This window comes from Echeneis naucrates, chromosome 8, assembly GCF_900963305.1.
Source record: "Echeneis naucrates chromosome 8, fEcheNa1.1, whole genome shotgun sequence".
Lineage (NCBI taxonomy): Eukaryota > Metazoa > Chordata > Actinopteri > Carangiformes > Echeneidae > Echeneis > Echeneis naucrates.
In genome coordinates, this window is record NC_042518.1 from 20,263,555 (window position 1) to 20,381,986 (window position 118,432).

The 118,432-nt window shown below is 41.4% G+C and overlaps 4 protein-coding genes across 5 annotated transcripts; all 4 read right to left on the minus strand.

The window, feature by feature from the left end:
* Positions 1-2,892: 2,892 nt before the first annotated feature.
* Positions 2,893-4,217, minus strand: LOC115047243 (transmembrane protein 238). The gene is made up of 2 exons (XM_029508047.1): positions 3,658-4,217; positions 2,893-3,140 (listed from the first exon to the last, which is right to left on the minus strand). The coding sequence occupies exon 1, from the start codon at positions 4,178-4,180 to the stop codon at positions 3,671-3,673; it is 510 nt and encodes a 169-aa protein (XP_029363907.1). The 5' UTR covers positions 4,181-4,217; the 3' UTR covers positions 2,893-3,140; positions 3,658-3,670.
* A 1,665-nt stretch (positions 4,218-5,882) lies between these two features.
* Positions 5,883-34,383, minus strand: gspt1l (G1 to S phase transition 1, like). 2 transcript variants are annotated; one of them, XM_029508045.1, is made up of 14 exons: positions 33,977-34,383; positions 31,329-31,373; positions 24,722-24,973; positions 14,637-14,670; positions 14,458-14,535; positions 13,915-14,095; positions 10,816-10,970; positions 9,513-9,653; positions 9,303-9,396; positions 9,041-9,121; positions 7,958-8,131; positions 7,246-7,335; positions 6,937-7,105; positions 5,883-6,079 (listed from the first exon to the last, which is right to left on the minus strand). In XM_029508045.1, the coding sequence occupies exons 1-14, from the start codon at positions 34,161-34,163 to the stop codon at positions 6,027-6,029; spliced, it is 1,734 nt and encodes a 577-aa protein (XP_029363905.1). In that variant the 5' UTR covers positions 34,164-34,383; the 3' UTR covers positions 5,883-6,026. The 2 variants fall into 2 exon arrangements, with proteins under 2 accessions (XP_029363905.1, XP_029363906.1); XM_029508046.1 differs by lacking the exon at positions 31,329-31,373 and having other exon boundaries at positions 33,977-34,381.
* A 2,300-nt stretch (positions 34,384-36,683) lies between these two features.
* On the minus strand, positions 36,684-92,811 carry pdxdc1 (pyridoxal-dependent decarboxylase domain containing 1). The gene is made up of 23 exons (XM_029507741.1): positions 92,634-92,811; positions 87,990-88,102; positions 87,708-87,776; positions 82,734-82,817; positions 82,386-82,535; positions 81,081-81,270; positions 80,334-80,402; positions 80,176-80,254; positions 79,899-79,983; positions 79,234-79,282; positions 78,414-78,515; positions 74,398-74,523; positions 74,220-74,270; positions 56,959-57,019; positions 56,042-56,112; positions 53,553-53,658; positions 53,106-53,280; positions 47,326-47,447; positions 47,125-47,246; positions 42,935-43,027; positions 42,043-42,139; positions 41,233-41,331; positions 36,684-40,340 (listed from the first exon to the last, which is right to left on the minus strand). The coding sequence occupies exons 2-23, from the start codon at positions 88,064-88,066 to the stop codon at positions 40,081-40,083; spliced, it is 2,337 nt and encodes a 778-aa protein (XP_029363601.1). The 5' UTR covers positions 88,067-88,102; positions 92,634-92,811; the 3' UTR covers positions 36,684-40,080.
* Positions 92,812-98,577: 5,766 nt separating this feature from the next.
* Positions 98,578-102,941, minus strand: LOC115047302 (uncharacterized). The gene is made up of 3 exons (XM_029508126.1): positions 102,779-102,941; positions 102,252-102,464; positions 98,578-101,657 (listed from the first exon to the last, which is right to left on the minus strand). Exons 1-3 carry the CDS (start codon positions 102,939-102,941, stop codon positions 98,629-98,631), a joined length of 3,405 nt encoding a protein of 1,134 aa, XP_029363986.1. The 3' UTR covers positions 98,578-98,628.
* Positions 102,942-118,432: the final 15,491 nt, after the last annotated feature.

Below are 118,432 nucleotides of genomic sequence, written 5' to 3' on the forward strand. Positions count from 1 at the left end.
GGGTTCCAGTGCATCCAGGAGATGTTCTTTGAAGACTTAACGTCTGGTTCAGGCAGCGACTCCCTAGAACAGACTGAACCAAGAACAGGTAGGTGACCACTAGAGAGACATTTAACAGCACAGAAAGATGGCACAAGGTACAGTATGGTTTAGCAGCCAATCCTTTGTCTTTCGTGAGGAGTAACCCAAAAAAGCTACAGAAAGCCCCAAAGATAGACACCCCCAGGAAATCCTGAGGGGGGGGGTCTCCAATTGGACAGACCTAAAGTTAACAACCCACGAAGATAAATGAACAACTAGAACGTGCATTTGAGGAAAACCAAGAACCAATGTTGCCTAAGAAACTATCAAGCTAGAATGAAATGTCAAGAGCTGTGAAGTGAGGTGCATCGCACTGGGCTTGTACTTGATGAGACATAGGAGGAGCCCGGCTAGGACGCAACCCACAGAGCCTAGTCCCTCCACATACTAGAGCCTCCCAATTCTTGCAGAGTAGTTCTACAGCAGTGGATTAAGTAGCCACAGCCATCAGACTGAGCAAGTGGCTGCAGTTTCACCAGGATGTGTCCAACATCATCCATGTAACTTCCTAGGGTGAGGTTGAGCGTCAACTCCAAACACTAAACACGATCATCATCATTTATAACTCAGAGGGATTTTGCCAGATTGAGAAGGAAAGCACTAAAACCACCTCATACACCATGAACCAAAATCACCAAAGTCACCAAAATACATAAACTGCGTAAGGAGCTTCATGTCCTCAAGAACTGGGCAAGAAGTCTACTGATGAGGAGAAGCAGTCATTGGCAGAACTGCAAAACATCTTGCAGAAAAAGCTGATGGTCCTTTGCAGTGTGGAGTGGCACGGGAGGCGGGGTAGAGAGAGAGCCAAGAAGCAGCCTTCATGTCCAACCACTTCGGCTTCATGAACCAACTGCTTGGGAACAGGTGCAGTGGTTGCCTTGAGAGCTCAACATAGGAAGTGAATTGGTTCCTCCAAGACACCTTGAGTGAACTATTCAGATGGAAAGAGTTAGGTGCCAATTTTGCCCTAATCAACCCCATCCCCCCAACAACAGAGTTCAATCAGAAGGAACCAAGGTTAAAGGAGGTTCAAGAAGTCATCAAGACAGCTCAATCTGCATCTACCCCAGACCCCTGTGGTGTACCCTACCTCGTCTATAAGCAGTGCCCAGAGCTTCTCTGGCACCTCTGGAAGGTTTTGAAGGTGATCTGAGGAAGAGGGAGAGTTGCTGACAGTGGAGGTGTGCTGAGGGAAATTGAATCCCCAAGGAGGAGAACTCAAGAAACATCAACCAGTGACAATGTCACTGCTGAGTGGTGAAGGGAAGGTATTTTTCAGCATTTTCTCTTGGCAGCTGAAAGAGTTTCTCCTCAAGAACAGCTACATTGACCCCCTCGGCGTGGTTATCCCTGTTTGGAGCACACAGGTGTAGTAAGGCAGCTCATAAGAGAAGCTCATGAGAACAGAGGCAACTTTGCTGTGTTGTGGTTGGACATAGCCAATGCCAATGGATCAATACCACACAAGCTGGTTGAGCTTTCACTGCACCACCACCAGGTTCCCACTAACATCAAGGGCCTGATCCTGGATTATTAGAATAATTTCAGGTTGAGGGTCGCTTCTCGATCAGAAATGTCAGACTGGCATCGCCTTGAAAAAGGAATAGTAACAGGCTGCACCATCTCTGTTATCCTTTTAGCCTTTGCCATAAACCTGGTGGTCAAGTCAAGTGCAAGACAGCCACCAAGAGCCTACGTGGACAACCTCACCATCACCACAGCATCAGAACTGGACTACAGATCAATGGAAGAAGATTAACATTTTCTGTTACATTACATGGATTGTCGGGTGTGTATACATCATTTATCTGGGGAATGCATGACATCAAGATGCACTATAGAGACGGAAAGCTGGCATAGGTAGTGTGATGCTTTGGACAATGTTCTGCTGGGAAATCTTTAGTCCTGCCATCCATGTGGATGTTACTTTAACATGTACCACCTGCCTAAGCACTAAGCATTGTTATGGACCATATACACCCTTATAGTCTGCAAGCTTCTTCAGCTTAATGACTGAAACTCAGTCAATTATATCTCTGGATTCTAAAATAACACAATATGCATACTATCAATATATAGTATGCAACTGGGTCGTGTTGTAACATCATCTGGGACTGACCTGTTCACAGAAAGAAAGGCATTAGGATATTAATTCATGATGCAGCATTTTGTTTCATTTTCAACCATTTCTCTAGTTGATCAAGCAATACATTGTCAATTTGTTACAGTTCATTTCATCAAGAAACAGGAGCTCTGCTGCACTTGAAGAGTCCTTTTTTTAAGATGTTTCCAAATTAAGTGAACTGACCTGATGGATCTGAGGAGCAGCCATGATCAGAGGTGGTAAAGTTCAAACTACTGAGGAAAGGAACTTCCTATCTTACCTCCTTTCTCTTACGAAACACTGGGCCTTCCTTTCCATAAGGAAAGGTGAAAATGCCATTCTATAATTCCTTGTTGGAGCAACATTTAATACACGTTTATGTAAACTGGTCAACATTCACTGCTTGTGTTTTGCTTTTTTTTCATTAATGTTTTTGTCTTTAAGGAAAAGAATTCGCTTTGTACATTTTAAAGTAGGTTAAAAAAAATCTAGTCAAGGTCAGTGAATCAGGCTCTATTTACGGGGTAGTTCTTTATGTCTCAATGTCTTTATGAACTTGAACTAACCCTAACCCTCTCCTCTTGAGTCTTTTCTTCACCTCACACTGTTTAGTATTGAAAGTGAAGAGAAGAGGTTTGAAAGCTGATTATTTAGAATTTTTAAGTGCAGCTTTTATGATTAATCCAACAAACAGAGACATAAAGATTGGTTCATAGTTTATATAACAGTGAGTCATCACAGAATGAATCTTTCCAAGTCCAAGCTGCCAAAGGTCCAACATTATGTCTAAAAACTTTATGTTTTCAAAAACCCAATAGCTGTAAACACATCCTACGCATTCCTGATCATTTCCTTATTCTTCATTAAGCATCCACACAGTGGGAAAAATGGCGTCATCTGAAGGCAGAATAGTGTCGTTTTTGTTTTCCTCCTCCTTGCTGCAAGAAGTTATCTGTGGGAGAAACAATAAATGAAACATTATTATTAAAGCTTGTGTACAGAACAGAGATGAGTTTGTTGAAAATCTGATTTGATCAGACACCTTTGGGTGACAAGGAAGTTTCAGGTGAGCCTGTTTAAACTGGGTGAGCAGCAAACTGTGGTTAATGGTTATCCAATGATAAGAAATCTTTACTGGCACAGCCACAGCTTACATTCAAATGACATCAAACTGAAAACGAATAAAGATAAAATTAGAAAGTAGGATGCTATTTCCTTCATTTTGTGTCCATTACATCAGAAAATGTCCATTATGAAGGCTTGATTCTTTATATGGAATGATAAAAACTTGTTGGATCAGTTTGGTTATGTTGTGTGAACATCATGAGTTACTAATGTTTGAGAACATGACACGTGGCTTTACAGAAATCATAAAATTGCCACATTTCAATTTAAGCTGTACACATTTTGGTTAATTGGGAAATAAAAAACACAATAAAAGGCTGAATTTGTGAGGAGACAGGCCTCACCTGTGGAGCTTCTTCAGGCAGGTGAGCTCTCTGTGGCCGTTTGCCGTATCTCCAAATCTGAAGAGAGAGCGTGTGACGTATCCATCTGCAGGCCCGTCGTTGCCATAGCAACGACCACCTGTCCGGCCTGCGAGCTGAGTGACGGGTCTGACCTCTCTGTGTGGGCTCGGGTACCGGACGCTTCTCTGTTTCTCCGGAACGAGTTTCTGATGCCAGCGGACACGCGGCCGGACAGACGCCGTACCACGCCCGCAAGGCCTCCCATAGAGCCCTTATCATTCTTCAGAAGGCCGACATCGTCCTCCAGCTCTGCCGGGGGCACCTCGATGTTCCCGGAGTACCAGAAGACCCACCAGATGAGGCTGAGGAAGATGACGATGGCGCCCGCGTAGATGAGCAGGTCATAGAAGAAGACGTTCACAAAGACCCCGATGAGCAGAACAAGCAGGCCAAAAACATCAAAAGCCACTGCGAGCCAGAAACAGCACACACAGCGACCCAAGCCCTGGTATACCGGCTCCATGTCGGCATGGAGCAGACGCCTGACAGTAAGTGGCTGTTTCCCGGGACCTTTGTACAGAGGAATGACGTTTTTGCTCGGTGTAAGGTGAGTCAGGTGAGGCTCGGGAGGCGGGGCGTGGGCCAAAAACCTACCTGGCCTCACTCGCCAATGCTTTTACACCATTCCGATCACAAAATTGAGTCACTGTAGTTTATGGTCCAAGCTCTCAGTGGAAAGGATAAACAAATCACCTTAAATTTGCCCTCTGACTGAACCGTGATACACAAGATTCAATATGTCAATGGTAATTTAACATGAATGCCATTGTGGAATATCAATTTTTTTTTTTTTATGTAAGTTTTGTCCCATTTTCTGGTTAGTATGATGTTAAATTTTAAAATGAGCCTACAGGGAATAAATGATTGTATCTGTCCTGGCTTTAAGGGGAGACCAGGGCCAGTTGTTTTTGACTTTTTTCTAATAAATCAAAAACTGTTTATGCTGGAAAAATGTATTTGCGATATTATAAACTTCAATGCTAACGACTGAAACTATATATTTAATAGGCTCTATGAAATATGTACAGGGTGCAAAAATGATAGGAAAAACTCCCTCCAGATTAGCCTACAACCCTCCCGATGTACAGGGAGGGTTGTAATATGTTTATGTTTAAAATATCCATTATCAATTAAAAACTCCAAAAGAAATAGATTTATTATTAATGTTCTTATGATAGTTTTTTATTTGGCCCTCCCCTGGTGATTTGGCCTGTTTTATATTATCTGAAGCCCTCTCCCGCAAAAGAAGTGGGGTGCATGGGAGAAAGATTTATGCTGATGAGCTATGTTTTGAAAGTGAAACCACCAGCTCCTAACAGTCATTAGGTCAAGGTCTCCTTTCATCTTGGATGTTCACCAGCCTAATGGAAAACTTTGACTTTCTTTGTTCATGCCATACGTAAAAAAAAAGTTACAGATGCAGCATTGGAACAGCAGTGCTTTGATTCTTGGCTGGATGTGAGTGAATGGGGCTTCTAAGTTTAATGACACTGGTGCTAGATGAGTAGAACATTTATTACATTCCTCTGACCAAAAGGTCTGAGACAAATCAACATCATACATCTGGAACAAATTCTAAGGTTGTGGAAATACTATAGAAATGTTTCAAAATAAAATAGTGCCTCAGTAAAAATAGTCACCATGTTTAAACTGAAAATTGCAGTTAAAGACCACTATAACAGTCTTTAACTTAAATGAAAACACTCTTTTCACAATTTATTATTTTATTGTCATAGTTGTTTGCTTTAATAACATTTGAACACGCTCAAGCACACAGCCAGAACGCAACAAGAAACCAAAAACTGGGGCAAAGCAAAGGGAAACATGTACACCCAAGATAAACATTTGGTTTCAAATGGTTAAGTTTCTCAAACAATTTCTTTAGCATTTTAATATCTGAAAATAATTTTTATACTCCAAGAGAAATCCTGGTCCACATCAGTTTACAGATATAATTTCAGCCATTTGTCCCTGTCTTTTATGGAAAGAGAAAAAAAATAACTACAAGGAAAATATGTAATGAGGAGGACCAGAGTAGGAGGTGGGGAGGTGGAGGGAGGGCTAACCCAGAAATGGCATAGATGAGCTCTCAATATGAGAAAGCTGCCTCGTGTGGACTTCATCTTGGTTTATCATTTGCTTAAAAAGAGGTTTTCTTTTTCAGATGAGTTTTTTTCTGAAGCTGATCTTCGGCACGCAGAAGGGGATGTGACAGGGAGGTGCCTTAGCCACTGACAACAGTGTGGGCGGGTTATTACCAAGCTCTGCCCATTCCTTCTCACCAGGACTCTCAGGCAGCTCGGTCCTCTTCAGTCCCGCTCAGCAACCAGTTTTAGCACCTTTCCGATGGCAATGGTCTTACCTGAGACACAAAACTATAGTTACCCTCCTTCTCACCGCTGAAGTCAGAGCCAAAGCAACAAGTTAATAAAAATGTAAAATGAGGCAAGCATCAGAATATAAAGAGCTCATTCAATCAGCTACTTATGGAGTCCACCTCCTGAAGCTGCTGATTTGCAGTGAGTCAACATATCACAATAATGTGATAGGAATCAGTATAACTAAGGGGTTCTGGGATTAGAGGTGGTGATTAGCACATTCTCTAGAGATTTTGAGAGTCCAAACACAGAGATTTTATCCTTCTAATGCTGTGAGCTGCAACTATGTAGGTAAACAACGTAAAGTTAGCCGGTATAACCGATCTATTCCAGAACTAGACCATGAAATTAAATACTACTTATCTCCATACACCAGTCTTGACTTTTCTTCTATAGTGGACCTTTTGTCATATGTTTATGTACTGCCACTCCACATTACATTCAGGCTCAGCTGCTTGTAGTGTTATTATATAGCCCTCATCATTTCAGAGGGGTCACACTTCTTGCACCAATGAAATCTAAGCTTCAATCGGTACTGTAATGACATCCCTAATCAGCGCTCATCTCCAGAGACCTCACAGGCAACAGTGACCTGCTGCAAACATTTTCTGTTTTCTGTTAACACATCTCCACCTTAAGAAACTGGACAAAAGATTAATCTTAAAACAGGCATGCTCTGTTCACTTTATTCATGAACTGAGATTTGAATAATGTAACAAACCAACTTCATTTATATTTGTTGCCTGCTGTTATTACTTTTATTCTGTTTTTCTAACAGCTGAATATAGCACTTTCACTGAGTGGATTTATAATCTGTGTTTTACCTTTAAAGCACACATACCTTCGTCTCGTAAGGTAAACCGTCCCATCTGAGGAAACTCTTTAAAGGTTTCGAGGCAGATGGTTCCTGCTGTGCGCAGACGGGCAATGCAGACCTGGTCCTGTTTGACAAATCGTGGGCGCATCTTACTCTTCTCTCCTGTCTTCTTGTCTACCAGACAGATTAAGGCCTGCAAGGTAACAAAGTGTAAAAAAGGGTTAACCCATATGATGGAAGTATCCATCAGCAGTTGTTTCAATGACAGATGTGCAGCTTTGTATGGCTGTGAGGACATTTGATATTACAAAGGAATAGGATTACAGCTTTTACCGTAATCTGCACTTCTTCAATGCAGGTATGGATGTGAAGCACTGCGTTGTAACCTGGACAGATGATGGATTTGTGTTCGATGATGACAATCTGAGGAGAAGATTATGATTATGATAAGAGAGTGCATGAAGACCTCGCTACACTAGCCCAGCTTACTGTCTGCTCTGCTGGTCCCTGTGCAACTCCACTGGTGCAGTGCTGCACAAACGGGTGCAACAGGCAGATGAGTGCACATACGTGTTGTTCATAGAATACCAGACAGAATGTGGAACGGCAGACTTTCCTCTGGATCACCAAGGTTTTCCAAAAATGCAACTATGCCACTAGGCACTGATTTATAAACGAAAACCAACTATAAATTGAGTGAGTTGTGCTAAATGTCAACACTCTGCAGCTGTAAACGCATCCTGATTGGAAGTACTGTTGCAAGTTCACAATGTAACAGCAAAAGGCACCTGAACAGTATGGAAACGAGTTACCACCTCGTTGAAGCAGTAAACTGACATTTTGAGTGCATCTTTGGTCTAAACCTGACAGTAGATTTGAAAAGCTGTTGCATACATTCCATCCTTCAGCTGTACAACTTTAGAGACCCCAGAAGGATGGAGCCATCCTAGCTGGGATTGGGCCAAAGGCCTCAGGGTGATTAATTAACTCTACTTTAACCTTTAATATAAAGGGTCAAGTATAGTTGAGGGAGGGCAAATCAGACCTGGGCATCAAAAGTGCGTCCTGAGTGGCAGAGGTTCTCAGCATTACACAGGATAAAACCAGGCAAGATCTCCTCCTCCTCAATGCCCTTCAGCCGCAACTTAAGGTTTTCTCCTGGCCCTGCGTCATCTGTCTCCACGTCATCTGACAGTAGACTCAACACCTCCACCACATGCTGCACAAGGACAGACAGAAAGACAGAGGAAATATTAAACATGTATGGATGAAAGGTGTTCAATGGTAAAAAAAATAGATGGGCCAGTACAGATGGCAGTATACAATGGAGGACAATCAAGTGTATTAATGAATCACTTTAGGCAGCTGCATAAGAACCATCAATATTCACACAGTCACAACGTTTACATTCACAGTTAAGTCGAGGTATAAAGCCATCTCATCAGACTTCTGTCCTTGTCCCAGTGTATATGCACGGGAGTGAAATCAATTTAATTGTTGAAATCATGTTGCGTGTCAATAGGTGGTGATATGCACTCTTTAAACTTGTGGGTAATGGGCCACTACCGATTGACCTATGACATCACAGACCACAACAGAGGTGGAAAGGAAATAAGGATCTAGCAAGTGAGCAAATCAGAGGTAAACTGGCAAGATGATGACAACCACCTTGAATTTTTGTACATATTTTACTTTCTGTATGTTCTAGTTTAAGTGAAGATGAGATGCATGTTCATGGCTTGGCGCAAAATTTAAGCACATGCGCAGATCACATGCAGCATGTATACATGGGTTGAGACCCCAGTTGTCTCACTTTAAAATCAAAGGCAACTCTCATGAAAGCTGGTTTACTGTGGTAGTCAATGCAATTTACTGTTATTTTTACATATTAAATTGATTGCTTGAATGCGAAACATTCAAAAAACACTGACAACAGAGAGAACTGATTTGAATTAATGCATTAATGCCCCCCCCCCCCAAAAAAAAAAAAAAAAAAAAATAATAATAATAATTAAAAAAAAAATAAAAATAAAAATGTGGCCAACTAAGAAAGTTATCGCCAGTGCTGCTCGTGGAAAAGCTGACGCCTTGGACCTCGCTGATGGAATAAAGGCTTGCATGATCTTACCCTGTTTGGCATCATTACCAGCTGCTGTGCTTTACTGATGGAACCTGACTCCAGCTTGCCCAGTATCACTGTCCCCATGTCCTGATGATGAGAGTGTTACAGAGTGAGAGATATAGTAACCATGAGTCTGTGAAAGTAAGAAACTCCTTTGGTATTTCCACTGCAACTGGCCTCATGTTTGAGTTCTCTTTAACATATCTACAGTCTTTAAATGAACCATTGAATATACTGTGATTTACATTTAGACAATGTTGAACATTACCTTGTATTTGTCTACAATGGGCAATCTGACAGGGCCATCACTTGACCTGTTGAAATTTGGCAAACTGTCCAAGTGTGGAATGAACGGTAATCCTCTGCAATGGCATCACATAGACAGTAGTTAGCTAGGAGGAATAATGAAGGGGGATCATTGGTCTCTCTATTGCACGCCTGACAGCAGGGAGCTGCTGGGAAGAGGTAAATGACTTACGTGTACCAGGAGCACATGTCAGTTGGCTCCTTCAGGTTGGCTCCTGTCAGCCCAGAACATGGCATGAAGTGAATGTCTTTCTTCGGGTTGAAGCCCACTTTTTTCAAAAATGGCACCAGTTTCTCCTTACACTCCTCATACCTGAGGATTCAGACTAGAGCTGCAGATATCGATTGTTTTTGTAATCAATGAATCTATTGATCATTTTCCTTGATTCGAATCCATGAAACGATTACTTTCATAAAGTGAAAAAAATTGTACAAAAAAAAAAAGATGTCTGAAACTTGCCCTTTATTCCAGAACCAGCTGAACAACCATATAAAGTATAAAAGTAAAAGGATATAAAAAAATAACTAGAAATAACAACAATATAAAAGCTTATAGGAATAATGGTGACCGGGTGTTTCTGCTGCAAATGCTACCTCATTGAAGTTGTGCTCATGTCACAAAGGAGCCCTGTACCACAGTGGATGTGTTCTATTGTATTTTTTCTCTTTCATTTTTAAGTGCTCCCACACTTTAGACATTTTCTGCCTTTTTGTCCTTTTCTCTCCTGAGCTTCACACACGGTGTTTGTGGCAATCCTGGCTTCATGTGCGTCTTGATAAGTGTCTGATGAAACCCAACAGCGGAACCTATGTTTAGCGGCAGTGAATTAAGCTTTGATTCAGGAAAATTGTAATCAAATTATCTTTTTAATCATTTTGAGTTGATTAATTGCTTCAGCTATGGATCAGACAGTAGGAACTCAAGGCACAAACGTGCACAGAACAACCAGCACTAAAGATGGTTGATTAAATAAATATTTGTAAACCAGTGAGTCTTGAGTTTCACTATTCATCTGCCCTTTTGGGAATACTATATTTAAAGTCAAGAAGTGTTTTTTGTGAACAAAAATATAAATGATCAGGGAGTAAATCTGTGGAAAGCATTTCATCTTAAAGCTGCCAATCACATGACCACTCAGTTCAATTTGTTCATAAAAAATACTTCTTGACTTTAAATAAAATCTTTCCCAAAAAGCCAGAATGAATAGAAAAGACTTACTGGTGAACAAATATTTACTTAATCAACCAACTTTAGTACTACTAGTCTGTGTTGCACAGACACTTACCACAACGCATATGAAACCAGGATCAACACAAACTTTGTTAATGCGCACAGTTTTATTTATAAAATAAAATGCCAGAAATATATTTTATTTTTCCCCCATTTAATCTGATTAATAATCCATTAATTGAAAAAAATTGTCAACAAAGTAACTGATTATCAACTGTTAGTTCATTACTATCCCTACACCCACCTCTCAAGGCTCCAGTTGACTGTAGGATCATCCATTTTGTTCACAAGAACTATGAGGTGCTTGACACCAGCTGTTTTGGCTAGCATGGCATGTTCCCTCGTCTGTCCACCCTTCTCAAAACCAGTCTCAAACTCACCCTTCCTGGCAGAGATTACCTGGGAAAGAGCACATTCATTCAATGGTTTAGCATTCACAACTTATTACATCTTGAAATGTTTGATTGGGATCATTCCTTATTGTAAGGAATCAACATTTCCAAAGATGAGACCTAAATAAAGAAATACAGTTGCTTAACCTCTAAAGATATAACAGGGTGCATAAAGAAAATTGTCTATGGTTGTTTCATTTAAATAGGGGTAGAAGAAAAAAAAACAATTCTGACAGAAATCAACAACCTGCGGACTATTCAGAAAAAACTGCACTTCTCAAAGGGCTGACGAGGCAAACACCCTGCACCCTGCTGTTGTTCAATTAATCAGTCAAAGGATTGAGGGGACTTTCATGTTGTTCAACTTTAGAGAAAAAAAAATTATGGAGTCAACCTCCTGTTAGTAACAATGAACTCACCTCAAACTAAATGATGATGAAATACAGTGGTCAGCCAATAGTAATGACTTATTTTATTAAACAATACTAATGTGTATGGACGTGTATGGAGACAGTGCTTCGACATTCCATCAACTTCTTCGTGTCATTGGCCAACAAACTGACTAAACAAGATACCAGCCCGGCTGTTTTATTGGTCATCCAACAAAAGGGAAAAACCAGATAAAAATCCATAGATGATTTTTTTTTTATTTTTTGACTTACTCAGATTTAAACATAGAGGCGTTCTCTATTTTTAGAAAAGACAGAAATCAGTTTGGAGGAGGTGTGGCCATTTACGTGCAGAATAATTTTCCTGCCAAAGCAGATTATGATTTCATTACAGGTAATATTGAAGCTCTTTGTGTACAAGTTCACGTCCCTCATCTTAAGCCCATTTTAGTATACTGTTTCTACCATACTCCTAGTGCTGATGCTATATATCTTGATGATTTGTGTGATATGTTTGATATGTATCTGATATGTATAATGAAATTTACATATTAGGTGATATGAACATACTTTCTATTTTGAATGCTTGTAATCTGTTTCAGATTGTCACTCAGCCCACCAGAAAAAGTATAAATAATGATGGTATCATCTTGAATACATGTATTGATCACATCTATACTAATGTTCCTGATCTATGTTCCAAAGTGGTATCTTTGCCCATTGGTTTTAGTGACCACCATATAATTGCTGTTACGAGAAAGACAAAATCAGAAAATCAGAGCAAATGTTATTTTTACTTGTTCAAAAGGAAAATTTAATAACAGCTTTATCAATGATATATCAAGTATAAATTGGAGTGATGCATATAATAACGATGATCCCGAGGCCGCACTCAGTTTATTTATTTCTAAGTACATGAAGATTGTAAATAAGCATGCTCCTTTGAAAAAGTTTACCGTCAAGCATAAAAGAGTCCATGGATTGATCATGCTTTAGTGAATTTAATGACAGAGAGACGCTGCTAAAAAGGCTGCTATAAGATCTTGATTGATTGAGAATAGATGCAAATATTGTTCTTTGCTTTATCAAGTTACAAAATTAAATAAAATTAAGAAGTTTGATTACTATAAACAAATATTAAATAATGCTAAACATGATGGTAAAAATCTCGAGTGTTTTTAATGAAATGATAGGTCGGAAAACAAACGTTTGTCCTCCCTTTGTTGAATCAAACGATTTTGCTTTCACCAAACCAAATGACGTTGCAGATCACTTTAATAATTTCTCTTTAAAAAAAAGTATCTCAACTTAAGAGAAAGCATGAATACTTCTGACAATCATAAATCAAATGACAATCACTAACATTATAATAAAAGACAAAGTTTGCACTTTTGAATTTAACCAGGTTCAAGTCAAAGTGGTGGAAAGGCTTCTCTGTGCTCTCCCTGACAGTAAACTAGCTGGTTTAAATAATTTATGTGTAAGCAAAACTCTTAAGTTGTGGAAGTCAGCTAAAATTGTCCAGACCAATTAGCATCATTCCTATTTTGAGTTGAATTGAATTGAATTGCAAGTTCTGCATGATTGGATTTTCCTGTAACAAATTAGTTCTTAATATTTCTAAAACAAAAAGCATTTTAATAGACACAAGACACAAGTTATCGTGTGGCCCAAAACCGGATTTGAAGTTAAATAATGACTGTTGAACAAGTGGCCAGTATCAAACTTCTTGATGTAATGTTGGATTCCAGACTTTCCTTTCGTAATCATATTAATTAAATTATCTTAAAGATGGGAAGAGCTGTTGGAATCTCAAGGAAATGTGCTTCATTTGTTGCTCGACCCCTTCTCTGTCAGATTGTCCAGAGTTTAGTATTATGTCACCTCGAATATTGTTCTGTGGTGTGCCGCTAAAGGTGAGCTCAGAAAGCTGGATTGCGCAAAATAAGGCTTCACGGTTAGTATTGGGTTGCTCTACCTGCTCAAATATTAACCGCATGCATGATTCTCTCTCATGGCTGACGGTAGAAAACAGGTTGGCTTTAAACACAGCTGTAATGTTTAAATCAGTCTTAATCAGTAAAACACCTGATTGTTTTTATTCAAATTATTTTTCGAAGTACTGTGCAAAACCATAACACTAGAGGGTCCAGCAAAGGTCAGCTGGAGCTGCCTTACCCAAAACAAATGCCTTATCACAATCTTTTATCTATAGAGCAATAACTTTGTGAAATAGTCTTCCTCACTATCTCTGCTGTGCTGAAAGTAAACAGGTATTTAAAAAGAAACTTAAATCTCATTTTAGATTTTAATTGTGGAATTTATGTTGAGAAAATGAATGAATTTTTAGATTTATGAAAATTATTAAATGTTTAACTGAAAATATCGAAGTATATTATAGTTGTATGTGTAAAGGAATAATATATGATGTGACTGATTGTTTTGTATTTTTTCATTGTTTTCTGTGGGCCCAAGAAAGACTAGTTGGTTACTACGGTACCAACTAATGGGGATCCTTAATAAACAATAAACAACTGACAGTTCAACATGTCCATGACTCACCAAAACAGCCAAGTCTGCTTGCGATGCACCTCCAATCATGTTAGGCACAAAGCTTTTGTGGCCTGGAGCATCTAGGATGGTAAAGTGCTTTTTGTCGGTCTCAAAGTATGCTCTGCCCACCTCCACTGTCTTGCCTTTGTCCCTCTCTTCCTGGTTGGTGTCCAAAGCCCAAGATAGATACCTGAGACAAAAACAGTGACACTTAAGGTTACACCAGTTGATGCCAGTGTAGCACATTACTTCAAATAAAAACAGAGTCAGTGAAAATCTGAATGTCTGAGGGCAGAGCATTTGGTCTGTCCAATGAAAGGCAAGGGCACTTTAAATTTGAGACGTTTCAGTAAGTATTTGTAATGACAGTATGATGCTGGACCAAGTAACCTGAATAACATAATTTCAGAAAATACAGTATGATATATTTGTTTAACTGAAATTTTGTAAAATTTTATACTATTTACACATTTAAAGCAATGTCTGCAATGTCCTCAAACTGTCAGTTGAGTCATCACAGGGGCTTTCAGACAGAGCAGTATGTCCACTCACCAGGTTTCTCGGTTCTTCTCCTTGGCTTCTCTCTCATACTTTTCCAAGGTCCTCTTGTCTACCATGCCTGTTAAATACCTGTTGAAGAGGTCAAATATGTCAAACATGTCAAAAGCCTGATGAGGCAAACATAACCTCGCCCATTGTGAGGAAAAGCAGGGAACCAAAAAGAGACTCACATGATTTGTCCGCCAATAGTGGACTTGCCAGCATCTGGAGAAGAACCACATGGAAAGTTTAGAATTTTATTAATTCTAAACATAATTCTCAATCAGAGGCATGAGGTATAGTTATGTCATGAAGAATAATGGAACAAGCCATTCAAGGTCAGTCACTGTCACTCTAAGCTGCCTGACTGTAACAGCAGCATGCGCTCCAGCCCCACCCTACTCTAACAAGCTCATAATTTCATATTCATTATTATTATGAAGTTATGATGAAAATCAGCTGGGTGTGGCCGAAGGAAAAGTAGAAGGGAAGAACTGTGTCAGTCATGCCACTACGGTCTGACTATTTCAAACAAGAGGGAAATACATCAGTGAGAACAGTTTTATTGTGAATTCAGCTGTATTTAATAGGGCCTGACAGATTTATCGACGGGCCAATTAAATCAGCCAATTAAGGCCCGTTTGAGAATAATCGGGAATCGGCCAAAATTCGCAGATTGTCTCTGATATTTTTAACAATAAAACGCAGGGAATAAGACTTGGTTTTACTTTGAAAAGATTCTCCCCCAACATTAGGCTATTTATCCTGTAGAGGGTGCACCAACCTCATGACAAACGCCATCCACTATCCACTAACACCTGGTCTGAGTTTGATTCATGATAAATATGTGGTATATTACTGAGATGATCAGTCGGTCTTCCTGTCGGCGTGAAGAGCAGTAGCCTACAGTATATTGAATGTTCCTGATTTTTTTTTTTTTATAAATCTAAGGGTGCCTTTTTATAGGCCTAATGTTGGATGGTTGTCAAAAAAATAAGTAAATATGTAAATAATTTCTTAAATTAAAAAAACTTCATAAAAAAAAAAGGCAGATTAATCGGTTGTCAGATTTTTTTTCCACCTTAATACTTGGTATTGACCACATAAAAATCCATATTGGTTGGGCCCTAGTATTTAACCTGTAACACACATTTGGCTTTGCCTGCAAAAAAAAAAACAAAAAAAAAAACAAAAAAAAAACCTAACAAGACAATGAACCAACATTTAATGCATTAAAACATGAACTGTGCTTTTTCTTTATGTTTAGGTCCTAATGTCCACAAAACAAGACCAGTGTATTTTAATGTTTATGTTTAGAAATGATACATAACGTTGAAAACGCAGAATGGAGGCGAGCGAAATGCTTTATATGATCATAAATCCAACCACGGCATGGACATGTTTGTAGTCTTCTTAAAGGGAAAAAGCTACAAAATCGAATGAGATCAAATAATCGCAAAACTACATCGCCCATTTGAGGTCAAATCCCTGTTTAAATATCTATACTTCTGTATAGAAGTATAAAAGTAATAACTTTTGTTATTACTGTAGTTATAGTTGTTACAGTGATATAGTGTTAAAGTTGCCATTTCCATTGGAATTTGAAAGTAACCCATTTTGGACACTTGGCATAAATTTGGCACACTGAGTATCTGCCTGGCGGTATCCCTACTCCATGCTTTGTGGAGGTTTTACAATTTTCTATAATTCTATCACATTTAGTAAACGGTTAGTCAATGAGTGGCTAAGAGGGATCAATGGCATACACAGTGGCAATCACAATATAGTACAATGTCCAGTGGGCACGGAAGGTATTCAGACCCCCTTAATATTTTCACTCTTTACATTGCAGCCATTTCCTAAAATCATTTAAGTTGATTTTGTTCCTCAAAAATCAAAAATCATTTTGTTCCTCATGTACACACAGCACCCTATATAAAAAAAAAAAAAAAAAAGAACAAAAAAAACAAACAAAAAAAAACAAAAAACAAAAAAACAGACATGTAGGCAAATTTATTAAAGAACTGAAATATCACATCCGTAAGTATTCAGACCCTTTGCTGTGACACCATATTTAACTCACTTGCTGTTCATTTCTTCTGATCATCCTTGAGATGGTTCTGTGACTGGTTGCAACTGAAGGAAAGATTAATGCAGCCAAGTACAGAAATATCCCGGACAAAAACCTTTTCCAGAGTGCTCATGACCTCAGACTGTGCCAAAGGTTCACCTTTCAACAAAAGAATGACCGTAAGGACACAGCTAAAATAATGAAGGAGTGGCTTCAGAACGACTCAGTGACTGTTCTTGAATGGCCCAGCCAGAGACCTGACTTAAATCAAATTGGGAATCTCTGGAGAGACCTGAAATGGCTGTCCAGCAACATTCACCATCCAACCTGACAGAGCTGGAGGGTCTGCAAGGAGGAATGGAAGGGTTGAAAAATGCAAATTCCAGGTGGGAAAGAAGACTTGTTGCCGGATTAGCTCAAAATGGTACTTCTACTCAGTATTTTTTGTCAATATGGGGTGCTGTGTGTACATTAATGAGGAAAACAATGATCTTGAATGATTTTTAGCAAAGGGCTGCAATATAACAAAGAGTGAAAAAAATTAAGAATACATACTGTACCTACTGCATACTGGCTTTATGCTGTAGTTGTGTTTTTTGAAGGAGTGCTTTGAGAACCTGTCCCTCTGGTGGACCTCCATTACAACTTTAGCTGATGAGCTGCTAATTTGTAATGATAGAACATGAGATGAACAATCTATACATCTTTGATACAAAGTAACCAGCTTGACTGGAAATACATATTCATTTTCACAGCTATAGCATTTTGAATCTGTTATAAAGCAGTCTGATACAAATGTAGCCCTCTAACTTGTGTGTATCTCACCGACACGTCATGTAAGAGACTAACCTGTCTTGTGTAAAGCCTGGTTTATGGTAGGGAGGCTCCCCGTAGACAGGTACCTGTCGCGCACCTCCCAAAAAATGTAAATATGAGTGGAGGTTCCAGATTCTTCTTCTGCTGTTGTGATGTAGATGTTGTAAAAATACTTCCTTCGACATCCAACAATCTCAATCTCTCTCTCTCTCTCTCTCAATCACAGTCCGTCTTTCAGCTTATCTACATCCTTCCAGTTTGTTGCTATTAGTCGTTTAGCTGTCATTCATCCAGTTATAAGTTGTCTGCTGCGTTTGGGCCAAGTTCTTTCAACAGTGTAGTTCAAAAGGCACAGTGCTCGGTCACACTGAACTGTAGAGCCAATGATCTTTCTCAGAGAATGGTTTTTACTTTGGGACAAGTCCATACCATATGGTAAAAGGTACCTGTATCTTGTTCACAATGCCAACAAAGATCAGATTCAGATGGACCCATTCTATGTAATCGAGCAGGGCTGAAGTATACTCTATGAACAAAATTAGAGTTGCTCATCTTGTTCTTCACCAATTTAGATATTTTATGTAATGTTTTCCATATACGGTCCCATCCTTCCGCTTCCAATGATTTACTTAAGTCTGTCTGCCAATTGCTTTGAACTGCTTTCCACTTTTCTCCCGACATATTTTTCATCATTTTATATATTTTTGATGCACTTTGGACCTTCTGTCTAACCATTAATTCTATTTTGTACTCAGTTTCTGACATTTTTGGTATGACTACAGCTTCCCATAAGTATTTCGTCAATTGTGATCTTATGCAGGCTTTTAGCTGATCAAAAGTTCTCAATTTTCTGTCTTGAAGGTTTCTCATCTCTTCTAAGCTTGAGATACCTTTGGATTCCCAGTCTTCATTTCCAAAGGGCCTGCCTTTCGGCATAAACCTGTAATTGTTCCATAGTGGATCACTGGGAGAATTTTTGACCTTAAGATTAATCACATTCTGAAATGTTTTCGCAATGGAGCAAGAAAACTGAATCAAAGGATTAGCAATGTTCTTGCATTGGGGACCATACCACAATCCCTGTAAAGAGACCCTGTCCTTTAAAATGTCCAAAACTTCCTGCTCTATGCTTTCCCACCCCGTGTCTCTTGAATGAAAGCCATAGCCCCATTTCAGAGGATATCTAGCGTTGAAATGCAATGCAATACTTGTACCCAGTCAGAAGGCCAAGGCCTCCCTTATCCCTGTCCACATAATAGATTATTCTGGCTAATCCTAGGAGTTTTATCGTTCCATATGAAGTCTCTAAATACCTTATCAATTTCTTAAAAAAAAATAAATAAAACCTTTTTCCAAAGGAAGAGGAATAGCTGCTATGAGGAACATAAACCTCGGTAAAACATTCATCTTTAAACATATCTATTTTACCCCAAATAGTCAGAGGAAGAGATTTCCACCTTTCAATGTAATTTTTGATATAATTTGAGGTTTTTTTTTTCAAATTAAAAGGAGGCAATATCATCTATATTGGACTTCAAAGTTTCACCAAGATAATACATTCTGTCAGGTGACCATTTGAGGGGCAGGTTAGCAATATGAGATTTATAGCTGCGAACATTCAAAGGCAGAACCTCTGTCTTATCCCAATTAACCTTATATCCTGAAAGGGATCCGAACTTCTTCACTATCTCAAGAGTATGTTTTAGGGATGTTGGAGGGTCCAATAGTGTTAAAATATCATTTGCAAAAAGACTTACTTTATTCACTGTTACTGGGGTTGCACTTCCTTCAATATTGTCAGTATCTCTAATTAGTGTGGCCAGAGGTTCTAAAGACAGAACAAAAAGCAAAGGACTTAAATGGCAATCTTGAGGCAATCATATATAATTGATCATTGGATTTGCTTTATGAACTACTTCAAGCGCAAAAAGTTTTTTTTAGTATAATCATTTAATTTTTTGGCTCTTAATCTTTTCTGATTAGTTGCGAAACTAATGAGCCACCCCCTGCATGTAGCTTTATACGCATCCCAGACTGTTGCAAAGGACTTAACTGATTCACTATTTATGTCCAAAAAAAAAAAAAAAAAAAGGTTGTGAATGTGAGTGTTGTCCAGATATTCGAAAGTATTTCTTGAGTAACCCAGAAAGCATCTATCCTTGAGTACGATTTGTGTGGGTTTGAACAGAAAATGTAATTTCTAGCCTCTGGATTTCAACACAGACGTTTTTAAACACAATGTCAGTATACTGTAATAGAAACAACACCAAAGTGCAAAAATTTAGTTTATTTCCCGATAAAGGTTTCAACAACACAGTTTTCTGTCTCTGTGAAATACAAACAAACATTCTTCGCTTAAACCCCGACTAAAACACTGAATAAAACCACAAGCTTGGCCTCATTTTAAAGCCGAAGACGTGCCCAACAATAATCCGCGGTTCAATTTTATCCATCGTGTCCAGTTAATCGGACATTTTGCCTTTTTTCCCCTCTTGGCTAACGCTAATTTAAAGGTCCATCAGACTGCGCATCTACTACACGCAGGCAGTGTCTCCTGTCAAACAAAGTGACGATGAAAATCTTTCCAACAGCAGAGGCCCTGAGCTTTCCTCTGACGTATAACAATCCCTGATTGGGCCGTTTGTCCCCCCCAAATAAGGGTTGTTGTTGGTTTACGTCTTGAGTTCTAAAGCTTCAAAATAACATCAAACAGGCAAAAACAGGTCAAATTTGTGTTTGGATAGGTTTTGGACACTCTATATTCAGCCCTATAAATGCAATTTTCAAATGAAATTTTACTTTTGTAACTGGTGTTCCTAAAATCAGTCATGTCTGTAATTGGCCCCAAAAAGTTATGTAAAAAAAAAAAAAAAAAAAATTAGTATATCACTGAAATCTTGCAGTGTGAATTTTAGCCAAATTGGACCTTTTTGGATAGGTTTGGCACACTGGAGGTCGCCAAGGGACACTGGTAAAAACTCTATAGTTCCTCAGTTTTACCTACCAACCTAAAATTTGGTACACGTGTGGACAGGGAATGTGTGAACCATATATGTAAAATTCAACCTGTTTCATAGTAAATTTGAGATATCAATGTTTTCACGAAATATTTCTAACTCTTTTATTTTTCCAAACAATAGTTTTTTTCAATGGCCCTATTTTTTAGGGAATGACTCAATTCAATATTTTAATCAATGGATTTAGTCAATGGATGTAAAGTTACAGATGTCTTCTTTCATTTAAGCCATCATAGTTCTGGGATTAGTACATCTGAAGTTATAAAGCTTTATTTGCAGTGATACCAAAACAGGCGGAAATTGCCAAAAAGGGACTCTGCGTAAAAGGGGTTAATAGTCTCCACACGGACAATCCAACATTTTTGCATAAATTGATGTGAGCATCCAAAATAGTTCGTTCTGACGGAAGGGGTTTATTATTCCTGTCTAGTTTAGGATTGAGAACAGCTTTAAAGTCACCTGCCATTATGATAGGTTTCCCTGCGTATTGTGAGATAATTGTGTTAAAACCATTAAAAAAAAAGGGGACAGAATTTACATTTGGGCCATATATATTTACAATGACTATAGGCTTGTTGGAGAGTAAACCATCTATAACAACATATCTACCTTCAGGATCAACAGTTGAGCTGTGAAATACAAAAGGAGTCTTTTTGTGCACCAATATTGCTATGCCCCTACTTTTGCTATTGAATCCTGAATGATAAACCTGACCTACCCATTTATGCTTTAATTTACAAGCTTCAGATTGTATAAGGTTCTTGCAGTAAAGCTATTTCTGATTCAAGTTTTGTCAAATGACAATTCTGGTACGCTTCACCAGACTGTTCAAACCACCTACATTCCAACTTGAATCCATTCAGAAGTGGATGGCTGGTAACAGACATGAGAGTTCTTCTTTGCCTTTACCCAGTGTATCGTAGCTGTATATCTCCGCTCCTATCTTGACACTCAGTCAGGCCGGGAATAGCAATTTGAAGGGAACGCTCTGTTGATGCAACACAGCTTTGATAGCGTTGTACTCCTTCATATTCCAGGATTATGAAGCAACTGTGTCTCAGAAAATGATGAACTTTTGTAGCCTGAAAACAAGACTCTTCCGCGAGTCTCTAAGGATCTTTTCTGTGTCCTCAAACCGGAGCAACTTGAGCAGGATTGTGCGCGGTTTTTCAGTGTCTTTGCGGCGTTCCAAGCTGGTGCACCTGTTCCAACTCTGGGGCAGGCTGGTCATAGGAGACCTGGAGGACGGCTTTTAGCAGGTCAGTGGTAAAAGACTTTGTTCCTTCCATATTCTCCGGGATGTTGACGAACTGCAGAGTATTCCTCCACAAATATTTCTCTAAATAATCCACTTTCTGGGATAACTCACGCATCAAAGACTCCAGTAACTTATGGTTAGCTGAAAGTGGGGACAACAGATCTTCCATGTCAGATATATGCTGCTCATCTTGGTTGATGCAAGTGGACAGGCCGGACAGCTCTGCTTCAATCCTTGTAGTTGTGGCTTGTATTGCTGTTCCTACTGCTGTTGCTGTTAAATGTTTTGCTGGACAGCGCCATGGTCAAGAATAATCTTCTGTGCCCAAGGAGGTGCAGTGTCAGGCTGGTTCCCCACCATCATCCAGAGTTGACGGGCAGGTGGCACCATCTTCTTGGTCGAGTGGGCTAGCATTACCTTCTTCTTTGGTGTTAGCTTGACATTGTTGTAGTTGTTGCTGGTGTCTTAGCCCTTTTCTGTCTGACATCTTTTAAGCCACAGTTAAGCTTGCTTAGATGTTCTTTTAGTGTCTTTCTCTTCGAGTGTATTAGTTGCCTCCTTCCGCTCAGACTCCAAAGCTTGATGGATATTAGTTTGGTGCTACAAATCATTGTTGTCCAAACACTATGCAGTCCCTCCAGTTTCGCAATTTTCTATTGCATGAAATCCCACAAAAATCAGCAATATCGCATTTTTTTTTTCAATGCCCGAATATTTTCTGACACAAAAATCCTTCACATCCTTCATCTTTTTTTACACCCCCTGCTGGTGGCAGTGTATTTCAACATGCACGACCACTTCTATGCTGCCACACATGCCACATTTTCATGTCAGCAACAATCGAAAGTTCTCAACAAGGTTGAACAAGCATTCAGCACTGCTGAAGAAAAGCTGACTAAATAGATGTCCAAAGGACAACATTAAACTTTGAAACTTGTGTAAAGCAGGTCAGGGTCTTCCAAACCAAGATGCATCCCTTTCATGCCCACTGGCCCCAACAGCTACACTGCCATCCCTGGCTTCTGTTCAGTGCCGTCTGAAGAGCTTAACAACTACTTCAATGTCTTGGCACCAGCAGCACTCAGAGCTGAGGAGTTCTGATAAGGACCATGCTTCTTAAAAATCCCTGTTTCCCCCAGTTCTAAGCATTTGTACTGCATTTATACTAACCATGTTCTCCTGAAGTCCCTGTCTCTCCCAGCTCCTCTCCTCTCTCTCTCCCTGTCCTCAGCCTGCAGGTGGTGACTCATCGCCATCCCATGTTTCTGTAACACCTGCTGGTCCCATATCTTCGTGAATTCTGTACTACAGCTCATCTCCATGAACTTCATGTAGCAACATGTTCCTGCCTCCTTCCCTACCTGCTCTCCTTCTCCCTCCTTCCCCCACTCTCAACCCAACCGGTCGAGGCAGATGGCCACCCCCTCGAGCCTGGTTCTGCCCGAGGTTTCTGCCTCATAAAAATAAGTTTTTCCTTGCTATTGTCGCCAAGTGCTTGCTCATCAGGGAATCTGTTGGGTCTCTTTAAATACTACTCTATATGTAAAGTGCCTTGATGTAACTTTGTTATGATTTGGCACTATACAAATAAATCTGATTTGATGAAAAATTTAAATATGGACAGTGTCCATAAATTTAGGTAAAGGTAATTGCATCAAGGCTGAAGAGCAGAAAAACAAAGCATTGTTCATCCATGTGTCTACCTATCAGTTTTGTTCTTATCCCACTCATATTTGTGTGTTACGCCTACTTAGGCCTTTGATGGGGTTTACCAAAAAGGGGGGGTAAATAAATGAGGGGGGAAAAAAAAAAAAAAAAAAAAAAAGTTTTAAAAATCGTGAAATCCTGGAGGGACTGACTATGAACCTGACTCAGTATAAACCTAATGTAGCTGGACCATTTATAGGTTTGAGTAGCCAGTGAGGATTGATAAACCACATGCCAGATATTAGCAGGTATGTTGACACATTGGGCTGAATGATTAATTGCATTTGCGATAATATCGCAATATGATAAAACGTGATTTTCTAATTGCAATGTGTGCAATTACAATGTGGCCACAAAAAAAAAAAAAAAAAAAAAAAAAAGTGGTCACAAAATGCAAGCGAGAGAGAGAGAGAAAATGGATCACTTGACTGCATCAGCTTCTTATGCTGCACCATAACCTGTTGTGTAATGGCCTCTGGCTCAAAAAAAAAAAAAAAAAAAATACAGCCAAAACTGGCTCAACTGAGACTTTTGTCTCGGAGAGGTACAGCACATCAGTGGTGTGGAATTATTTCGGTTTCAAAAAAGAAGACGCTGCGCAGCGTCAGGTGTTGTGCAGAACGTGTTGTGCTACTGTTGCTACTTCACGGGGCAACTCTACAAACCTCTTCCAGCACTAAAAAAAAAAAAAACAAAAACAAAAACAAACAGCTGTATGGCTAAAATGCCGACCACCAGCGCACCACACACACTAAACCCAAGACAGGCATCATTGCCCGACATGTTTGAAAGTGTCATTCCTTATGAGCGTACTTCTAAACAGCAAGAGGGGGGAGAGGGGGGAGAAGAGAAAAAAAAAAAAAAAAATCACTCAGGCAATAACCAAGTTCATTGCATATATAACGTGGTTTCCTGGGTTTACATAAATAATTCAGTTTGTGTGAAATGTTTCTGACTTGGGAGTATTAAGATAAACGTCATTTAAAATTATCTTTATAAGTTAATACGTAGAGGCAAAGGCAGAACTGTTAAATAGAAATGTTATTCATCAACTCTTGCCTCTTATTGTATTCTATGGGAAAGAACATTCTATTATAAATATATCTAAAATTATGTTAGCCATTTTAAAATAATTCATGACATTTTGTTGAATAAATAAATTGCATATTAAAAATCACAATTAGACTTTTCCCAAATTGTTCAGCCCTAACGACAGATACAGTGAACACTTGTGGCCCCCTTGTTATGTACAGCTATGTTAGGAAGTCTTCTTTTAAAGTAAAACAGGTTATGATTGTCTTTGATAGTCTGTAAGGCTTTGTGTCTTTACTGTGGTTTGTGTGATTTACTGTGGTGTGTGTGTGTGTGTGTGTGTCTGAATTCCAGCAGATGGCTGTTTGTACTGACCTACGTGTCCAATGAATACAACATTGATGTGTTCCTTTTTGGGGGCGTCTGGCTGTGCTAGTGGAACTTTGGGCAATGTAATTTCTTCTTCTTCCTCCATCATCTCTGGAGTTGTTTCCTCCATAGTTGCTACCACTGCTGGCCCTCGGTCCACATAAGATCCACCTCCTGGTTCCTCCTCATTGGGCTCAGCTTCTTTCTGGTCCCATGGCTCCTCTGTGGTCATCTCTGTGTCACCATTCTCCACTGGAGCTGCACAGCAACAAATAAGTCTGATTTTTAAGTGTCTTTCAAAAGACTCCAAAATAATTTATAAGAGTTAAAAATGTATAATTAAGTAAAAAAAAAATAAATAAATAAATAATACACACACACACACACACACAAATAACCCTTAAGTACAGATTCTTACAGTTAACCTGTTAAGCCCAAACCATATTTTCAGGGAAAAAAAATCCTAAAAAAAGACATACCCAAATTTTTCCATAGTAATAAGGCTCTTATGCATATTCTTGGTGCCAAGAGACATCCAAGGACCTCAGAGAATCTTTCCCCAATGTCAACAATGTTGTACTTGTTCCTATGCCTTAGGAAATTGGACCAAAAAAAAAAAACAAGAGAGAAATGTGAAGTTTCTATCCTTCTATTCTGTTGATTCTAGATGGTGGTGCACATGGGTGTAGTGGCTCTTAGCTCTCCAATCTGGTGCTTGCTTTTTCTACTTTTCTTGCGTATTTTCTTCAAGGTTTGTAAAGCCAACCACAGACATAGCTGCCAAAACTTCATTGACCTCTGTCTGAGGCGCAATTTGTCACAATCTGGGGATTTCCATCAGAGATACAACATCCCGGAGGACATGGCGAGATTGCCGGGGTCTCTGTGGATCACCAGCCTGCCCAGGAAGTGGAGAAGGCAGCTTAGAGACCGGAAGCAGAAGCGGGGATGCCAGTCGGGCTCAGATTGCTAGGCAATAAATAATAAACAACCCCACAGGCCAGCATTACCAAGCCTCTTCCTCTCCAGCGCCAGATCCATCACTCATAAAATAGATGAAGTGTAGCTACAGAGGGCCACAAATAGCTTTGTGCGGAACTGCAGTGTTATTCTCAGAGACGTGGCTTCGTCTCTGCAGTCAAGCTAACAGGCCGCACGCTGCACCGGCAGGACAGGACCAGTGACTGGGGTAAGAGCACAGGTGGGGGACTGTGTGTTGAGATGAACCGCGAGTGGTGCTGTAGCAGCAGGATCATTGACTCCCACTGTTCTCCTGATTTAGAGGTTATGGCAGTATCGTGCAGACCTTTTTATCTCCCAAGGGAGATCACAGCAGTCAGTGTGTTAGCTGCTTACATCCCACCTGATGCTAACGTTAGCATGGCACTGAGCCTCCTCCTCGCCAGTGTAAATAAACAGCAGCTGGACCACCCAGGTGGCATCTGTATTGTTGCTGGGGACTTCAATCAAGCGTGTTTAAAGACTCTGCTCCCAAAGTTTGTCCAGCACATGGAGTGTGCTACCAGAGGGGAGAATACTTTGGACCATGTTTATTCCAATATAAAACGTGTACAGAGTCACTCCCCTCCCCCACCTTGCTGGATCTGACCATCTCAGCCTGTCCCTCACCCCCACCTACACCACCCTGCTGAAGAAGACACAGCCACAGCAGAAGACAATTCAAACATGGCCAGAGGGAGCCCACTCCCAGCTACAGAACTGCTTCCAACGGACTGTATGGGATTTATTCTCCAGCCACAACCTGCAGGTTACTTTTGTCAACAAAAGGGTCAGGGTTTTTCCAAACCAGAAACCCTGGATGAACAGCGAAGTAAAGTCTTCATGACTTCATGAGCATGAAGTGAGACGCGTGCTGAAGTCAGTGAACCCCATGAAGGCCACCAGCCCCAATGGAGTACCTGGTAAGGTACTCAGAGTGTGTGAGTTTTCACCAGCATCTTCAACCTGTCCCTGTCGCAGGCTTTCATCCCACCTTGCCTCATAGCCTCCATCATCCCTGTCCCCAAGAATTCAACAGTGGAAAGCATCAATGACTACAGTCCTGTTGCACTCCTGTTGCCTGTGGTCAAGAAGTGCTTTGAAAGACTGGTCTCTCAACACATCAGGCCCTGTCTGCCTCCCACTCTGGACCCCCACCTGTTTGCCTACAGGGCAAACCGTTTCACAGAAGACGTTATTACCATAGTGCTCCACACCGCACTGAGCCACCTGCAGCACCTGGGGAGCTATGTCAGGCTGCTCTTCTTAGACTTCAGTTCAGCCTTCAACCACATCATCCTGGAGATCCTGGTCCAGAAACTGTCCCACCTGGGCATGTCCATCCCATCTGCCAGCAGATTAAGGACTTCCTCACAGACCGCCCACAGTCTGTGAAACTTGGCCCCCACCTCTCCTCCACCATCACACTCAGCACTGGGTCACCCCAAGGATTGAGCCCCCTCCTGTTCACTCTCTACACACATGACTGCTCCCCAATCCATCTCTCAAACACCATCATCAAGTTAGCAGATGACACCACTGTGGTTGGGCTCATCTTGGGGGGGGGGGGGGGGGGGGGGGGGGGGTGAGTCTGACTACAGAGATGAGGTCAACCGACTGACAGAGTGGTGTTCGGACAACAGCCTACCACCGAACATCACAAAAACAAAAGCAATTATCCAGGACTTCAGGAAGGGCAGGGCTGACCCAGCCCTGCTGTACATTCATGGGGATTTAGTGGAACAGGTCAGCTCCATCAGATTCCTGGGAGTGCAGCTGTCCAACAAACTCCCCTGGACTGCTAACACTACAGTGGTGGCGAAGAAAGCCCAGTAGCGACTCCACTTCCTGAGGGTGCTCAAGGGGAACAATCCAGAGAAGAAGCTGCTGGTGATGTTCTACAAAGCCACTATCGAGAACATCCTGACGTACTGCATCACATGGTATGGTTATCGCATGGCACGTGGGGTGCTCAGCAGCAGACAGGAGAGTGCTGCAGAGGGTGATGAACATGGCCCAGAAGATCACTGGTTGCTCTCTGCCCAGCCTAAAGGACATTGTCAGCTGTTGCTACCTCGCCAGAGCTTCCAGCATCATTAAGGACACTTACCACCCCAGCAACCACCTGTTCGACCTACTACCCTTGGGCCAACGGTATAGGTCTCACAGAACTCAGACAAACAGGATCAGGGATAGCTTCTTCCCCAGAGCCATCACTGCACTGAACAATAATGTATATTGTATTGTAATGTATATATTTTGATTATTTATCCTGTACATATATTTCTCATTCTCATCTCTACCTCGAAAAGCACCTTGGAGCTGCACTCAAATCTCTTAATATAAATTACAATGACAATAAAGGCGATTCTGATTCTGATTCTCTAATTCTGAATGTAAAAAGGTGGAGGACTGGCTTTGTTTGTGAACCTAAGTTGGTGTAACCCTATTCATATCTCTGTCAAAGAAATTATATCTTGTCCAGACATTGAACTAAAGGCAGCTGGTCCGAAGTTCTTTTTCATGGGAATTCAGTCAAATCATAACAATCCTGGTTAACATCCCACCAAAGTTCGCCTACCCTGCTGTTCGATGTGATGTATTCCATGAAGTCGTTATCAGCCTACTAAGGGTTAGAGGTACAAAAGGGTTAATATGAACGACTGGATTTACAGTTGTTTTTTTTTTTTTTTTTTTTTTTTTTTTTTTTAAATTGTCCTGCCAGAGAAAATAAAACACCTGAGCTGCCTTTTGCCAATTCAAAGAAGCCTACAGAGCTACCTCCACTACGCAGGTCAGATCACAACCAGGTTCTCCTGCAAACCTGTTATAAACCCTTTAATGAGCCAGCCTGCAAATACCCGCAGTCAGGAAATGTTCACCTTTGGCAAGTGAAGCTCTAAGGCACTGTTTTGAAAGCACAGATGGGAATGTGCTGATGGAAAGTTGTGGGAGCAACATGGACATTGACAGTCAGATTGATTGTTTTACTGAGTACATCAACTGCTGTACAGATACCAAACTTACAAAGACTGCACACTGTTTTTTTTTTTTAAATAAGAAATCGTGGATCACAAGCATCATCAAGGCAATTCTCACTTAAAAAAAAAAAGGGGCTTTTGATGGTGACAAGGAATGACTCAAATAGGTGCAACATGAGTTGAAGAGATTGACAGTAAAGGTGGACCACAGAAAGAAAATACAAAGAAATTTACAGCACAGCAAGATCAGTGAGGTGTGGGGAGGAATTAACACCATCGCTTGTTACAACTAAAACAACAATTATTGGATTATGTGGACAGAGCAAACAAACGCAACTAGATCTTCAACACCTTTGACACTGCAGCTACACTAACCCAATGTCTCTTTATTTTCCACGGCTGCTTAAGGACTGTGCTGCCCAACTATGTGAAACTCTCCAGAAGATCTTCAATCTGAGTCTACAGTTGGAGTGGGCCCTGACTCTGTGGAAAATATCTTGTATTGTACTGGTACCAGAAATAAAATACCTGGCTGACCTAGACAAGGAGTTGCTAATTCGACACCCACTGAATCTCAAGGTCAAAGACACACTTGACCCCCTGCAGTTTGCACAGAGAGAACACATATGAGCGAATGATGCGGTCCGCCACGGTGCCATTTCTTATCTGGAAGAACCTGCCACTTGAAAATTGTGTTGATTTTTCAAGTGTGTTCAACACTATCTGACCTATCATCCTCAGAGACAAGCTGAAAATGATGGGAGATGACCCTTCATTTGTTTCCTGGATCACAAGTGACCTGACAGAAAGGCCGCAGTTTGTTACATTAGGAAACTACTTATCAGGGATCGACACTAATCTGAATGCAGGGATCTGATAAAAGCCTTCAATTACTAGAGTCACAAAAACTACTTCCTACTGAACACCTCAAAGACAAAAGAACTGTTAGTGGATTTCTGAATGCCCAAACAGAACGCCGGCACCATTATTTACACGGGGTAGTATGTACTTTATTTGCACTTGGTTCTGCTGTCCCACAGATTGCTGAAACATTTAGTTTCAATTGTGTGGATGTTAGCCCAGACTGCTCATGTCAGCAGGGTAACCACCATTTAACACTAGCGTTAACATCATATGAAATGTACAGGTCCAAGCAATAACAGTACCACCGTGTCCGACACACAAAACGGGACTGTTTTGTTGGTTAAAAACAGTAGACTGTTTGATCACCTGTTCCAAAACAGTTTATTTTTGGATTTTTTCTCAAACTGCAGTCTTCCTCGTCTTTAAGATCTACCAGGAGATTGTATCTTGTGGTGCTTGCACCTTCTATCCCATCAAACAGAGTGACCTCAGTGCGTATGACCCCCTCCCTCCCACCCTAATTATAAACATAGGAAATCTAGACCTGTAAAGTGCCTTGATGTAACTTTGTTATTTGGCGCTATACAAATAAATCTGATTTGATAATAAATACGTTACTGTGGACCTGATACTGAAATATTATTGAACCAGGAGCCGTACTGCAACACACCTAATTATTTTATACTGTTCAAGTAAAAGATTTGCTATTGACTGCCACATTTTGTTTTTCAAATATGCATTCATGAATAATCCACTACCAAATGTATTCAATACAAAAAGCAAAAGCACTTAAGGAGTAAAATAATTAACAAAAATGCTGTACACATTAAAACTGTAATGCTCAATATTGTTTTATTATTTAATAAAAAAATGGGTGCAAACTCATCAAGAGTGGAAAAGGTGACAACCAACCAAGACATCCTAACTCATACACACTTTAACAAGTGGTTTGTGATAATTAAAGACAGAGTTTCTACTTGTGATCCCTCGCCACTATATCTGATCGCTGTTTAACAGTTAAAGTTTAACTGTTAAACTGTAAATTTTAAAGGAAAAAAAAAAAATTCTACTTGGGTTTACCTTGTTTTTCTGATACAACATTCAGTGAAAATGGTGAAAATTAAATGTTTTATTACTTTTACTATATTTCCTTTCAAAGAGCATTGAAGACTTAGACATATGGTCCTCATTCAACTGTTCTGATCATCAGCTATCCAAACATGTTTCTCATCTCTTTCTTCCACTGTGGCATTATGTCCTCAAAACAAGTGGAGAACAAACCCCCACCACAGTTTGTCCTTGTGCTTTCATTTGAATGACTGCATAAGTAAATGAGCATGCTAACAGAGCTTATGTGTGTACTGTTGTCAAATGATGTTATCAATATTTAACTGTTAACATTAGATATGATTTCACTGCACTCTGGCCATCAAAACAAAATCTTAATGTACTAGCACAGCTGCACGTCATAATACTTCAGGAATTTACAGCTCAAGCCCAATGTTGTGGCACTACGTCTTGTCTATTTAAAGTGATAATAAAACGCAACACAGCAAGACCCAAAAAACAAGGAAAACTGATGCTTAAGTATAATGAAACTCACAGTTCAGTTAACCTATGCTGGGGGGGGCAGGCTGTAACTTGATTGTGCATTAGTTACTTATAGTGTAAGAGTCTTCACAGGCTTTGCTAATCCTGCCTGCCGTAACAACATGAATGTGGCAAAGGGCATAGAAGGAATCCAGATTCAACATAGACTCCGTACATACCAGTACTTTCTGTCACTTCCATGGTGGATATTTTTTCAACAGCAACTGAAAAAATAAAATAAAATAAATATAAAAAAAAAAAGATTGAGTTAATGCTTGCATTAGTCAAACCTGTTCTTGTTGCTGCAGACTGATCCGTTTACGGTGGTGATGGGGATGAATTTACTTCACACATAAATCACAGAGTATATCACATGCACTGGTCTTCCCAACAGTTTGTCATGCCAAGCACCTCTATACTCTTGAGCAAGACATAAATTTGGTAGTACTGACCAGAGTTCTTATTTATGGAGAGAACTGTAGATAAGAACACTGGCATGCTGCCGTGATATTCCACCATTTTATTTATTTATTTATTTATTTATTTTTTAAATTGCATAGTTCCAGATGTGTTGCAGATTATAAATAACTCTTCAGTCCGGTCCGTTTCCCCAAGCCCTGAAACCTGCAGTGATAAAATGTCTCCCAAAAAAGACTAATCTGGAAGCTTCAGTAATAAGTAACTACGAGTCAATATCATATTCTCCCTTTCTTGGAAAAATTACTGAAAGGATTTTTTTTCCCAACAAACTCATGCTTTCATGATGCAGAATAATCTTTTTAATGCATTTTAGTCTGAATTTCATCCACATCACAGCACTGAAACTGTACTTATCAAAATCTTAAATTATATACATCTGAATAATGATGCCTCCAAAACTTCAGTCATGGTATTATTAGATCTTAGTGCTGCCTTTGATATGGTTGATCATGACTTTCTGCTTGACAGACTGGAAAAGTGGGTGGAATTTACTGGCAGTGTACTACACTGGTTCAAATCCTATTTGCAAGATAGAGACTACTTTGTGTCAATTGGTGAGCATGTGTCTGAAAGAAAAAAAGATTATCTGTGGAGTACTGCAATGTTCCATTCTCTGACCACTTCTTTTCAATATCTATATGTTGCTCCTAGCTCAGATGTTTCTTATTTATGTATGCAGATGACACACAACTTTATATTTTGGTGTCATCACATCATTACGATCCCTTACTTTCATGGAGTAAGTGTATTCAACAAATCAATGAGTGAATGTGCCAGAATTTTCTTCAGGTTAATGCAGATAAGACAGAAGTGATTGATTTTGGCCCCAAAACTTAAAGGTCAAAGATCAGCACTCACCTTAACTCCATGTCACTGACAACAGATAAAGCCAAATAACCCTAACCCTTTACTGGCCTAAACAAACAAACAAAGAAACAAAAAAAACAAAAACAAAAAACAATTAGACAACTACAGCTGATCCACAATGCCGCTGCAAGAGTCCTTACAAACACCAGGAAAACGGACCATATTACACCACTTCCTTGCCACTGTCACCAAGTGCTTGCTCACTGGGGGATCTGTTGGGTCTCTTTAAATAATATTGTAAAGAGTTTGGTCTAGACCTGCTCTATGTGTAAGTAACTTTGTAATGATGTGTCACTATACAAATAAATATGATTTGATTCCTCAGATAACAACACTGGCTTACTGTGAGTCAGAGGATAGACTTTAAAATCTTACTGTTGGTCTACAAAGTACTAAATGGTCTAGGCCCAAAATATATTGGAGACTTAACCACATATTAAGTATTCAGACCCCTCAGGTCATCAGGGACAGGTCTACTGTGTGTTCCCAGAATCATAAACAAACTAAGTGAAGCAGTTTTCAGGTATTATGCTTCTCACCAGTGGAACAACCTCCCTACACACCTGAGGTCTGCACAAACTTAATTGTATTATTCGCTGCAGCTTTTACTTAGATTCAATAAATAATTTTAATGCTTTTAATCATTCTAATTGCTATTATTGCAATTCATAACAGCATAATTTCTTTTTACGTTCTTTCTGAAAACCCTAACCCTATTTATAATTTTAATGTATGTTAAGTACTTATGAATTGTGCTATACAATAGAATTTGCCTTGCCATGAATATCACTGTGTTTGACAATTCGTTTCAGTTGAGTGGATACAGATAGGGCCAATGGAAAACGATATCGTCTTTTCGAGGTTACTGCCGCGTTAATACTGCATCTCACCCGGTACAGGTCAGTACTCCGCCTTCACGTGGACACATTTCACTCCACTCTGGACCAGCAGTACGTCAGACCATCCACGTCACGAGAAACACTCCTGTTCCGCCTAATTTCTTTCTACACGCGATCTAAGCTTCACTATGCTCGCAAAAGGCAAATGCATTTGCATGTTTTGCCGTGGCTCCGTGGACTGTTCGGATTTTAAATCACGTTTAAGTCGTCACTGGAACTTCGAGCGACAAGGGAACTCGGCGCTCAGTTGTGTCATGCTAAGTGGCTACTACCGGCTGGTTAACACGAACCCATGCCGGTTGAGGTTGATCACTTTTCACAGTAATACCAGTGTTCAACACGCTACGCAACAGCACTTAATAACAGGGATGGTATGTGCCGGCTGTGATTAGCGTTATGCGGCCCCAGACGAACTGTGTTGCACATTACTGCTACATCAAGTTTGCTAGTTTGTCGCGCTTCAAGAAACGCGTGTCTGTAGAGTAGCTACTAGCTTAACCACTACTACTACCCAGTCCAAGCTCATGTTAGCGGCTAGCTAACCGCTAGCTAACGCAGCTGCTCAACGTGACTGAACTTACCAGCGGTATTTTCCGAGAGTGTTTTCATGGCGAAAGAGGGAACGAATTCGGCTGCGTTTACATTGGGCACAAACGGTTTAGCATTGACGTTGAGAGTTGTGAATGCTGCCTCAAGTTTTCCGTCAATTGTGGCCTCCACATCGTCCTCTTGTTCCCAGGAATCAGGGGCAGTGTCTCTCGGGTCCATCGTTGGTCGTGGATTTCCACTTGTGTGATATTTGAGTTACGCAGTTCTTTGTTCACGTAGGTGTCCGTCCAACCCGTCGTTAAGATCACCCGTCAGGAGAATCAAAGTGCCTCAACTCTGAGTGTGATGTCTCCGACTCAGATGAAATTAAGCCGCCGGCTTCTATAGCCACGGACGCCAAAGAGGATATTCGACTCAGCACTCCCCGATACAGTCCGCGTGAGCTTATACGTCCCTTCGGTCGACGTGCTCACCGCGGTAGCCTATGGGATTCGTAGTCTTACTAAAGAGCGTAAAATATTAACTTTACTAACGTTTTGGAGGAGGAAAACGACATTTCCCGAAAGCTCGTGGTAGCTACTTTACGTCAGTGCTTTATTGACCTTTTCAGGAACCGCAGTTTCGTCTCAGGTTTTGTAGCAAATGGAAAAAGACTTAGTATGCTTATTTATACATCCGATACAGCTATTCCACGTACTTATTATTCACATTTTATGTATGTGCATTGTATTTATGTACAGCATTTTGTGACATCTCTTTCTTCTTTTTTTGCAGACTTTATGAGCATTTGTTGAAAACAGTTTGATTTGTTTTGCTTTATTTTGTTTTACTAATTGTAGCAATTATAAGTGTTATCACTAGCTCTGTTCCTTGGACGAATACAGGGGTCAAATATTTTATATTTAAATAAAGAAAATCATATATAAATGGAAGGTATATAATACACAATAAAAAGTACTTCAAAGAGCTATTAAGGCAGGATTAAATCAAATTAAATACTTGGTCTTGTGTACATGATGTGCCTCATCTTGAAATATTTTGTGGCTTTGAAGATACCCTCAGGTGCTACACTAGAGTGTAGCCTATTCACGAAAAGAAAGGCCTGAAAGTATGAATGTCACATTAAAAGGACGTGACTTGCTCAGCTTTTACATTTGCTGTAAATGAAGTTATGTAATATGATCATAGTTAGTCCATATCCCATAAAAGCTATGCTTAAATGAGAACAAGTACAATTTAATGCAACCTGTGCATAAACAGTTGGCTGGACAGAAACAAAAGACACAGCTTGGATTTGTTGCATTTGACTATACCTGTAACGCTTACTGGAATATAAGTATTGGTAGAATGAAAACGAGTTAATAGTTTTGTGGGCCACGTAACTCTCTGGTCTTGCCTATAAAACTTTCCAGTTCACTTTCGTTCTGAAAGAAAATAATGACAGGTCTTTGTGAACTATAACATGATCACCATCATTTATCGTGTCTTAATTGCACATTGCACTGGCAAATATACCTTTTCCTGGTTGCTCTCAGACAGATTAAAAGTTAACTTGCTTGCAGGAAAATTAACAGCTGGTCTATGGGATAACCCATTATCATCATTGGATTTGGTATGGAAATTCAAGAGGTTGATTCCAAGTGAGGCAGCAAGGCAGCATAGTGATTTGCGCTGTCGCCCCACAATAAGAAGGTCGTGGGTTTGGTTCCCAGCCTGGGGCCTTTCTGTGCAGAGTTTGCATTTTCTCCCCGTGTCTACATGGGTTTCCTCCCACCGTTCAAAGACATGCATGTATAGGTTAACTGGAGACTATAAATTGACCTTAGGTGTGAATGCAAGCATGAGTGGTTGTTTGTCTCTGTTTGTCCTTGTGTGTTGGCCCTGCAACGAACAGGCAACCTGTCCAGGGTGTGCCCTGGCCCAATGTGAGCTGGGTTTGGCTCCAGCAGCCCTTCGACCTGGTTACAGATAAAAGCGGATGAAGATGAGTGAGTGAGTGATTCTAAGTGAATTCCTGAGTTGTAGTGAATTATATCAGTAATTATAATCATGTGACTTCAGCCCAAACCGGTGGTATTAAGCATAATTGTTTTTGTATTGTGGCTCAGGTACACTTATGAGAAGTTTTGTCCTCTTAGTTTTACAGGCCTGCACCTGACTGCACAAATGGAGGAAGGCCAAGAGGCTATGTACATTTCATTGGAGTCCAGCAGTTTCATTCCACCACCACTGCCTCAGGCTACTAAAAAACCCCATTTGGTTCTGTTTCTATCTTGAAAAAAGTGTGCTACAGAATTACAATGTTATTTGTAAAAATGTGTTAAAAGGTCTGAAATGAAGGATACACTATGATGTAATTATCTCACTTGGTCATTATATATACAATTTTTTATCAATTTCCGACATAGTTTTTAAAGTTTCTTTTCCTGGCTTTATGTGATAGGACAGTTTGAAGAGTGACAGGAAATGGGGCAGAAAGTGTGGGGAATGGCATGGGACAAATGATACTGGCTGGAATTGAACCAATGCCAACAAGGACCTTGTGGCTTCCTGTTTTTGGGATGCACGCTCTTCCCACTACATTATCTGCATAATACCTGATAAGATAAATGCTAAGTGAACTATTCACATTAGTAGCATTGATTGACCAGCTCACGAGTGCAAAGAGGATGACAAAATTCAGCTTGTGAGGTTCTTTCAGAGTCAAAACAACGAAAGAAAGACAAAGCCTCCTAAGACTATAAAACGTAGAATTTAATATGTAGAGAGATACAACTTACTCAAAACATGTAATCATGTTTCTTTGCTGTAAATTAATAGTAGAAAATATTCAAGAGAAGGATTCCGCTGATGAAATACAGCCAATTTGATTAAATATCAAACCAAAATTTCTTCGTCATACATAGCTATTGATTCAGCTTTCCATAATAATCACAATAAAATGTATCTGATTAATTGATACCATTTAAGAAATTACCTAAAGAACATTAGTAATTATCTACAGAAAAAGTGCAATAAAGCTAAAATACATCTTTTTGTAATTTTCATTCCCTTGTTAATCCCTTATTAAACCATTGTATAACTCTTTACAGTAAATATTTCCACAGTATACTCTTCGCCCTAACCTTCTAAAGGACCACTGCAGCCAAATCTGGGTTTAGGCTTCCATTCTTCGACATTCCTATTGTTTTTAATGCTGTATTTTATATACATGAGAGCAAAACCCATATTTTACCACCCCAACTGTCCTGATTTTGCCCTCTTCAGTTCCAAAAACTATTCTATAGAAAAATGTGTGTTGTATGCTCCCCATGACTGTCTCATCGTCAGTATTGATTCAGGTAAATTGGTCCTTATTTTATGATGAGTTTGGGTGTTAGTGACTGATGGGAACAAAAATCTTTACTACAATTGAGAAGCAACCGCGGGGGCGTTTGATCTGTGTCAAAATATGTCCATAAGATCCACCTTTAAACAGAAATAGCTGTTGTATGGCTCAGTTAAAAATCAAGAGGCCCAATTGATGAAAACATAATCTAAATTTTAAAACACAGGAGTTGTCAATCAACTGATGACTTCTGTGTGTGGCAAGAAAAAGTCAAGCTTTGGAATGACCTACCACTTATGTTTAAATCTTTCTTTAAATATCATCACATATTACAAGTTCCAGTAATACAAGTTACAACTCTGAACAAAGAAACTACTTTAACTAATTCATTCATTCATCTTCTGCTGCTTATCTTTTTCTGGGTGCTGGAGCCAATCCTAGCTCCCATTGGAAAGGCGGGGTACACCCTGGAGAGGTTCCCAGTCCAATGATCTTATCAGTTTGTTCGATGTTAAATTGTGAGGTGATCAATTACATTATCAATACAGAGGGCACATCTACAGGCAGTAGGAATGTCATATCAGACTGTGTTTTCCTATTAGTTGGTTGGTAGCCACATTAAACATGTGAGAGCTTTAATCTTTTAAGGTAGACTGCATTTGGTTTCCTAAACTCAAATTGGTCTGTAGTTAACACGTAGCAGGGTGAGATCACAGACACCATCTGAGTTGAAAACCACATTTTGATTATAAATGACTTTTGTCATTTATCCCACATCCCACAGTGACACACACCCTAAAAGTAAATGAAGTATAGTTAATAAATTACAGACAACATGCTTAGGATAATCCTGAGATTACATTTCAAACTAGAGCAAAGAGCAAAAGTGAGGGTGATAGTGTCAAGTGCTGAAATTTAAAGCCTCATACATTCAATTGAATTGTTTAACACAGTGCAACAAACAATTAAAATAAACTAGATAGTATCCAGTGACGGTAACACAGCAGGCCTGGAGCCCACATATGGTGATTTTCTGACCCAGTACTCTGTATGGTACAGTAGTTATAGCTCCATTAGTTATTCATTTGTTGGAGCACAAACACTTTTAACCTCAGCTTTCATTTTTATTTCAAGCACCAAACTGGTAAGTTTTGTAACTATATCTTGCAGGTTGTGACACTGTCGTGGTCTTGGCCCCCCCAGACATACCAAACAGATAGACATGAATAAACACCACAGTCCTCAAAACCAATTGTGTGAGGGAGTTCCTGCTATAGCTGATGCTTCCAGGACTATATTCAGCCACAGTGACACAGGGCTAACATTGCGGCAGAACTAAGGGTGAAAAGATAAATCATATTGCAATTATTTTGGCAGACATTGCAATGTATGTCACAATTTCAATTAAAATGGTCATTTGTCATTTTATGCTCATCAAGGCCCAGCTTCCCCTTAAAATATGGCACTTAAAAGTCTTCAGAGGATGGTCAAGGACAAATTGTAGTTTTACTGAGGGCTGGCAAGATGTTTTTGGTAAAGAAAAGAAAAATTCCACACACAGTAACATGACAAGCCCCACTGAGAACTCACAACTCATAATCCCAGAAAAGAGCTGAAAAATATCCATACTTTCAGAAGAAATAGTTTTTATAACTTGGAAATAATGCAATCTTAGAATAAAATCTATGATTTTGAGAATAGTTAGTAATGTATTGAGCTATATTTTCATACAGGATTGACAGTGAACAGTAGGGTACCGAAACCCACAAAAAAAGGATTGTGGAGAATCTGAGGATTTTAACACCATACTAGATTATTATGTATGTTTTCTTATAAAATAACATTTTCATCTTTTACCATGTCTGTAAAAGACCTTGTAAAATTGCATTTGTGTCAAATTGTGACTTCACCTTGTAGATCAAAACAGTTTTTATACAAATATAACTTATTCCTGTAATGTCTTCTTTCCTAGTGAAATTACTGTTACTACTAGCCTATATAAATCATAATTTTTTTTTGTAGAATAACTTTATCTCATAATGACTCTTTGGAAAATGTAATTTGTTAAAAGGTGTGAATGGTATGACCAATTACTGTAAAAGGACATTTTTATGTTGCATCTTCAATGTCAATGTTGTGATGTTTGTATGGGAAGCGACAGCTTTTTTCTTTAATTTTGTGAATTTCTTTGTTCAGTTGTGACCTCATCATCATACTCATCCTACCTCAAAATATATTTGGACTATCTTTTTTTTTTTCTAAACTAAACTTTTTTTCTTTCTACAGAAGTGACTAATACTCCATTATGATGTTGTTGTAGGCAGTGCACACATGAATGGAGTGAAGCTTGAAGCAGGCGAATGCTGTTAGTAGTAACCATTTCAAATTAAACACTGTTCCTATATAAAATTATTTCATCATAAAATATGATTCAGTGATAAGGCAGGACTGATATATTGCATTTACATTATTTATGGTGAGGACTCTGAAAATTTCAATTGTAAATGCTTGCGCTACTTCACTTCCTGTTGACTGCTTAATTGAGTATTAAATTATGTTTCTTAAAAAAAACAAAAAACTGTAATATGGCTAATCTTTTGCTATACAGTCTAGTAAAATGGTAGGTGATTTTCCTCCGAGAGCACAACTGCCCTAGAACTGACAAAAACACACATCCCAATCTAGATCCATTGGTGGTTCTTCCTCAAAACCAGAAGAGTTATATTCGCAATGTAATCCCTTTTTAAAATGTCTGTTACACTGGTACCATTAGAGGCCTGTACGAAGACACCTGCACAGAGACTTGTCCTATCTTTCACCGTGTTTGATCTCTTGGCCCTCAGAGGCTTCCTGACTTCCTACCATCTCAGCACACTCTGGGATTTTTTGTAGTGAAACATCCCTTCCACTGTGCATGTCCTCTTTTGGTGAAGGTGGAGTGGTAGCAGGATGGATGCTGCTGTGCACAGGAGTACTCTCCTTCCCAGTTATCTCATCAGCTTGTCCGATAGAGCTGATCTCAGTAAAGGAGATGGTGCTTGCCCCTGAGTGCCGGAATAACCTCTGACCTGTGGGCAATCATAAGTACAGTAAGTGAACGTGTTACATCATTTCCATAATACATACCCAGAATTCTGTGTGTCAAGTTCTAACAAAGACAGAAGAAGCTCAGAGAGAACCCATCCTAACATGAACTAGGTAACTTACAGAGGGACAGACAGATTCTTGCAAACAGGATATATCTGTGACTGCTTGGACAAATTAACAAACCTTTAGAAGCACATCAAAACTAGTCCACTCTTAACAAAATGTTGCAGAGTCTTCAGCGATATTTCCCTGCCACAAGAACAACCAACCAACAGACTGCACACTTCATAGCCAATACATAGCAATCAACACAGTCAGTGGATCTGAGTGGCAGAGGCTAAGACATACTCAATTAGTCAGTGTCAGAGAGTGAATGGCAGTCGCAGTCAACAATTGCCTGCAAATGCCTTTAACTATTTTGGTTGTGTTTCCTCTTTAGGGAATCAGCCCTACCAAAGTACATGTGATGTCATGAAAGGTTGACACACTGCTATACAGGCCTGACTGTCAGATCACAGTTCCATATCCAAGCAACATGGCTGATCCTCACTGTACTTGTACTCCAGGCCAGGTGTGTCGGTCAAACACACTGGAGCTGAGCAAGCCTCCTGTCATTTCCCCAGCACACACACTCAGTCTCTTCTAATCCCTACCTAGCAATCAGTCCATGATCTCCCTCAGGTGTGTTGAGGTGAGGGTTCCCGTTCCCCACCACGAGATGGGGACATAGCAGTTAGCAGCTGCAGCCACCAGAGGGGGTTGTAGCTCCCTTCCACTACACAGCCTCTCGTGACATCACAATGTGCTATTATTTGGGATTTGTAGCTTTTATTTGAAATTACAGAGGTGCGCAACAGCAATGGATAATCATACCTTGCAATCTCTTTGATGAGGACGTGGGTGTGTCTTGCAGTGACAGTCTGCTCGCCTGGGCTTTGGTGGAGTATATCACCTCTGTGGAGTCCAGGGAACCTGTCAACATCCATACTTCATTTGTTTATTTATTTTTATTGGAAGTAATGAGCATTATGGATACGCTGCTATGGTTAGAGCCCTTTGAGGAGCTTCAAAAATATAATTAATGTGTTGTGTGTGATACCTTCTACAGCATATGCATATTTTAGATGTGTACTGAAAATTAGCTCCACAGTTTGAGATTTTGTGGATAAAAAAATACAAAAATATGTACATTGTATAATGTTAAAATGGGAAATGCAAACTGTGGCTTGTCTTATATTTGGAAATTGGAATGGGTTACACTTTCTGAGTTTCTAAGTTCAAAGTCACAAAGCATTGAAGACCACATGTCCTGCCAAGGCATCACTTTTTTTGTGTCCCCTGTCAGCATTTGTGCTTTTTGTGCTACTTGTGTGATGTTTCTGTACTGGGTTGTGTTATGTGTGTGTGTGTGTTATGTGTGTTTGCGGTTGATGAAGGTGTTTTCTGAGTTCTGTTTTGTCCGTTTGCAAGTGGTTTCTAAAGTTACAGTGTAATCAGCTCCAGGGCCACCAGGAGCTAATCTGCTACAATACAAAAATGCACTACACAGTGCGTGTAAAAATGGGAGAGGAGAAGACTTCACATACACAAAAGTGTAATTTCTATTTTAATGAAAATGCAAGCAACTATAATTTTTATTCATAATAATTTTTTCTGTCCAGATATACCAGAACTTCACAGTACCTGCAGCCAGGTTAAATGTTGTTCCCTTTATGGAGCTCTGAACCGGAGAGAACCAGTTCAAAACAGAGCCAACGAGAGGAAGCTGTCGCAGCATCCCCTGCAGAGTCAAAAATTCCAATGTATTAGATTTCTACAGGTACATATAGACCCTCACACACCCACACAGACCACAATGTGAATGCATGAAGCAAGTTGATCAAACATGTTTAAAATACAAGTTTAAATACAATGAGGATCATCCACTCATAGTAGGGTGACCAGATGTCCAGAAATTAAAGCAGTTGTCCCGAATCCCAAATCGTGCCCTAATTGTCCCCCCCCCAAAAAAAAAAAAAAAAAAAAAAATCACACTAGAACACTGGAGTTATTTCCTGATAAAATATTAAAAACTGATCGTGATGGTTGAGTCGTTCTGCAGCCAGCTCCCCCCAATGATTAAGAGAGAGGGAAGCGACAGCGCAGGCAGCCATGAAAAGGAGTGATGGGACGTTGCAGTGCAGTCAGCCAGTGTTGGAAAAGTTCACTTTCTAAATGATCTAGCTAATAGTTCAGTTTTCAAAATTTAAAATGAACTTGTTCAGATCATAGTTTATAATTCAAGTTCAATATGTTCGATTGCTGTGAGCTATTATGTCAAATGTGCAGCGACAGCCCTCAAAATATGCTGGGTTTTTTTTTTTTTTTTTGACGACGTAGGCCTATTTGTTAGTGTGGCAGGTATCAGTTGCCAGATTGAGTGGTTTTTCCTCTACATATTAAGGCCTGTTTGCATTGTTGTATGCCTGAAGAAGGTGTAATGACAGAAAAATTGCATTGAATTGATAAATGCATAGTGCGTCAGTGTGTGGTCACTGTTTTGCTGTTTTTCTTAGAGACAGAGATGGACACAAACCTCTTCCATGAGTTTTTCCTCATTGGCCCTTTGTAGTTGCAGCTCTGCTTCCATGATTCCTTTCCTTACCACCTCTGTCATGTTCTCCAACAGCTGCGCAGAAAGGAATAACAACTATTTTGCATTGTTAAAGGACATTTTTCAATCCTTAACGTCTGATGTGGTTCAGACTAAAATCTAACATGTATTGTTTGCCTCAGCTGATATTCAAAAGAGCTGTCCTTCATGGGCAAAGGCAGAGGCACACCAACTAGTCAGATTAGCAGGATATGGTCATAGCACATTTATTTCTTTTGCTTTATTATGCATCAGACGACAGATGACAGACGACAGGGGACACTTAGCTTTAGTAGGACTAAGGCAAAGGCAGACAATAATACCTTGGTATCAGGTGCACGTTATGGTATTTACTGCAGTTATTAAACTGCAGTAAATGCAGTACTAAAATGAAAAGGGTAAAAAAGTGCTGTTAGCAATTTATTAAAGGGAATGACATTGAACCATGTCATACCACCATGCATTTGGCTTATTTTAAGGCTAAATAATATGAAGTAAAATAATAACTGCAGTTTATAAAATGTTATCATAATGCTGCAATCTGCTTCTGACATGGTGTGGATGTGTTTCTGCCTGCTCCTTGGTGCATGCTGCTTTATTCGCTTCGAAAGTTTTGGATATGATTTTATTCTTTTTCTTTTAAGTCAACCAAGATTTTTTGAATAATTTTCAACAAACAAAGTCCAAATCCAAACAAAGTCTCCTTGCGAAAATTGTTGGATATATCAAGAAATTCTTGCTGTACAAGGAAGGATTTTTGCCTTAGAAACTGAAAAAGGACTTCATGAAACACTTCCAGTGGAATCGAGTGGTAAGAAGTCCACATTTATTTTCAAAGGGAGGGGTGAAAAAACTGCTACTTTCAACGACAATGATAAGTAAATGATACTGTGTATTTTCCACGACTCTGTAAAGACACTTATAATGGACTTGGTGCTGAAAATGCTGGGACCAATGGAGGATTTGTAACCTCACCCGGAATAAAGTTAAACAGATTTTTACCACTGTCAGCGCAAATATGACGATGATGAGACGGAGCCATATCTAAAATAAACATGAACAGGATGGTTACTTGCTGCTATCCTAGTGCCACTGTCGCTGATATCACAGAACAACTCCCTGAAGAACTGGCAAAGCACCAAGGACTGAAAAAGCTGATAATCCACATGGGTGCAGTGGACATCAGAAAAAAAACAGTCTGAAATCTTAAAAGAAGAATTTGATCAACTGTTTGATAGTCTTGATAAAGTGGCAATACCCATGTTCATTAGCGGGTTAGGGTTAGCCAGCTGCTTGAAGTGAACACATGGCTGTCCAAAGTCTGTGAGGACTGCATTTCGTCAAGAACTTTAATTCTTTCTGGCAAAGAAAGGCTCTGTTTAATGAAAAAGGCCCACACCTGAACAGATGTGGATCGAGACGACTGATGGGTAACCTCTTCCATGCTCTGAGGCATCAGAATAGGCCTGAACCAGATCCTGCACTGCCACACAGAGAAGAGAGGCACGAGAGCAGGGTTCCTGCCTCGCCAACCAAGAACCCAGAAAAGAATTTGGCCACAGCAAAGACAGTGGCACCTACAGCAACCCCAACACAGGACTCAGATGCAGCAGCTCCTCCATCATCTGCACCACAGGTCTGGGACCCACCTGCAGCATCTACACCCTCCAGAGAAGCTTCACTATCGTTCTCGTCTCCACCGTCACCCATGAGATTTCCTGATGACCTTGAAAGCTTCGTGAAATCTGGGATCAAAATGGTTCCGCTCACTCCAGACATGACAAGATCAAGGATTTGATCTACAAAAAAGAATCGCGCCTCTCTCCCTCCTCAGCTTTCTCCATCAGCCAAGGCCCCCCCAGCTCAGCCCACACCACTGGTGCCCACAGCTGTTATCTCCAACAGCGTCGATGCTGTTATCTAGGATGCCAAGGCCTCTGCGTTGCTAAGCCTCATATTACCAGAGGTCCGGGGAGGGAGAGTTCTCCTCTAAAATAATAACTACTGTCAAACCACAGAGATTAGATAAGAGAGGGACAGTTAGACTGTCCTATCAGAGAAATCTAATCCATATCCCCTGGAGGAACACATCATCCAGTTCTACTCCAGCTAATCTTAAACACGCAGTACTCAATGTCAGATCTTTAAATAACAAATCTTTCTTAATTAATAGTTTTATTTCTTTTATCTGAGCCATGGCTCGACTAAAACACAGCTAATGCAGTACTAATTGAGTCTAGTCCACCTCACTTCAATTTTGTGTCTGAAACATGACAAAACCAGATGGGTGGGGCTGTTTGTGCCATATTCAGAGACAACATTTAGCCACAAATAGTCATTTGGGTTTTTTTTTTTTTTTTCCTCATCGTTTGATTATGTAACATTCAAAATGGAACTAAAACTATCTTCAATACTTTATATCACCCTCTACAAACCACCACAGAATATTTTTATTGGCGATTTTACTGAACTACTCTCAGTTGTGTGCACTGATTTGGACTGTCGGTCATTATAGGTGACTTGAATGTGCATGTGGATGTAGCCAATGACAGGCGTGCTAAAGAACTCACTGCGGTCCTTGAAATGTTTGGGCTAACTCAGCATGTGACTGAGCCCACCCACAGCAGAGGGCACACTCTGGATGTGCTCATTACCAAGGGTGTTACTATCTTAAATGTGAGCGTTGTTGACGTTGCTTAGCTGATAATTTTTGTGTCTTCTTCGACTTGTCTGTTACACCCAAACTGGTAGCTGGGTTTACAGTTGTTCAAGGAAGACTCATAAACAACAGCGCAGGGACACAAGTTTATGGAATTGATTAAGTTTGAAAATACCCCACATTTTAATGTTGATGACCTGTTGAACTCTTTTCCAGCAAGTGTTTTAAATGTGTTGGATACCATAGCTTCTGTCAAGGCTAGAATGGTTAAAAGTCGGCAAAAGATGCCATGGAGTAAAGAAGACTCAGTCAGGGCACAAAAAAAGAAATGCTAGAGAGCTGAACAGAAATGGCGCAAGTCAAAGCTTCAGATTCCTTATGAGATTTACAAAGAAAAGCTATGTGTGTTCAATCAGACCTTGCGTAGAACAAGGGAGAATCATCACAAATCATCACAAACTGCAGTAACAACTCATGTCCTGTTTGTGACAGTAAAGAGATTAACAAACCCTCCAGCTTCACTGCCCTTAGACCTAATATCTACATCTAAGTGTAATGAGTTTGCAACATTCTTTAACGACAAAGTTCAAGGAATTAAAAAACTACCCTGCATCGAACTACACACTTAGAACTGATACACTTCACACTTGTCACTGACAAAACAGTCGAAGAGATCATCTGCAGTCCATCAATGTGCTGCCTTGATGAGTTACCCACTATATTTCTAAAGTCTGTGCTGAGCAGTCTGTTACCACAACTTGCCCAACTAGTCAAGATGACTAGAACCAGGAAATATGACCATATTAGTCCAGTGCTCAGGTCTCTGCACTGGCTTCCTGTCACTCACAGAATAGACTTTAAAACAGCTCTGCTTGTGGACAGGTCTCTTCATGGTCTAGTACCAAAGTACATCTCTGACATATAGAGCCATATGAACCATCTCAGGCCCTGAGAACCTTGGTGAATGGTCTCCTGGTGGTACCCAGAGTCAGGACTAAACATGGTGAGGCTGCGTTCCAGTTTTATGCTGCTAAAGTCTGGACCAGTCTTTCAGAAGACGTGAGACAGGCCTCAACTCTGACAACATTTAAATCCAGGCTGAAAACAGTTCTATTTAGGTGTACATATGACAACTTATTTTATCTGTGCTTTTTTAGCTTTTAATTCATTCAATTGTTACTTTTTTATGATTTATGTAATGATTCTATCTACTTTCTTGTAATTTTTTCTTCTGTATCTGTAAAGCACTTTGAATTACCCTGGGTACGAATTGTGCTCCATAAACAAACTTGACTTGCCTTGCCTTTTTACTTGGCTCTACTCCATTCTGCTTCATTGCAGAGGAAAGAACTACACTAGTCATCTGGAATACCATTGCGTGTCTGTGACAGTATCAAGACCCTTTTTTTTTTACCACCAGTACAATACTACACCATCCATTTTGAGAGCGAAATAAAACTAATATAATTGTTACCCTTCCACTCTCCTCTATTTCCTTCCCAAGGGTGGCTATTGTTTCCACTAGCTCTGAAACATCGACATCCTCAGTCACCATGCCAATGAAGATACAGTCGTCCTCTGTCTCAAATTCGGGGCCTGGGAAGAGAAGACAGATGAGGTTAAGGAACAGAGGCGACACAGTTGAAAGGCCTCTCAGATGTGAAACAGCACGAACCAGAGGAGAACATGATGTCACTGTCAAGATCTTGCAGTTTCTTCAGCAGCTCAGCGTTAAGTTTTTCCAGCTCCTGCTTTCTCCTGCTCTCATGCAGTCCTTCAGCTTCCTGAGGCTGATACCTGAACATCAGCACATCTATCACACCCCTATCATGCAACATCATCTTAATTTACACACTCACACATTTAATTCAAAAAGTTAAACTCAAATCTTATATAGATTCATTACACACAGACATATATTTCAAGTGTCTATCAGGGTTGAGCATTTGACAGTGCAAAAACCCTATTGGATCACTAGAGATTATTATAAATTTTTTTTTGCATGTAAAGAAATGGCTCCAAGGTTAAACCTTTTGTTAAGAACCTTGCTCACGATCGACATACATGAATGAAAATTCATACACATACATAGGCCCACTGGGGAGGGGGGGACTAACGAGCCTGCTGTCCCGGGCCTAGGGTAGAGGGAGGCTCAGAACTGGGCACTCGTGAAATTACGGAATAATTTTTCAAAATAAGCCTATTTGTGGAAAAGATTATGTAATATTTGAGTTACAGAAGCTTCTAATTAGTTTTCTTCAAACTAATGTCAAACACCCCCCTCCCAACAAATGGTTTGCAGAGCTTAGCGAAGGATTGGTGGATCCTTCGCTAAGCTCTGCCCTCCTTGGTTACTTTTGCTATGCCTGTCTGTTTTCTGTTGTCTGATGTTTGTCCAGTCAGCACAAGTCTGGTGCCCAGAAAAAAAAAGAAAAGAGAAGTAAATAAAGGGTTAAGAAATTTGCTAAACAAATATTTAAGAAAAGGTGATGACAGTGAAGCTGGGATGAGAAATGTAGAGGTAAAAACAGTGCAGTTAACCTTGCAACATAAACAAACTGCCCAGCTCTAATGTTAACATCCATTAGCCAAGCCTGTATAAAAGCCTGACACAAAATGTTATCTTTGACAGAAAAAGCTGAGTTTGGTAGCTCCATCAAAAAGGAAGAGAAAAAGAGGAGAGGGCTCCAGCTGCAGAGAGAGGCTGCTGATGGAGAGGAGAGGGGATGAAGAGGAGAAGAGGAGCAGGGGAAGAGTAGAAGCAGAGGAGAGGAAGAGGATAAGAAGGAGAGAAGAAGGGGGGAGGGAGAGAAAAGGAAGAGTAGAGGAAGAGGAGTGGAGACGAAGAGGAGATAATGTACAGTGGGTAAAATAAGTACTGAACACTTGCAGTGACAAGGGACAGGATTGCCTTTTTGCACCTCCATTTCTTCATGTGTTCAATACTTTTTACCTGTATCATTCCATTATATCACACATAATTTATGAACATCTATGGTTTGATTCCCTTGCATGTGTGGGTTGCATAGGTTGTTACTGACATCTGGTGAAAATTTCCTGTCAGTAGCACCTTTAGAAATATATTTACTGAGAAAAATGGTGACGTGTTCCATACTTATTTTACCCGCTGTAAAATAGTGTATGTGTGTACGTAAAAGTCCAAATGATGTTCTAAGTTATGTATAAAGTGTTGTGAATGGAAAATATTTGAATGTAGCCAAATTATATTCTTCTCTCTACTGTTTCATATAGAACTGTGATTAAATCAGCACAGAGAGAGAGAGAGAGAGAGAGAGAGAGAGAGATTGTGGCGCAGGGCACGGGGAGCCAGTAATGGCACCAGAAATTCTTAATTGGGGGAACAAGGGGGGGCTGGATTTTTCATTGGGGTGGTTTATGAATTTTCACTGTCGGTCACACATAGACACGCACGCTGGCTCTCTAGTATGTGCGCGTGATCAATCATACGCGCACACAGCCACTCTGTGCTCTTCCGGGAGGTTTGGGATGTCTGCGGATGAGCTGTCAGAGCATTCTGGTTGCAGCTGCTTACAGTATTTTTATTTTTGCTTGGGGGGGCTTAAGCCCCCCCCCCCAGCCCCTCACCTCCCGTCATCAGTGGTGGGAGCCCATCTAAAATTATTTTGTCCCAGGCCAAGGCAAGACTGTCAGCTGACCTTGCCATAAATATCATGAGCTGGACAAAAAAAGTCTCATGGATCTATACCCACACTCTAACAAGATGTCGGCCATTTTGATTGGACATTTCGATTTCTGGCAGATTTTTGCGATTTACATGCCTCATACAAAATCCTCCTATAGTTTTCACCCATGACTTTTCACCAATGACTTTATATTCACTTTGTATCATCACGACCACGAATAAATAAAGCTATCAAGAGCTTATTTGTACGTCTCACCTGCTTGGCTTGGCGTGGTGGCTAGAAAAAAAAAAAATCTCCTATAGGTTTTGCCATAAAAATAATAAGTCCTCATAAATCCAACATACATTGTTGGACCATTCAGGTCTAAATTATCCACACATGATCAGAATGTCAATACTGAATCACACGCAGAGCACCACCCGCTGAACACAGGATATTGCTCTGATACATAAACATAATCTGATTTTCACAATATTCTCCACATCCTACATTACGACATGACATGAAATCAGATTGAGGGATGTTCTCTAGCGCCACTGAAAAGTGAGAGTGGACACTCAAAAGCAATACATTGTTCTATTTGCCCAAAATTTTGCAAACTTGTTTAGACTCTTACTCTGAACAAGTCCATGTGTCAGCAGATTCATAGCGCCACACACTGGACACAGGGGGTCAACCTCCTTACACAAACATCATCCAATTTCTTAGATAGTTACAGGATGTGTTTTCTACATAGCACATGTCCACATGACATAAAAGACAAATAGAACTGTTGCATATCTTGCATCAAGACACTCTTGAACCAATGACAACGTCAGAGGCATCTTTCTATTGTTCAGTGGTCAAAGTCTTCTTTTCAGATGAAAGTACATTTTACATTTCATCCGGAAATGAAGGTCCCAGAGTCTGGAGGAAGACAGCAGAGGCACAGAATCGAAGATGTTGAGGTCCAGTGTAAAGTTTCCACAATCAGCGGCCATTTGGGCAGCCATGTTATTTGCTGGTGTTGGTCCACTGTCTTTCATCAGGTCCAAGGTCAGTGCAGCCATCAAGTTTTAAAGCTGCTTCTTGCTTCCCTCTGCTAACCATCTTATGGAGATGCTGATTTCATTTTCTAGCAGCACTTGGTACCTCCCCATACTGTTAAAAGTACCAATTCCTGGTTTAAGGACAATGGTATCCCTGTGCTTGATTGGCCAGCAAATTTCTCTGACCTTATTGAATCTGTGGGGTATTGTGAAGTGGAAGATGTGAGACATCACACCCAGGGACGAGAAGAGTTGGAGGCTGCTATCAGAGCAACCTGGACTTCCATAACACCTCTGCTGTGCTGCAGACTGATCGCCTCCATGCCACGCTGCAGTAACTCATGCAAAAGTGTACCACATGATAAACACCATGGCAACACCAGCAGCATGCACATGCACATGTAGCCTAGAACTCGCACAGGTTAACGAAGATGTCAGCAATATGGAAGTTCTTCAGCATGCCTGGAGAAGACAACAAGTTTGCCATTTGTAACACCTGCAAATGCAAAGTAGCGCGTGGAGGGACCAAGACAAAAACTTTTGGTACAACGAATCTGATCAGGCACTTAAAACAGCATCACCTTGCTGATTTCAGAAAGTTTGAAGATACTAAGAAGGGCCGTGGGACTAAACACCAAGACAAAATGAGCACTGAGCCAGATCCATCCACAAGTCAGCACTCTCTGGTAGCTTTTATCAGCAATGAAAAGAGTAAAGCCATAACTAGGAAAATGATGGAGTTCATTGAACTGGATGATCATCTGTGGTTGAAAATATAGGTTTCAGAAGTCTTATTAACCACCTGAGCCCATGATATGTAATACCAAGCGGTATTTCTCAGATGTCACGCCTAAGGAGATGTTTGATAACATGTCAGGGTTAATTTGCAGAATCTTACATGCAAATCCCAAAATCACTTGTAGTTTCACCACGGACAATTGGACGTCTCATGTAAGCCTGATGTCGATGCTGAGCCTAACTGCACAGTGGGTGGATGACGATTTCCAACTTCACCACGTCATGCTACAATGTTAAGAGATGACAGGGTCCCTCACTGCCGCGAATCTGGCCTTTGCTTTCAAGAGAATGCTACAGTATTGGGGAATCAGCAAGACGAGGGTTCATGTGGTGTTGTGAGACAATGCAAAGAACATGATTAAAGCAATCAAAGATGCTAACTTGCCAAGCTTGCCCTGCATGGCTCACACGCTGCAGCTGGCAGTGAACGAATGTCTGCTGTCCCAACACAGCATCATGGACACAGTGAAAACAGGGAGAAAAATTGTTGGACATTTGGCCACTGGCCTCCTCGTGTCTGTATGATATTCAAACAGTGCTCGGTCAACAAAGGATGCCTGCAACAAAATGTCATGACAAAATGGAATAGGGGCATTCGTTGCAGACTATGACCTACCAGCCACTCTAAGTGCGAATCAGCAGGGGTTAATTGAGAACGTGCTCACTCTCTGAACCTGACCCAGAGGAAGCACCTGCTGCCAAAAAAACATGCAGCATACTGTTTTCACTTCATGATGAAATCCTGAAGGAAAATACTGAGGTGGAACAACATCTGGCCAGCCCCTTGTCTATACAGGTACAGAGCTACCTGTGAGAAGTGCCTATTGGCAGAGGTGAGAAACCCTAACCCTAAAAAAAGACTGTTTCCCTACTCTAGCTCAGCTTGTCTGTGCTTACCTCTGTGCGCCATGCACAGTGTTGATAGTGTTGATAGCTAAACACTTATTTAGCTTGGCTGGACATGTGGTAGATGAGAGAAGAAACAGATTATCTGGTGACATAGTAGAAATGTTCTGTTTCCAAAGAAAAACTTGCCATTAATGCACAAGCAATTGCAATAGTCAAGTGTGTGTTCACTGAAATATAATAACACTCTTTAATTCTTTTTTTATTTAACTTCCCCCTATATTTATTTTTATTTATTTGTTAGTTGTATATTCTTTTATTGCAAGTGTTGCACCTGTCTTCTTTTTTTTTTCTTTGTTTTAACCTTTGAGGTGTTAAAAATACCCAACAAATACACATCTGCCACATATGATAGAATGGCTGCCGTTAAGTATGACTGAAAATTATTTTTGTGTTTTTTGTTACTGAATGTAAAAAGAAGAAAAGGGTTGCTCCATAAGACTTACGTTTACAGATCTAAATGTGAAAGTTTTTCATAGAAATATATCCAAATATATGAGTGGAAATTAGTTTTTGTGCCAGATATTGGATGTGAAAAGTTTTTGTGTTTGTGTGAATTTCCCATTTCAGGAATTAATATGTGAAATAAGATTTGTACTTGTTTTCCACCTTTGAGGTGTTGAAAGTTTATTATTGAAAATCTGGCAGAATGTTCTATTAAAAAAGATAATAAAAAGAAGATATTCTTTTTGTTTGCTATAAAGCAGTTTGAAAAAATGAAATCAGAATCAGCAGGTCGCATTCCATGAAAAATCAGAAAATCGAAATTGGCCCAGAAAATGGCAATCGGTGCATCTCTAAATAATACAAAAATTTTCTGAAATGCTGAATTTGGGTTAAAATCATGTAAATTTAAAGAAATAAATTGTTGAAATATATCAATCTGTGTTTAATGAGGCTACATAATATACTAGTTTCAGTTTCTGTTTTTAAGTTTTTGATGATATTCCAGTTTATTGTGATGTAACTATGTGTCTTTTGATTCACTAACTGACTCTTAATCACATGGTGATGATTAAATTAAGAGCTCCTTTGAGCCTTCACCCATCAAGCCTTACCGGACAGCCCCGAGGCCAGGCCAGCTGAGCTTCTCCACATATCTGAGTGAGGCTGCATGTCGGTGGGTCTCCTCTCTGAAGTCTTGTCGGAGGCTTACTGTTGAGCTCATCACTGGCACAAGCTCCATCAGCCTCTTCACCATGTGTTCAATGTCCTGCTGCTGAGTCCCCAGGGCTGAGAAAGAGTGAAGGTCATGGTCACTGCTTCCTGTTAATGTTTTAACTGTCACTTGAAATCCTACAGATAAATTAGTTTGTCTATCATCCACTCTATATCTGTCTTTCATCCCTCTCTCAGTCTCTCATTGTCTTTATCTCTGCATGTCTTTCCATCACGATCTATTCTGGGGGTAATGGTAATGCACCGACTGTGTTTATTATGGAGTCAGTGAGTTTGCGCTCATATTAAAAAGGCAGACAGTAGTGTTCTTCTGTGTGTGTTGTTACCTGCAGCAGTCAGAAGGGGGCTGAAGCGGATATAGGTACCCTCATCTTCAAACTCAACTACTTCTACTCCACTGGTAGGAACCAACTGAACGAGCTGTTCACCTAGCTGCAAACAGGAAATTTTTAAAGGATAAAGACAAATAACATTTTTGATTAGCTGCCAATTCACTGAATATCCTCCATGAAGAGAAGTCAGAGATTAGATCTGGTCGAAGTGACACTATGTACAAGTCCACTTCACATTCATAGTGCTATTCTAAATAGCATCTCTTGGACATGGAAACGTGAAAAACAACTGCAACTCTTGCTTTTGGGAGTCATAATAATTAAAAAAAAAAAAAAATTAAACAAAACAACATAGCAACTTATGTATTCCCAAGAAACGCAGCTGCCACTTTGGATTTCATTGCACAGCATTTTTTGGCTGCTCCTTGATAGCTTCTTCACCAAAGTTCCTCAATATGTGTGACATTTGATTTCCAATACCTTAATTTGTTCAATCTGAAGCAAGGTTTCTAGTCCTGAACACAGACTGTGACTTCAGGAGATTACGGAAATTCTTATTCTGCTTAGATTGAGACTTTGTACATGTGCTGCAACAAAGACTGACAGAGCAAATGCTGCCATTGCCAACCCCAGTTTTTGAGTGAGCAGTTTTACAGTAAACAACTGGCTGGTTAGCAAAAACGTAACTTTTTCAATTAAACACCTAAATACAGAAACTTTATCCATGTATGTTTTATCTAAAAGTGGCTCATACGCCAAAGATAATAAATATCTGAATATCTTCAGACCAAGACTCCAAGAAGTATTTGTTCGTAATTTGTTTGATGAAATGTCCCAACGAAGAGAAGGAGAAGGTTGGAGCATGCTTCTTATAAGTCTGCTTCAGCTCAGACAAATTCTCAGAAGGTCAGAAATGAGAAGCTCTTTGAGCTCTGTCCAATGCATCTCTACTGGTTGCAGGTTTGGGCTCTGATTCAACCACCACAGAAGCTGCAATTTCTTTGATGTATAGTGTCATTGTTCCTTCAGCAACAGTAGCTTCTCCTGAGCGTCAGCAGGTGGAGCCATGCTGACATTATTCTAGAAGAGACCTTGATAAACCTGGGACTTAATTTTCAGAGCTGTTGTTGCACCACACGTAGCACTCACTGCATCTGGTTAACATAGGGAAGTTCCAGTCTCATGAGTTCATCAGGCATGCTCCAGTTGTGTTGTGAAGTTTTGTGGTATAGCAGCTTCCTTTGTGGTATCCATGGTGGGACTCCATGCTCTGTGATGGTGGTCAGCTTTGATAATCTGAACACCAGTCAGCTTCTGTTCATTAGTTGAGGGAATAACACTGTTTCTACAATTGATTTCAATATTTGATAATGGACTGAAATGATTACTCGAGTAATTTCAATAACTCAATTACATAAAAAGATCAAGGCAATTTTTCTTGAACCAAAGCATTGTCTGATTAATTTCACTCAGATTATATGACATGCTCTACCTGTATTTCACATGGATGGTTATTATTGACACACATTTCCAAATTCATGTGAGCTATTATTGATAAGATGGAGCAAAGTCATGAAATGAAAAAAAGACAGAAAATGTCGAAGGCATGAGACTTTGTAGAGGAAACACAAGGTTCAGAGGGCTTGTCTTTGTTCATGCGTCAATATGAGAGTCAGGTCATCAGGACCTGCTCTTGCGCCAAACAAGTCAAAACAGTAAGAAGAAGACATCTGGGGTGCCAGGAAAGAGAACTACACCACACACACACAGTGCTGCACAATCACTATGGTTGAAGTTCAAGATAAGGGTGAAGGCTATCCACACAACACACATAGCCTGTCTTAGGTATAAGAAGCATGCCACATGCTGTTTTGTTGGTTCCATCTCTGACCAACCTATGTCGCTGGTAGGGCTGATGTGCATAAAAAAATTCCCCATCTGACACCTGTGTCCAGATTACCTGATTCCTCTTTTCGCCACAACAAATATTTCAATTTGCAAAAAAGCCTGTAAAATGGAACTTGCAAACCATAACCTCTTCAATGATGCGGTAATTAAATTAAAAGCATTGAAGTCCACAGAGTGGAGCCAACACCAGGTAACACAACATAACATAATGTTAAAAAAAAAAAATATATATATATATATATTTTCTCTATTATAACATTGCTGTTTGACAAGGCAAAAGAATTTATTTGATTCCTTGATAAGTTGATGAAATAATCAATAGCTGCAGCACTAATTAGATGTTTTCAATATCAACATGCTCAACATAATCATTTGTTAGTTAAAACAGGCTCTACTAGTGAATTATTTGGACTTGCATGAAGATGTCATCAGATTTTTGGACAGATTTATACAGAAAGTGGTTTGCAAATTTTTCTTGTCACTGTACACAAAATATTAATTTATGAACTGATAACATGCCCTGGCAAAAATATATAATATAATGTATACATTTAACTAAAAAAAAAAACACCTACCCATCTGTTGAAGCTATCCAGGACCTCTTTCTCTCCAGCACAGTACCCCTCCACTGAGCCCCCACTGGATGCTAAAACATTATAAAAAATGCAAAGAATACAATAATATACTTAGATTTTTCAAGGCATAACAGTATTACTTTGATAATTATTCATCCTTCAAAGTCTTTTGGAATATGGAAATTTTTTGCATTTGGGAAAAGTATAAAAAACATAAATAAGCTCAAAAGGTCAATTGGGTTTTCTGAGCTTTTAATTGAATCAGACTACTCCTTCAACGAAAGACCGGAATGCACAAGAAACCTAATCACAGAGACCACCAACTCCACACAGTGTGGGTCACTGAGGAAGAAAATAGAGAGATGCAGGTGCAAGGAGCATTTCAGCCACCAAGTATGAGAACTTGATATTGAGAAATCCAACCTGACTCAGAATTTACCAAAGGCCTTCCAGGGGGACTCCCTTAAATGGCTGGGATGTAAAACCCTCTAACCCATGTCTGTAAGTCACAACAAACCATTCATCTGATCCCCTCTGTTGAGAGGAAGACTGGTAGGGACTATGGCGTCATCATAACGTGTAAAAGCTGTTGAAACCAGTGAAGCCAAACCAAAACCACTCAAAATTCCCTCCTTGAAGAGGTCAGCACTCAATCACAGGTAAATGTGCTTGTCACGTGACATTCTGGGACATCAAAGCTTTGTGCTTAGATCATGTGCTAACAACTGAGCACGTTCAAGTAGGTGATAAAGGGCACAAGATTTGGTTGAAAAAATTAATTTGAGGTGAGTTGCATTATCGAGCAGATTCATTTTGAAGAAAGACACCTCAGAGGTCACAGCCTCTGGGAAATTACTGTTAAACTACGTCTCTAACTGAAGCACAGTCCTGTTCCCTCCTGTTTGTGCGACCCTCACCAGCAGTCATTTCCTGGGAAAACTTGAACAGCACCACAGGAGAGTTGAGTTCATCCTCCACCTGTTGGACACACAATGACAGCAATCAGGCACAATTCATTATTATTTAATTTAATCTATTTATCACATGCAAAACAAATCTCATACACTGAAAATGATTAATTTAGGGTCTGCTCTGTATTCATGTCTCTTGAAGCTACAATTTCTTATGTACATAGGGATTGTGACTGTATGTCATACACGTGTTGCGTCATTATCTGTCACTGGTGGTTGTGCTCTGTTACCTCATGTGCTGTCTCTGCTATTCTTTTGCTATTCACCTGATTAATCAACAGTAAACTGTTATCAAACTTATACTAGCCAGGAACTCCATATCTTCCCCCTTCCTAAGCTTTACAGACAATTCTGCAGCTCCGCTAATCAAACTAAACGATTAGCAATGGCTTATAGCGCTCTTTCTCCACTCTCTCTCTCCGCCCCATCCTTCTCATCTCCTCTCCTGTGATGTGTCCCTCATGTCTAACTATTCTTCTGCCTCCTTTTATGACAGCACCTCTTGCCATAGATGCAGGAAGATGGTAGAAATGGAGGTGAAAATTAGCGAGTCACGACTTCCCGAGTTGGAAGTCACAAAAATTAATGTGGAAATGGTGTGCAAGTTTGCCAAAACGATGTAGGACACTGCAGTTTTCTCCGGCCCCCTCCCCAATCGGACCAGTGATGACATGTACAGCCGCATGTCGTCATTTAACCGCTGGCTGTCGAGGTGGTGTCCCGAAAACAATGTGGGCTACATAGATAACTGGAAGACTTTCTGGGGGAGACCCGGTGTGATTAGGAGAGATGGTGTCCGTCCATCGTGGATGGGGCCGCTTTTATATCTAGGAATATGGCCAAGTTCATTGGAAAGCTAAAACCCTAACAGCCCCGAGTCGAGACCAAGAGGCAGAGCTGCAGTTTAACACACTCCTCTGCAGCTCAGTCAGAGCAGGCACCTGCCGAGTCTCTGTCAATGTTTAGGTCTATAGAAACTGTGTCTGTCCCCCGACCACCTACATTTAGAAAAGTTAATAAACCCAAATTAAACAGAAGAGGAGCTAAAAACAAAAACTTAACTGAAATCAAAACAGCCACAAATTCAATCTCAAATAACACTGCAATTAAATGTGGACTGTTGAACATTCGATCATTATCATCAAAATCTCTACTCGTTAATGATCTCATAACTGATCATTATATTGATTTATTTTGTATCACAGAAACCTGGCTGCAGCATAATGAGTATGTTAGTCTTAATGAAGCTACACCCCCCACTCATGTTAACTTTCATATCCCTTGTACCACAGGTCAAGGAGGGGGGGTGGCTGCAATATTTCAGTCAAGCCTCTTAATCAACCCCAGACCAAAATCTCGCTGCAGGTCTTTTGAAAGCCTCACTCTTAGTCTTTCCCACTCAGACTGGAAAGGTGAAAAACCAGTTTTGTTAGTTACAGTAACATAGTTTTCTGAGTTTATATCAGAGTTAGTACTCAGCACAGGTAAAATCATTATACTGGGAGATTTCAATATACATGTAGATGTAGAAAGCCTTTGTTCTGGGTTTCTTTTGGCTTTTCCCAGCATGTGAACAAATGCACTCACTTCTACAATCATATCCTTGAAATTGGCATTTAAATTGACAAGCTAACAATTCTTCCCCAAAACTCTCTCCTGTCTGACCATTACCTTATTACATTTGAGTTTACTTTAATGGGCTCCACTGAGGAACAAATTCAGCTACAGAAGATGTTTATCTGAAGATGCTGTGGCTAAATTTAAAAAGAACATTTGGTCATCTTTTCCAACAATGCCATATCTAAATTCAAATGAGGATTTCTCCCATACACAGGCTGATGACCTTGTGATTAGCACTTTGGCTACACTATGTTCAAATCTTGATGGTGCTGCCACTCTGAAAAACAAAGTAATAAAACAGACTGGCAGGAAATAGCCTGAACAAAGCTAAGGCCTGATATAATTTTGTGGTCTAGGAGTAGAAAGAAAGTAAATTTCATAGAGCTGACTGTGCCGTGGGAGGATTTAGTTGAAGAAGCATATGAAAGGAAAAAGCTCAGGTATGCAGATCTAGGTAAGGATGCTGAGCAGCGAGGATGGAAGGTTAGGAGGGTTTGTAGCAAGATCTGCTGTTGCTTTGTTGAAGGAGTTAGGAGGAAGCAGACAGAGGGTGAGGAAAACAGTGAAGGAAATGTCAGACGAGGCAGTAAGATCCAGTCAGTGGGTTTGTGTTAGAAGAAGTAATAGTAGCTGGGGGCCCAGCAGGGGGAGCTCTTAAGATAGGCAGACTCTAGGGAGAAGCAGAGGAAGAAATCCAGGAAGGGGAAGTGTATTTAAGTGGAGGGTGTGGCCTGTTTGAGCCTCTTTGCTACCATGTGGTTAGTCCAGGTGAGTTGGCCTGTGTTGGTGTGTTGATTTTGTTTGAATATAGGATTGTTCAGGTGAGTTTAGTTGCTGAATCTGCTAGTGTAGCTTGTATTGCCTCCACCTCCTGCACCCTCTATACTTTCATGCCCCTACCCGAACCAGGGTCTGTATCCCCACCCCGCTTTCACAGGTGCAATTGGTGAGAGGTTAGAGTAGTTGATAGTCGTGCTGTTTGAGATAGTGGTGATGGCTGGCATTAGAGGGTGACTCTGGGACACCAGTGTTCACAGTCTAGCCTTCTGGAGGTGATGTGGGCCTGACTAGACGAAACACTGGTGAAAGGAGGTTCCCACCTGATGACCCCAAAGACATGAGAGCTATCACTGGCCGACTGGATATTATCTGTAGGGAACATAGAGCAGGGCAAAAGTTTGTTGCTAGGAAGGTAATCACTGAGTCTGGTCCTTTTTTTTGTTGCACAAGTTTCTTGTGTTTTTTTCTAAATTAAAGAGACTTTTTACTTAATTGAGCCGCTCATTCTAGATCTGATTAATTTGACTTTATCTTTGGGATGTGTACCTTAGACTCTTAAGACCGCAGTCATCAAACCCCAACTTAAAAAGCCAAATCTTGATCCGGACGTAAGAAAGCAGTAGCAAACCAATTACACAACCACCTTGATGGTAACGGTTTGCTTGAAGAGTTTCAGTCAGGGTTTAAAGCCCATTACAGCACAGAAACAGCGCTAGTTAAAGTTGCCAATGATATTCTAATGGCTTCAGACAATGGATCAGCCTCCATACTTCTCTTACATCTTAGTGCTGCATTTGAAACCATAGATCATAATATTTTACTACAGAGACTGGAATGTGAAATTGGCATTAAAGAAACTGCACTAAGGTGGTTCCAATCCTAATTATCAGATAGACATCAGCTTGTTCATTGTTAACCTTTGCTCCACCTCATGCACTGTAGTCAGTTATGGAGTCCCACAGGGTTCGATACTTGGACTTGTTGTGAGGTCCAAAGAAATGGGGGGGCGGAGATTCCAATCCCCCACACCCCTCAAACTTCTAAGAGAATATTGCCTCAGCAACATAAATCAGCATGAACCTACCTAACCCTGCAGAGAGGTACCCCTTCTCTGACCCTCCACTCAGGCTGACATGATAACCTTATCAGGCAGTGAACGCAAATTGCTGCTCTGTATACTCATAAGGATACAAGGGTTGATATAATAAGAAATAGGATACTCTGATCAAATAAGAGACTGCAAAGAGGATAAACCAACTTCTCTGCAAAAAGCCATGTCCTCAGAAGTAACCACAACAAGCAGAGAAAACTGTACATGTCAAACAATACATTTATCCTTGTTTACATATAACTTCAAACTTGGGTGAATGAAAGGTGTAGTTAAAATCCAAACACCACCCTTGCTATGCCCTGAAAGCTTAAGGGAGAAATTCAATTGGACCAAATTTGTGCCGACAACCAGACCACACCTGTGGGTCGGCCCCCAAATAAAGGTAGTCAAAATAAAATTTTATGGAGTCTTGGCAGAGTTCTGGCAATGTTCTGAAAAGGAGACCTGACGAAGCAATAACAACCATAACAGAAAAAGAAACTCTGAAGTTAGAATTTAGCCGCTAAGCTACAAGGGTTACATTCCAAATTGAAGCTGAAGCTGCTGGAGACTGGAACAAGTTTGGCTGCACGGCACTCAGCCTCCAGCGTCTCTAGTCGCCGTGGTAACCAGGGCTGCTTGTGCTGCCCACAGCACCAGTCTGTTTTCATCAGGAGAGAGAAGAATAATTCGGATATTAACTTCATAACCAAGCCAATCGCACGAAAGACAATGCTGCCGCTGAAGAGGGATGAGCCAAACCCGACAGCCACTTCAGCTGAGGGCCAGTCTAGCTGGAGAGGCCACGACGAAGCGAATCAAATTTTAGTTTTAGAGCACTCCTTCCTCAGACAGACTCTCCCTTTGTATTTCGACAAATGATCTGTCATTAATTTGCCAAAATCCTCAAGAATCACCAGCCGCTTAATCATCGTTGTTATATCATGCCATTCCATTTACATATCCAAGCTCACCTGTTTTACCTAGTTTATGCTTTGAATTGCGCCTGTATATAATGTGCTCATTTTACTTCCCCTTTTTTTAAAATTAATAAAAACCCCCATAAATTACGCCATTGTTACACTCCTTCCCTTTGTCCTGTCAATATCACCAGCATTCCATACATTTTGCAGAAATTTGTCTTGGCACAGTGATACATTCATAAAAACTGTGTCCAAAATCTGAAAAAAGTAAATAAACATAAAAGCAATATAACCTAAAAGCATCCTAATCCTAAAAGCACACTAAGAGCACAAAGAAAATTAATGAAATAATTATTTGCTGAAGTTGGATGGCTGTTAGCAGGGCAGGACCTTAGTTGGATCTTGTGCGCTCTATCGGAGCCACGACAGCACAGAACTCATTGATATATTATTCATGACCCTTGTATTTTTGTATATAACATACAAAGTGAGGTGGGGCATTCCCTGAAGTACCTGACGGAACCACATCCTAAACAATTAGGAAAAAGTGAACAGTCCATCAGCCAATGAAGACCCAAAAGCCATTAAGCTGATATGGGTGGAAGAAAATCATCAGGAGTGGGAGAAGAAAGAAGAGGGAGAGAGGGTATATCTGAGGGAGAGGGGCGTAAGGGAGACGGGCATAGGCTTGGTCCCACCTACAATAGAGCATGGGAGAGCCCAGAACGTCCCACAGTGAAGTCACAGAGAAAGGTGGGATCTGCGAAACCATGACCTGGAACCAAGGTAATCCACACTGACTATAACTACAGATGTACAAACATATAAGTACTTACACAGACACCTGCAGGCGCACACATCTTAACCACAGAATGGCACTGTGATTGTTCACTGTGTCCTATTTACAGTAGCTACAATGTTACAACTAATACAGACTCTAAATTTACAGTGGATTACACCTGAGTGACTATGTGGAAATAGTGTTTCCCTAAGAGGATGCCAGTGAACAAGCTTCAATTTAAGTCTGAACGCCTAATACTGTTCCAGTATCAACACAGCTCCAATGTTACCATAGTCAAAGCCTTGGTGAGAGAGATCTTTGTCTCAAGCAATACCTAGAAACACAGATGGGTTTTGTCTTTGAATCGAGGTAATTTATTTTTGTTCAAAATGAATGTATGAACAAAATCTGGTTCTTACAAACTTTCTCACCACACATGGTACTCGCTATGAGAAGTTCTTTAATTTCAAGGCGGTGAGGTAGTGCTCCTTAAAAATAATGGCCAAGTTGGGTAGTCCTTCCGGCAGTCAGCTCTGCTATTGATACAAAATTAATCACGTCCCAGTTCACCTCTGAGCTCTAGCAGCAGTTTGCATGAAGATTCTGGCTGTTTCATCAAATAAGCGAAGAATTATATCACTGATAACCTCTTTCAATCTCTCAATCTCAATCTCTCTTTTTTAAAAATGTGGATTAATTTCCTGCTAAAAATAATCAACACAAATAGTCACATCCAAAAATGTTATCATACAAAGAATTGCAATTAACAGTTTACCTGTCGTTTTCTGCTGATTCAATGTCGCTATTTAAGTATTTAATGGGGAGTTCAGATGTTACATCTTAAAATGCATGGAAACTGCCAGGCGTGCTGCTTTCATCTTTATATCCAAATATTAAAAATTAAGCTCCTTGAGAGGTATGTAGTCGAGACAACCGTCATACACCTCCATACTGGTAAATATATTATTTTCATCAAATCAAATCAGATTTATTTGTATAGTGCCAAATCATAGCAAAGTTACATCAAGGCACTTTACATATAGAGTAGTATTTAAAGAGACCCAACAAATCCCCCGATGAGCAAGCACTTGGCAACAGTGGCAAGGAAAAACTTCCTTTAAGAGGCAGAAACCTCGAGCAGAACCAGGCTCAGGGGGGGCGGCCATCTGCCTCGACCGGTTAGGTTGAGAGTGGGGGAGAGAGAGAGAGAGAGAGAGAGAGACAGGCAGGCATTGGAGGGGGAGGGTGTGTGTAGGCAGGAACATGTTGCTGCATGAAGTTCATGGAGTTGAGCTGTAATACAGAATTCATGAAATATGGGACCAGCAGGTGTTGCAGGAACATGGGATGGCGATGGGTCACCACCTGCAGCATAAGGACAGGGAGAGAGAGGAGAGGAACTGGGAGAGACAGAGACTTTGGCAGAACATGGTTAGTAAATGCAGTATAATTGCTTAGAACTGGGTAAAACGTGTTTTTTTTAAGAAGGAAGGTTCTTATCAACGCATGCAAGGAGGGAGGGAGAGAGAAAGAGGGAGAGGGGGAGAGAGGGTGACAGGGAGAGAGAGAGAGAAGCTCAGTCCTTCCCCCAGCAGCCTAGGCCTATAGCAGCATAGCTAAAGAGTAGAGGACTTTAAATTTTTAACTATAAGCTCTGTCATACAGGAAAGGTTTAAGCCTGGTCTTGAAAATTACTAGAGTCCGCCCCCTGGACCGATGCTGAAAGTTGGTTCCATAGAAGAGGAGCCTGATAACTGAACGATCTGCCTCCAGATTTACTCTTGGAGACTCTAGGAACCACAAGTAAACCTCCATCTAGAGAGCGGAGTGGCCTGCTAGGACAGTAAGGAACTATGAGCTCTCTGAGATATGATGGAGCTTGGCCATTAAGAGCTTTATACGTTAAAAGAAGGATTTTGAATTCTACTCTATATTTTACTGCCAGCCAACAAAGAGCAGCAAACACAGGAGAGATATGATCTCTTTTCCTAGTTCCTGTTAATATTCGTGCAGCAGCGTTCTGAATTAATTGAAGGCCTTTTAGAGATTTGTTTGGACATCCAGATAGTAATGAGTTACAGTAGTCCAGCCTAGAAGTTACAAATGCATGGACTAGTTTTTCTGCATCATCCTGAGAAAGGATGTTTCTGATTTTCCGAATGTTTCTCAGGTGGAAGAAAGCTGCCCGACTAACTTGTTTTATGTGAGGGACAAAGGACATGTCCTGGTCAAAAATTACTCCAAGGTTTCTTACAGTGGAGCTGGAAGCCAAAGTAATGCCGTCCAGACTGATGAGATGATTAGATAGTATTTTTCTGAGGTGCTTAAGACATGCTTAAGTACAATAACTTCTGTTTTGTCAGAGTTGAGTTGAGTCATTCAGACTTTTATGTCTTCAAGACATGCCTGCAGTCTGACTATCTGAGTGACTTAATTTGGCTTCATTGATAGGTACAGCTGAGTATCGTCTGCGTAGCAGTGGAAGTTGATGCTGTGTTTCCTGATAATGTTGCCTAGAGGAAGCAGATAAAGCGTAAAGAGGATTGGTCCAAGTACCAAATCCTGCGGGACTCCATGACTGACTACAGTACATGAGGAGGAGCTGTTGTTAACATGAACAAACTGATGTCTATCTGATAAGTAGGATTTGAACCACCTTAGTGCAGTTCCTTTAATTCCAATTTCATGTTCCAGTCTCTGTAGCAAAATATTATGATCTATGGTGTCGAATGCAGCACTAAGATCTAGAAGGAGAAGTATGGAGGCTGATCCATTGTCTGAGGCCATTAGAATGTCATTGGAGACTTTAACCAGCGCTGTTTCTGTGCTATGATGGGCTCTAAATCCTGACTGAAACTCTTCAAACAAACTCTTCCCATCCAGATGCTTGTGTAGTTGTTTTACTACAGCTTTCTCAATGATTTTAGAAATAAATGGAAGGTTCAATATGGGTCTATAATTTGCCAAAACATCTGGATCAAGATTAGGCTTTTTAAGCTGGGGTTTGATGACCGCAGTCTTAAATGCCTGAGGTACATAACCCAGAAATAAAGTCAGATTAATCAAATTGACAAATGAACGGCTCAATTAAATAAAAGATCTCTTTATAGAGGCTAGTTGGTACTGGGTCTAATAGTAAGGTTGACGGTCTGGATGATGAAAATATAGAAGCTCGCTCTGAGAGATTCAGAGGTGAGAATGATTCCAGATGTAAAAGAGGCGTCGCAGCTGATTCAGGAGTTGCTGTATTCAGTAGGAGATTTTTATCTAACGCAGGCAAGAGCTGATAAATTCTTTCTCTGATCGTGAGAATTTTATCTGTAAAAAAGTTAATAAAATCATCACTGCTTAGAGCTAAGGGGATCACTGGTTCAACTGAGCTATGGCTCTCTGTCAGCCTGGCTACAGTGCTGAAGAGAAACCTGGGGTTGTTCTTGTTTTCTTCTATGAGTGCTGAGTAATATGAACTTCTAGCACTGCGGAGAGCTTTTTTATATGTTTTTAGGCTATCTTTCCAGGCTCTGTGAGACTCTTCTGACTTACTGGAATGCCAGTTTCTTTCTAATTTCCTTGATGTCTGCTTCAAGGCACGGATTTGGTAACTATACCAGGGAGCCATCCTCCTCAGATTGAATACTTTCTTTTTGAGAGGGACGGCATTGTCGAGATTCAAACGCAGTGTGGCCATAGTGCTAGTCACAAGGTCATCAACCTGCGTATGGGAGAAATCCTCATTTAAATTTAGATATGGCATTATTGGGAATGATAGCCACAGCTGCTTCAGATAAACATCTTCTATAGCTGAAGTTATTCCTCAATGCTGTGGAGCCCATCAAAGTAAACTAAAATGTAATAAGGTAATGGTCAGTCAGGAGAGAATTTTGGGGAAGAATTGTTAGCTTGTCAATCTCAATGCCATATGTTAGAACAAGATCAAGGATATGATTGTAGAAGTGAGTGGGTTCATTCACATGCTGGGAAAAGCCAATTGAGTCTAGTAGGGAAAGAAATCCAGAACTAAAGCTGTCGCTTTCTACATCAACATGTATATTGAAATCTCCCAGAATAATGATTTCATCTGTACTGAGTACTAATTCTGATATAAACTCAGAAAACTCTGATAGGAATTCTGAGTACGGACCAGGTGGACGGTAAACTGTAACTAACAGAACTGGTTTTTCACCTATCCAGTCTGAGTGGGAAAGACTAAGAGTGAGGCTTTCAAAAGACCTGCAGCGAGATTTTGGTCTGGGGTTGATTAATAGGCTTGACTGAAATATTGCAGCCACCCCGCCTCCTCGACCTGTGGTACGAGGGATATGAAAGTTAACATGAGTTGGGGGTGTAGCTTCATTAATGCTAACATACTCATCCTGTTGCAGCCACGTTTCAGTTATACAAAAAAATCAATATGGTGATCAGCTATGAGATTGTTAACGTGTAGAGATTTTGATGATAATGATCGAATGTTCAACAGTCCACATTTGATCGCAGTGTTATTTGAGACTGAATTTGTGGCTGTTTTAATTTCAGTTAGGTTTTTGTTTTTAGCTCCTCTTCTGTTTAATTTGGGTTTCTTAACTTTTCTAAATGTAGGTGGTCGGGGGACAGACACAGTTTCTATAGACCTAAACATAGACAGAGACTCTATTCTATTCTCGGCAGGCGACAGCTCTGACTGAGGCGCAGAGGAGCGTGTTAAACTGCAGCTCTGCCTCCTAGTCTCGACCCGGGATTGTCAGAGTTTTCGATTTCTAATAAAATCTGCCATATTCCTAGAAATGAGAGCGGCCCCGTCCACGGTGGGATGGATCCCATCTCTCCTAATTAGACCAAGTCTCCCCCAGAAAGACTTCCAGTTATCTATGTAGCCCACGCTGTTTTCGGGACACCACCTCGACAGCCAGCGGTTAAATGACGACATGCGGCTGTACATGTCATCACTGGTCCGATTGGGGAGGGGGCCGGAGAAAACTACAGTGTCCGACATCGTTTTAGCAAAAGTACACACCGATTCCACATAAATTTTTGTGACTTCCGACTGGCGAAGTCGGGTGTCGTTACTGCCGACGTGAATAACAATATTATCATATTTACGTTTACTCTTAGCCAGCAGTTTCAGATAAGACTGGATGTCGCCTGCTCTGGCCCCCCGGGATACACTTCACTATGGCCGCCGGTGTCGCTAACTTCACGTTCCTCAGAATAGAATCACCAATCACTAGAGTCGGCTTTTCAGCGGGTGTGTCGCCGAGTCTCTTGTCTCGGACAGTCACCCAGCCGCCCTGACTAGATCCCGGCTGCTCGGGAGCCACTGGGGGGAAGGAAACTATCTTAACTGCCGTATGAGCTCGTCTAGGTTGGCCCGCACCGGCTACAGGGGGGAGGCTAGCTACACTAGCATAGGTTGGGCTAAAGTGCGGAGCTGGGATTCTAACTCATTCATTTTCGCCTCCATTTCTACCATCATCCTACATCTATGACAAGAGGTGCTATCATAAAAGGAGGCAGAAGAATAACTACACATGAGGCACAGAGAACAGGAGAGGAGAGGAGGAGGAGAAGGAGGAGGAACAGAGAGTGGAGACAGAGAGCTAGGGGACATTGCTAATCGGGTAGTTTGATTACCGGAGGAGCAGAACCGGTTATAACCTTTGGAGAAAGGGGAGATATTGACTTCTAAACCTAGTGTTGGTGTGAAAATTATTTTCTGTCAGATTAATCGAGTGAATTAGGAAATAATAGCAATAGAACAGTGGAAACAACACACGAGATGACAGAGCACAGCAGAGAGCACAACCGCCAGTGACCGGAAATGACGCAACACGCTTACCGCCCCGCAACACGCGGTAACGTCATATTGCCTTGCGAACGCTATTTTACATGGTCGACTGCTTCTCTCTGAGCCTACAAGCCATGCTCAGCTGCTCAATCCTGCACCTTACATGTACGTAGTAGTAGTACATATAATAGTAATTTATCATACCTATGTTGATCAAGCTGCCACAGAGCACCTTCCGTGCTTCTCATAAATACATAACCATAATAACACAACACACACTTTTACAGAAATTGCTGGCAGAACCTCCACATGCAGGTTTCACCTGGGACCTGTGTCCCCCTCTGATCCTCCACCACTCTTTCCTTCAACAATGCTTCAACAATGTTTTTGCTCCAATAGCCTCAATTCAAAGGTATTAATTTCAAGTGCATCCACAATAGCTGAGACTTTAGCCGTCACCCCCCGCAGCAAGTACACTAGTGTAGGTTTAATTTAACCTACCTTATGCTGCAGCTTTGTTCGGTGAGGGACGCGGCGGCCTACCTTCCAGCCAAGGATACAAACTCGATCATGTTGGGGTCACCAATTATGTTGTGGTGGAAACAGGTGGAAAAGAGGAAATCAGGTTGTCCGGACACAGGTGTCAGATGGGGAATCTCTTTATTCACATCAGCCCCACTAACAACGCAGTCAGAGACAGAAACAACAAAACAACATGTGAAATGCTTCTTATACCTCGGACCAGTTACGTGTGCATGTTGTGTGGATAGCCTTCACCCTTATCTTGGACTTCAACCATAGTGACTGTGCAGCTCTGTGTGCGTATGTGTGGTGCAATTCACTTCCCTGGCACCCAGATGTCTTCTAGTTATTGTTTTGACTTGTTAGGCGCCAGAGCAGGTCCTGATGACCTTACTCTCATATTGACGCATGAACAGAGACAAGGCCTCTGGACCTTGTCTTTCTCCCACACTCTGTTATTTGGTGGTATACTGGGTTTCAAATTAAAGACGAAGAGCAAAGCGACATTATTTGCAAAACATGCATGAAAAGGTTATGGCAAAAAGTGGAAGCACCACAAATCTCTTCAGCCACCTATAGCAGGACCACCAACTGCACTATCACATAAGTGAAAGCAACAGTTGGGGTGTGTACATTAAACGTTAGGGCTGCTGTAATCCACCACATAGCCGTAGTTACATTTACATGAACTAGAGGAGTCGTTTGCTCTGTTTTAATTCGACTGCAGTTGGGAGTCGGCTGAAAAGCTGATGTTGCACACCAGTCTGTGGCCTCACAAAGTGACGAATCTTAGGATATTTTTTTTTTTTTTTTTTTTCTCTTGTCATGCAGTAGTTTTCTCTGTCCTCACATTGGCACAGACGCAAAGAATGGGAGCAGACAGATCTTAAATAAAACAAAACCCAATAATTTTTTTTTCTTTTTTCCACAGATGCCGTGAGATGGCTAGTCAAGCGTACACTCTTTGAAATGTCAGTTTCCTTGAAGTAAACAAGGAGTAGTTATCTGACATTGGTATGGGATGCAAATAGCCTAAACAGTCTAAGGTCCATCCGCTCCCATTATAAGCTGCTGTGCAACAGGAGCAGTAAAAAATCTTCAGATTAATTCTTTTAGACCAAAAATATTCTATAAAAATAACTATAGCCCCAGGTAAATTAGACTGGGATTGTCCTTTAATATTGATTTGTTTATCTAAAAAATTCTTTCTTCTCACTCGTTAATATAGCTTACAATGACTATTTCTCTTTACTTGTTTATTTAAGTGCAGTCGGTTTGCATGGTTTTCTTAAGGAATGATAACTAATTTGATTTAACAGTGCAGTGTTGAAACAAAAAGTTGTTGAGGAGGCAAAGTCTTATTTGGCTGAAGGCAGGGTTAGCTGACTCAGCTGTGCACACACTGAGCCTGCAGACCAAGAAGTATCAATGGCACCACCCGCAGCAAGAAGAGGGTTAGAAGAAGAAGAAGAAGAAGAAGAAAAAGTCACTAGCCAGCTTCTTCAAACGAAGCACAGTGACCAACAGCAACACACTGACACAGCAAAAGAGAATTGAAAATGAATTTTCAAGCTACTTGCTGTCAGTGAGGATTGAGAGTGATACAGATCCTCTTAAATGGTGGAGGGAATATGAAATGACCTATCCAGCACTTAGCAAGGTAGCAAAGAAGTATCTCTTAGTATCAGCAACCAGTTCTCCTTCTTAATGAGTTTTCAGCAGCAGTGGTAACATGGTACGTGGTACGTGGTAGCTGTTACAGGGTATCCCTGAAGCCTGAAACAGTTGACAGGTTTGTTTTCCTACCACAGAGACTGTAAGAAATATACAAGTTTACATAGGAAGACGTTGTCTTCTCAGTCTACCTCAGTGAATATTTAATTTTATTTTCACAATTATTCCACCCTGGACAGGTTGCCAGTCCATCACAGGGCCAACACACAAAGACAAACAACCACTCACTCTGATTCAGACCTACAGACAATTTTGAGTCACCAGTTAACCTAAATGTGCATGTTTTTGGACAGTGGTAGGAAACTGGAGTACCCGGAGGAAACCCACACAGAAATGGGGAGAGCATGCAAACTCCACACAGAAAGGACCCAGGCCGGGAACCAAACCTACAACCTTCTTATTGTGGGCCAACAGCACTAACCAGTGTCGCCCTTTCACATTTAGTATTTCTGTCACACCGTGGTGAGGTTGTCTTGTCTGGGCTTACTGTATCTCATCATTTCCTGTTTTATTTTGAAATGCCTAACTCTCCTCTCGTTTCAGAACACTTGCCGTTCCTCATGTCTCCTGTGTGCCCTCCTGATTACCAATTGTCTCCACCTGTTCCCCATTTTCCCCACAGTTCAAATAGTCTGTCTTCCCCTTGTCTTGTGCCAGCGTGTCGTCGATTGATGTCCCACACCAGCGTTACGTCCATGCCACAGTCCTCGTTTCTTTGTAAGCCTTTTGGTCCTCTACTGAGTGAATTTTTGTTTGTAATTTCTATATCAGAGTTAGCTCTTTTTCACCCTAGCCTTTTTGTTCTTTCCTCTACATGAGTGACTTTTTGTTTGTAATTCTGTTGTATAGATTAATGTTCATAGCTTTTGTGTTTTCCTCCTTGAGAGTGATTTTGAGTTTCATAACGTTTTCATAGAATTACCTTGATCCTCTGCTTAGTAGCGTGAGTGAGTTTCTTTTGTTTTATTAGTCAGGTTTTTCTTCCCTACGGAGTGTTTTTTGTTGTCCCCCTTTTTCCCTCGTGACTTTACGTTAATGTTTCATAGCCCTGTTTTCTTTATTCACTTGGTTCTGAGATCATTGCTGCCAAGAATAAAGTCTGTGACTTACAAAGCCTCTGCTCCTGAGTCCTATCTGAGTCCCGGCCTGACAATTTGCAATATATTGAGACATTTGAATTTATTATGGCTTATTTATTTTCTATACATTTCATACAAATTCCTCATACAAAAGAGGAAGCCTGGATAAAAATTGCAGATTGTGTAAATGCTTAAGTTAATAAAGCCGATATATATCATTATATAACTTTAATTCCTTTCCTGACATTGTCTCACAATAAAAGATACATGGAAATCACTTAGATTAGGGCCAAATCAAAGTGAATTTTAATTTAAGTTGTCTTATTTGCAACAAAGTCAAAGCAATTTTCAAATTAGTGTCCTATTAGTTGTAGTGCCAGCAGTCTTGGCAGCAAATCTGGACCAAGCACAAAAATATAATCCAAAGTGGTATGTATTTGCTCTGCATTTATCACTCTTTTAGTGTAATGGGGATGATACCCTGCATAATTAAATGTTAATATTATCTTAAACAAAGAAGATTACACGGCCTCAGAGAGCTGACCCTTGCGAAGGGAAGCCATGGAGGACATACAAGAGGGTACTCAGTCAGACCCCAGTGCTGGCAGCTCCTAGCAGCAAATCTTTTATAAATGCTAAAAATACTAAATGCATATTTATTGTTTTTCAGATGAGCAAAGTCTTTATCTAATTTACAGTTGAAAGAGACACTGTAGTGTTGCTCAAGCTGCCAGCTTATCTTTGTTTGCTGTGTTTAATCCACTTCAAATTCTATTCATTTCCCTTAAACTATTCCACAGGTGGAGATCAATGGTGAGGCACTTTCAGTGTATTCAGAGGTACCTTTTGGGGTAGATATCTTAATAATCTAAATAAGAATTTAATTTAAAATTTAAATTCATCTTTTTAAATTAGAAATAATGAAGTTTCTTGCTTATTAATGTCATAGGAAGAGGACATTGCGCAACCATCCTCTCAGCCTTGTTAAAAAAAAACAAGGGGTAAGGGTTTTATAATTTCTAGCAGTCCTATGTCTACTTTTTTAAAGTAATACTTACCAAGAACGCATCAGTGAATGATGAATGCACTCAACCAACATAACTGAAAAGTCTATCTCACTCATCTCTGTTGCTTGATGAACACTTCAATGTCCTATTAATACAGGTTGGAGCAGACAGTGTTAGGGCTCTTTATAAAAGAAATCTAGAGCTGGATAATAAGAAAAAAGAGCTGGAAATCAATAAACTAAAAATTGAGATCGAGCAACTGGAGTATGAGAATAAGACACTGCAGTAAATGGTACTTTAAAATGTTTTGTTAAGCATGGTTGACATTGTATACTTATGGCTTTTTCTTTTCCAGAAAAGGCAGACTTTAATAAATAATATAACACATCATGTGATCTTTTTCATGTTTTTTTTTTTTTTTTTTTTTTTTTTGGGGGGGGGGGGGGGGTCGAAAAACTGTAAGTGCATGGCTATGTTTGGTCGCATTACTTACATATGGTTCAACAAGATTGCACATCAAACATATTCATATCTAACACATCACGCTGGTCTCCAAAAACTCTCCCCCTCCGAAGAGCACCTCTAACTAGTCGGGCAACTAAATCCACTGGATTTTCCAAAAACAGTGAGGCCATGTCCGAGGAGGATGATCAGTGAAAGGGCAGCGCTTTTTATAGCCAACTTTAAGCCGAAAGTCGGAGAAAAAAAACAGGTCTGGACCAGGTTATGTTCGCAGCATAAGTTACCATGGTGATATAGCCATCTTAAAAGAGAGCCACCTTCGTGACACGGAGGGTTAGACACACACACACACACACACACACACAAACAAGCAAAAAAAACAAAAGAAACCCTGCCCCGCAAAAAAGCCCCCCGCAAGATTCAACAAAAACAATTTGGTGCAGTTTTAATTTATTTTTGGCTCCTGAAATCAACTGAGGGTCAAAATTATACATTCAGGGTCAAAAACCTACAGCACACCTTATATTAAGGTTCAATGGCAAATTTCACCTTACCAGACACTTTTGTAGCCACCAACAAGCTTCTAGCATAATTCTGGCTCAGTATAAACAACTCAAACACATATTGAAGTTTATAATAAAGCATTTTGACCATTCCAGTGTCAATGGTTTTTGATTAATCGAAAAAAAAAAAAATCACAAAAAGTGTTACAATCATTCCATGTCTCCCCTATAATCAATCTGCTGCAGAAAAAGACAGCCCAATTGCCATGACATTTATCCCCATGTGAGTATACTCCATGTAAAGAGTGTATGTAAACTTTCAACCACAACTGTAAAAACTACAACTACATCAGAAAAACTACAACCTGCACAGAAACCATATTTCCTCCTCCTGTATCTGCGATCTAATATTCTTTCAGTCACAACAGAGAGATTATGATCAAAGGTGAAAGAATGAAACTTCTTCCCTCCTTACATCAGCAGTCCAGCACAACGTCCATACTATGTCTGTATGACATTAGAGTGAGTGCCAGTGTTTGTGTCCTTTTCACATCACAGAAAAATCACAGGTGACTACCCAATCCACAACAGGATTAATCACCCAGCATTAGAAAGCACAACACTCTGTTCATCACGATGAAGCTACAGCATCAAGTCAAATCAGAGCAGCTTTTATTTTATTTCAGATCATCACACCTACAGTTAGGATTAATGACTTTCCAAAAGCTGTTATCCTTAAGTGTAGTTTTTGTGTCAGAGCAGTGTTTATCGGACAGTGCTGTGAAGAGCTAATGCAGCACTATGGGTCTCCATTTTTACTGAGGTAGACACAGCACCAGACATGGTTCGCTCTCAAGCCTGAGCAAACAGCCTATGCACCTTTGTCTATGGTGGAAATGATGTCAGCATTGAAAGATTACCTACCAATATTTTAATGGAGGCCAGAGACTTTAGTTTCTGCAGAAGCTGCTGGCTCTAGAAGGGAGAAAGTGAGGGAAATTTTCCAAAACATGGTTTTAGTTGAAAATGTTTGTCTATTTCAGCACCCTCCTACAACTAATATGTTGTGTCTCATTTGTTTTGCCTGAACACAAAAACTCACCAGAGAGGTGGCATCTTTGATCTTCTGAACAATTCCATTGTGACCAAGGTACTGCAGGGAGAGCCAGAGGGGCAGTGCTCGCAGCTTCTCAACCGGCTGGCTGGAGGTCAGACCTGCTGCTAGAGACTGATGGGCAGAAAACAAATACAGAGTGGTGAAAAAGACACTGGCCATGAAGAACCAGTCCATCTTTTTTTAACAAAATGGAGCCACATGGCATGAAGCCAAAATGAAGCTGTATAGTCAACAGATCTGTTTAACACAAAACGAAAAGTTTTGTTTTTTAGCTATTTACTGAAACATATTCAAGATACAGTTATAAAATCAATATGGGGTAAAAATACAGACACTGAGCTGTGATTTGATGATATACACATTCAAATTGGAGGAAAGGTTCAGGCAAAGCAGCTCTTTAATATGTAGCCAATTCTTTTTCATAAGGCCAAAGTTAACTGGACAATTACAATTTTTCCAGGTGTGCCATTTACAGTTGGAAGCTGTTGTGAGGTCAGAAGAAAGGGGAGGTGACGATTCCAATCCCCCACACCCCTCAAACAAAGAGACTATTGCCTCCAACAGAGATTTCTCAGGTCTCTGTTAAGTGCCGTCCTGGCACGCTAACCCTAACCCTTATCTGAACCTGGCAGCTAGAGGCCGTGCTTTCTCAAGATCAGAATTTCAGTCAATGCCACAAATCAGCATGAACCTGCCTCACCCCGCAGAGAGGTACCCCTTTTCTGACCCTCCACTCAGGCTGACCTGATAACCTTATCAGGCAGCAAATGCAAATTGCTGCTCTGGAATGCATCCATACTGATAAGGACACAAGGGTTGATATAATAAGAAATAGGATACTCTGATCAAGAGCAAGAGACTGCAAAGAGGCTGATCCGACTTCTCTGCAAAAAGAGGACTTTGTAGCAGTTCGAACCGTTTTTCTACGAGCTAATTTGGCAGAGATAGGACTTGCATAGCCATAGCCATGTCTCTGATTTTCCACAGCCAACATATGCATGAAAATGATCTTTTCTTAGTTCATTCGTTTGTGTGCTCTGTGATGTCGTGATTGCCTAATAACCATTTAATTGTGACTTACACATCAGATAAAACCATGTTCACCGAAGTAACTACAACAAGCAAAGAAAACTGTACTTATCAAACGATACATTTATCCTTGTTTACATATAACTTCAAACTTGGGTGAATGAAAGGCGTCGTTAAAATCCAAACACCACCCTTGCTGTGCCCTGATAGCTTAAGGGAGAAATTCAATTGGACCAAATTCGCGCCAACAACCAGACCACAACTGTGGGTCAGCCTCCAAATAAAAGTAGTCAAAATTAATTTTTTTAGGAGTCTTGGAGAGGTCTGGGAAAGTTCTGAAGAGGAGAGCTTCCCCAGTAGACCTGACAAAGCAACAGCAACCACAACAGAAAAGAAACGCAGAAGTCAGAATTTAGCTGCTAAGCTACAAGGGTTAAGTTCCAAGTTGAAGCCGAAGCTGCTGGAGACCGGAACAAGTTTGGCTGCACGGCACTCAGCCTCTAGCGTCTCGAGTTCCTGTGGTAACCAGGGCCTCTTGTACTGCCTGTGGTGCCAGTCTGTTTTCATCAGGAAAGAGAAGGATAATTCAGATATTAACTTCATAACCAAGCCAATCGCACGACAGACAACAGTGCTGCTGAAGAGGGACGAGCCAGACCGACAGCCACTTCAGCCGAGGACCAGTCTAGCTGGAGAGGCCACGACAAAGGACCTTGACGCGGCCGCTCTCGTTGGACATCTGCTCTTTTCGTGGCCAGTTGAGTCGTCTACCAAGTAAGGTGGCATTTATCTGCTTCCACAGTGAGTTGTTCTGAGTGGTGTGAGGCATGGATATTAAACAGTGAATAAAATTTTTAGAGCTCTCCTTCCTCAGACAGACTCCCCCTATGTATTTCGATAAACAATCAATCAAATAAACCAAATCCTCAAGAATCATCAGCTGCTTAATCATCATTGTTATATCATGCCATTCCATTTACATATCCAAGCTCACCTGTTTCACCTAGTATATGCTTTGACTTGCACCTGTATATAATGAGCACATTTTATTTCCCCCTTTTTTTTATTAATGAAAACCCCATAAATTAAGCAATTGTTACACTCCTTCCTTCAGTAATTGTACTTAAGTCAATCCACAGTAAAGAACATTCTTTCTAGATTGAGATTTGATAAGAGGCAACCCTATACACCAGTGGTCCCCAACCTTTTTTGTGCCACGGACCGGTTTAATGTCAGACAATATTTCCACGGACCAGCCTTTAAGGTGTGGCGTATAAATGCAACAAAATAAAATTATACGATCGGCATAAAAACTGTGCCATTTTCTAAATGTCATAATAAACATGAATCCACTGTGCACTCGTATGCAACTTTATTAGCAGCGTCATCGTAACATCCTCTCTGCCCCCTAACCCCGAACCTAAATGCAGCTTTCTTTTTCATGGAAGTCACAGGCTCTTCTTCTGTCTCCTCACTGGGCCTTTTCCCCTTCACAAAGAAACTATCCTTTTTTAATCATTTCGCTAGCTTGTGGGTTTAATTTTAGCGGTAACGTATCACGTGACCGAGACAAGCTCAAGAGTGAGTCATAGACGGATGTAACGGAGAGAATCCGGTCATTTTTCAAAATAAAACATAGCTCAGATTCAGATAATAAATAAAACGCTAAATAATGTATGTTATTTATTCTTTCTGCGCGGCCCGGTTCAAAAGACCCACGGACCGGTACTGGTCCGCAGCCCGGGGGTTGGGGACCGCTGCTATACACAATTCAAGGCACAACAGTAGTACAGCTGTTGCTGTGAACTCACAACATGGGGTCAAAAGAGCTCTCAATGAAAGTGAAACAGACCATCCTTAGGCTGAAATTAAGACAATGTTCCATCAGAGAGATAGAAGAAATGTAAGTAGTAGCTGAAGAGTGAACTGGTGAGCACAAAAACTCAAAACTGCCCAGATGTTCAAGCAAGACAATAGTTGTGGATGATCACGGGATCCTTTCCAAAGAAGAAAATTCCTTCACAACATCCACCCAAGTCAACATTTTCCAGGAGAAAAGAGAAGACTTAATTAGAGCAAATACAGCAAACCAATCAGCCTAAAAATAGAAAGGCCAGACTTTGCCGAAAAAAATCTTAAGAAGCCAGCCCAGTTCAAGAAACACATTCTTTGGTCAGATAAAACTAAGATGAACCTGTATCAGAATGATGGGGAAAAGAATGTATAAAGAAGTGTTGAAATGGATCATGATCCAAAACACACCACATCTTGTGTAAAACATGGTGGAGGCAGTGTGATGGCATGGGCATGCATGGCTTCCAGTAGCACTGGGGCCACTAGTGCTTACTTATGATGTGACAGAAGACAGAGGCAGTCAGATGAATTCTGAAGTGTATAGAGATATCCTTTCTGCTCAGATTCAGCCAAGTACAGTAAAGATGAATAGACAGCACTTCACAGTAAATATGGACAATGACCCAAAACAAACTCTGAAAGCAACCCAGAAGTTTTTTGTTTTTTTTTTGAGGCAAAAAAGGGGAATATCCAGCAAAAGCCGAGTCAATCACTAGATCTTAACCAGTCGAGCATGGATTTTACTTGCTAAAGACAAAACCCAGGACCCAAAGACCAAGAAACAACTGAAGATAGCTCCAGTAAAGGCCTGGCAAAGCATCACAAAGGAAACCCAGCGTTTAGTAATGTCCATGGGTTCCAGACTTCAGGCAGTCATTCACTGCAAAGGATTCTCAACAAAGTATTAAAAATTATCTTTTTATTTCTGGTAATGTTGATTTGTCCAACTACTTTCTACAAAAATGGCAAAAATTCCTAAATATTTCATAGAATATTTTTGTTCAACCCCTTCAATTAAACATGAACATTTGCATTTCAATTGGCAGCATGCAAAGCTCAGATCATGAAGATTGTGTCACTGTCAAATTATTTCTGGGCCTAACTGTATATGGGCTCACCAGTGCTGGGTCTTCATATCTATAGAGGGTGACAGCAGTTACAGCAGGCAGTCCCAGCCATTGACCAGGTGTCAGTGTAACACTATCACTTCTTGTGGCTGCCTGGGAGAGAGGGCAATATACAGAAACAAGAGACAGTCAACATACAAAAGACTTATGATATAAGTATGGTGAAACAGCAACACTGGGAGGGATGACTCACAGAAAGGATATTTTCAGTATTTTCAAGCATTAAATAAAGAGTTGGCTTCATACATAGTTTGAGTATGGTAGAAGCCATGACTGATAAGATTACTGATTCGAAGAGGAATAAGTTCTGTGGCATTCTGATGGTTTTATTTTAGTATAACTACTTGTGTGTGAAGTGAATAAATCAATTGCAATGTAATTTATTCTTGAGAGTTGGGTCCCATGAATGAGGGATGTGACGTTTATATTGGTAGCTGATATTCAAGCACTTGTTCACTTGCATGCAGAAGCTAAGAGTTAGCAAGTAAGAGGATATTTTTAGTTGAGCACCACATATTTTGATCACTGTGGTTATTTTCATTTGAATTTTGTGGAAGTATGCTAATAAAAGTTTATTTTTGGAAAGTCAGTGGACATTATTAGCAGTAAGTTGGACTAATGAAACCAGACCTGATCTCTCAGATACTTTCACTGTGCCTCTGCAATTAGTTTATGCAGGTGGGTGGGAGCAATCATTTCATGCAAACAACCTCAATTATTTTTTTCTGTTGTGGCTTCATAAATTAACTGATGCACTGTATATCCTCTTGTGTCTGTGAAGCAAACAGGGACCGCATCAATTTGAGATTACCATAACAGCTGACGTGACATCACTCAGTGCCAGGGTTGCCAGGTTGACCCTGCAGAACAAAAAAGAACACTAAACGTCATACAAATGAAAATACTGGCGACACTTAGGTAATTTGTTACAGTTGTGAATTACAAATACACATTTTCATAACTTTTGAAAATAAATGTATTACACTTAAAGAGCTTCACATTACAAGCCATATTCACCCACTCTCACACAGCTTTTTCCACATATAGTGCCACTCTACACCATCACACACATTCCCACACAGGTGTGGGTATTACATCAACTGAGTGCCCTCAGTACCTTAGACACAGTGATGCCGTGTGGTTATCATTACCATTTACATTTACCATGTTCAATTTATGATATGGCATTGTTAGCATGACCGCCAGGTTCGGGCAAAATCAAAGCACAGGGGCAACACTCTATTCTGTTTCATTTGCTTTAAGGCCATAACAGCCACCTCCACCACCGGTGTATAAAACCTGTGTATAATAGTGAGCAGTGTTTTTCCAAGAGACCAGGTATTTAAGCTTCCAGGCTTTACGCTAGATTAAGCTAGCAGTTAAATCTGTGTGTACTTGAGGCCATTTATGAAAAGCCCATTTTGCAATGAACATTTCTTTAAGATCATCTGTTGCAGAGGAAAAGGACTGACCCACCCTTCCACATGAAACCACATGTTGTACTGGTCACAAAGGTCCTTCATGCGGCCCAATTTATCTGTATGACCTGCCCCAGGAGTGCCTTTGGGTTAAAAAAAAAAAAAAACAAGCAAACAAAACACACGCATAAGCATTATTGATGCGAATTCCAAATGAACATATTCAAACTGAAGAGATCAATCTTATAAGTTGCTGTTAAATTAATATTATCTTTAACTTATGTCATTTCCACAGACATACAGAGTGCAGTGTTTAGACTGTGACTTTCTTTTACCTGCATTGGCAATCAAAAGCAAAGGAAGTTTTTCTGCTTCCAGGTCCTCTTTGATTAGCTTGTCTAGCAGCGCAACATCCTGACAATGATAAAAAAATTGTCTGAGCCAAAAATATTTTCATGTCAAATATGTGGATTTTTCCTCTGTAATTCCCTACCATTTGGTGCTGGGACCCAAAGATGGTGTTGCATGGGACTGTGCACAAACTGGAGAGAGGCAAGCCAAGCTATTGACACAGAGACAGTAACTTTCTGTTATGTATGCAGTTAAATAGATAAGGTCTGAATTTTAATCTTAGTCCTTTCAGACAACACAATTAACAAATTGTTAAAAGCTGCAAAGCATAAATCACTAGCAAAAGCATGGATTTCCTCAGTCAGACTAAGCAAAGGAGTGCTTCCCAATCAAAAGTGGCTTTAGCCAACTGTGTATCTGTCAGAGTTGGTATCTGAAGTGATAACTTGTATGTACTCAAAGTTACCAATAGATATGTACACCTCTTCGTGTACTTTAAAACAGGTTGACCATCTAGTGTCTAATAGGATCAAATATGGCTGCCCTTATGGCAATATAGCATCAAATCACAAGTCTGTGCTTTCCTCATGGAGCCATGTGTCTGTAAAGAAGATTACTTTATTCTTTTGAAAATCCTCCTCATATGTGAGAGTCTAACATATGTCAACTTTATTCTTCAGTGATCTGACATTTGACAGAGTAATAACTGGAAGCCACATTAGAGAACATACAACAAACCCCCCACCTGCCTTAGAAAAGCACAAAATTAAACTGTAAATCAAATAGCAATGACAATATCTGTAAGAAAAAATTGCAATTAAATATTGGATGTTTTTAGTAAAACATGATTGCTGATTTTCATTTTCCTTTAATCTTGATCTCTTCCTACCTGGCTGCAGAGGTGTTGTCCCAGACCAGGCCTGCAGGATGCACTCTGGTAGATGACTGGCTGTTTGGATCTAAACACTGAGTAGCCCTCAGAGGCATATTCTTCATAACGGGCGTTGATGATCAGCCGACACACTTTAACTAGACCGTCCCTGTTATCCTCGTGGAGGTAAGCTGAACCGTTCTCATATCTGACACACATGAGAAAGGATTTAGACACTAAGAGTAGTAAAAGCTGTAAACAACATTAACCAAACTCAAACAATTTTTCCAGTTACGCAGATTAAGAATTTTAAAGAGAAAAGTAAAAATGATACCCCACTTTGTTAAAATGGTTAAAATAATGTAATACAATGGTTCCTATCGCAGAGAGCTCATAGTTCCTTACTATCCTAGTAGGCCACTCCGCTCTCTAGATGGAGGTTTACTTGTGGTTCCTAGGGTCTCCAAGAGTAAATCTGGAGGCAGATCGTTCAGTTATCAGGCTCCTCTTCTATGGAACCACCTTCCAGTATCGGTCCAGGGGGCGGACTCTTTAGTAATTTTCAAGACTAGACTTAAAACTTTCCTGTATGACAGAGCTTATAGTTAAAAAGTCTACTACTCTACTCTTTAGCTATGCTGCTATAGGCCTAGGCTGCCGGGGGAAGGACTGAGCTTCTCTCTCTCTCGCTGTCTGTCTCTCCCTGTCACCCTCTCTCCCCCTCTCCCTCTTTCTCTCTCCCTCCCTCTCGCTTGCTCTCCTTTCCTCCCCCCTTGCATGCGCCCCCCCCCCAATGCCTGTCTCACTCTCTCTCTCTCCCACTCTCAACCCAACCGGTCGAGGCAGATGGCCGTCCCCCCTGAGCCTGGTTCTGCTCGAGGTTTCTGCCTCTTAAAGGAAGTTTTTCCTTGCCACTGTCGCCAAGTGCTTGCTCATCGGGGGATCTGTTGGGTCTCTTTAAATAATTTTATAAAGACTTTGGTCTAGACCTGCTCTATATGTAAAGTGCCTTGATGTAATTTTGTTAACTTTGTTATGATTTCGCGCTATACAAATAAATCTGATTTGATTTGATTTGCTTTGAACCTAATGAAGGCACATCATTGAGTTGAAAACAATGCTGGTAGTAGAGCCCCATGGTTTTATGTTAAAGATGTGAAAACTTAAGCGAACACCAAAGATAGGAATCAAAATTAGGATGTGAGAACCTATGTAAAATAGTTAGATGTAAAATGTTATATCACAGTGATTGTCAGTATTAACAGCTGTATTTGTTAATAGCTGGCAACTCTATGATTCCAGTACATGATAGAGGGGACCCACCTGAAAAGTCGGCAGAGCCACAGTGTCGTGTCGGACAGAATCCGTGTGGTCAGCTTCCGCAGTTGTTCTTTGTCCAGCACTGAGATGTAGGCTGCCAGGCTGTGACCAAGTAGTGCCATGTGACCCTGCTCACCCACATTCTGCAACCTACTAGAGACACCAAGAATTATTTAAGCACAGCATACACTGCACTCCACTCACTATGTCCTCTGAGAGCTCTTTTTAAGTATACCTAAGCACACCCCTGCACATAAATATGGTTCTATGATTCAGAATACACATGAAGCTACCAAGCAGTGCCGCGCTATGCACTGCACTGTGTCATATTTTTCATTGCTGTAAACATACTGCTGTCTGGGCTTGTCCTCCATCTCGTCCTCTTCATGAATAAGGTTGTGAACGAAATGCAGTATGGTGGCAGCATCTTGACCACTGCATAGAATGCAAAGAAACCAGAGAGAAATTGCAATTACTCAACTATTCTTCTGAGAACAAAACTCAAATTTAATAATAACGAAATTCAGCACTCTGTCCGCCCAGGCTATGGACTGCTGGACCCTTATGAGGGTGGGGGGTATACCCAACCACTATATATCTGTTTTGTGCATCTGGAGAAGGCCTTCGATGTATCTTGAAGGTGGTTCTCTTGAGTGTAGGGTGGATAGCCTGTCGCTACAGGACATTCAATCCCTGTATTGCCATCGTCAGACTTTGGGTTGCATTTCTGGCAATTAGTCAGACTCCTTATCCCTTAGGCTTGGACTCTCCCTTTGTTACCAATTCTTTTCTGAATTTTTATGGAGGAGAATTTTCCAGCCTAACCCACAGACTGCTGTCTGTCACTGCTGCTCACAGACAGCAGTAGTCCAATTGGCTTCATGGAGATTGTTTCCAGCCAAGTGTGAAGTGGCTGGCAAGAGAATCAGCTCCTCTAAGTAGACCTGTGGCCCACTGGAGACATTACATCTTTCAGCTGGCGTGGGGATGCTTTGGGATCCTCCCAAGAGAGAGATACAAGTGGTGTTAAAAGTTTCAGATGGGCACAAAGAGGACTGACCAAATTTGGACAGTGTTTCGATGATAATGGAGTAACACCATTTGAAAATTTAAGGAAACATTATGATTTACCACAATCCCACCATCTTCGTTATTTGCAAATGAGAAGCTATATCCATGACAGTAAGATGGGAAAAAAGACCAAAAGTGAACAACACCCACTTGCCCATTTTTTGTTAAAGAACTATAACAATGTTAGAGTACCACATCAAATTTCAATAGCGTATGCTATTTTGGAAAATAGCTAAGACACAAAAGCTAAATGAAAATGGGAAGAACTCAACATACATATAGCAAAGCAAATGTGGAAGCAAATTAATCAGAATATACATACAACTACAGCATCTCCCTATTGGAGGGAGTATGCATGGATAATACAATCACTTTACTTTATAAAACCAGTGCAACAAGTTAAATATAATCGTAAAGTAATATCAAATTGCTGGAGGGAGTGTGGCAAATCTTATGCTAAATTTAGTCATATTTTTTGGTTTTGCCCATCATTAAAACCATTTTGGAATAATATACAAATTAAAATTAATATTAATTTAAAGGCTGACATTCATCTGAATACAGATACATTTTGAAATGAAAATGATAGATATTTGTATGAAAAGAATACTTGAGAGACTCAATAAAAACTTAAAGTGGGCTAGTATGAAAACCAAGCCTAGTAAGTCTAGAAGTATCTCAATAAGTAGAGGAAGATTAAGTGATCGAAAGTTTGCAATAGATGAAGAGGAAATTCCAATAATTAGGGAAAAACCAGTAAAGAGTCTAGGTAGGTGGTACAAGGCAGATTTGCATGACTGAGAACAGGTAGTGCAGTTTAGGAAGGATTTTGCTGAGGGTCTGGAAAGAATAGATCAATCACGACTTCCAGGAAAGATAAAGCTGTGGTGTTTGCAGTTTGGATTATTTCCCAGGTTGATGTGGCCACTGTCGGCACATGAGATTCCAATATCTGCTGCAGAGAAAATGGAAAGACTAGTAATCTTTTACATTAGGAAGTGGCTCGGTGTTTTGAGATGTTTAAGCACTGTGGCACTGTATGAGAAAGGCATACTTCAGCTCCCAGTATCTCATCTAGTGGAGGAGTTTAAATGTACTAAGGTTAGGACAGAGCTCCTGTTATCTGGGAGTAAAGATGTGGTAGTTAGTAAGGTGTTTCCAAACCCAACCAATGGGAGAAAATGGAATGGAATGGCAGTGCAGGAAGCAAAAGCAGCTCTTAGGCATACAGAGATTGTGTGTAATGTATAGATAGGCCGGGGAGGCCTGGGGTTTGGCCCAGGCAAACTGGTGTGGAGTAGAGCAGGTCCCAAAGAAAAGAGGAAGCTAGTTGTGGAGGTGGAGGTTCGTAGACAGGAGGAAATATTAAGGAGTGCAAAGGTTGTAGCTCAGGCTAAGCAGGGACAGTGGTTGAACTGGGAAGGTGTAGAGAAGAAAAAGCTTAGCTGGAAAGAGCTGTGGAGTATGGAGGAAAGCAGTATTAGATTTTTGATTGGGGCAACATATGATGTATTGCCAACTCCCCAGAACCTAAAACTCTGGGGAAATGGAGACCCGCTATGTTTGTTGTGTTCAGGTACTGCAACTCTAAAGCGCAACTTGTCAGGTTGTAAGGTTAGTCTGTCACAAGGAGAGCAGTATATGTGGCGACATAACCAGGTTTTAAAAAGCTTAGCTGCAGGCATAGATATACGGAGGCAGGCAAATTTAGGAACGTCTAAGGCAAAGAGAGTTGCAATTCAGTTTGTTCAAGAAGGAGGGAAAGTTAATACGATAACAAGGCAGCTTAGAGGATGCCAGTGACTGGGAAATGCAGGTAGATTTAGGAGGAAAGCTTGTTGTTCCCCAGTGGATTTGGATTAGAAGAAGTAATAGTAGCTGGGGGCCCAGCAGGGGGAGCGCTTAAGATAGACAGACTCTAGGGAGAAGCAGAGGAAGAAATCCAGGAAGAAGAAATTTATTTAAGTGGAGGATGTGTCCTGTTTGAGCCTCTTTGAGACCAGGCGGTTAGTCCAGGTGAGTTGGTCTGTATTGGTTTGATTTGGTTTGATTATAGAACTGTCCAGGTGCGCTTGTTTGCTGAATCTGCTAGTGTAGCTTGTCCTCCACCTCCTGCACCCTCTACACTTTCATTGACCCCTAGCTGAACCAGGGTCTGTATCCCGCTTTCACTGGCGCAGTTGGTGAGAGGTCAGAATAGTTGACAGTAGAGCTGCTTGAGATAGTTGTCTTTGTTTGAGGAACAGTGATGGCTGGCATTAGGGGGGTTACTCTGGGACACCAGTGATCACTGTTTAGCCTCCTGGAGGTGTCGTGGGCCTAACTAGACGAAACACTGGTGAAAGGAGGTTCCCACCTGATGACCCCAAAGACATGTTAGCTATCACTGCTCACTGGCCTAGTTAGATATTGTCTGTAGGGCACATAGGCAGGACAAAGTTTATTGTAAGGGAGTTAATCACTGAGTCTGGTCCATTTTTTGTTGCACAAGTTTTTGTGTTTACTCTAAATGTTAAAGGCTCTGCGCGTAACTGTATTGAAACAGGTAACAAGGAACTGGCTTCAAAAAACATCCTGTGATTGATAAATGGAGAGATACTGTTCAACAAATATATAACATGGCGTATTTAACTTATAAACTCAGAGGTAACCTGAAATTATTTGATAACAGATGGTCTAAGTGGTTGATTATGTATTATGATGATATGTTTGGAGAATGATTACTGAAATAATGAGTCTTGGTTCCTCATATTGAGACCAATGGTCATTTGGGGGAGTACTATATGTGCCTTGGTTTGAAGAAGGTCTTGTTTTTGTTGCTGTGCTCTTGCTCATTTCTCTTTTTTGTCTCTTTTTTGGTGTTTGTTTCTTGTTAATATTGGGGTAGATGACCTCGATAGACTTTATGGGAAAAAAACATTATGAAATTAGATTTGAGGTATTTGTTTTGTTTTTAATTAATCATGTTATTAACATGAGATTGAGTACATGGAAATTAAATGTCAGTATATTTAGTACTTATCTAGGTTTTTTGTTGCTATATTGATTGGTTCAACATATTACTGGATATTACACTTATTCACATTTTGTCAAATAAAATGTGTCATTTTTATACACAGTAGAATGCAAAAATTTGTACCTTAATTTCTGGACCATAGAGCACACCTGAATATAAGCCGCACCCACTAAATTTAAAGAGAAAAACTGTTTTGTACATATATAGGCTGCACTTGTTTATAAGCCGCAGATGTCATAAATATGGGAGGAAATGTGATACACAGAAAGATTTTGCCTTTTCACCAGATCAATCGACTTTAACTACAAAGCTGCAACACATGCATTGCTTTGTGTATTTTCCATGATAAGGGTATGTGCATGAAGTGCAAAATAAATGACTGATTTGAAGAATTTAGTGTGGATGCGTTTAATTTAATTCGAACAGTTTCATTGGTCCACTGTGACCTGTTTGGTCATTACATTGGTCTGATGTGACACTAAATGTATTAGCGGCATGAAGCTCGTTACCCGTTAAAAATCCATAAATTAGCCGCAGGGTTCAAAGCATGTGAAAAAAGTAGCGGCTTATAGTCGTAAATTACGGTACAATGTGTGAATAAAATGTGATGACTATAAAAAGTATAAAGAAAATACATTTGAAAAATACTTGTACTACACATAGTGGAAGTAACACATTATTCTCTCTACTGTACTCTACTGTACAAGATTCATTCTCCAGCATTATCTTTAATGTACATTAGATGTTAGAAAATGTAGAGGAATTTGATAGCACATTACAATGGTTCAGCTGGAAATAGGTAACATGTACATATAAAGTGGGTATGTAAGGCTTTACTTAGGCAAGGCAGCACTAGTGTGTGGACAGCTACCGGAGAAAGATATCTATTCGTAGATACGTATTATATTTATTATTATATACATATTATTTTAGAGAATAAAAATTCAACTGTACTCATGCAGTAATGGTTTAACAACAATGACAGCAATCATCGCTTTAACATTGTGGTATTAACGCAGTACTTGGTGTTGACTGATGCACAAGTTGAGGTACCAAATCATCTCGAACAAAACCTTTACTGAGCATTCAAACCAGGCTATTTGATCTATTATTTGATCTCATACTGTTGAGTGAATGAGAATTTCTCTCCAGAACTGCAATCAGTCAGATTTCACTGGAAAACTAGGTCCTTGAAACTCCAACCTGGACTTTCATGTATCAGAAAGTGAAAGTCTTACTCTCTTTGCAGTGGTCCAGTGATGCTAGATCTGCTGAAAAGTTGAGTCGTCGTTCCCATCTCCAGCTCTCTGAACAGATGGATATAAAGCCACACATACACACACAAGATTAATATCATATTAGGTAGCGCTGCATTTGGGACAACTGAGTCACTGACTGGACTTCAAGGATCAAGGATCAAAGAATCCTCCTGAGATAGCAGCATCATGTAACACTGATGGTTTCCCTGTCAGACCTGATGATTGTCTTTTTAAATACAAGGATCAAACTACTCCTCTTACCTCTGTCCATCTGCCAGAATCTTCATGGCTTCACTTATATTTTTGCCCAATTGCGTTAGCGTGGAGTCCACCATCATCAGAGATGAATGAATTTGTCTGTCTTTGTGCGTGTGCTAGGAAAAAAGTTAGAGAATATTAGAACAAACAATTCAATTCAACAATCAACCCACTACTCATGTCTCATAGCCTAGTTTAAAACATATCACTCCTCTGATATAATAATTTCAGACCACTGAACCTCTTCTGTTCAACTAAATTAGTCAGGGTAAAATGACATGGAGAAGGCACATAGGAGTTTGGCAAAACTATCTTTTCACACAACGCTGAAATAAAAGTGAGTAAATAAAACAGAGAAGAGAGATTTTTGTGAGTGGAAATAAAAGGGAAGCCATTTTACTTTTCTAAAAACCAGGACCTGAACCTGAATGTCATTATTTGACTAAGATGTGGTCTCAGGCAAATAATTGTTTAGTTTTACTGTCATCACTGTTCTGCATGAAGTTCAAAGATAAATAAAAACTATGGCATATTTTCCAAAAACATCCCCACTTCACTTAAGCTTTGCAAAGTTCTGTATGTACAATGTAGATGTTTACAATGGAAAATATTTACATGCCCAAGCTCTAGGTGTGTCCATCATTGGTTGTAATGGTGAGATACCGCAATTACATTTAGTGCTGACTTGTTGTAAAACCTATGTTGAAGTTCTATTTAAATTAAATGTAGTGAGTGTATTTCCTTCCACAAGCTGATTACTGTCACATCTTTGAACTAACTTGTGCTCTTCTTTGTGTGTCCGTTTTGGTGTGAGCAGTATATCCGGGCTTAACTCCATTTGGAGGTGAGTGGTACAGTGGAAAACCTTTGTGTATGTCATTTGCGTTGGGGGGTGCACATGCATAAATGGGCATTTTTGTGCGCATGCACAACATAAAACAAACACTCCACTTGATCCTTGATAGATTCTCTCCTTTCATCCCTGTTAAATATTTTTTCATGTTGTCTCTTGAGGGTTTGTTCACTGCCATTCATATCTCCTACTCTGAGCTATGTGCGCATGCTTGGTGCACAAAAACCCTACTAAAAACCCCTGCGCACAGTCTGACAATGAGAGCGCCATCTACTGCAGTGGACGTTTAATTACACATTATTCTAGTACAGCAAAAAGCACGTTCCGTGGGGTCACACACGCCCCCCCCCCGGCATCGCACTGTGCGCCCCCACTATTTGAGAAGCACTGGTTTTGAGTCACCAGTTAACCCAAATATGTTGTCTTTGGACAGTGGGAAGAAACCTGAGTATCCGGAGGAAATCCACGCAGGCAGAAGATGGAGAGCCAACGCAGGAAGGCCCCAGGCCAGGAACTGAACCTGCAACTTTATTGTGGGGCAACAGCACTAACCACTATGCTGCCACGCTATCGTCCAATTTGCCTATTTTATAGTTTATGAAATTAGCTACCTAATCATTGTCATATCATTGTCAAGCAATGGGAAGGTGTGGGGTGGCAAAATCCACAACCCAGCCACAGGAAAGAAGCAGAAAGGCCGAACCAAAGAGAAAGAGGTGTCAGATCTGCCCAAGTAACAAAGACCATGAAGACAGCAGTCAGTGTGGGCAATGCAATGTACCTGTGTGCAATGATTACAGCCAGAAACAGGTAGTGTGTCACAACTACATATAGTGAGGAGACAAGTAGGCAAGAAAAGAGTGAGGAACTGTCTGCACTGTTAGACAGTCACACTCACAAAATGGATGAATTCTTTTCCAATTTTTCAAAAAAAAAAAAAAAAAAAAACAATGTTAAAAATGTAAAAAAGTGAATATTTTATACATAAAAGCATTCTTGTGTGGACCAAAATATAATACAAAATTTAATACACATTTAGCCCTTAGCCAAAATGACAAAAGTGGCATAAAAAACATGTTGATTCTAACGGGCCATTTTTGACCTTATAGTCAAGTGAAAGGTCCAGTCACTGCATCTAAGAGTTTAATTTGAAATAATTAAGTTTCTTGCTCATTAATGCCACAGGGAGAGGAGATACGATTCAACAAGATTGCATATGTAACTTATTTCCTCAGCTGAGAAACTTTATCGCTCATAGAGAATATCATTAGAAAATGCCAATGGAACACTTCGTTCTGGAAAAACTCTCCCTCTGAAGAGCACCTCTGACATTTTGGGCACCTTAATACACTGGATTTTCCAAAAACAGTGAGGCCATGTTCAAAGAGGATGCTCAATGAAAGGGAAGCGCTTTTTATAGCCGACTTTAAGCTAAAATCAGAACATAACCTGGTCCGGACCGGGTTATGTTTGCAGCATGAGTTACCATGGCGATATAGCCATCTTAAAGAGCCACCTTCGTGACATGGGAAAGTCTGGTTTTATGCTCAACGTACCTCGCTAACGCATTAATCTTGCTTCGTAGTACACCGCTCTGGTGTGAAAGTCTCTTTACCAAGGTATCTCTAACCTTCTGCCTTTGAAACAATAGTTGTCCTCCATTCACACACATACTTTCTGAATAGATGTCTTCAGGTACTTGGCAGGTAAATGTATCCAGCATCTTGCTATAGACCTCTTGTGGATTCAGGATCTTAATGTCTCTTCAACTGATCCAAGAATAGTTCCATGATGTTGAGCTCAGGGCTCTGTGGGGGACAATGTGTTGTAAGACTCTTTATTTAAGAGGGAATAGGAGCTCTTTTGTTTCTTTCTCAGATATCACATTTTTATTCTTCCATGGAAGCACACCAGCAACAAACTTATCATCCTATCATCCCAGGACAAAGTCCAGCTTGACAGTGGGTACGTTAGCAAGCTATCACTATATGTTAGCCTCACTGGTTAACGTAAGACTTGGTGAACATTGTGTGGAACATTGCTACACCATGTGTCGGTTGACACAATATTAATGCACTTGCGAAGGATAAAAAATGCCAAGTTTCAAGCAACAAATTAAACAAGGTAAAATGCTGCTTCAGTCACTTTTGCACTGTGATGCATACAGTACTGTTGAAATGAGTACCTAGTCTAGCAATATTTAAAGACACTGAAGATTGTGCAATATGTCAGTAAGCAGCTTCAGCAGAAAAGAGTTTGGTTTGGTGGAGTGCTGTTGGACACAAGTTCCATAAATGTTTTTATGTTTAAATGTTATCACAGTTTGTAATATACATGAAAGTTTTTACATAGTCAAATGCTGAGTTCCAAATACCTGTGACTTGGTTTGTGCCATTGCAGATCCACTGTGATGTGTAAGATGTAGTGCACATATATAAATGATTAACTGATGTGTAATGCTGTTGAAATTACACTTGTTTTTCTTAAAAAAAAAAAAAAATGAAAACGTGTTTTGTTAAAGGGTGATTATTAGGTTTAAGATCATTAAATGTAAAACATTTCATTTTTCAGGTTTATTTATTAGTTATTACGCTGTTATTTTACTGGTCTGGACGATTTGAATTGGGCTGCATGTGGCCCCTGAGTTTGAAACACCTGTTTTACGCTGAAGATACACGAAAAACCCTACGCTCAGGGCTTTGCCCCTGCAACCCTGGAGCAACAGGTGACAGCTGCAGATGCAAGCAATGACTTTATGACAGACATTAGAGAAGTTGGTTAACTAACACACAGAGACGCACAATAAAAGATACATACACATACATATTCACACATATACTCACACACATACACAGAATGTCAGCCTCTAATAGACATGTCCACCATCCATTTCTCCCATTCACTCCAATACAATTTCTCAGGAGAACAGCATAAATGTCTCTGTTTTTTAGTGTCTTGTCCACATTTTAGACTACACCAAAAGACACCAACTGCTTCAGGAACTTGTGGCAATCACTGTCTGGTCAGTTAGGCTTAGGGTCCCAAGTGCTTCACCAATGCAAATATTGGCTCATTTGGGCTCTCCGCCCTCAGGGCGTTGTCTCCCCAGACCAAACGACAGCTGCAGGTGTGTGTGCACCTCTGATGTTAAAAGTAGTTTATCAACTGACACACACATACACAAACTGACACACAGACACAAGCACACCAGGTAAAAGTCAATGTTGTTTACTTTTTTCAGGACAGAGACAAACACACAACAAAAGAATGACACAATACAAAAGATATATCCACATACACAAACATTCACACACATACACCGAGTGGCATACACAAACAAACACAGATAGGATTAAAGTTCATGTAATTCATTTTGGTCATACATTACTGTGGGACAGACACATACAAGAGGAAATGTACTAGTCATCATTATTATTCTCTAAAGTCTATCCTGTTTAACCAACGAGGACAAACACTGAATGTGAACTAATTTATCAGCTATCATCTGTCATGTCATATTTGTCAAGGCTGGCGGCTAGGACAGGTGCGCTGCTGCTGTCATGTTAATGGATGAGGATCCACGGGTTGTTAAATGAGCAGTTGCCAGCTTCTTTCTTCCAGTGGACACATCGGTGGTGACCAAAGAATTACTGCAATACGCCTGATTGCGCTTCACCCCCGCCACAGAGAGCAGGACACCGGCAGCGAGCTAGCAACACTCTACTACACGCTACTAGCCACAGACGGTTGACGTAGCTTAACAGCTGCACGGGCTCGTTCCAGCCGATTCTTACCTTCACCGCACACGACCGACACTCTGTCCGGGGACGCAAAATCGGTAGCAACAAGAGTGTGGTGGATGTCAACGCCGACAAGTAGTTGCCGTTTTCACTCCTCTGCTGTGACCCGCAGGTTGGACCGGAATGTTCACTTCCTGGACTGGTGCGAGACGTGCGTTCCACGCTGGCAGCGCAGACGTCACGCTCTGCCACAGCACTGGCCAGTCAGCTGGTCATTGATGACGACACCGAATTTTTGGAAGTCTCTTCCGACAGACTGAGGGAAGAGATGAGCGGCGGTGTTGTTTGCTTGTTTGTTTTTTAAACAGTCCATCTCTTCCTTCACAAGGGCGTCGTGTGTGTGGGAGTGACTGGGTCCGAACACTGTCTGGAAGGAAATAAGCACGAAGCCTAGATGTACTTATTTTGAAATGTTTCCGTGACTGAGTGAATTTTTGTTTGTAATTTCCATACCTGAGTTTGGCTCTTTTTCCGTAGCCTTTTGTGTTTCCTCTGTATGAGTGATTTTGAGTTCTTGAGTTTCTTTTGTTTTCTTAGTCAGGTTTTTCCTCCCTACGGAGTGTTTTTGTTTTTTTTAAAACCTCCTTTGGGAGTGGTTTTTGTTTTCTATCGATTTAGAACATCGTGACATCCCTTTTAAGTTTTAAGTTAATGTTTCGTAGCCCTGTTTCCTTTTATCACTCGGTTCTGAGATCATTGCTGCCAAGAGTAAAGTCTGTGTTTTTCAAAGCCTCTGCATCTGAGTCCTGTCTGAGTCCCAGCCTGACCCAATCTTTCAGGATCAAGGTGGTAAAAGCTGGTAAACTGAATTTTGCTACCACTAAAACTGAAAAGATAACTTCACTGTCTGTTTTAACATACCATGAATTCAAGTTAAGCATACACCAACAGTGAGACCCTAGATCAGGGGTCTGCAACCTTTATTATCAAAAGAGCCATTTTGCCCCCTCTTCTACCAAAAAAATCGTCGGGTGCCGCAAAAAATAACAGAGCTCGTAAACTCACTTTAATATAAATTAAAAATTTAGCTGCAGCTTTAAAAATAAATATAAAATTAGTAGCGTCTTTGACAAGCCCATGTTAGTGTTTTCTGGTCCTCTTTGGGTTTTTTGCTCAGCCTGCAATCAACTAAGCATCTGAACATACAAAAAAAAACTACATCATCTGATCAGAGTCTGAAATAAATGTTTGCGTTTTTGGGGGGAAAAAATTGCTTTTTAAATGCTATTGTTCTTGCCTGTTTAATGTGACTTCTGTGTCTGAAGTTCGCTGCAGATCTTCCCTATGTCGGGGCTGTAAGATGTGACTTTAATCTTTATACAGGACTGGAGGCTCTCATCTGTGAGGCGGGGGCGATATTTGGACTAAATGAAATTCATGTTTGAGAAAACTTGCTCGCATAAGTATGTTGAGCCAAAGATGGACAGGACTCCGAAGGCATAATTTTTCATGTTAATATACGCGTCGGGAATGGCACTCCATGTTTCAAAAACAAGTTTGTCGGGGTGTGGGAGTTTTTCCATATCACTCCATTTGTGCTATTTAGCGTGAACAGCCTTCTGACGGGCGCCGTCAGTGATTTGAACTTATTTACCAACATATCTTTATCGGCCATGTCAGCCAGTTCAATTTCTAGATCAGGCTTACTTAGTCCGGTGAATCCAGGGTTCGCACACTACAAAAGCCGCCTGCACGTAAAGGCGAAGGCTGATGACGTTATGTGACTGACGTATATTTTCCTTGAAAAATTAGAAATTAAAAATAGTTCTTTTAAAATTAGATGGCAACAACTCAAACTCCAAGAAAAGTGCCCAACAAAATAAACTAATAATATGAATAAAAATGAATTAAGAAATACCATTTATTTATGTTCGGTTTTTTTTTTCCCCAAGGCCAAAGGGAGCCGCTACAATGAGGGTGAAGAGCCGCAGGTTGCCGACCCCTGCCCTAGATAGACCTGGACCCTAGATAAAGGTGTTTTTAAATGTTACATACAGTTTATCTGGTAAGTAAATGTGTTAATTTCCCTCTATGATCAACAAATTGGTCAATGAAGTTGTATCTTAATCTATAACATGACACCATAATTTCTTTGTGTATTACATTCTGTATTTTTAAAATACATCTGGTCAGTAACTAAATTTACCTCCTTGTAAAAATTCAGCATAATTGTAGACATCCTCTGTCTTTGGAACTCTGAACCATTTACTCACCCCATTGTAGTCTACAGGAAACAGCATATTTAGAACTTCAAAAGGAAAGAATGACTTACATAATACATTAAAATATTGTACACACAATCTACTAACAAAACATCCCCAACAGCATGATGAGAGGGTCAGTGGGTCACTACTGCCTGCAAACTTAAGTTACACAGGTCTCATCATGCACTCCCTGACACTGATAATGTGCTTTACAAATATATTCACTGTTTTGGGTAAAAGTGACATAGTTTACTCTTACCCAGTCCCAGGCTGCAACGTGTCAGGCACAACAGGTACCAGTAAATTACTGTAAACTATTCTTTTCACTGCTGTCAACTTGGCCACTGCTCGTCTTGGTCTCGTAGGCTGTGTCGTTCTCAATTCAGCCGTGGTCATCGTGAGCTCCCAATCTGGCAACAAAAACACTGAGAAAGACATGTACCTACCATAAACTCTCTGCTATGAGTACTGGCTGCATGTCACAGAGACCCAAAAACAGCGCTGTGGCCTAGTGTTAAAAAAAGTCACCACCACAAAGTCACCTCGTTGTCTGCTCACTGTTTGATGTACCGAGACAATTGAGACAATTTCATATTATATTTAGTCATTCAACTGGAATTAAATTCACTGTTAGTGATATTGAAATAATATTGCCCTGAAACGTTATATTTTATCAAATAAAACTTACCACAGCAGCACGAGAAAATGGCGAATGTAGACTGTGGAGCTTACTGTTACAAGTTTAGATTGTATGAACAATGAAAGGAGTAAACTGTTCGTCTCAGTGCCACATCCACACGGAGAAAGAGATGAGTCAGCATAACGAGAGAAGAGAGACCACATTGAAAGAAAACATGCACGCAGGTGCAGAGCTGTTGGAAAAGTATCAAACTCATTCTAAATGTAAGTTACTGTTGAAAATGCATGCTATGACCTTGTCCTTGAGAATAAAAGTGCTGAGATGAGACAAATGCATAGCCTTTGGAATGTCTTAGATATGGGGGGAGGACTGACTAAAAGATTATAAAGCTGTGTTTGAGAAGAGTGGATCAGATCTCACTGGTATTGATGCAGACTTGCCTCTGTATTGTGTGATCTCCAAAGATCTTTGCTTTGAATAAAACTTGGTGACAGAACTTCAACAACTCCGACTGATTTTCTCATATCAACCAACTCAAGGAAATCCGGTGACTTCAACGCTACTTTGCTGTGTAAGATGTGAGTCTACAGGATGTTGGAGAACAGTTTGCTCAATCTACTAAACAACGTACTCTATGTGTGAGCCGTCTCCAGCGCGTTCTTTTATGAAGAGAATAGGAGAAGATATTCGGTCTCAATTCAAGTATTTATTTAATCCAGCAGAAGAATAAAGCTTACAGAGCTCTGGGTCGAAACTTCTTTCCCTAACACCAACAAATGTGTGTCAGTTCACGAAGTCTCACACTCTGTATTTCCCTGACCCAGTATATAAGACGTAACAGTTCAGATAAAATGTGCACGCAAGCCGTTGTCCTCTTCTGATTGGTCCGTTGTCGATGTCCCCGCGTCGTCTTCCACTTCTGATTGGTCTGCTATGAATCTGCATGCAGTGCGCCTGTTTTCTCTCTGATTGACCTAACCTCGCTGCTATCTGACTCCTCTTTGTCTGTCTGTGAGAGATATTTCCTTTCTGTCACAAGTACGCACACTCTGTCATTCTCTGACTCACACACTTTACAAGGACATCTACTTCAAACCATGTGTCTTCTGTATGTTCATTTCTAACGGACACTCTGTACTTTTCCACTATCCAAGCAACTACATATTCTTCATAACACATCAAGCTTGGAAGCACACATCTTAATACAAAAAGGCATACTGGTGATTAACTGTTATCTGAATACATACTTTTAATATGTACAATATCCCAACAGTCCCCCTTTTGGTCTCATTAAACATGAGACCACTTACACCTCGACCTCCGACTCAGAGTCTGGGCTCGGGTTCCCAAGTAGAGCAGTTGTCTCAATCTGAGCCATTTGATAAGGAGGGGGAGGATAAGGACTCTTCTTCTCCACTGCTGCTACTATCATGCGTTCACAAAGAGATCTAATGCATGGGATACAACAACATCCACACAAGCCTAATACAGCAATCATTCCAATCAGGGAGAGCAATACCGAGACCACCAAATTTTTCCACTTACCGAACCACTGCTCAAACACACCACCCAATGGGTTATTGATACCTGAGTTGTCGTGCATTTCTTGTGAGAGGGTGCGTAGCCCTTCCAGTGCTCTTGTCACCGAACCGTCCGGAGCGGTGTTGTTGGGAATAAAAGTACAGCACAATCCCTGAAACATAGAACATACGCCCCCTTTTTCTGCCAATAACATGTCTAAGGCAATGCGGTTCTGCACTGTCATTAATGAGGTAGCTGCCAGCTGTTCTGACAGTCCACTCACTGCATCTCTAGTGGCGTTAGCAAGTCTAAGGACATTGTAATGAACATAATTGATTCTGTCAACATTTTTATTAGGAGTAAAGGTTGGTGGGACAGTGTGATTTCTTACAACAGGAAATACTGAGCTAAGTGTGCGGCATCCACTAGGTTCGGCAAACATGGTCATGTTAATCATGCAATTAAATCCTCTTGGATCTTCCTCCGGGAATAAAGGGGCTGGCGTGGTGAACATAGTAGGTCTAGCTGAAGAGCAGGCTACACAGTTTGACATATTCATTGAGCTCGCTGTAGCGGCAATCCAATCTAGCCATAAGTTTCTGTCACCATATCCTGTAGCAATTTTAATCATATCACTGCGTGTCAATTTAGAGTAGTCAATGCTAATTATACCTTCCTTTTGCACTGTCATCGCTGGAGTCGAGGCTGTGTCGGTTTGCGGTGTAGTCGTACTAGTTTTATTTGGAGGAGGCGGTTGTAAGAATGTGATTTTAATTAACCCTTTGGTGTCTGTGCCAGGATGATGTACTCCTAAGATAAAATAAGCTGTTCCGTCTGTTGTGCTGCAGGGGCCACGGGGGAGAGGGTTCTGTGTCAGGTTATATACACTGAGCAATATGGGGTTATGCTCGTGTGAGCCTTGGTGTGATTGATATGTTTGTCGTTGCAAGTTTACCTTATCTCTCGCACACCACTTCCCTTTCTCGCAGGGTCTAGGTGTCCAACTAACACCCGTCCAGGTGAGCACAAAATCCCAGGTTGGACACCACCTGCCTTCATTTGTTAACATACATAAATATACATCATACCCCCTCCAGTTCGCCTCCTTGTTTCCACAGTTTATTACAGAGCACAGGTCGAACTGGAACCCCGTGTTCTGTCCCATTGTGTACTTTAATTCTATGCCTCCATATCTGTCGATGCAGTCTGTGCTCTGAGTGCTGCGTTTGGAGTGGTTCAGTGGTGGGGTCTGGTCTGCGTCCCTGAAGGAAGATTCATAAAACATTAAAGATACAACAATCACACCTGTTAATGTAATCACTCCCAGCCAACACCACTTATCATGGTGAGGCTCTATTCTCAATCTAGTAAACATCTTAATATCCCGCTAAATCTACTTAAAATGGAATGTATATGTAAATGCAAGCTATCTTTCTAGATCCTGGACTATTGTCTTCTCACTTATACTCTAGGCAAGAATAATCACCTATAGGAGCTTTAAACCTTCTCACCTTTCACAGGACCACCGTCCGCACTTTGCTAATAGTAAAAAAAAACTAAAAAAAATGTCAGCTGTATGCTACAGCTAAGAGAACTTGTTCCCCCTTTTCAAGTCTTTCAGTTTCTACTCTTTGCAACTTGCTATCTCTTCCAGTGTTCGAGCAGGGGGTTCTGCTGCGGCACACTGACTCCAATGATACCAAGTGTCACCTTTCCCTTGGAGTTTCACTGCGTGGGACGTCCGTTCCACGACTTTGTAGGGGCCAGTCCACCTTGGTTCTGACCACTTTCTTTTGAGCACTTTCAGGAGGACCCACTCTGCTGTTGAGGGCTCCTTTTCCTCTCCACCTTTCTCCGGTTCAGTCACCTGTTTGGAAAAAGCTGACACCAAAGCTGTTAGTTGGTCATAATATGGTTTGTATTTCAAACCTTTCCTTTCCTCCTCTACGGTCTGCACTCCAGCTCCCGGTCCCGGGAACTGCTGACCCGTTTTCAACTCATATGGGGTAAACCCTGTTAATGAGCTGACTGAGCTCCTGATTGACATCAGAGCTAAGGGTAAAGCATCTACCCAATTCATCTTAGTCTGAGCACAAATTTTGCCTATCTTCCCTTTGATAGACTGATTCATCCTTTCTACTTTTCCTTGTGATTGAGGATGATAGACCGTGCCAAATGCGTGTTTTAGTCCCAGGGCTTTCTCTACCTGTTGTAGGTCTTTGTTTTTAAAGTGGGTTCCATTGTCAGACCGGATGCGTTTAGGAAACCCGTGCCTGGGAATGTATTGATTTACCAGGAATTTGATTACTGTTTTTGCATCCTCTGATTTTGCAGGTATGGCTTCTGGCCAGCCAGTGTATGCATCCACTGCTACCAGAAGATACCTGTATCCTCCTACTCGCTCCAACATGTCTGTGTAATCAATCACAATCTCCTGACCTGGTAGTTTTGGAAGTGGAAACCTTCCCTGATGAGGCTTCACAGTTGACTTCACATTATATTCTGTACATATTTTACACTCACGCACATGATTTTCTACCATAGCTGGTAAGAATGGGTGCCACCAATGTGTTAGGTGTCTTGCCATCTGTGTTTTTCCACAGTGAGACATCCCGTGTGCTTCTTGTAGGACTGACAATTTCAGTCCTGGAGGTAATGCTGGCCTCCCATCCGGGGACCTCCATATACCTTCTACTTTGGTTGCTCCTCTGTCTCTCCAGACAGTGAGCTCTTCTGGTGATACTTTTTCTTGTTCTGTTATTAACATATTTACATCACACGGGGGCAACAGATCATGTATTGTTTTCTCTGTTTGTAGCATCACATATTGGGTGCTATACCCTGCCTTTCTTTTTGCTGCCTCATCTGCTGCTCTGTTCCCTTTGGATACTATTGTCCCTGAGTTATCATGTCCTTTGCACTTGATGACAGCTACCTGGTCTGGCTTCATAAGAGCCTCTTTAAGTGTCATCATCTCCTCTTTGTGTTTGATGGGCGTTTTGGCTGTTGTTAAAAAACCGGATCTCATCCATTGAGGCATCTCCACATGGATGGCTCCTACCACGTAGGCAGAGTCGGTGTAGATATTCACCTTTTTTCCAGCTGACCATTCTAGAGCTGCAATCATCGCTTGGAATTCAGCTCTTTGGGAGGATTCTTTCCCTTTCACTGTCTCTGTGATGATCTCCTGAAACCCTGCATCTGTCTGCCTGACCACTGCATATGCTGCTTTTAGCCCTTCTGTTGGATGTCTGAAACAGCATCCGTCTGTGTACAAGATCTCTTCTGCGTCTGCTAGAGCTTTTGTGTGTAGCCCTTCTCTTACCCTGACGTCTTCTTGTACTTTCTCCTCGCACCTGTGAGGCTCACCTTCTCCTATATGATCTGCCATATTGATCCCTTCATGTGTGAATGTTATGTGAGGTGCGTTTAGGATTTTTTCCAGCCTTGTTTGTCTGAGTGATGTCATGGTGAATGCTGCTGAGCTGACGTAGGCCACTATGCTATGTGTTGTTAATACTGTTAGCGCGTGTCCCATCACAATGTGTGCTGTTTTTTGCAAAATTTTAGCCACTCCAGCCGCATGTCGTGTGCATGGTGGGTGTCTCTCTTCTGTTGGATCTAGGGAAATGCTAGCATACATCAGTACCTGTCTACCTCCCCCTTTTTTCTGAAAAAGAACTCCGGATACGGTATGTGCTTTTTCAGAAACATCCAGGAAAAACGGGAGAGTGTAGTCTGGGATGGCCAAATCAGCTGCGCGTGACATGGATTGTTTCAGCTGGATGAACGAGGATTCTGCATCCTTGGTCCAGTTGAGAGGTGCAGCTAGATTTCTCATGCCTTGCTCGTTAACTAGGGCCCGGAGGGGGTGTGTCAGTTCCCCGTAGGCGGCTACATAGTTTTTACTGTAGCCTGTAAGGCCCAGAAAAGATAGCATGTCTTTCACAGTTTGAGGGAGAGGATGGTTAAGAATGGACTCCCGATGAGAAGGTGACAGGGCCGTGCCTTTGTTAGATACAACACGGCCAAGAAACGACACCTGTTGGCGGCAACACTGAAGTTTGGACTTGGAGACTTTAAAGCCAGTGTCAGAGAGGCGAAGCAGGACTGCCTGCGTGGCCTCCAGGCAGGTGGAAGGGGTCGGGGCCGCCAGTAAGATATCATCCACATACTGTATGACAACCACGTCAGGGGGCAGAGGGAGGTCTGCCAATTGATGTTTCAGGGTCTGATTAAACACCCCTGGTGAGAGTATGAACCCTTGTGGGACTCTAGTGTACTGCAACTGCTGACCGCCGTATGTGAAGGAAAAGATGTCACGCAGGTGAGGGGCAAGGGGCAAACAGAAAAAAGCGTTAGCCAAGTCAATACAGGAGAACCACTGATGTGTTGGTGTGAGGCTAGAGAGAGCTGTATACGGATTGGGGACAGGGACAGTGGGGGTGGAGACAATAGCATTGATACGCCTGAGATCATGAGCCATACGGTATTTGCCTGTGTTTTGTTTTTCAACTGGTAGAATAGGTGTGTTCCACTTAGAGGTGGAGGGCTCTAATACTCCTGCGGCAAATAATCCTTCAATGGTGTCTGCAATGCCGGCCTCGGCGGCAGGTTTGTGTCGATATTGTGTCTGCCAAATAGGTGTGGAGTCTGTGAGGTCAAAGGTTACAGGAGAAATGTGAGAACAAAACCCTACATCAGTTGATCCTGCGGACCACAAGCTGTCTGGAAGGGCCCTCAACATTGCAGCAGCATCTACGTGGTCAGTCTTCTCCCTGCCATGCCATCTTTCTATCTGCCTGTGCTCCAATACGGCTGTGTCTTCAGCTGTCTGTGTTATTTGGTATGCACCCTCAGATGGGGAAAACAATACCTGTGGAATTTGTGTGGGTTGCCAATCGGTGAGCTGTGACAGTCTTTTACACATAGGACCTAAGTCTTTAGCTTGATGGTTGGCATGTATAGCTAAAGAGATATGGGGAGATGCGTCTGCAGCTCCCTCGTACCATCTTAACTGCTCGGGGGTTAGCTCAACCGCAGCTGCCACGCCCTCCTTTCCCACCCACACACATGTCGACTGGATCTCCCATCCCACCCCTTCTGCGTCCGAATAGAAGGCTTGCTGATATAGCTCATCACCATTTCGATCATAGTAAAGAGTTACATGGAGAGGATCGGGAGGAGGAGTGTACGGGTGTAATGACTGAATCCAGGGACGCCAAGACTGATAGAGAGCACCAATACCCTGGGTCCCCGGAGGCGTGTTCACAAGACCCCAGTAAATGTCTGCCCACAGTCCTTCTGCTCCAGGAGTGTTGTCTGCCATGAGCAACATTTGAGAGGTGGAGTGTGTGGTGGAGACAGAACAGTTTATGGTGTATCCGTTTGGAAATGTGACAATCAGTCCCTCTGGACTGCAGAGAATGGAAGCTCCGCACTTCAACAGTATGTCTCGCCCTAAGAGATTGACGGGGCACGATTGAGAGGAAACATAGTTGTGTGCAAAAGTCTGTCCCGCATGGAGGATGGTTGTGGTTAGGGGTTTTGTGAGCGGAAGACTCTGCGGTCGTCCCGAGAACCCTGTGAGCTCGACTGCAGAGGATGAGAGCAAGGTTCTAGAGACTGGTGAGTTGAGTGTGGAATACCTTGCCCCTGAGTCAAGCAAAAAAGGCAGTTCTTGTTTTAGTACTGTCAGCTGCAGATAGGGGTCCGCCAGCCCCTCCTGCGTTGGGGTTCTTGGGCTTCGTCAATAAGTCTGGGATTCGTCCCACTGCACCTGCGGGAACTGTCCCTGTGGGGCCAGGTTAGAATTTGGAGCCTGGTGTCCCTGCGGCTGAAACCCTCCTCTGGGTTGCCCCCTAAAACCGCCTGGTCGTGGCGGTCCCCAGCCTCTGCCTCGATTGCGTGCGGCCGACCAGTCGTTATCCGTACCATAAGACCAAGTCTGTTGGGGGCACTGGTTTCTCCAATGACCGGGGTCCCCACAGATATGGCAACTACCACGCCCACGGCCACCCCTAGACACGCCACGGCCCGTACCTCGACTCCCAAAACCTCTCATGCCCCCCCCTTGATTACCCCATTTTGGAGGAGATGGATCCACCCATGGTGGGGTGGGAAAGAGATCTGGCGTGTGTGGCTCGGAGGACTGCTGCTGCGCCTGAGCCACCATCTGATTATTGGTCATTTTATCTGCCTTTTTGATATCTGTTGCCTTACGGCGAGCATCCTCCAACTGAAGTTTAAGCAGTTGAAGTTGGTTAGCTTCTGTGTTATTCTTAACCTCCATCTGTTTGGCTCTATGTTTCTTAAGATGGTGTGTTAGATGTTTCTCCCATTGTTCGGTGTCACACCCTGGGAGATCAGGATTGTTATCTAAGGCCTCTCTAACTGCTGCGGGCACTCCTTCCATCACTGCTTTGCGAAACAAAGTGGTCTGTAAGCTATCAGAGCCTGGGTGTACACCTGCTACGTCAGTCCAAGTGTTTTTACATTTGTGGAGGAATGTGGTAACATTTTCCTCTGGGTCAATGTGAAATGTGAGAGAGTGTATGGCTCCAGCTGGAGTGGAGAAACGTTGTCTCATAGCTCGGCCAATGGCCGTGGCATGCCTGGAAAATGATTCACTATCAGGTCGTTTTGAAGTCTTTGCTTGTGTTTCTAATGCAGTAAGTTCCCAGCTGGAGAGCTGTTGTGCCAACAGAGCTCTCCAATCGCCTAGTGCGATTTTGTGTCCCATTGTAAGGTTACAGAATTTCTCCATCCATGGGCCTCCACCTTCTGTAGGAGGAGGCATCTTATCCAGGATGCAGTGCATGTCTGTGTAGGAGAAGGGTCGATAAACCTCGCTTCCATCTGGTGTTTTCTGTAAAAGTGGCATCATGTGATGGCTGACTTGGCTTTTGTGATGTGACCTAAGCTTGCTGATGTATGGAGAGCTAGTATGAGGTCTCTCCCTAAGCTCTTGGTGTCCCTTGGCTGTCTTACGGGCTATCATCTTCCCTTCAATCACCACCTGTCGTTCCTCATCGTCTTCTGACCAGTGTTTGCTGCTGTCTAGCTCCTCCTCTTCATCCACTTCCTCATCTCTTTCTATTTCCTGTCTCTCTGCTCCTCCCTCTCTTTGTGCTCGAATTCCAAATATCCTCTCGGCCCCTTCGGGTGCACGAGGTGTGCTGGTCATTATTGACTCTCTCCCTCTGCTAAGTCTACTTTCTAAGTCACTCTCCACTTCCTCTTTCTCTGCTATAACTGCTGAGCTGGGAAATCTTCCCTCAGCTTTCTCCTTCCCTAATAGCTTCATGCTCTCCCTATGCACCTCTATAGATTGCTCTATTACCTCCTGTACGAGTTGTACGTCTCTCTTCATCTGCTCTACCTTCACTATTGCCTCTTCGGCTTCTCTGGTTAGACGGGCTTTCTCAGCGTCATATTCTGCTCCTTCTACGACTTGTGCATTGAATACTCCTTCGCGGACTACAAACAGTGGCATCTGATTAGCTTTGCCGTAAGGAGGCGGAAGGGGTTTTCCCTCTACGGGTAATGTCGGATATATCGGCGCAGTTGGCGGGGGGTTTGTTGGCGAATTTAAAGCAGGTCCCCCTTTGTCTCTCTTTTTTTGCGGCTTCACCGTTGCTGAGTCAATTGCTAAGGCCGCCAGCGCCATCTGGTGAAGAAGTGCTCTTCGTCTATCTTTAAGTTTTTTCTGATCTTTCCACTTTCTCTTTATGAATTTGGGTTCATTTTCTTTTTTCACATGTTCTGCCAGTTCAGCGGCTGCCTGTACTTCCGCCTTCTGTATGCGTTTTGTCACATTGTGTGTTGAGTCATCGGCTGGAATGTCGCCATTTTTCTGGAGTTCCAACCATAATTCATCTATTTCTTTCCCTGTGGCTGCTCTGTCTTTATCTACGATGCCAGATAATAGTTGTGTTCTAATGTTTTTATATTGGTTGCGTACTAATCCGTCGCACCCTCCATACTCCCCACACTCCCTCTCGAACTCTCCCTCCATGGTAATGTAACAATGTAGTCACACTTTTACAAGAATTATCAAACTATGTTCCTTTGTAACTACACGCCACGTGACTGCGACTGCATGCAGATCACCGCGGACTTACTCTTCCCTTTTACTGCTGTGATTCTGCTTCTCAAGTTCCACTAGCTGCAGGCCGACACATCCAAGCTTCTACACCTCTCTCCTAAGAGGGTGCGGGATGCCTATTGCTCGGCGACAGTTAGCTTCTATCTTGAGGCAAAATTACACAACTTCCTCCCTTATGCCCCACCGAACACGACACCGCTCGAGATCCGACAAAGCGCTGGAATTTGGGCCACCTCTACTAGGCCCTACACAGCACTTCCGCCTCGTAAAAATAGCTGGTTGTCGGTAAACCACCCACACAATTTATACCACAATTATTTTATACAAACCAACAATACTTCATATCTTACACTCTCCAGAAATGGAGTGGTTTTGCAAGCCGCTGAATATACGTGTCTCAATTTGAGCGATAGTATTCAGGTTGAGGATCACATGGCACACGCTCCCCCGCTTACAAAACTCCGTAACCTCTTTTCTGTGTTTCCACAATCAACACAGGGGTCTTTCAACCTCTTTTTCACTCTTTAGTACTTCTCTCAGGACGCTCACGACTATACCACCAGCTGTCCAAGGAGCCACCTTATGGATGTCTCCCCGAGCTATCTATATCATTACCTGTCCAAGGGACCACCTTATGGATGTTCCCCCGAGGCGAGGTCACCTCTGTAGAGACTGGATGGCACACCCTAAGTCTCAGGGCCTCTTAGACTATGTTTAATATTTAGGAGATGATTTTATGAATCATTCCAGGGCCATTCCCCCGACTATGTCTCGTGTTTGGAGAGAGTGCGGACTTAAGGTCCGTCTCCGGGCATCTCACCCCCGTCCTGTTGTCGACAACTTATTGTTTTAAGCTTTATTCTTTCTGCTTTAGGTTTACTAGGAGGCTTTAGTTAAATGACAACACACTTTTGGTATGTCCAATTGCAGAACTTTTGATTAAACAGGCGTCTGCTTACCTTTCGTTTGTGGCCGGCCAAGTGTTGTCACCGAACTGCGATCCTCCGCTGTGTACTCCTTTTTTTCCTTTTTCTCCGTCACTTCTCCTTCTTCATCACGTCGGGGTCACCAATTTGTTGGAGAACAGTTTGCTCAATCTACTAAACAACGTACTCTATGTGTGAGCCGTCTCCAGCGCGTTCTTTTATGAAGAGAATAGGAGAAGATATTCGGTCTCAATTCAAGTATTTATTTAATCCAGCAGAAGAATAAAGCTTACAGAGCTCTGGGTCGAAACTTCTTTCCCTAACACCAACAAATGTGTGTCAGTTCACGAAGTCTCACACTCTGTATTTCCCTGACCCAGTATATAAGACGTAACAGTTCAGATAAAATGTGCACGCAAGCCGTTGTCCTCTTCTGATTGGTCCGTTGTCGATGTCCCCGCGTCGTCTTCCACTTCTGATTGGTCTGCTATGAATCTGCATGCAGTGCGCCTGTTTTCTCTCTGATTGACCTAACCTCGTTGCTATCTGACTCCTCTTTGTCTGTCTGTGAGAGATATTTCCTTTCTGTCACAAGTACGCACACTCTGTCATTCTCTGACTCACACACTTTACAAGGACATCTACTTCAAACCATGTGTCTTCTGTATGTTCATTTCTAACGGACACTCTGTACTTTTCCACTATCCAAGCAACTACATATTCTTCATAACACATCAAGCTTGGAAGCACACATCTTAATACAAAAAGGCATACTGGTGATTAACTGTTATCTGAATACATACTTTTAATATGTACAATATCCCAACAAGGATGTTTTTTGAGCTTAGGGGTATTTCAGAAAGCAGGTTATGTGAAAACTCTGAGTATGTTAACCCTGAGATGAGGGAAACTCTGGTGTGAGGGTGTTTTGGCCATCCCCGTGAGGGGATGGCCTATGCACTGGCCATCAACAGGTCGCCTCCCAGTTCCCATCCGAAATTTGTTTTTAAATTATTTGTTTTTTTTTAAATTAAAATAAATCAAATAATAAAACATAATAAACCCCAAAATAAACAAAATTAGGCCTGTGTGCACTGTCGCGACGTTTCGACACTGTTTGGTCTTCCTCAGGCTAAGTGCACATGATGTTCCCCAAAAAGAAAAGAAAAGAAATGAGAGTATGTGCCGGGCTTGGCCTTATATACTCTCTTGAGTTCCGCCCACTCTGTTTTAACTTGTTTTTAGAATTTTTAGTTTGTTTTTAGAGTTTGCTTTCAATTAACCTCAATCATGAATAGATTTTTAAAGTAAGACCCATATAATGCCAATTGTAATTGTTTTAATCATGTTTTTAATGTTGTTTTTTAATAAAGATTTTAATCCATATTTATTTAAGGTAAGTATTTGTTATTTTGTTTTTTCAGGTAAGTTCCAGGTAAGTAATTCAGGTAAGTATATTTTTTCTTCCACAGGTATCCAGGTAAGTATTGTTTTATTAATTTTTTGTTTTAACTTTTTTTCAGGTGAGTCCCCAGGTGAGTATTTATTCACCAAGTTACTGTTTTTTTTAAAATAAAGATATTTTTGATCCAATGTGTTTGTCCAATTATTAATTTAGTTAGTCATAATTCCCCTCTTTCATTCCTTCCTGCTCTTTCCTTTCCATCCCACTGTTCTTCCTTAATATCCTTCCTTCCTTTTCATTTCTTTCTCTCCCCCCTCTCCTTTCCCCATACTTCCTATCCTTCCTCTAGTCTGTCTCGGCACTGAATGGTATATATGTAGTCCTAATTGGCCTCACGGGGTCCACAACCTCCCGGGGCACGACAAAAAAACTTAGCTTCACGGGATAACCCACAAACCCGGAGCAAATAATTTAGACCAGACAGGGATACCAGGGTCAAGGTAAGGTCTAGGGTTAGGGTTAGGGTTAGGGCTAGGGTTAGATTTGGTTAGGGTTAGGATAGAATATAGAAATTAGAGTAGATTAGGCAGGTCAAATTAGGTTAGATTAATTGGGGTAATTATACCATAATTTAGGGTTGGTTAAGTTTAGGGTCAAAGGTCAAATTAGGTTTGTCAATTTAGTTTTTAATTATTTCATGATTGGATTTATGTCAATTAAATTGGGGGGGTAAATTTAGGTTGGTCCAAATTAGGGTTAGAATTTAGGGTTAGGGAAGGGTCCCGGGAGACAGTTAGGAGGCGCGGGCTAGTTAGGGTTAGGGTTAGGGTTAGGGTTAGGGGTTAGGGGTTAGGGTTGGGTTAGGGTTAGGGGTGGGGGTTGGGTTAGGGTTAAGTGTTTTGATTAAACTAAGGTGCACTGGCCTACTGACCTGCGGGAAGGTGGTGGAGCGGGAAGGGGAGCTGACCTCCACTCGAGAGACCTGGGTTCGAACCCCAGACAGAGCAAGTCAGCAGAGCAAGAAGAGGAACCTGTCGGGAGAAGTTTAACAAGTTTACTGGGATGGGTCCTGAGTGAAGTTAAGGTAGGTGGATAACATCCCAGTCTTCATCGCACGGATCCTAGTGAGGAGAACAGGATTATATTTAAATAATATTCTATTTTAACTTAAGACAGGAGATGTAAAATAAACTATTGGGTGTAAGTGCTAAAATTGTTAGTAAAGTGCTAAAATATAAGTGCTTAAAAATACAAACAAACAAACCATAAAATTAAGTGCTATAAAACAGGGAGTTCCCAACAATCATAAAAGATATAAAATGATATAAAATATATAAAAAAATATATAAAAAAAAAAAAAACATGCAAATAAGTGCTATAATATAAAGAAAATAACGAACATGCAAAAGATTAGTAAAAAATGAAATGAGTCTCCTGTGAGTTGATAAGAATTTATTTGTCCTCATGAGGAATCGAACCCTGGTCTGCCAGGGGCAGAGCATGGGTTTTAGCTGGTGAGCTATTAGGGGTTCGAGGTTTTGTGGGGGATCCGTGCGATGGGAAAAGTACAGGCACAAGCTTGAGAAGACCGTGTAGGGAGGAGGGGATAGAGTTATCTTAAAGGGTCTCCCGGCACGGTGGGCCCAGGCCTGTGGAATCAATGTCTTCACTCTCCTACTCTGCTCCAAAGTCCTGAGAAAAAGAGGGGGGGTTTTTTGGTTTTTGTTTTTGGAGAAAGAGAAGAGGAAGGAATAAAGAAAGGGGGAGGGGGGTTAAGGTTAGAATTAGGGAAAAGGGAAAGGTTAGGGTTAGGATTGGGAGAAGGGAGGGGGGTTAAGGTTAGGATTAGGGAAAAGGGAAAGGTTAGGGTTAGGATTGGGAGAAGGGAGGGGGGTTAAGGTTAGGATTAGGGAGAAGGGAGGGGTTAGGGTTAGGATTGGGAGAAGGGAGGGGGTTAAGGTTAGAATTGGAAGGAAGGGGTGAGGTTAAGGTGAGGAAAGGGGAGGGGGGTTTTTTGTTTTTTTGAAAAAAAAAAAAGGATAGGAGTTAGGAAGTCCATAGAAGGTACAGGTTGGTTGTGCTAGTAAGTCGTGCAGGTTGTTTGTGTTGTTTATTGTAAATTTAGTAGTTGGCACCAGTTGGAAAAGATAGCCTTAGCAGTGTCTGTTGTCCAATGTATATTGTCCTTTTCAGTCCTAAAAGTGTCGTGGGGAATCTCTGTAAGAAATGGAAAGTAAGTAGCCATGGTGTTGTTAATTAACTTGAGGTTGTTTTGTTGAGTCGGGGTGAGATGGGATGAGTAGTTGAGTAATGGAAAGTAAATGTCAGCGTTGGGGAAGGTCGACTTAGCTTGTCGAAAAAGGGCCTTCAACTGCTTAAGGGTGGTCTGTCTGGGGTCCTGATCCCTATTGTTAATGCCAATGGAAAAAATGAGAGTTTTTACCGTAGGTTGAGGGATGGTCTTCTCACATATTTTCCAAAAATGATAGGCGTTGGCTCCGGGGTAGCTGTCCATTTGTAGCATGGGGTTGTTGTGTCCAGGGATGCGGTTTATGTTGGAGTCTCCCAAGATGGCTATTGGTTTTCTACATCTGAATTGCCAGTCTTGGATTTTTCTACTGGGACGGGCGATGTGATGTACTGGTTTGTAGGTGGGAGGATAAGTAGTGGGGGCTGAGGCTGAAGGGCTGGTGGTGGTGAATGATGATTGATTGTGGGTTTCTTGGGGAGGGGAGGAGTCTAGCTGGGTAGGTTGATCCGAGTCCAGGGTTAAGGTTGCAGCAGGATGTCCCTCAGTGGAGCACGTAGGGTCAGATGAGTATAAGTGGAGAGGTGAGTCCTGGATGTCTCGTTGGGGATATGTAGAGAATATGGGGAAGGGAGAAATGGGTGCAAGAAGTTGTTGGTGAGTTGTAGCTAAGGATGTGCCGGTGCTTTGGGGGCTTGGGCTTGGCAGTGAGGCCCCCTGGTGGCGACTGGCTGGTCGTGGCGATGGCTCAGATTGGGTTAGGGTTATGTCATGGTTGACTTTATTTGACCCTTTCATCATGAGTGCCATTGAATCATGGGGGGTCCACCGCCTTGCCTGGTCCTCCTCGGCACCAGCAACATCAACCTGTGTGGGAGTGGGAGAGATATTGTCAGATATTTGTACTGAAACGTTAGAGTGGGTGATGGGGTTGATGGGTTGCAATGTCCATGAGTTGGGGGACTGAGTGGTGGGGTGGTGAATCTGGGCTACAGTTTCTATGGTTTTTTTGGTCTTCATGGTCTGAGATAGAGGGGGAGTGATAACCGGTGATATGGTGGGAGAAGTTAGGGTACGAAGGGTGGTAGGGTGGGTTTCTTCTTCGGTTGTTAAGGGGTCCCAGGTGATTCTGCGGGCCTTCTGCGTTGGAGTGGAGGTAGCTGAAGTCAGTGGTGTGCTGTTTTGGTCCATAGGTTGGTGAGCCGCGGGCAGAGGTGGAAACTGTTCTTCTATAGCCGTAGAAGGTTTCCTATTGTCGTCAGACCGAGGGGTGATGATGGTGGTCTTCTGGGGTGCTTGTAGGTATGATTCCGCAATCTTCAAAGTGTCTGTTGTCAGCCTGGAGCCATATCGCTTTCTGGCCCAACCAGTGGCTATGTGCCATGCTATGGGGTTGTGATGAGTTATGTGTGTGTTAATTATTGTATAAAGGTAATGTTGTTGTAGGATGGAGATGATGTTCTGCATCCACTGAGTAGTATTAGTTAGTACTCTCAGCCGTGTTTCTGGTGTGGGTGTAGATGGTTTGATGAAGTCTGTTAGGCGGGTGATCTGGCGTAACATTCCGGGTGGGAATGTGCCGGTTTGTTCAGCTGTGTCCATTATAGATTTGTGGTGTACAGCTTGTATTAACTTGAAATATTGTTTGCTGGTTTGCCTTGTTTCTGGATCTGGTGGATGGTTGAGTATGGGGGTGAAATGTGTGTTATGTGTACGTGGTTGTGTAAGTGGTTGGTGTGTGGAGGAGCCATTTTGAGCTCCGCTCCTATGTGTGGGATTCCCTCTAAAAAGTTTAAACATAAATGTGGAGAGTTCTTACCTTGTTGAAGCTGTTGTCCTTGTTTTTTAACAGGTGGAGTCCAAAATGGCTTTGTGGAGGTTCCACCTGAAACTTGGTAGGAGAGAGAAAACAAACCACAGGAAAGAAAAGGCAGTTCTGGTAACCGGTGGCTGTAGTGCCACTGGTTATTTTAAGTCCATTTGTGTCCCTGTTTGAGGTTTGCAACAGACTCCAGTGCTTGAAAGAATTGGTTGATGTTTGTCCGGGTATGGTTCCAGGTAAGTAAAAAGTGGACAAAATAAAAGTGGAAAGTTGGGGTCTTCAGCTTGTTCAAGCTGGGCAGAACCCTCCACAATGATTAAAATTTAAAATTAACTTTAATGATTAAAAAAAAGGAGTCAAATAAAACAATTTAAAAACCAATAAAGGTGTTGTCAATAAAAAGGAGAGAAATCTTACGCAGAGGAGCGGGGTCCCGACGTTTCGCAACTGTGTTGCTTCCTCAGGGGATACTCAGTAATGGCTCCTGCTGTGTATATATAGTGTTGGGGGAGGGGGGTAAGTCCCTCCCCCAAGACGGTGTGTCATGTGTTGATTGGTAAAGGGGATCAGGTGGGTCCTTTTTTGGAGGGAAAGTGGGTATAGGATCTGATTGGTTGTTTTTTGGCAGAGAAAAGAAGAAAAAAGAAGAAGAGGGTGGTAATGTTGTGTGGTTGTGGCTGGAGTATAGCTCACCTGGTTGGGCTCAGAGTCTTCCACTGGCAGGTGGAGGTTCAAGTCCCGGCGGTGGCAGTTGCGGACGAGGGTAACCTTTTATATTGAGACTTTAACAGAGTTCATGATGATTTAGAAGAACAGAAGTTTATTTAGTTTTGGTGCTTGAAGGGGACGGATGGGATAACAGAATGAGTAGAATGAGTTGGAGGCTAGTGCTGGTGGTCCAGGTAAAGTATTGAAGAAAGGTGCAGGTCAGTGGCACTGGCTGGGTTAGGGTTGGGGTTGGGTTAGGGTTAAGTGTTTTGATTAAACTAAGGTGCACTGGCCTACTGACCTGCGGGAAGGTGGTGGAGCGGGAAGGGGAGCTGACCTCCACTCGAGAGACCTGGGTTCGAACCCCAGACAGAGCAAGTCAGCAGAGCAAGAAGAGGAACCTGTCGGGAGAAGTTTAACAAGTTTACTGGGATGGGTCCTGAGTGAAGTTAAGGTAGGTGGATAACATCCCAGTCTTCATCGCACGGATCCTAGTGAGGAGATCAGGATTATATTTAAATAATATTCTATTTTAACTTAAGACAGGAGATGTAAAATAAACTATTGGGTGTAAGTGCTAAAATTGTTAGTAAAGTGCTAAAATATAAGTGCTTAAAAATACAAACAAACAAACCATAAAATTAAGTGCTATAAAACAGGGAGTTCCCAACAATCATAAAAGATATAAAAGGATATAAAATATATAAAAAATATATAAAAAAAACATGCAAATAAGTGCTATAATATAAAGAAAATAACGAACATGCAAAAGATTAGTAAAAAATGAAATGAGTCTCCTGTGAGTTGATAAGAATTTATTTGTCCTCATGAGGAATCGAACCCTGGTCTGCCAGGGGCAGAGCATGGGTTTTAGCTGGTGAGCTATTAGGGGTTCGAGGTTTTGTGGGGGATCCGTGCGATGGGAAAAGTACAGGCACAAGCTTGAGAAGACCGTGTAGGGAGGAGGGGATAGAGTTATCTTAAAGGGTCTCCCGGCACGGTGGGCCCAGGCCTGTGGAATCAATGTCTTCACTCTCCTACTCTGCTCCAAAGTCCTGAGAAAAAGAGGGGGGTTTTTGGGTTTTGTTTTTGGAGAAAGAGAAGAGGAAGGAATAAAGAAAGGGGGAGGGGGGTTAAGGTTAGAATTAGGGAAAAGGGAAAGGTTAGGGTTAGGATTGGGAGAAGGGAGGGGGGTTAAGGTTAGGATTAGGGAAAAGGGAAAGGTTAGGGTTAGGATTGGGAGAAGGGAGGGGGGTTAAGGTTAGGATTAGGGAGAAGGGAGGGGTTAGGGTTAGGATTGGGAGAAGGGAGGGGGTTAAGGTTAGAATTGGAAGGAAGGGGTGAGGTTAAGGTGAGGAAAGGGGAGGGGGGTTTTTTTGTTTTTTTGAAAAAAAAGGGGGGATAGGAGTTAGGAAATCCATAGAAGGTACAGGTTGGTTGTGTTAGTAAGTCATCCAGGTTGTTTGTGTTGTTTATTGTAAATTTAGTAGTTGGCACCAGTTGGAAAAGATAGCCTTAGCAGTGTCTGTTGTCCAATGTATGTTGTCCTTTTCAGTCCTAAAAGTGTCGTGGGGAATCTCTGTAAGAAATGGAAAGTAAGTAGCCATGGTGTTGTTAATTAACTTGAGGTTGTTTTGTTGGGTCGGGGTGAGATGGGGTGAGTAGTTGAGTAGTGGGAAGTAAATGTCAGCGTTGGGGAAGGTCGACTTAGCTTGTCGAAAAAGGGCCTTCAACTGCTTAAGGGTGGTCTGTCTGGGGTCCTGGTCCCTATTGTTAATGCCAATGGAAAAAATGAGAGTTTTTACCGTAGGTTGAGGGATGGTCTTCTCACATATTTTCCAAAAATGATAGGCGTTGGCTCCGGGGTAGCTGTCCATTTGTAGCATGGGGTTGTTGTGTCCAGGGATGCGGTTTATGTTGGAGTCTCCCAAGATGGCTATTGGTTTTCTACATCTGAATTGCCAGTCTTGGATTTTTCTACTGGGACGGGCGATGTGATGTACTGGTTTGTAGGTGGGAGGATAAGTAGTGGGGGCTGAGGCTGAAGGGCTGGTGGTGGTGAATGATGATTGATTGTGGGTTTCTTGGGGAGGGGAGGAGTCTAGCTGGGTAGGTTGATCCGAGTCCAGGGTTAAGGTTGCAGCAGGATGTCCCTCAGTGGAGCACGTAGGGTCAGATGAGTATAAGTGGAGAGGTGAGTCCTGGATGTCTCGTTGGGGATATGTAGAGAATATGGGGAAGGGAGAAATGGGTGCAAGAAGTTGTTGGTGAGTTGTAGCTAAGGATGTGCCGGTGCTTTGGGGGCTTGGGCTTGGCAGTGAGGCCCCCTGGTGGCGACTGGCTGGTCGTGGCGATGGCTCAGATTGGGTTAGGGTTATGTCATGGTTGACTTTATTTGACCCTTTCATCATGAGTGCCATTGAATCATGGGGGGTCCACCGCCTTGCCTGGTCCTCCTCGGCACCAGCAACATCAACCTGTGTGGGAGTGGGAGAGATATTGTCAGATATTTGTACTGAAACGTTAGAGTGGGTGATGGGGTTGATGGGTTGCTAATGTCCATGAGTTGGGGGACTGAGTGGTAGGGGTGGTGAATCTGGGCTACAGTTTCTATGGTTTTTTTGGTCTTCATGGTCTGAGATAGAGGGGGAGTGATAACCGGTGATATGGTGGGAGAAGTTAGGGTACGAAGGGTGGTAGGGTGGGTTTCTTCTTCGGTTGTTAAGGGGTCCCAGGTGATTCTGCGGGCCTTCTGCGTTGGAGTGGAGGTAGCTGAAGTCAGTGGTGTGCTGTTTTGGTCCATAGGTTGGTGAGCCGCGGGCAGAGGTGGAAACTGTTCTTCTATAGCCGTAGAAGGTTTCCTATTGTCGTCAGACCGAGGGGTGATGATGGTGGTCTTCTGGGGTGCTTGTAGGTATGATTCCGCAATCTTCAAAGTGTCTGTTGTCAGCCTGGAGCCATATCGCTTTCTGGCCCAACCAGTGGCTATGTGCCATGCTATGGGGTTGTGATGAGTTATGTGTGTGTTAATTATTGTATAAAGGTAATGTTGTTGTAGGATGGAGATGATGTTCTGCATCCACTGAGTAGTATTAGTTAGTACTCTCAGCCGTGTTTCTGGTGTGGGTGTAGATGGTTTGATGAAGTCTGTTAGGCGGGTGATCTGGCGTAACATTCCGGGTGGGAATGTGCCGGTTTGTTCAGCTGTGTCCATTATAGATTTGTGGTGTACAGCTTGTATTAACTTGAAATATTGTTTGCTGGTTTGCCTTGTTTCTGGATCTGGTGGATGGTTGAGTATGGGGGTGAAATGTGTGTTATGTGTACGTGGTTGTGTAAGTGGTTGGTGTGTGGAGGAGCCATTTTGAGCTCCGCTCCTATGTGTGGGATTCCCTCTAAAAAGTTTAAACATAAATGTGGAGAGTTCTTACCTTGTTGAAGCTGTTGTCCTTGTTTTTTAACAGGTGGAGTCCAAAATGGCTTTGTGGAGGTTCCACCTGAAACTTGGTAGGAGAGAGAAACAAACCACAGGAAAGAAAAGGCAGTTCTGGTAACCGGTGGCTGTAGTGCCACTGGTTATTTTAAGTCCATTTGTGTCCCTGTTTGAGGTTTGCAACAGACTCCAGTGCTTGAAAGAATTGGTTGATGTTTGTCCGGGTATGGTTCCAGGTAAGTAAAAAGTGGACAAAATAAAAGTGGAAAGTTGGGGTCTTCAGCTTGTTCAAGCTGGGCAGAACCCTCCACAATGATTAAAATTTAAAATTAACTTTAATGATTAAAAAAAAGAGTCAAATAAAACAATTTAAAAACCAATAAAGGTGTTGTCAATAAAAAGGAGAGAAATCTTACGCAGAGGAGCGGGGTCCCGACGTTTCGCAACTGTGTTGCTTCCTCAGGGGATACTCAGTAATGGCTCCTGCTGTGTATATATAGTGTTGGGGGAGGGGGGTAAGTCCCTCCCCCAAGACGGTGTGTCATGTGTTGATTGGTAAAGGGGATCAGGTGGGTCCTTTTTTGGAGGGAAAGTGGGTATAGGATCTGATTGGTTGTTTTTTGGCAGAGAAAAGAAGAAAAAAGAAGAAGAGGGTGGTAATGTTGTGTGGTTGTGGCTGGAGTATAGCTCACCTGGTTGGGCTCAGAGTCTTCCACTGGCAGGTGGAGGTTCAAGTCCCGGCGGTGGCAGTTGCGGACGAGGGTAACCTTTTATATTGAGACTTTAACAGAGTTCATGATGATTTAGAAGAACAGAAGTTTATTTAGTTTTGGTGCTTGAAGGGGACGGATGGGATAACAGAATGAGTAGAATGAGTTGGAGGCTAGTGCTGGTGGTCCAGGTAAAGTATTGAAGAAAGGTGCAGGTCAGTGGCACTGGCTGGGTTAGGGTTGGGGTTGGGTTAGGGTTAAGTGTTTTGATTAAACTAAGGTGCACTGGCCTACTGACCTGCGGGAAGGTGGTGGAGCGGGAAGGGGAGCTGACCTCCACTCGAGAGACCTGGGTTCGAACCCCAGACAGAGCAAGTCAGCAGAGCAAGAAGAGGAACCTGTCGGGAGAAGTTTAACAAGTTTACTGGGATGGGTCCTGAGTGAAGTTAAGGTAGGTGGATAACATCCCAGTCTTCATCGCACGGATCCTAGTGAGGAGAACAGGATTATATTTAAATAATATTCTATTTTAACTTAAGACAGGAGATGTAAAATAAACTATTGGGTGTAAGTGCTAAAATTGTTAGTAAAGTGCTAAAATATAAGTGCTTAAAAATACAAACAAACAAACCATAAAATTAAGTGCTATAAAACAGGGAGTTCCCAACAATCATAAAAGATATAAAATGATATAAAATATATAAAAAAATATATAAAAAAAAAAAAAAAAACATGCAAATAAGTGCTATAATATAAAGAAAATAACGAACATGCAAAAGATTAGTAAAAAATGAAATGAGTCTCCTGTGAGTTGATAAGAATTTATTTGTCCTCATGAGGAATCGAACCCTGGTCTGCCAGGGGCAGAGCATGGGTTTTAGCTGGTGAGCTATTAGGGGTTCGAGGTTTTGTGGGGGATCCGTGCGATGGGAAAAGTACAGGCACAAGCTTGAGAAGACCGTGTAGGGAGGAGGGGATAGAATTATCTTAAAGGGTCTCCCGGCACGGTGGGCCCAGGCCTGTGGAATCAATGTCTTCACTCTCCTACTCTGCTCCAAAGTCCTGAGAAAAAGAGGGGGGGTTTTTGGGTTTTGTTTTTGGAGAAAGAGAAGAGGAAGGAATAAAGAAAGGGGGAGGGGGGTTAAGGTTAGAATTAGGGAAAAGGGAAAGGTTAGGGTTAGGATTGGGAGAAGGGAGGGGGGTTAAGGTTAGGATTAGGGAAAAGGAAAAGGTTAGGGTTAGGATTGGGAGAAGGGAGGGGGGTTAAGGTTAGGATTAGGGAGAAGGGAGGGGTTAGGGTTAGGATTGGGAGAAGGGAGGGGGTTAAGGTTAGAATTGGAAGGAAGGGGTGAGGTTAAGGTGAGGAAAGGGGAGGGGGGTTTTTTGTTTTTTTGAAAAAAAAAAGGATAGGAGTTAGGAAGTCCATAGAAGGTACAGGTTGGTTGTGCTAGTAAGTCGTGCAGGTTGTTTGTGTTGTTTATTGTAAATTTAGTAGTTGGCACCAGTTGGAAAAGATAGCCTTAGCAGTGTCTGTTGTCCAATGTATATTGTCCTTTTCAGTCCTAAAAGTGTCGTGGGGAATCTCTGTAAGAAATGGAAAGTAAGTAGCCATGGTGTTGTTAATTAACTTGAGGTTGTTTTGTTGAGTCGGGGTGAGATGGGATGAGTAGTTGAGTAATGGAAAGTAAATGTCAGCGTTGGGGAAGGTCGACTTAGCTTGTCGAAAAAGGGCCTTCAACTGCTTAAGGGTGGTCTGTCTGGGGTCCTGATCCCTATTGTTAATGCCAATGGAAAAAATGAGAGTTTTTACCGTAGGTTGAGGGATGGTCTTCTCACATATTTTCCAAAAATGATAGGCGTTGGCTCCGGGGTAGCTGTCCATTTGTAGCATGGGGTTGTTGTGTCCAGGGATGCGGTTTATGTTGGAGTCTCCCAAGATGGCTATTGGTTTTCTACATCTGAATTGCCAGTCTTGGATTTTTCTACTGGGACGGGCGATGTGATGTACTGGTTTGTAGGTGGGAGGATAAGTAGTGGGGGCTGAGGCTGAAGGGCTGGTGGTGTGAAGA

What these genes read in the sequence shown, in the direction of transcription:
- LOC115047302 (XM_029508126.1), bottom strand. Translation starts at nt 102,941, where the DNA reads ATGGTACGGATAACGACTGGTCGGCCGCACGCAATCGAGGCAGAGGCT. An exon ending in GGACAGTTCCCGCAGGTGCA is followed by an intron (nt 102,465 to 102,778) that starts GTGGGACGAATC and finishes TCAATCTCTTAG; the next exon opens with GGCGAGACATACTGTTGAAG. An exon ending in CACGCCTCCGGGGACCCAGG is followed by an intron (nt 101,658 to 102,251) that starts GTATTGGTGCTC and finishes TTGACCTCACAG; the next exon opens with ACTCCACACCTATTTGGCAG.
- LOC115047243 (XM_029508047.1), bottom strand. Translation starts at nt 4,180, where the DNA reads ATGGAGCCGGTATACCAGGGCTTGGGTCGCTGTGTGTGCTGTTTCTGG.
- pdxdc1 (XM_029507741.1), bottom strand. Translation starts at nt 88,066, where the DNA reads ATGATGGTGGACTCCACGCTAACGCAATTGGGCAAAAATATAAGTGAA. An exon ending in GACAACACCTCTGCAGCCAG is followed by an intron (nt 80,403 to 81,080) that starts GTAGGAAGAGAT and finishes CTGTGTCAATAG; the next exon opens with CTTGGCTTGCCTCTCTCCAG. An exon ending in TGGATAGCTTCAACAGATGG is followed by an intron (nt 53,659 to 56,041) that starts GTAGGTGTTTTT and finishes TCCTGTTTGCAG; the next exon opens with CTAGGTGAACAGCTCGTTCA.
- gspt1l (XM_029508045.1), bottom strand. Translation starts at nt 34,163, where the DNA reads ATGGACCCGAGAGACACTGCCCCTGATTCCTGGGAACAAGAGGACGAT. An exon ending in AAGCAGACTTGGCTGTTTTG is followed by an intron (nt 10,971 to 13,914) that starts GTGAGTCATGGA and finishes GCTCTTTCCCAG; the next exon opens with GTAATCTCTGCCAGGAAGGG. An exon ending in TTGAAGAAGTGCAGATTACG is followed by an intron (nt 7,106 to 7,245) that starts GTAAAAGCTGTA and finishes GTTACCTTGCAG; the next exon opens with GCCTTAATCTGTCTGGTAGA.